The sequence below is a fragment of the Taudactylus pleione genome, unplaced genomic scaffold (genome assembly GCF_031769625.1).
Source record: "Taudactylus pleione unplaced genomic scaffold, aTauple2 ptg000260l, whole genome shotgun sequence".
In the NCBI taxonomy this organism is placed as follows: domain Eukaryota; kingdom Metazoa; phylum Chordata; class Amphibia; order Anura; family Myobatrachidae; genus Taudactylus; species Taudactylus pleione.
Genome location: NW_028284662.1, coordinates 932,465 through 1,076,643, shown reverse-complemented (window position 1 = coordinate 1,076,643; position 144,179 = coordinate 932,465). Strand labels below are relative to the sequence as shown.

Genomic DNA, 144,179 nt, shown 5'->3' with positions numbered 1-144,179 from the left:
GGATGCAAGTGCGGCTACAGCCCACACAATTCACAAAGACAGAAAAAAGAAGAAGAATATTTTTATTGTTTGTGTAGCACACTTTGAGGGTGTCACCACCCTTTAACAGACAGACGCACGCTTGTCGCTGCTGCTTTAAGGATACAGGTGCGGCTACAGCCCACACATTTCACAAAGACCGAAAAAAAAAGAACAATATTTTAATTGTTTGTGTAGCACACTTTGAGGGTGTCACCACCCTTTAACAGACAGACGCACGCTTGTCGCTGCTGCTTTAAGGATGCAGGTGCGGCTACAGCCCACACAATTCACAAAGACAGAAAAAAGAAGAATATTTTTATTGTTTGTGTAGCACACTTTGAGGGTGTCACCACCCTTTAACAGACAGACGCACGCTTGTCGCTGCTGCTTTGAGGATGCAAGTGCGGCTACATCGCACACAAGTCACAAACTCATTAAAAAAATAGTTTTTTATTTTTTGGAGCACTTTGAGAGTTACACCACCCTTTAACAGACAGACGCACGCTTGTCGCTGCTGCTTTAAGGATGCAGGTGCGGCTACAGCCCACACATTTCACAAAGACCGAAAAAAAAAGAACAATATTTTAATTGTTTGTGTAGAACACTTTGAGGGTGTCACCACCCTTTAACAGACAGACGCACGCTTGTCGCTGCTGCTTTGAGGATGCAAGTGCGGCTACATCGCACACAAGTCACAAACACATTAAAAAAATAGTTTTTTTTTTTTTGGAGCACTTTGAGAGTTACACCACCCTTTAACAGACAGACGCACGCTTGTCGCTGCTGCTTTAAGGATGCAGGTGCGGCTACAGCCCACACATTTCACAAAGACCGAAAAAAAAGAACAATATTTTAATTGTTTGTGTAGCACACTGTGAGGGTGTCACCACCCTTTAACAGACAGACGCACGCTTGTCGCTGCTGCTTTAAGGATGCAGGTGCGGCTACAGCCCACACAATTCACAAAGACAGAAAAAAGAAGAAGAATATTTTTATTGTTTGTGTAGCACACTTTGAGGGTGTCACCACCCTTTAACAGACAGACGCACGCTTGTCGCTGCTGCTTTGAGGATGCAAGTGTGGCTACATCGCACACAAGTCACAAACACATTAAAAAAAAATTTTGATTTTTTGGAGCACTTTGAGAGTTACAACACCCTTTAACAGACAGACGCACGCTTGTCGCTGCTGCTTTGAGGATGCAAGTGCGGCTACAGCCCACACAATTCACAAAGACAGAAAAAAAAGAGCAATATTTTAATTGTTTGTGTAGCACACTTTGAGGGTGTCACCACCCTTTAACAGACAGACGCACGCTTGTCGCTGCTGCTTTGAGGATGCAGGTGGAATCTAGACGGGATTTGGAACCGAGGACACACTACCTCCATCAATTGTCTAAATCCCACTGCACTAATGTCGGATACCGGACGCACGTCTAACACCAACATAGCAGTCAAGGCCTCAGTTATACGTTTTGCTTCAGGATGACTGCTGTCGTACTTCATCCTCATCGCTAGGGACTGTTGGAGGGTCAATTGTTTAGTAAAAGTAGTGATGTTCCTACTTCCTCTCTGGGATGATGAACAACTCCCAGCAGCAGCAACAGCACTAGGAGGAAGTGGTTCTTGATCTTTCCCTATTTTATTTTTATCGGAGAAAGTTTGGTCCTCCATTTATGTTATATTGATATATAATATACGTGCGGCTAAAGCGCACACAAACACAGAAAATATTTTTTTATTTTTGCTGGAGAGTAGTGCACTTTGTGGGTTACACCACCCTTTAAGAAATGAGCCAGCCGGCTCTTTACTTATGGGACACAGGCGCACGCTTGGCGCTGCTCCTTTGTTGATGCACGTGCAGCCACAGTGCACACAAGTCACAAACACAGAAAATATATATTTTTTTGGTTTGGAGTGTACTTTGGGGGTTACAGAACCCTTTAACGGTCAAGCCAGCCGGCCCTTTACTTATGACACAGGCGCACGCTTGGCACTACTTTGTTGATGCACGTGCGGCTACTGCGCACACAATTCACAAACACAGAAAATAATTTTTTTTTTGGTTTGGACTGGAGTGTACTTTGGGGGTTACAGCACCCTTTAACGGTCAAGCCAGCCGGCCCTTTACTTATGACACAGGCGCACGCTTGGCACTACTTTGTTGATGCACGTGCGGCTACTGCGCACACAATTCACAAACACAGAAAATAATTTTTTTTTTGGTTTGGACTGGAGTGTACTTTCGGGGGTTACAGCACCCTTTAACGGTCAAGCCAGCCGGCCCTTTACTTATGACACAGGCGCACGCTTGGCACTACTTTGTTGATGCACGTGCGGCTACTGCGCACACAATTCACAAACACAGAAAATATATTATTTTTTTAGCACTTGGGGGGAGCACCCCTGATGGACAGAGCACCCCCTGGACAACACTACAGCACCCCTTTAGGACTGGGACACTGCACAGGACTTTGGAGTGGACACAGCCCCTATGGAGAACTGACTGCACAACACAGTCCAGCCAGCCCCTATGGACTTTGAAGTAGTGGACACAGCCCCTATTAACAACAGCAGCACAGCACAACACAGCCAGCCCCTATGGACTTTGAAGTAGTGGACAACAGCAGCACTACACTACACTACACTACACAGCCCTAACTCCCACCCTCCCTCTTCACTGTCCACAGCCGAGTGAGAAAATGGCGCCGACGCGGGTACCTTATATAGGATCCAAAACCCGCGAGACTCGGAAGGCGGGATGATGACAATTTGCCTCTATTTCAGATCCGAGTCAGGCGGGAAAAGTCGAGCCTGATTCGGATCGGACTCGGATCGGGGGGGCTCGGGGGGGTTCGGATTTCAGAAATCCGAACCCGCTCACCCCTAATTTGCACATATGGTTTCACACCTAATCGTATGTTTATTTATTGCAAATATCACTCTCATTTCGCGTATGTAATAGGTGGCAATATTTCAGTCCCATACGCTGTTCGCATGCGACGTCTCGCGATGAAACTCCTTGGAAAAGGCTCAAAATTTAGACCAACCGGAATGCGATTTTCATTTCAGCATGCATACTGACACAAAGAGAATCAACCATTGGCAGTCCCATGACTTAGGCATCACACACACTATATAAACCCCTGAGCCACCATTTTGTGCTGTGATAGAGAGTGTGGAGCTGAATCAATGATGCAGCATGGCAAGCAGGAGAGCTGGGGGAGCTCAGCAGAGGCTGGAGGAGAAGGAGGAGGAGAAGCAGGATCTGGAGGTGATTGTCAGGCAGAGTCACAGTCATCAGGAGGAGGAAGGTTTGTCTGACCAGGAAGTGCAGGAGGAGGATGATGACACACAGGTGGAGGAGAAAAATGGAAAGGAGGGGGAGGATGAAGAGGAGGAGGCTGAGTCTGCTGGTCCATTGCCTGGGAGGACACGCTGTGGGCGCAATATGAGCTTCACCTATGAAGGAAATTCTGCACTGGTACATGCTATGGTACCAGTGTTCACACGTCTCCTGGGAGAACGCGCACATTCTACCCCCCTGGTCAGAAAGAAACAAATGTGGGTTGACATCACAGAAGCTGTTAATACTGTCAGTAGCTGCAGACGTGACGTTTACAACATTAAAAAATGTTTCAACGACATCAAACGTGTGTTAAAGGGGAAAATGGTGGATAAAGTTAAGCGGTCCCGCAAAAACGGTGGTGGCCGTCACATCCCCATACACTACACATCTTATGAACAAGAGCTCAAACAGATAATTCCACCAGATATCCTACATGGAACTCAGATTGAGGATACAGACAGACCTCCAAACCCGGCCCCTATTGGTGAGTAACATAACAATACTCGGTATGCGTTTATGATGCCGGCGGTCGATATGCCGACCACGGGCATCTCCACTACAGAATCCCAGCGAGGGATAATAAACCTACGCCGGGAGACCGGTGAACGGCATCCCGATCAAAGGGATGCCGGGCACCGAGCGTGGGGGGGAGGGTTAGGTTAGGGTATGCAATCGGGAAGCCGACTGCCTAAATACCGGCAGCCGGCTTCCCGACTGTCATATCCCGGCAAGGGTGAAATGCCGGGCGTCTAGATGTAGACGCCCGGCATTTCCCCGACACCGGGAGACCGGTGCCCGGCATCCCGATCGTAGTGATGACGGGCGCCGCGAGCGGACAGCCGTGTTTTAGGTTTAGGGCTCCCGGGGGGGACTTAGGGTTAGGCACCCCCCCGGGAGGGTTAGGCTAGGGGGAGGGAGGGTTAGGGTTAGGCACCCTGGGGGGGGGACTTAGGGTTAGGCACCCTCCCGGGGGACTTAGGTTTAGGCAGCGGGGAAGGGAGTGGTTAGGCACTTAGAGGGGGGATTAGGGTTAGGCACTTGGGGGGAGGTTAGGGTTAGGCACCCCTAAGGAGGGTTAGGGGCGTAGGTTAGGTTAGACAATACTTACCTATCCACGATCGGGATTTCCAGCGCTATCGGGCTTCCGCTGCCGGGATCTCTGCTGATGTCGGGCTGCCGATGCCGGGAATCGAACCATTTCATACCAATTCCAGGTTTAGGGTTCCGGGGGGGGGGGGGGGAGACTTAGGGTTAGGCACCCCCCCTGGAGGTTAGGTTTAGGCTAGGGGGAGGGTTAGGCACCCCCGGGGGGAACTTAGGGTTAGGCACCCCCCACGGGGGACTTAGGTTTAGATGGCGGGGAAAGGGGGGTTAGGTTTAGGCACTTAGTGGGGGGATTAGGGTTAAACACAGTGGGGGGAGGTTAGGGTTAGGCACCCTAAAGGAGGGATAGGGTTAGTGGGTAGATTAAGTTAGATAATACTAACCTTTCGCATGATCGGGATTTCATTCCACGTCGGGCTGGCGCTGCCGGGATTTGAATTGATGCCAATACTCATATTACATATTTGTATTAGCATCATTTTCAGGGGTGTTATTACTGCTCTATTACTGTACAATACGCTGCTGCTGTACAACTACACATACAAGTATGCTCTCACCTAGATTGCCCAGAGTACAAAGATGTTATTGTTTGGCAATGCTGGGATGTGTAGTGCTACTTTTTTTTAGGGGTTTGTGTAAAGAATAATGTTATCATGTAAAAATAGAATAGAACTCAACACTAATATTTTGTTAAGCTAGCACAGAAAGGGCCATTGCACTGTTAGCTTAAAAACCACAGTCTTTTTGTTGTTTGCACTAAGGACCTCATTCAGAGTCGGTCGTTGCGGCCGCTCGGTCGTACGCCACCGATGTTCGCTAAACTGCGCATGCGTAAAATTCGCAATGCGCGTGCGCAAACTAGCTATTACGATCAGAAATTGCTCTCTCCTTGAACAGAGCCAGGCCGTTAGTTTGAGTGACAGGATGAGGCGTTTGTGGGTGGTAACAGGGGAATGTGCTTGTGAACGGGGGAGTGGAGATCCGAACGCAGGCGTGCCTGACTATGCAAACGGCATTTTATGGGAGTGCATAATTAACTAAGTAGTGTCATGGCACATGTGACATGGGAAGTTTTTACACTGACTTGATCGTAGTGCTTAAGAGAGGGTATGGTCAACCTTAAGATCTACGACCATCTCCAATGGTTCCCGATGGTGTCGATTAATTCTTATATGCCCGGAGATGACGTGTATTGCGAACGAGAAGGGGGCGCGTTTTTAGTCTTACGGCCGCATGCTCCCCTCGCTCGTCCAGCTAACGATCCCATCTTAACGACGCAACTTACGAGCGCTTCATTTGCATATCCGGCCCCTTTTACCTTACGACCGAGCGGCTGCAACGACCGACTCTGAATGAGTAATTTTATTTGTCCACTGCTACAAATAGTTTTAAAACACATGTAATACAGCAAATAATAATAATTGGGATTGTTCCGCAGCTGCTCCAGGGAGGAAGAATTCAATGGCAAAAAGGGCTCGTCCACGTGTGGAAGAACATGCTGCAGGTATGTGCTAACATAGAAATGTAGGGAAAACAGCAAAAAAGTATGCACATGAGCATTTATTGACGAAACAGACCCAAAGCAAACATGCTTTAATGAGGACATTATCCTTAGATTTATATACACATAACTTTAGATTAAATTAATGTGGCCACAATCTGCATACAATGCAGAAGCAGTAAAACTGTCTAGCCTTCCCCCCCTCCACCACCATTATTTAAATATAATTAATAATCCCTACTTTTTTTTAGGTCCACCATGCCACATCGACCAACTCCACAACTCCATCATCAGGAAGAAGATGATGATCACAAGATCGTCTTAGGTCCGTATTCAAATTATGGCGAAATGTCATCATTTTCGCCTATTTGAAATATCCCTGTATTCAATTACATTGACTTTTCGCCGGTGCGAGAAGTCAATGTAAAAAAATGGGGATAATTTTTTGCCAGCCTTTAGCAGGCGAAAAAAAATGCAGAATTGGGGTTTAGGGATGCAAGCGTTATATAAAAAATAGCCTGCACCATTGGGAATGGCCCCTTAAAACGAAATGTGCAAAAAAAAGTAAAAAAAAAAAAAAAAAAAAAAATCGGGACACCCTAAAAGAAGAATTTAACATTTTGGGGAGAAAAAAAAATAGTTGAACAGTGTTTAAAAATAGCAAAATAGGTTCAGGGGTATTCTGTAAGTATGCAGCAGGGGTATTCTAGAATAGGCTATTAGCGGCAGGTGCATTTTTGCAGAATTTTTAAAAACTAGATTAGGGTCGTAAAAATATACTAGTACCCATTTTCATGGACCCCAAATTTGATGGGACCACTCTTAAAAAGGAAAAAGCTAAGTGCTCTTCTGCATCACTTCTTTAATATTGGGAAAAAAAACACCTGCCGCTGCTATTTAAAAACCCAACTTTCTTCTGCAGACATAAACAGGGGTACCCATAGTGATCCCCCAGATCAAAGTTTTGCCAGTTCCCGATTTCGCCTACTTTGGAATTGAATATGGGGAATAGCGGGATTGCGCGCTATACTTTTCCGCGAAGGAGGCAAACAGTCCAGCAGGCGAAAAGTCTGGACTTTTCACCTCATAGTCACAGTAGATCCTGGCATGGCTGTGGATGAAAATACAGAAGTGGTTACTAACAACAACCAGCAACTGAACCACACATCACCTCAGCCTACACCTACACCTCAACAATCCCCTTCTGCAGAGGAAATAGCTTTGTCCCTTGATAGCTTTAGATCTAAACAGGTGTTCTTTATAGAGAGCCAAACACAACAAATGGATTCCATTAATCATATATTAAAATAAATATTGAGTGCTGACAGAGTGGCGGAGAGTAAACGAATTAGAATGGCTTACAATATTGATTTAATGCTGCTTGACCTCACTTAGGCTATTCGGGCACAGACTGAGGCATTTATAAACCTTCACAGAAAGGTAGTAGGGCAGTTGGGCCTAATAAAGGCAACATCATCATCAGGGCCGGACTGGGACTAAAAATAGGCCCTGGCATTTAAAAAACACACAGGCCCACCTTGGCGTCAGCATCTGGCGCCAGGCGCAGACTCCTCCCCTCACTATTTCTGACTCCTCCAACTTCTTAGTCTATACTTTTATAAATAAATATAATTAATTACATCATTAATAATTAACAACATACAAGTATATATCATTCTTTGTATTAAAATACATACAGCAGAGCTCATCCTGCAGGGGATTCATACATGTGCCATAGTCAGACATTTGGTATTTGGTTGGTTCTGTTAGATAAAGCTGGCACTTCATTGGTGTAGATCACACACAAGGATAAGGAAAGGCATTTTCCCAATTGACCAAGCCCTAGCTTAGCACTTGTAGAGGATTAGATAGTGATCACTGTAGGATTTTTTAGGACAGGGGAGCTGAACGCGGAGGGGGACACATCTGTGCCACCAAAGTAGAGCCGAAAGTACATATTTTGCTGCTCTGTGTATATAAAGAGCATTGGTGCCCACCCACACACCAGAAGAAGGAAAAGAGCGCGCCTTAGGCGCGCTTCGAAAAAAAAAGGGGTGTAATCTCACTGGAAAAGGGCATTACCACACGATAATACCCACAATTCAAATTACAGTATGCCACACAGTAATGCCCCTTAAGGCACACATCCACTAGACAATTAAATTGAGCGATTGAATGATAACGATATCATTACCATTCAACCGTTCAATGATTACTATTTAAAAATAGTTTGCACAACGTTTAAAAAATTTCTAAAATGACCAGCGATGCGCGCTCCCGCTGGTCGTTTAGACATCTATCATCATGCATATATGGTGTACAACCTGACGATAACGTCAGTTTCAGCATTTTTGAAGATGATTGATGTGCCTACACTGACTGACTGCTCGTTCAGTGTAGGCACATCACAGACAGACAAACGACTGCACGATTACAATAAATATATATATATATATATATATATATATATTAGAGATGAGCGGTTCGGATTCTGTGGAATCCGAACCGCTCCGAACATAGGGGATCCAAGTCCACCCGAACCCTGTTCGGGTGTTCACCGCCTGACTCGGATCCCCATTCGGGGCCGAACGGCGGCCGCCTGATGTCGGATTCTCACTAGAGACATCAGGGCTCCTCGCGTGTAGGGCAGACTGCTGCGATAGTGGTCTGCCCTACACAGACACAAACACACAGCCGCCAGCGGCAGCTGTGTGTTTGTTACAGCAGCCAATGAGAGTCACACAGACTGTCATTGGCTGCTGCACGGAGGGAGCCGGCTGGAGCTCACACATGAGCTCCGTCTTTCGGATCCCTCTTCAGCGCGTGGCAGCAGAGCGGACGGCGCGGGAGCGGGGATTCAGGTAAGTTTTGTTTTTTTTCGTATGTAAGGACCGGGGGCGCTACTGGGGGGGGGGTCTGCTACTGGGGGGGGTCTGCTACTGGGGGGGGGGGCTGCTACTGGGGGGGCCATACAACTGGGGGGGGCCTGCTACTGGGGGGGTCTGCTACTGAGGGGGCCATACTACTGAGGGGCCATACTACTGGGGGGGGGCTACTACTGGGGGGGGGGCCTGCTACTGCGGGGGCCTACTACTGGGGGGGCCTGCTACTGGGACAGCCTACTACTGGGGGGGCCTGCTACTGGGGGCCATGCTACTGGGTGGGCCTACTACTGGGGGGGCCTACTACTGGGGGGGGCATACTACTGGGGGCCTGCTTATGGGGGCATACTACTGGGGGGGCATACTACTGGGGGCCTGCTAATAGGTGGCATACTACTGGGGGGGCATACTTCTGGGAGGGCATACTACTGGGGGGCCTGCTAATGGGGGGCATACCACTGGGGGGGCCTGCTACTGGGGGGCATACTACTGGGGGGCATACTACTACTGGGGGCACTGCATAGGGGACCCTACTACTAAGAGGACTGCATAGGGGGCACCACTGCTGGGGGCATTGTGTAAGGGACACCACTACTGTGGGCATTGTGTAAAAGGGCACTACTGTGGGCATTGTATAAAAGGGTCACTACTGTGGGCATTGTGTAAAAGGGGCACTACTGTGTGTCGTAACATAAATAAGAGACACTACTTTATGGTGTAATGTGAATCAGAGACACTATGGCCCTGATTCAGACCCGGACGCAAGTGGGCGTACGTACGTTCGGCGTACGTAAAAAAATATTTAAATTCAAGCACTCGCTCGTATTTTCGTACGCAGATAAAAATCCGCCCCAAACTCAACAGACCCCTCCTCTAACGAACGAGCGTGCCAAATAGCGAGCGTACATCCCCGAAATGGCTTGAAGGGAACGCACGCACAAGTACAAACCGGAAGTGGGCCTGTCAGATTCCGATTACCTGCTCGTTTATTCTGCCTACCTCCCTCAATCGTATCCTGACAATCAATGTATCAATTAGCTTAATTTTTTTTTTATTTTCAACACAATGCAATAAACTTTAATCTTGTCCGTGTTTGTGTTTACCAGCAGAATACGTACGGCTTAAACATTCGCTTTTATTGGTCAAAATACATGTTAGCCCCAATTAAACAATTGTTCTATTTGTTTGGATCCCCGCATATTAGCGGGGAGGTAGCCGTTGCTGTCAATAGGGTGGGTGATTATGTCCGTCTAGCCCGGGATGTCAAACGGCGGTAAGTAAACACTTGCCCCCCCTAAAAACAAACCCCATTTTAAACAAAAGGATAATGGTTCCAATTTTATCCCACAGATGGGGCGACTTCAAATATCGCCTAAAGCAAAAACTGGCGGACAGGGCTAGGCATGCAAGGGGGACAGGTGGGGGTCCCACCCCTGTGTCATTGGAGTTGAATGATTTAGAAGAGCTGGCACAGGGGTGTGTGCAGCCTGTGGAGGTGTTTGGCGTGTCCAACATGGATACGGACATGCCAGACTTTGCGGCTCCTCATGTTGTCCCAGGTAAATATTGTGATGTCACCAACTCATGTGAGTCTTTTCTCATTTTTCCAACAGAGACACAGGCGGATGAGTCTGCTCCAGAGGGGAGCCTTGGCCGCAGAATTTCTGCTGGCTCTGCAGGGGAGGAACCAGTACATCCGGCTGAGGACCCTGCAGAAGCCAGTCCAGGGCAATCCCCCTCGCAGGCAGTGGCCCTCCTCACAGAACTCAATTTCAAATCGGACTTCCATACGGAGATTCTGCAGAGGATGGACGCCAGTCTGATATGGGTGGCTGAGGCCCTGGAGCAAAATGCGGCGGCCAACGTGACCATTGGTCAGGCCCTGGCGGAAAATACCAGGGCCAACATCCGCATTGCCAATGCCCTGGAGCAGCTCGTTCGCCAGCACATGGTGGAGTCGACCTCCCTTCCTGCCGGAACATCAGGATCCTCCACCTCTGGCACAACATCAGCCAATCCTCCAAATGTGCCTAGCCCTGTGCCTAGTCCAGAGGCCACAACATCTGCCTCTGGACAGGCCAGCCCGATGACATCCCGGACCCGGTCTGGCGCCCTCCCTCCCCCAGCCAAACGGGTGAAAAAACGGTGACAGCAATGGCTACTTTTGCCACACTCCTTCTGTGCTTGGCTCATATTCCTTTCTGGACAAAACTTCCCTCTCCTTTCTTGTGAATTGTTTTTAATTTTGTGTTTTACGTTTCATCAAACTTTTCTGTTGGCCCAATTATTGTAACTTTGGGAATGAACCCTGCAAAAAATCTTTTTCTACAATCTGTTTTTTATTTTAGTTTTTGTTTGAGCAATAAAATTAAAAAAAAAGTCTGAAATTGCATTCTCACATTATTGTCAAAATGGGTTACATTTAATCCTGGGCAAAAGGCAAAAACGTGCAAAAACCACATTTTACATGAATTAACAAAAAGGGCTCTTTAAGGAACGTTTAAAAATTTACATAACGATGCAAATTCACCAGGCCAAAAGAAAAAGGTAAAAACAAAAAAAACATGATGACATTATTGTTACAATAGGCCCAAACCAACAAATTGAGGCCAAAATAAACCCCCCAAAATGTACGCAAATTGATTGTGTAATCCTGACATTAGCAGCTATGATTTCCACCTGCGTACGCTTTGTGCTAACCCAAAAAACTGCTTTCAAAACACAAACCAAGCCGGTTTTCAATCCAACACTAATTGCTGTTCTGACCACCCGCGATTAATCGCTGCAACATCGTGGAGTGCCGGGACGGAGGAGAAGGCCATCGCCAATGTGGTCGAGTAATCCAGACCCTAAGCTGTGCGAGCATTTTGAAGGGAAAGAGGATCATCCAGTGACGTATGAGTCGGTCCGAACACATTTTACGTTCGCATCTGCTAATGTATGTACGCCCCAAAAACGCCTCGCCACGCCTGCGTTTTTCCATCTCCACCCCCGTCAACACCCAAAAACGCCCTGTTCTGTCAATCACATTGGACATGTCACTTCCTGTACGCTATTGTACGAACGAGTCAAAATAAGCTCGCAATCTGCCGTACGCACATGCGCAGTGTTACACCGACGCATGCGCGGTTAGTCAACATCGGAACGCAACGAGCGTACTGCTGTTAACGAGCGGCTCTGAATGAGGGCCTATGTGCGGTGTAATGTGAATAAGATTGTGCACTGTGACTCCTTGGGCCGTAGCCCACTATGTAAACAAGTACTGTGACTCTGCTGGCCGTACCCCACTGGGTGGGTGCACTACTTTTCATTTCTGCCACTGCTGTATGGCAATGTGTCATAGATGTGCTTTATACTGTGGTGTCTGTGTCGTTGTGCCACTGCTTTGTCGCTTAGTAACCAGTCAGCTCACTGCAACCTTTGGCCAATAATGTTGAAAACAACATTATAAGCTGTGAGGTGGTCTAAATTGACTGGAAATTAATGTTATTGAGGTTAATAATACTCTAGGAAGAAAAAAAAGACCAATTTATGTGATTTTAGCTTTTTTTGTAAATTTTTGTAAAAAAATCCAAATCCAAATCCAAATCCAGTCACCGCAGTTTGGCAAATCCAAAGCCGGACGACGAATTAGAACCAAATCCAAACCCGGCAAAAATGGTCCGGCGCACATCCCTAATATATATATATATATATATATATATATATATATATATATATATATATAGTGCACTGAACGGCACTCTGGGTCTAATAACTTCAAGGAAAAAAAAATCTCCAGGACACTGAGATAGGGTCAAGGTTTCAGGGCACAAACCCTGAAAAAAGGGTTTGTGCCCTGAAACGTCCAATGCACAATATATACATATCCATATAGGAGAGGCACCGGGCGCATTGTATTGGAGGACAGGACATTATTGTGCGTGTGTGTGTATATATATATATATATATATATATGTGTGTGTCCAGAAAGAAGTGCACTCACCAGTCGAAGTAAATAATGTCTTATTTTAATGCAATAAGATCAGACACAGTCGGCCATCGACGTTTAGATTGTCACACGGATCTTTGTCAAGATGGTATCTTGACAACGTCCATGTGAGGTTCGAAACATTGATGGCCGACTGTGTTTGATCTTATTGCATTAAAAGAAGACATTTACTTCAAGACTGGTGAGTGCACTTCTTTCTGGACACTACATTAATCCCTAGGCAATAGGGCATTGATGTGGCACCCCAGCTAACTGTATATGTATGTATATATAATATAATATATATATTTTATATATATATATATATATATATATATAACGGACTGGCACTCTCCACGCAGGGATATCTCCTACTCCGGTGCACTCTGGAAACAGACTTGTATATGGGCTATACGAACAAGCAGCGGCACTCGGAAACTTCAAGATTTCAAAAACGTGTGTTTAATGGTATGGATTAAAACACACATTTTTGAAATCTTAAAGTTTCCGAGTGCCACTGCCTGTTCGTATAGCCCATATATATATATATATATATATATATATATATATATATATATATATTAGGGGTGAGCGGGTTCGGTTTTACTCGGTTTTACTCGGATCTTTTTATTGGCTATCGCCGAACACGTGTTTTGGGTAGCGAATGAAATCGAGCCGAAATTGCGGTAAAGTGGCGATAAGAACCGAGTAAAACCGAACCCGCTCACCCCTAATATATATATATATATCTCACACTGATCAGCCCCGGCACTCCAATCACCTGTCACCATCAGACAAGAAACTTGCTACGGTGCCCTTCCCGGGGTCTGTACCCCCAAAATAGAATCCAAAATCAAGAAGCGGCACTCAGAGGCTAAGAAACAGTGAACCCAAACTTGGGTGTTTAATGCGTGGACAACCACGCAGATCGTTTATCTTTCATTGGCCGTACTTGCAGGTAAATCTGACGATATTGTCAGATCCTGCAAGTTCGAGGATGCAGCTGGTGATGTCACTGAACGATATCGTTCAGTGTGTATGCTCAATATGCTCAATGTCTGTATCATACTTGCCGACAATCAGCTCCAGCCTTCCGGGAGGGAGCTGATTGTCGGCTAATAGCAGGGGGCGGGGCCGGCCATTGGGGTCGGAGCCGGGGACGGGGGGCGGCCATTTGGTGTCACGCTGGGGACGGGGGCGGGCCGCACGATAGCGTCATAGTGACTCCGCCCCCTCTTCACAATGCCGTTTTCGACATTGTGAAGCAGGGGGCGGGACCACAATAATGCAATTCTGCGCGAATCGCGTCACCGGGCCCCCCGCTGCGGATGTTTCTGTTTTTTTCAGGGGGGAGGTCGGGAGGGTCGGAGACTTCCGGGAGGCTTGCCTGCCTTTCCGGGGGGCCGGGAGCGGCACCCGAAAATCGGGAGGCTCCCAGCCAAATCGGGAGGGTAGGCAAGCCTGGTCTGTATGCTCAATGTCGGGAACGACATTGAGCCCGGCAGGTGAGGGGACAACACTGAACGATATAGCTCATGGTGCATATCGTTCCATGTGCACCTGGCTTAACAGTCTGTATATAAAATGCAGAAGCATCAAGCAAAGTGAATACAACTTTTATTTTTACAAGTATGACCCAGGCTATTATTTTATTATAAACCTGTAGACATATTTAGAATGTGTAAGGTAAATACAGCTATATCTTTAGCTGTGTCTTATCGTATCCTAAAATATATATATATATATATATATACATACATACATACACATACACAGATGTGATTGATTGATATATATATATATATATATATATCTCAATCAATCAATCACACATATTTCTTCATACATACACAGTATATTCATACATATACATATACACACACACACAAATATATATATATATATATATATATACACACAGTATATATATATAAGACCAAGTCAAGGCGGCACTCACAGGTCACATAACGAATAAAGGAACAAAATCCTTTTCAACGTAACATAAGCAAACAACATACCTTATATACCACAGTTCACCTCATGCATATCGGCGTCCATCCTGGCGCCGGATGATTACGTCACCTGCGTGCGAAGTGGGCCAGAGCCGCGACAGTGGCAACCAATACACACTCACTCCTTCCGGGCCCAGCATCTAGCGTGGCTCCACCCATCCCCGCCTGGAGGGACAGCCCTCGATGCCATGGAAACTAACATCAATGTCAATTACACCAAAATAGTAAGCTAAAAACAATCAAACTGACATAACCCCCCGAAACCCTCTTGCAGAGTAAAACAATAATAAATTCCACATAATGGTGTGCACACACAGTCAGATATTCTGGTCGATACAAACGATAACGTTTATCGTTCGATTGTTTGTATCGACCAGAATATAGCCCCTTTCAACGACCAAACGATGGTCGATGCGCGGACACAAATGGTCGATATCGCAATTGACTGTCACCCATGCATGCAGGCCACCCTGGTCAATATATACCAGGTTTGCCTGTTTACTATAGCGACCCGCGATCATTAAGTTGTTTGGGGGATGCTGCATGTGCTGGATGTTCGATTACGATCATCCAGCACATGCTGGTCGACCAGACAACGATATCTGATCGTTGTTTGATTGACCCGTATATACGGGCCATAAGAAATGAATAATCGAACAATCGATGGCTCCAGACACAATATAAGAATCCATCTAAATGGCTAACGTCCAATCCGGAGCACGGTGCACAATATAACAATAAGCACAATGTAAGAGTACTGCACTAAAGTTCAAACTCCAATAGACAGTCAGCTCTAATGCTGATTCTCTTCCCTAAGCACAATATATATATATATATATATATATAGATAGATATATATATCACCACCAACGTTTCGGGGACCTTTATTGCCCCATTATCAAGGTCAAACACATATATAAACAAACAACTAATTTATACTCACAACACCTCGTGAGATTCGCGCCGCCAGTGGTTCCCGGTGCGGGTCGCCATATGATGACATCACACCACCCGACCATCACGTGGGCGTCTCAATAGACGCGTCAGTGTAGTAGGGATGGAAGCCGCTCATGCCGGCGTCCCCGTTACCATGGATACCAATGGAGCAACGAACCTGTAGACAAACCAAAATATTAAAAAGACGATCAATGCTCCCATGACTGATGAAACAAGCATAACCATACACAATATAATAAATAACATTAATAGTGAGTAAAAATTAGAAAAAAGAAAAGAAAAATAATACTAAACAATTAATTAAAGGCACTGATGCTGACAGCATATTTCAATATCTGTACTATCAACAACATACACAATAGATACATAAGATTCAAAATATCAACAAAAATCATAATCAAAAACTTTTACCTAAAAGGAGAACATATAATAAGACAATGTATTTAAGACTAGGTGTATAAAACCTACAAGTAGGTAAATAACTGCCCATACAGGTCTGTGAACTAGAGCCATGATAATGAACACAGTGAACAATCCCATAATACAATGCTTAAAGAAGCCCAGAATTGAGCGTATAACAAATAATCACAGATAAATATAAAAAAAATAATTTAAAGAAAACAATGAAGACCTAGGTTCTCATTAAGGCCTCTCGGTGCCAAAGCATCAAGTCTGAAGATCCGAGACCTATCACCACCACGTATGGGTTTGGGAACATGATCAATGATCATATATCGTAACATGGCAAGACTATGGCCACACTTCACAAAATGATGTGCACCGGTTGGTCACTGCCACCCGATACTAAGGCGGCACGAATGGCCGACTGGTGTAACGCCATCCTTTCTCAAAGGGTTCTGTCGGTTTTACCCACATGGAGGCTATATTCCGGTCGATACAAACAATCGAACGATAAACGTTATCGTTTGTAGTGTGTGTGTGTGTATATATATATATATATATATATATATAAATCCAAAAAGGCCCGGCACTCCAGCTTTAATAAGTTACTGCTCCGGTGCCCTCCAGGACAAAACCAGCCCGAAATATACAAATCCACAAACGGAGGCACTCACAAGACTGATAATACCACAGTTAAAAGTCCTTTAATCCTATGTTTCGGGATCTATACCCGTCGTCAGGGTCAAACAGCAACAATAAAACATACAACCCCCACATATATATACCCCCCAATGCTTTCTCTATCAACTATAAAATATAACACACCTGTAAGAATCGGGCCAGAGAGGTCACAGAGCGGCGCCAGTAAACAGCACACCAGCGCTGTGTGACGTCAATAACCCGTGACTCCCCCACATGGGCGTCCATCTAGCGTTGCATAGCAACCAGCTAAACAAATTCCCATACGGGGAAAGGTAATAAAAACAATGTATATTGTAAGTGTGAACAAAAACAAACTTATACAATACAATATGAAAGTTAGTAAAATTAAGAATGGCAGAAAATATATATCCGCACAGTACAAAATATTCACATATTTTTCTACGTATATATACATACATACACACACCTATATACACACATATATACACACACACACCTATATACATATAAACACTACATATACACCTATATATATATATATACACACATACCTATATACATATACACCTATATATACACACACACCATATGCATATATATATATATATATATATACATATATACACACACACACCTATGCACATATATATTATATATATATATATATACACACACACATACCTATATACATACACACCTACTGTATATATAGGCCCGAGGCAAAACCTCACGACCCCTCTGTCGAGTCGCGAGGTTTTGCTCTCAGCGGGCTTAACGCTGATTGGCTGACAGAGCCGTCTGTCACAGCTCTCAGCCAATCAGCGTTAAGCCCATTGAAAACACAAGGGAGAGAAAAAAGTTGGCGCTCACCATCCCCCACCGCCTGACACCGCCGGCACCCCCGCTGCCGACACTGCCGGCACTCCCACTAGCAGCATCCCCCACTGCCGACACCACTGCTGCCGATACTCCTCCACTGCTGCCCAACTGAGGACAACGTCAGCGACCCCCACACTGCCGACACTGCCAACACTCCCACAGTGAGGACACCACCAGCACCCTTGCACTGCCGACACAGTCAGCAAACCTGCACTGAGGACATCGCTGGCACCCCCACTCTGCCGACACCGCCGGCAACCTGCATTGAGAACACCCCTGCACTCCCGACACAGTCAGCAAACCTACACTGAGGACATCGCTGGCACTCCCACTCTGCCGACATCGCCGGCAACCTGCATTGAGAACACCCCTGCACTGCCGCCACAGCCAGCAAACCTGCACTAAAGACACCGCTGGCACCCCTGCACTGCCAACACAGCCAGCAAACCTGCACTAAAGACACCGCTGGCACTGCCGACACAGCCGACACAGCCAGCAAACCTGCACTAAAGACACCGCTGGCACCCCTGCACTGCCGACACAGCCAGCAAACCTGGACTAAAGACACCGCTGGCACTGCCGACACAGCCAGCAAACCTGCACTAAAGACACCGCTGGCACCCCCTCACTGCCGACACAGCCAGAAAACCTGCACTAAAGACACCGCTGGCACCCCCGCACTGCCGACACAGCCAGCAAACCTGCACTAAAGACATTACTGGCACCCCCGCACTGCCGACATCACCGGTACCCTTCACTAAGGACACTGCCAGCACCGTCACTCCATGTACTGAGGACACCATCAGCAACCCCGTTCTGCCGACACTGCTGTCACAGTAAGTGCACTATTGGTGTATCCAACCCACACTGTATAACACACTGTATCCGTGTTGGAAATTAGAAACTGAACTGACACATGTTAGTGCCACCCACTGTGTCACTTACCTTAGTTAGCCAGCTAGCTGGATGCAACCTTTTGGCCTTAACTAGATGAAACAAATAATCTTGTGAGGTGGTCAAAATTGATTGGAAATTACTGGAAATAAATGTTATTGAGGTTCATTATACTGTAGGAACAAAAATAGGCCCATTTTATGTGATTTTAGCTGTTTTTATGATTTTTAAAGAAAAAAATCCAGATCCAAAACCAAAACACGAAAACAAAACACGGAGGGGAGGTTTTGGCAAAACCAATCCAGATCCAAAACCAGGGGAGATCCAGATCCAAAACCAAAACACGAGGGTCAGCGCACATCTCTAATATATATATATTATAGGCATCATGGCAAGACCCTGGGTAACCTGCAACCACACTGAGAATCTTGAGGTTAACATCACAGACCACCTGCACATTGAGGGAGTGGTAGCCATGTCTATTTACATAGACATACCCCCTCAAGTGCGGTGACCTGATCCCAAAGCAGTCAATGGCTCTCAGCACATTAGGCAATGCTGAGTGCCGATAGAAAGCTACCTTAAGGTCCTGCCACTTGGACTCACACTGAAGACATGAGATATATGTTCGCCTCAACTTCTTCAGTGCAGATAACACTTGAGATAAATGCCTAGAGAAAGTGGCTTGTGTAATACCCAGCGCTCTAGCACTCACTGACTGAAATGAGCCAGTGGCAAAAAAAATGCAGGGCACACATTAATTTAGGCAGCCCGGGCCCTGCATAGTTGCTACCAGCCAAAGGCTCCAAATCATCTCTCACCTGCTCATATAGGGTCATGAGCTTTGTGCAGTTCAATCTAAATAACTGAACCACCTCATGATCTAAGAGGGAGTCCAGGTCCATCCTTAGTCGATAACCTCATCTGGTACGAAGCAGAATAGGGACCTGGATCTGGTGATGCACCTGTGCCCTCCTCCTGCGCAGCTCCTCCATAGAAAGCAGGTCACAAGCATACAGCTCCAATGAAGACTGTCCAAACTCCATTACTCCAACCCTCACAGGTGCAATGGCTGTAGGTGTGGTTTATCTAGGGATGTAATTAAGTTTTATGGAATTCACGGGTTAATTTGGCACAGCTTTTTTTTATTTTTTAAATTTACTTGAAACTCACCTATCTGAACCTGGTCTAAAGTTTTTGCGAAATTTAGTAAAGTGTGCCTTGCGAAATCCTAACTCGCACTCTTTTACATTTGGAGAGTTGTATCTTTAACATTGGAAAACATCTGGATGCGAAATTCTAAAGTGCGAATTTGCTAAAGATGCAAAACATGCGAAAAAGCCTGTTCCCACACTCTATTACATTTGAGAGTTCCGGAAATGTGCGAAAAAAATGACAAACTCTGAAAAATAAAATCGCAAGCTATTACATTTACCCCCAAGGCTTAGTACCAGTACATAGACCCCACAGATTGAATGTGAGGAGTGAGGGACAGGGAGAACTCAAAGATGACACCCAGGCAAACAGGAAGTAGCAGGATGGAGATGTCAACAGAAAGAGAGAGGAGGGGCAAAGGATAAATTCTGTTTTGGACATGTTTAATTTGAGAAGACACTAGGACATCCAGGATGAGATGGCAGAGAGGAAGGCAGGGACATGAGCGATAAGAGAGAGAGATCAGGGGAGGATTGGTAAATTTGAGTATCATCAACATACAGCTGGTATTGGAGACTAATACCCCTTTTACACCAGAGCAAAAACCTGGGTTTTTGCCTGGTCTACCCAGGTCGCAGCTCAGTGTAAAAGGGTCCCTGAAAAATGACCCAGGCCAAGTGACCCAGCAATCCAACCCAGGTAGCTACCAGGGTTGGACCCAGGATGGACCCGGGTAATGGTGCAGTGTAAACAGTGCAACCAGGGTTATCTGACCTGGCTCATGTCTAAAATGAGCTGATTGGTGGTTGTGGAGCATTCACCTCCCACTTTTTATGACCTCACAGATTTAGCAGGGCAGACCTGAGTTCAGTGTGAACAGGGCTGACCTGGTAGTAACCCAGATCGAAGGTGCAGTGTAAATGGGTCTGACCTGGGTCTGACCAGGGTTGGAACCATGTCCAAAAACCCAGGTCGGACCTGGGTTTTTGGTGGAAAAGAGGTATAAAGGATCTGATGAATTTTCCAAGGGAGGAGGTGTAGAGAGAGAAGAGGAGATCCTTGGTGGACACCTTCAGGAAAACGAATGGGAGAGTTACAGGTAGAGACAGAAAAGGAACTATTCGTGAGCTAGACGGTAAACCAGGGGCGGATTGGAATGGAAAACCAGCCCGGGAAATTTCTGCAGCAGCCCTAAATGGGAAGAGGTGGAGTCTGTGAAGGGGACAGGATCTGATGACATATCTAAATGGATCGGATGGTATATAGGGGGCAAGTGGAGGAGAGACAGCAAGAAAGAGAGAGAGATGGGGGAAGGTAGAGAAACAAACGAGAAAGATAGAGAGAGACGAAAGCTGTTTTTTTCTTCATCATTTATCAATGTACAATCCCATCTCCTCTAAATAATAATAATAATAATAATAATAATAATAATAATAATAATAATGCCACATATCAATGCTGGGGTCTGTTTTATTCCCCCTCACATCACTGTATAGTGCCTTCACCTCAATATAATATTAATACCACATATCAGTGTGTGCTGGTGGCTGTGTTATTCCCCATTCTATATCACTGTACTGTCCCATGTCACCTATAAAATAATAGTACCACATATCAGTATGCTAGGAGCTGTATTATTCCCCCTCATATATCACTGTACAGTCCCCTCTCCTCTATATAATAATACCACATATCAGTGTGCACTGGGAGCTGTGTCCCCCCCCTCTTGTATATCACTGTACAGTCCCCTCTTCCCTATATATTAATAACAATACCACATATCAGTGTGTGCTGGGAGCGGTGTTATTTCCCCTCATATATCAGTGTACTGCCCCTCTCTCCTATATAATAAAAATACCATATATCAGTGTGTGATGGGAGCTGTGTTATTCCCCCTCATATATCACTGTACAGTCCCCTCTCCTTTATATAATAATACCACATATCAGTGTGCACTGGGAGCTGTGTCCCCCCCTCTCATATATCACTTTACAGTCCCCTCCCCCCTATATAATAATACCACATATCAGTGTGTGCTGGGAGCAGTGTTATTTCCCCTCATATATCAGTGTACTGCCCCTCTCTCCTATATTATAATAATAATAATAATAATAATAATACCACCATATATCAGTGTGTGCTGGGAGCTATGTTATTCCCCCTCATATATCACTGTACAGTCCCCTCTCCCCTATATAATAATACCACATATCAGTGTGTGCTGGGGGCTGTATTATTCCCCCTTTTATGTTACTGTACTGTTCCTTCTCCCTTATATAATAGCAATGTCACATATCAGTGTGTGTGTGTGCTGGCAGCTGGGTTCAGCCCCCCAGAGGGTCACTTACCTTACCAGCCTTTATCCAATCCTGGTCTCACTGCTCCACCAGCCATGTTCAGATCGAAGAGCAGTTCAACCAGTGACGATGCGCAAGCTGTGTTGTCTAATGAGGAGGCCACACCGGAGTGAGACACCTGGTGGTGGGGAGAGGTAACTGCAAGGCAGTGTTACTGGCAGCACTGAGAGACTGTGCTGTCTGCATTGCCCAGCCGTCTGACATTTTCGGCTTCTCCACCGCCACCGCTTCTAACATGCGTGGCCACAGCAGTGAAGGCCCTGACGGGGCTGCTAATGACAGAGATGTCAGGCCCAACGGGAAGTACCCCGGTTTCCCGGCGGCCCAATCCGCCTTTGCAGTGAACCATGTGAGGACTGATTTATGGAGACCAACAGAATGGAGAGTTTGGAGAAGAAGGAATGATTGAAAATAGTCAAAGGTTAAGATGGATAAGAATATAGAATTGATTGTTTGCTTTGGCAGTGAGAAGGTCATTGGTGACTTTAGTAAGGGTGGTTTATGTAGAGTGGAGGGGATGGAAACCATATTTTAGAGGGTCAAGAAGAAAGGATGAGGTGAGTCAGAGATAGACAATCCTCTGAAGATAATTTATAATAATGTCCATTCCCTTTTCCATCTTTATTCCCAACCTAGGGTCTGATTTAGAGATGGACACAATACCGATGTTTTTGCAGTTGAGCGATTATTGGTAATCTGCCCATGCATCTGAGTCGCACTGCGCATGCATCAAAGTTCATCATCATTGTCACTCGCAGTTAAGAATTATTTGCAAAGTGATTGACAGGCAGCGATCGTTTGTAGGCGCCAATGTAAGGACTCAAACGCGGGCATGTCATTACCATTTTTGGGGAGTGTCTCTGCATGCAGCTGCAATCCTGTACACAGTGAAAATGGCTCTGGCATCTCAATTGCTGCGGCAAGTCTGCGCAGCCATAGGGTTACTCAGCAGTCTTCGCCTGATCTGCAACTGATGCTGTGTCTTTGTATACAGTCGCTTGGATCTGTGGAGCTGCTAATGGGCATCTCAATACAAATCAATGTGGCTATGACATTTACAAATTTGCAGCTGCAGCGACATAGACATACAAATCTGTATCAGGCCCCTAAATCCCTATGGATATTCTGTCCTTCTGTTCTTTCAGTATTCCAGGGATCAATAAAATCCACCTATATTACAACAAGAGACTTGTTCACTAGGAGCCGCAAAGCTACTTTCAGGCTGGTAGCTTTCTAATCAGACCAGCCTATCATTCAGAGTGTGGGGTATGAATGAAGTTTACGCTTACACTTTATAAATGAACTTCATGAGTACATATTCATTCATTGATATCCCACATGGGATTTATGATTAGATTGTGAGAAAGTCACTCTGGTTTGAAACTTGTGGATAGGTCCCATACTTGTCACCTTGTCAACTCCCAGATTACTGGAAAATCCATTAGGATTTAGGTGTGTAGTAGTGATGGCAACAAGGGAATGACTGAGTCTTTATAATATATGGACCCCAGCTGCCAGGGCACAGTTGGACAGAAGCATTACAGTAGGTATTTTTATAATTACATTTACTGTAATCCTAATATGCATGACTATTGTTAGGTATTTACCGATATTGGGCACAAGTGATCCTGATCCCCACATAAGTGAGGAATTATTATGTCAATAATAACATTTAACTGAAAGCTCCACTTTCCCGAACAAATAGAAGAATTAGAGTCACATGATACCTGTGATTGGGAAAATACCATCAATTAAACCTACGTAAAGGGATTTCACTAAAATTTGTATAACATTTTTCTAGAATCACCTTTCAGAAAGATATTTCTTTCATTAAATTACATTTGCGCTTTATAATATTCTAGGATAACAAATTTACCAATCGGCCGCTCAATATGTTTGGGCTGACATCAAAACTTGGCAGGTTTTTAAATTTGCCCACCCAGTTCGGATGTCAGTGTCGGCAATCCCTGCAGCAAGTGTATGGGCAGTCAGCAGGTCACCCGTGCACACAGCCAGATGCACCTATATATCTTTCAGATGGGTTGGGTATGAGTTCCCGGCAGTCGGGATGCCACTGGTCAGAATACCGACAGTGAAAATCTCGACAGTGGTAGGTAAGTTACTACCACTAACCCTAACCCCTACCCTAACCGTCTCTCCCCGGGGCCTAAACCTACCCTCCTCCCCAAGTGCCTAACCCTAACCCTCTCACTAGTGCCTAACTCTAACCCCTAACCATAAATCTAACCCTCCCCTATCCCCCGATACTTACCTTCGGGATACCGGTGGTCGGGATACTGGAGCCAGTATCCCAACGGTGTCGGGATCCCTGCGCCGGAATTTAGACCATTGGCATCCCACACGCCGGGATGCTGACTACATCCCATTTCAGATATATCGGCATCAGCTGTGCTGCAGGGCTGACCTGATATGTTAATGAATGACATCTTTCACAAACATATCAGGTGTACACACCCGCCAATACACTTGCAATATAACGACAAGTGTGTATCCAGCATTATTTTAAATGTACAATTTTCCTTACTAACAAACTGTATGACATATATTTATTTATACATATGCAATTTCCCTTCATGAATGTGACTATACTAATTGTAACATTAAAATTATTTGTATTAAAAACTATATAGACAATGTAGCTACTTTTACACATATGCAACTTTTTGTGGGGATTAATGGCGAAAATTAGATGTCCCTTAGACTCCATGCCATGTGGGTGAATCTTATCTTCTAGATCAGGGATGGCCAATCAGTCAGAGGCAAAGAGCCAACAAATATCTGTAGTCAAGTTAAAGAGCCGATAGCAAGGTGCTCACACAAAAATGGCGTGCGGCCTAGGTGTCACAAGGCCATGCCCCATTTTTGTGCGCATGCCATGGTATGACATTTGCAGAAGCATGCCCTTCTGCAGGACCCCCTGTAGTTGTGCCCCATATGCAGTGCCCTCTGTAGTTGTGCCCCATATGCAATGCCCCCTGTAGTTATGCCCCTGCCCAGTACTTACCTCATCGAATCCATGCTGTCACGGCTCCCGTTCTTTTTGTCACTACCGCGCTGACTGGATCTAACTAGATCCAGCAGGCGCGCAGGCTCCTCAAATCGCGGATGACGACATGACGTCACCCGCGCACTGCATCACTGGGATCGCTTCAGAGGCCGGAGTTCACAGTACCAGAGGGGGTCTGCCGAGCCACAAAAACAAAAGAGCTGCATGCTGTATGAAACCCGTTGAGAGCCGAGGGTTGGTCACCCCTGTTCTAGATGGTTAAGTGGAATTGAAGCCCTGTGCACACCATTGTTAACCTTGTGCTCCGAAGCCCATTGTCAAACCCGCTGACAAACATGCTGGGATCACTGCCAAATGAAAAATGGAATGACAGCTATGTGTGAATATCAATATGCTGATCAAATCCCATAAGTGTGTCTCTGAGCACAATGCTAGTGCATTATTGCTTTACACTGTTTACAGTAGAGTATGTCTAAGCTTGATGCTTGTGTAATAATGTCTAACAAAGAGTACACTTGTCCTGGGCCACGAAGTTCAGAGGCGCCCCGAGGTTAACTGGGGACACAAAACTAAAATCTTTAGAGACCGCAGCACTAAGCTCAATATAATGTACAGACCATCCCGACTGGGCCAACTAAGTAACCCCGCCTCAGTTACCCCTCCCCCTCTTGGAAGACACGTCATCTGGTGCTGCGCCTCCATAATAGTAATAAATGGCACGACGATGCTGTCATTATGCACGCTGCTGTACTTGCACCGGCACAGGACCATCTTTTCCATTGGGCTTGTTGGGCAGTTGCCCAATGGCCCGAAGCTACTAGGGGCCCGCCAACCCACCCCCTGCAGCCGCAGCCAGTTGGTAAATGTTTGAAATCTTTAAAATCGGCCGCCAGCGCACTGTATTCCGATCTCCCCCTCCCCTGCAGTTGACGAGTACTCACCTCGTCTCCAGTCCCGACTGCTGACTGGTTGGTGCGCGAGCAGCAGCAGCTCCACCCAGGCCAGGCAGTTTGGACGTGGACTTGCCTTGAGAGCTGCTGCTGGCTCCTGTTGTGTTTGCCGCTCAGCCGCTCCCGCCTGCCGCGTAGACTCGAGTCCCGGACCGGAGGACCTATCGTCACTGTCTCTGTCTCCTCAGGACTCCTCTGCCAGCCCCTGCCTCTGTCTCGGCGACTCCCGACCCAGCCACAGGCGCACCACCCGCACCGCAAGGGTAAGGGCTGAGCTGTGCAGCATGAATCAAATCACTATGCAATCCTATAATTATAACTGGACAAAATCCAACTATGATGGGGCTTATTGCTGCAATAATACCATATCATATAATACCATATGGTATTTATTGCAGCAATAAGCCCCGTCATAGTCAGATTTTGTCCAGTTATAATTATAGGATTGCGCAGTTATGCGATATTATTGCAGCAATAAGCCCCGAGGACAGTGTGAGGGAATCAGTATGGTTTACCGCCGGCCGCATGGCCGGTGGTTCAAATCCCGACACCGAAAGCCAGACAGTGAAGATCCCGACAGGTGAGTATTTTTTCTATTTATTAACCTAACCTCCCCCCCCTAACCCTAACCCTCCCTTAGGGGCAGGCCCACCGAGAGCCGCTCAGCGCCCCGGTAAAAAAGAGGGCATGACCTAATCGTGGGAGGCGTGGCCACACCCCTGTAGGTAAAAAAAGGTTTGCAGCGAGGGGGGGCGCAGTGAGCTTGATCGATCCCCCCACAGGCACAGGAGACTGCTATGGCTAACCCCCCTTTTCCCTAGCCTAACCCTAACCTAAGTCCCCCCCTAACTCTAAGTCCCCCCTGGGAGCCCCTAATCTAACCCTCCCCCAGCGGCTGTCCGTGCCCGGCTCCCGACTTACCTTAAATCGGTAAGCTGGTTGTCGGGTTACTGGCGTAGGTCTAATGACAGGCGTCGGGATTTCGACGCCTGTCATTAGACACTTGCCGGGATTAGACAGTCGGGATGCCGATGGTCGAGACATGACTGCTCATACATGGCACCCTATCTCCAGTGCAGCTACAGTGGGATATTTATTTACTTGTGGGGACAAAAAATTTGCAGGTACATGATTTGACTGCAACTCCACTCCTAGTTACCAGGAGCAACCACCAGCGCTCCAGCGCCTATGCTTTATACCTGTTATCCAGTTATTAAACTGAAACGTTGATAACGGCATGATGTGTGTCTAGTAGGTTTTGGATATATATAATATATATTAAATCATTATTTCATACTGTACGGTTTGCCAATTATTTAATATTTATAATTTTTATATTTAAACTGATTTTGTTGAAAGTTCTAATAAATCTAAAGGTTTAATTTTGTTGACCATTTAAATTTTTTTGCCCGTGAATGGGTGGGTAGGGGCCCCAGTGCATTGCTTTGCCCAGGGCCCACACTGCTAAGAAGACAGCCCTGCACCGGCAGCCGGGCCCTTCTGCACTCTGCTGCCGCTGCTACCTAGGAAGAGCAAGAGGACTGGCTGGGGGGGAGAAAGCTTGCGGCGTGGACTGCAAGTATAGGCAGCAAGCTGCAGCACCACTGTCCGCACCGCATCAGCACCACTGACTGAGGCTACACACCCTCTATCCACCCCTGAGACAGTCTCAGTTATTGGCACACGCTGAGGAGGGATATAATGGTGCGAGGGTGGTGATGGAGGGCCCAGAGACATTAGTGTACCGGGCACCAACATTTCTTTGCCAGCCCTGTACAATTGTGTATGTCTGAGCGTTTTGTTTGGCCCTGTGCACCGCATAGTTAACCTTGTGCTCTGGAGCCCATTGCCAAATCCGCTAACAAACATGCTGGGATCACTGCCAAATAAAAGATGGAATGTTATTTAGATATGTTCTTTTCTAACACAGTAAACCGCAAATTAAAGGAGTAAACCCCTGTTAAAATAAGGTGTATTTCTTTAATATTGACCTGTTTATCTTGAGGGGGAAAAGTAGTAAAGTGCAGTGTTAACAAAACTGACCGGTATGAAACCTGTCAGTTTTACCAAATTGCTCAGAAATTGTTGGTTTTCTAAATGTCACATTTCAAATCACCTTTTTTTCAGTGTTAGGAACATAAATAATTTAGGGGCCTATTTATCAAGTAACATTTGCGCAAAAATTAAGAATCCCACGAATGTATTGAAGACTGTGTAATGGTTAGCGTTACTGCCTCACAGCACTAAGGTCGTGGGTTCAATTCCCACCACGGCCCTATCTGTGCGGAGTTTGTATATTCTCCCTGTGCTTGCGTGGGTTTCCTCCAGGTACTCCGGTTTCCTCCCACACTCCAAAAATATACTGGTAGGTTAATAGGCTCCCAACAAAAATTAACCCTAGTGTGTATGTGTGTGTAAGCTCCACTGGGGTAGGGACTGATGTGAATGGCCAAATATTATCTGTAAAGTGCTGCGGAATATGTGTGCGCTATATAAATAACTGGTAATAAATAAATAAATAAATAAAATATCTTCTGCAGACCATCGGTTTCTGACAGCAGCCGCCGACCCCATAGGTTTCTATGTGGGCTTTGAAGCTGTCAGATTTACCAAGCTCCGAAATGCGAAAGCTTGGCCCTGATATGACTACGCCATCTCCAGATGGAGTTATCCTATAATAGTGTATGGACTACTAACTCGCAAAAATTACCATAAAGGGTTCCTCTAGAACCTTCCCCGGCAATGGTCGCAGAAGTGGTCAGCAGACCGTGTATGTGCAGAATGACCCCGGCTCACAATATAGACATTAAATTATCATTTCACTTCTTTACACATCGCAGGGACGGTCTCCTCTTGGAGCCCCTATTCTTGAATGTGATTTTTAGTAAATTTGGGCAAATGTGAATCTCTTTTTGCCGCGATGATGGTCCATTCATTCATCATCTTTTAATGACCCGTGACATACTGTATGCGGAAATGCTAGTTTCCGCATATTTAAGGTAATGGGCCATTCATCATTAAGGGTGCGATAGGACCACCTGATATTCAGCAAACTATGAAAACTTTTTTACATGCCAGCTTGTGCAGCAGATGGATCTTTTCAGATCCCTCCAGCTGTGTCTCCTTACCTCCAGCGGCTCCAGGTGTCACTGGTTCTCTCCAGGCTCCCCAAGCCAGTTCTTATGTGCTCACCTGCAGCAGCTTCTCATGCAGCGGTGCCAAGGGGAGCTTGTGCTACAGACAGCAATGGGGCGGTGGAGGTGGTGCTGGGGCAGATACTGGTGGAGGCAGCAGGTGGGGTGTCTGTGGTTACAGACAATGGCGGGGGGGTACAGAGGCCAGTGGCGGAATAAATGTTAAAGCCTCATGCGCAGTGTGAGGAAATCCTTATGGACACCTCAGCTGTAGGGAAAAGTATCACAATTCCATAAAGCCGAGCCTGCAAAAAGAGCAGCTTTTCGACAAATGCCTCCAAAAGGTTTTTTAAACTTGCAGCGAGTTTAAAACATCATTATCACTAGGGGGGACTGGACCATACATCTCTTGCTGCAGGAGGCCCAATAATTTTTTTTAGCAAGGTTGTTACAGTAGGGAAGGGAGGGAGTCTCTTTTACACAGAGGTGTCACTAGGGTTGGTCTCACCCGGTGCTGTAAAGCACGGTGACACCCCCCCCTCCTCCACCAAAAAATAATAAATCGGGACCAAGGTGCACAGCTCTGTGAACTCTCCCTCCTTACCAGTCCAGCAGTCACACTGTGCTCCTCCCGGCATTCTGGGTAGACAAGAAAAGACAGTCGTCCCCCCCCCCCCTTCCTTGCAATGCTATGATCGTATTGCAAGATGCGATAATAGCGCTGGGATGCATCTTCTGGCACATGCAGGGACAGGGGGAGCCTGTCCCTTCGATGTACCCGGAGTGCTATCAGGTATATTGCGCATGCACAGCCGCCATTGCCAGGGGAGGGTTCCCCTGGTAAGTTTTGTGATGTGTTACGCCATCTTCATATGGTGTTAGCTGTGTTGGGTGACGCTCAGGGAAGGGTGCTGCTGTCAAAAGTGTTTGTGCAGTGGAGTTATCTAGATCTATTGTATTGACATTTATGCCCTCTACCAACACCCCAATCCCAGCAGCACCCAGAGTTACCCTCCCCCCCTTGACCAACACCCCAATCCTAGCAGCAGTTACACCCCTCCCCATCTAACACCAGCAGCAGTTACACAGTCCCCCACCCTCCCTTACCTAACACCAGCAGCAGTTACACCCTCCCACACCCTCCCTTACCTAACACCAGCAGCAGTTACACCCTCCCACACCCTCCCTTACCTAACACCAGCAGCAGTACACCCTCCCACACCCTCCCTTACCTAACACCAGCAGCAGTACACCCTCCCACACCCTCCCTTACCTAACACCAGCAGCAGTTACACCCTCCCACACCCTCCCTTACCTAACACCAGCAGCAGTACACCCTCCCACACCCTCCCTTACCTAACACCAGCAGCAGTACACCCTCCCACACCCTCCCTTACCTAACACCAGCAGCAGCTGCAGTTAGAGTACACACCCCTCCCCCATACTAACACCCCATCACCAGCAGCACTTCCAAACCTCCCCCCTTACCAACACCAGCAGCACCAAGAATATAACAGCAGTAACACTTGTTTAAAAAATAAAAAACTTCCTTACTTGATGATGGTGATTGCTGATCTTCCATCCGAGCTGGCTTTGTAGTCTGAACTGCTTTCTAATGCAAAAGAGAAAACAGGGAGCACTACTAAAAGATACACTGATGGACCTGATATATATAATGATGTAAATGATGTCTAGAATCATAAAATATACACACAGTTTACTACTACTAAAGGTTCATCAGGAAATAAGTATACATGTTGGTGTACAATGACACAGAATAATAATAGTAGACAGATTATTCACCAATAACAAAAAAACTTCATAGAAAAAAGAGAAAAAAAAAATTAATATATAAATTGTAAAATATGATGGTAATGCAGTGTCTAGGTAATGATTACCGTATTGATGTGAGCGCCAGCTCTAGAGTCACAGTTCGTCCCGGCCGGGAAAAGATGATAATGGTGAAGGTTGTACTCAGAAAGATGTGAATCTTTGGCAGCTTCTGTAAATTACAGCTCGCTCAGGATAAACTTGATTATTCAAAGTACTGTGCTGTCGGCTATTACCAAATACACCCGACACATGTGGGAAACCATTTGTTCATTACATCACAGCTAGTCCTACCTGAGTGAAATATTCTCACAATAGCCGACAGCACAGTACTTTGAATAATCAAGTATATCCTGAGCGAGCTGTAATTTACAGAAGCTGCCAAAGATTCACATCTTTCTGAGTACAACCTTCACCATTATCATCTTTTCCCGGCCGGGACAAACTGTGACTCTAGAGCAGGCGCTCACATCAGGACGGTAATCATTACCTAGACACTGCATTACCATCATATTTTACAATTTATATATTAATTTATTTTTTTTTCTCTTTTTTCTATGAAGTTTTTTTTGTTATTGCTGAATAATCTGTCTACTATTATTATTCTGTGTCATTGTACACCAACATGTATACTTATTTCCTGATGAACCTTTAGTAGTATTAAACTATGTGTATATTTTATGATTCTAGACATCATTTACATTATTATATACAGTATATCAGGTCCATCAGTGTATCTTTTAGTAGCGCTCCCTGTTTTCTCTTTTGCAGTTCATGTTTTTAGGATTAGCCTATCCTTTAGGTGAGCTGCTTCTTGTTCGCACACATCCATATATGGTGCGCCCCTTATTTTGTTTTCCCTTTGTATTTGAACTGCTCTCTGCCTCCCATAGACTTGACACAACAACCAGCCATGCCCGGGGAGCTGACAGAGCAGAGCTCAGGGAGGCAGAGCTTCTTAGGTTCAGCCTCCGAGCACACTGCTGCTGCTGCATATCCAGCTGTCAGTAGCAGCAGCTAAAACAGGAGCTGTAGTAATGACAATTAAAAAAAACAAATGCCCGGCGGCAGCGCATGCGGAAGGGTTAAGGGTGCTTGGCAGGAGTGTGGTGGCGGGGGAGGAGTGCGGACATGAGTGTGCTGCTCTTGTTGTCACCCCCTTGGAGGATGACACCCGGTGCGGGCCGCACCCCCAGCACTCCCCTTGTGACGCCACTGCTTTTACAATATATATTTACCTCATCTAATGTAGGGTAAAAATGTTTAACGTCTTGTTTTACCAAGTTGTTTGCCCTATATGGGCAAAAATCACTTCCAAACAGTGTGCAAACCTGGTAGAAGATTACCCCAACAGACAAAAAGCTGTTATTGAAAGCAGCAATTTTCTGGTTTTAATTTAAAAAAAATAAAAATCTGCAAACAAATACTGATTTTTGAGTGTGAAAATTTACTTTAAGAGCCTACTGCTTTGCAATAAAATAGCTGTAAGGCAAAACAAAATACCCACACAGATATCAAGTTAAATTGGTCCTTCCCTAGTATACTGGTATATTTCAATTATCACAGTAGGGAGGCGCACCCAGGAATAATAGATACAGTCAAATACAAGAAAGAAGAAAAGTATTCCTATAATGGGCACTCCTGACCCTCAGTATAAGTAATCCAACAGTAATGTTCACAGCAAGATTAGTATGTAATAATATTAAAATATAACTTTTAATAATTTATCCAAAATGTATCTAAAAAGTTGAATATATTTGGTTGGCACAAACTGGGAATAAATTAACACAATATAGAGCAGTGGTAATGTTGATTTAGTTTAATTACTTGCCTGACTGAATCAATGTAACAATTCATTACTCCTCTGTTATTCCTCGTAAGGGTATATTGTTGAGATAGTTGCATTACATATATTTAGCAACCTCATCAACTGATACAGAGGTATGTTCATAATTATATATATGTATATATTTACATTACTCCATGGAATATATAGTATCAATTAATCAGGCATATTGTTGTGTCTGTCAAATGTTATTACTATTATCTAAAAATCTCTTGTCGCAGTACAATGTCTGGGTTATTTCTCCTATATATAAAGGTTTACCCCATATAGATATCGGAGGTTCATGGTCTTCATATTTGGATAGCCACACTCTATATAGTATCTATTTCCTTCGTTGTTCACTTGTTATAAAAGCTCCCTGATAGATAGTATTCGTATCTTACAACATTATCACTGTAATCATCAGGATAAGCTTAGTGGTCATGTCAGTATTAAATCACAGTGTTTATAACTACTGGTGATTTATGATGCTGGCATTAATGCTCTTAATTAAACTGCTCACATCAGCGCTTACTGCTAAGTCTCATGTGTATCATTCTGGTGTGAGCAGCTACATATCCTGACATATTGAGGAAAAGTTACACAGTAACTAATTTGTGTCAATCATAATCCGCATTTTACTATGTTGCCAAGTACAGTATTACACAATCTCGTTTCACAACACTATCAGTGTAAGTATCCGGATTAATTTAGTAGTTATCCTTCCCAGTGTTTATTGTATGATGGCTAACGGTACTGACACTGACAATCGTAGCCTGTACATTGTTCAACCCAGCACTCAGCCTAATGTTATTGCTTTTGCACATATAATCAATGCAACATTGGAACATATTAAACATATTTAAAGGGTGTTAGAGGGAGTTAGATCAAATCATGTGCTGCCTGCCACGTGTCTCTCTGACGCGCGTTTCACTTAACCTCTTAATCATAGAGTCAACCCGTTCACCGGGTTGACAGGTCTCATATACCGATACTTAGCCAATTGGATGCCTTGTTAGTTGATTGGCATTTCTTGCAGCCAATCAGCTTTAGCCTTCCTGATTGACTTTCTTAAGAGCCAATTAGGCTTGCCTGTCAGTTCCCTTATTGGATGAATTTCCTGCAGTGATAAGGTCCATAGTAAATAAACAAAGTGGAATGATTCTATGATATCAGACAAATTAAATACAGCAGTAACATCTTTCTAAAGTTTTCATCAAATGGTAATTAATGTTATTATTAATATCCTCAACAATAGTAGGGATCCAATATCCATTTTAATATTAGATTATGTCAATCGTCATAAGACTACGTTTATATAATGGTGTTACTATAATATATCATGTCATAAATACATATTAAATAGGTATATATCAATTGCAATCCCCCATTATTCTAATTGGTATTTCCCTAATTACCATATTCTAAGCCTAAATATTTGTATTGCGATATTAAGCCATACAGTCTATACTAATGTATCTCCTAAATATATCTACCTCTGTTATTAGATAAACTATGTGTTTAATAAATATAATTAATTTGTAATATTAAATATAATCGTGATGATCCTTATATCACTTGTGTAAGGTGAAAATTAAACTCTCTATAACTTCAAAAATCTAGTGCTATATCAATTATGATACTAACCATTTTCAAATAAAATATTTATTGTGCACTATTTCTAGTGATAAGTGTGTTACAAAATCACATGAATAAAAAGCTATATACATCTATATATTTTATACAATATACATATAAATAAAATAAATTAAAATAAGTGCATAAAAAATTTTTGTGCTAGGTTATAGGTGCAATATATATATATATATATATATATATATTATCCAATATTATCTCAGTACATCAAAATACTGTTGTTATAGTTTATAAAAATCCCATAATTGATCCGCTCATTGCAACTAACAAGTTACGGATCTCCTATCAGGCACTCGCATTTCAATAGATTTGTGAGTTTATATTAAATATTGCCATGATTAACCCTATATAGTGTATAAATAATAAATAATGAAACTAAATAATCCATGTGAAGGTTGATGTGATTCAAATAATCCTACCAATTATCTTATTACCCATATTTCAGATTAAATAATTTATATATACTTAGCAAATATACCAGACCAATGAAAAAGAAGAAATAGACAATAAATATATCTGTATATATATTAGATATATGAATGATTACAAGTATAACATGTAGTTACTGTTCTCCATTTTCGTTAATAATATTTACAAAAATGCCCCATAATAGATCTGCTCATTGAGGCCCATAGGTTGAAGACCACCCATCAAGAATGTCCAATGGCTTTCTTTTTCAAAAATTCATGTGTGGTATTGCCACCTCTAATGCCCATCTTGAGTTGTTCTAGTTTGAATACTCTCAGATCTGTTGGGCTTCCATGATGTTCATCATAGAAATGTCTCGCCACTCTAGTAAATTTCTTGAATTTTGCCTGATCCATGTTGGCATGCCTGATTGTTCCCACGTGTTCTAGCACTCTTTGTTTTAGTGGTCTGGTGGTCATCCCTAATACATCAGTCAGGAGTGCCCCATATAGGAATACTTTTCTTCTTTCTTGTAATAAAATAACTGTACCTAATTCAGAGGTGCACGCAGTACCGGTGTTTATGCAGTTGAGCGATTTTTTGCTACTGCGTATGCGCAAATAGTTTATGGAGGAGACCTAAAGTCCACAAAAAGGGGAGGTGACATGGGCGTGTTATGGGAGACGCCCATTGGGAGTGTCATGAGCGAGTTTCAGCATGCGGCCGCATTATCTTTCGCAGCACCACAACCACAGTGGCCATATCTTAAAAAATGTACAAGGAAGACTCTGTGCTAGGCAGAGGCCACTCGAGTCATTGTTGTGACTCATGGTGCGTCGACGGTGGAGATCGAATCCTCCAGCGCACTTGAGCATGGCTCAAATATGCAAAGTGGGCCAAGCAGAGTTTGCTAAGTCCGTCACACGGTAGTGCACAAGGTGAATGCTTACACTTCTAGTTGCATATTTTAGCATTTGCGATATCGCAGCTGCTCATGAACTGCATTCACCTCTGATTCAGGCCCACTGTCTGGAAGTCTGTGTAAGTGTCATTTATAACACAGACAAATCTGTTGACTTTTTAGGTGGTTGAATACTATTACAAGCCACTGAACATAATATAACCAGTACAGAACTGAGCTTTCTTAAGCACACAATCTCCCACTTCATGCCTGCCTCTTCTTGTTGACAGGTGTTCTCTTGTCTCTTGCGCTGATTGAACAGACTTGGTAGGAGAAGCAGCTCCGTTCTGTTACTTATACTGCATGTTGTGCCCACAGCTCTAGTAAAATCGTATTATATACTATTGCTATTGTGGTCAGGATTTGAGCCACTGGCTGGGCCGGGGGGAAGGGGTTCTGGGCAACAATCACATTACCATTGTTTCACACACTTGACACTTAATACGTACAAAGTATTGTGTAGAACAGGGATGGGGAATCTCAGGTCTGGGGGCTGTATAAGGCCCGCGGAACAATTTGATCTGGCCCTCTGAGCTTTTTTCTGCTAGCCTCATCTGACTAGCAGGGTTCCTAGAATGGCACCCTACAGCCAGAATCTATGCAGCAGTGATGCCTGGAGCATCCTTAGGACGCTTCAGATGGTCACACCGCTGCCCTTACAGCTGAGGATGCTCCGGGCACTGCTGTAATCACTGGCTATTGTGGCCCTGCTCTGTGTGATGTCACACAGAGGGGCGTAGCCGGCACCGGGCCCGCAAATAATGTTATATATATCAAAATGGCCCTCGGCAGAAAAAAGGTTCCCCTGGTGTAGAAGAAATGAGGTACATACAAAATATAGACCCCATAATGTCGACAGGTAAAATATTCAGCAAACCAAAATGTTGACATGGACTATATGTCAACAATCAATATGTAGACAGTCAAAATGTTGACAGGGACATAATGTAGACATCAGTGATGTGCAGATATAGGGGCCTATTCATCATACGATAAATGGCCTGGTAACGCTAGTTTCCGCATATTTATGTTATCGGGCTAGGCATTCATCATCAGGGGTCCGATACAGGCCTGCCAAGAGCCGCAGTAGGGCAAGGGTAAAAGGGAGCGTGGCCTAATTGCAGGCGGCGTGACCACGCCCCCTTAGGTAAAAAAAAAAGAAAAGTTATTTGCGGCGCTGCGTGCTGGCGAGGGGGCTGCAGTGAGCCCCCTCAGCCCGGCGCATAACCAATGGGGGGTGCGATCAGCTTGATAGCTCTCCCCACAGGCATAGGAGATTGCTGTGGCTGCTTCTTAGCAGCTGCGAGCAGTCTCCCAGTGCAGCCCAGCGCACAGCAGCATGTGCTGGGCTGCTGTGATGTAAGAGGGGAGTGTTGCGGACCCAAGCCCCCGCCGGGCCCCTCCAGCAAGGGTAATTAGTACCCGCTCCCTCCCTACTCAGTGCCCCTGGTCCGATAGGACCCTCTGATATTCAGCAAACTCCGAAAACTGAAAGATTTCGGAGTTTGCATCTGAGAACAAGCGCCATCTTCAGAAGGTGCTTGTTTTAGTAGCCAAGCTCCTTCCTATGGGCAGGAGTTCCGGGGATGCGAAGAGGGATCCGAGCGGATCCCTCCACCGCCTCCTCACTACCTCCCCGGCGGCTTTGCGCATGTGCAACCCGAGGTCACGCATGCATAGCCGGGACGACGGGGAGCAGGTAAGTAACGCAGCTACTTTTGTAGCTGTGATACTAACCCCGGGGACAACTGCTTTTCGGAGCAGTTGTCCCCTCACCGGAGCAATAATGAATTGCTCCGGTATCACGTTTCCCCCGCTGCGAGTTGGATACTTAAGTATCCCTCACAGCAAGTTCAATACTTCATCATCGGAGGCCTTACAGCCTCCGATGATAAATAGGCTCCAAAGGCTTTTCTAAGTATAAAATGATAAATAAAGTAGTGCTAACAAAATTCCTTCAATGATTTGTGTTGCACATTTAAGAGTGATTATATGATTATAGGGCAAGTCTTATAGCAGATTCCTAAAACACACTAGCAAAAAAAAGAATTACCAAGCAAACATGGGACTTCATTCAGAGCCGCTTGCAAAAAGCTGTCGATTGTAGCGAGCCCCGGAGCGAATGAAATTCTCACTTGCTCTGGGGCTCGTGCACACGTATTGCGCACGCCGCGTGTGCGCAATGCCACTCCATCTACCCGCTTGCGAGTGCATAGCGCTTGCGAGCGGGTCTGAATCAGGCTTATAGCGCGCTCACTAAGGCCCTGATTCAGATCCGCTCACTGCCGGAGGCAGCTCGCAGGTCTGAAGGGTGTTTTTAAAATTTGCTTGGTCTGGCCTTCTGGCCGCTCGTTAAGCTGTGGGTGACTCGTTAAGCTGTGGGTGACAGCTTTTGCGAGCGGCCAGGTGATGATCGCGACCATCGGGTTTGCGACGAGACCCTTGTAGTAGGGTCTCGTCTGCCGCAAACCCCAGTAAACCCCTAATAGAGCCGGAAGCTCACCACTGATATCACTCGTGATGTCAGTGGGGCCGCCACCAAACGGCAGGCGTTCCTTTGGGAACGCCTCCGTTTGGCCAGCCAACCCCTTGACCCACCTACCAAACGGGTGAGCTGTCGATCACCATCGACAGCCGCCCCTTTTGGATGCGAGTGCTGGAGCGAGTGATTTCTCACTCACTCCAGGGCTCGCGCATGCCCGGCCATCGACCCACTTGCGAACACATAGCGCTTGCGAGCGGGTCTGAATCAGGCCCTAACACCCAGGATTGTAAAATCCAAGGTTAAATGTCGCTTCACTGTACCAATGTAAATTGTGAGACGAAAGTCGAAAAAAGTCATATGATAAAATACTACTAAATGTCGTGGATGATATTCTTATGATGATTTTTGATTGATGTGGATGGAGTACTTCTTGATCCACCACAGATTCTTGATGGTGACTTCATGGAACATAAAAAGTGAGGAAGAGAAGAAAAACTCTAATAATGTAGTATGTAGAGATACATGATCCGCTTAAGGGTTTGCAGAAGGTTCACCCAAACTATATGTACAGTATATATATACAGTATATATATATATATATATATAGATATTTGTGGGCGTACCCTACTCACAGCGTGAGTCATCAATCGTTGCACATCAGGGTTTCTTTCAAGCTGTTGATCTTGACAAAGATCTGTGTGAGGATCGAAACGTCGATGGCTGACTGTGTTTGATCTCATTGCATTAAAAGAATACATTATTTACTTCAAGACTGGTGAGTGCACTACTTTCTGGACACTATATATATATATATATATATATATATATATATATATATATATGTGTGTGTACATTTTAGCACCCTGCACCTGTCACAACCCGAGCAGTTACTCTTTCCTGCCTGGGGTGTCGCTATTTGCTCTGGTGCTTCTAGCACACTCTGGTCTGTGTCTCAGCAGCATACAGTACTGTGTGTTATAAGCACCAGAGCAGAGAGCGACTCCACAGGCAGGTAAGAGGAACTGCATAGGTTGTGACAGGTGCAAGGTGTCTAGAATGAACAAGATATACTGGGGGATATTACTGAGGGGACATTACTATGGGGGGCAATATTCGGGTTGCACTACTACTGAGGGCATTACTCAGGGGGTGCTACTGGGGGCATTACTCATGGTGCATTACTATTGGGGGTTTTACTCAGGGGGCACTACTACTGGGGGCATTACTCAGGGGACATTACTACTGTGGGCATTACTCAGGGGACATTACTATTGGGGCATTACTCGGGGGGCACTAATACTGGGGGGCACTGCTATTGTGGGCATTACTCAGGATGCACTATTGGGGGCATTACTATGGGGGAACTACTACTGGGGGCACTACTGCAGGTGGCACTACTATGGGAGCACTATTACAGGATGATTACTAATTGGGCATTGCATAGAGGGCACTGCATAAGCAGCACCACTCCTGGGGGCACTGCATTAGGGGGGCTATGCATAAGGGGCACCACTACTGTGGGCACTGCATAAGAGGCACTACCACTACTGTGGGGTCTGCATAAGATGCACTACCACTGTGGGCACTGCAGGGTCACTACCACTACTGGGGGCACTGCATAAAGGGCACCACTGCTGAGGGCACTGCATAAGGGGCACTACTATTGGGGGAACTATTACAGGGGGATTACTAATGGAGGCACTGCATAGGGGACATTGCATAAAGGGCACCACTCCTGGGGGCACTGCATAAGGAGGGCACTGGATAAGGGGCACTACTGTGGGCTCTGCATAAGGGGCACTACCACTGTGGGCACTGCATAAGGGGCACTACCACTACTGGGGGTACTGCATAAGGGGCACTGCCACTAGTGGGGGCTCTGCATAAAGGGCACTGCCACTAGTGGAGGCCCTGCATAAGGGGCACTACCACTATTGTGGGCTCAGTATAAGGGACACTACCACTGTGGGCACTGCATAAGGGCACTACCACTATTGGGGACACTGCATAAGGGGCACCACTACAGTGGGCATTGCATAAGGGGTACCACTACAGTGGACATTATGTATTATGGGCATTACTGCTGTGGGCATTGTATAAGGCAGGGGCACAACTACTGTGGGCATTGTGTATAAGGGGCACAAATGTGGGCATTGTGTAAAAGGGGCACTGCTGTGTGTAATACATGAATAAGGGATACTACTATGTGGTGTAATGTGAATCAAGATTGTGCTACTGTGTGGCATAATTTGAATTGGAAATACTATTGTGTGACCACGCCCCTTTCTGTTGAGACCAAGCCCCTTTTTCGGTGCACTGTCTCTTTATTGAAAAAGCACAGATGGGGGGCAGTGAGTTCCACCACTTCAATAGGACCACTTTAAGCACTGGATAGATAGATAAATGTTTTTTGCATGCAGAATAAGGCCCATCTTAATAAAAATAAGTGCTTCACAGATATGGAAAGATGGGTAAGACAAATTAATGATATTTAGAAGAAAAGCAGTTGCCAGGAGTATTGCCAGACTGTGAAGCAACCACTGCAACTCAGGTCAATTAGATTGTTATTTTGGTTGCCTTGACACCTTCATTGACTTCCAGGAGGGAACAGGTGCTAGGCTTTCACCCATTAGTGCTATGAGGACTCGACTGATTGACTCATTGGAATTGGTTTTGGTTGGGTTTATAAAGCTATCAGCAGCAATCAATCAAGGCCTATTATAGCATTTACATGTATGACTTGTTGTATTGTTGGTCACCTTCAGTTCTGCTAAAACACTTTTTTCGTCTGCCATCTGATTTGACTTTTGACCATTTATAAATGTAAACTGCCCACACCCCCCTGACCTCATCTTATGAACTTACTGCTCTTTTCGGTACTTGCCTGTAACAGGCATCTGTAGCTTACTATTCTTTAATGTATTGACATCCACTCAACAGACCTTGTATACTCAGCATGTTATTGCTAGGTGTTCAGTCTCCAATATATAATGCTTTGACATCCACTCAACAGACCTTGTATACTCAGCATGTTATTGCTTGGTGTTCAGTCTCCAATATATAATGGTTTGCACCAGCTTCTGTATAAACCCATACAACGCACATGAGACCTGGGGTAACTGAGTACCGGTGAGCAGACTCTGCCCTAAGAAAAAGGGAAATGTTGGATGCGAGTTACAGATTTGTCTGAAAGTTGGGGGCATTAAGTACAGCAGTATCGTAGGGACAGGTGACATGTGTGATGTCCACCATGTCAGGTTTCTTATGATTGATCAGTTGAAACCGGATAATTGGCAAAGACAGAATCTGTTTGCAATTGGAATCTTCGCAATGCTATCTTGTAAAGGGCGACAAGACTCCATCTTAGAAATAAAATCTCACAACACTGTTTTGAAAAAAAAGGTACATAGTCAGCCTTCCTCAAACACAGGCAGACAGTGTTTAGCACATAAACACTAACTTATTAGCATTTGGAATCCTATACAAAGCCCATCCTGGAGAAAATCCCTATACCATAACACGACACAATATACCGTTGTGCTATGAGCATTTTTACATAAGAATATATGAGCTATGGCAATTGTAATGTAGCCTAGCTATGGAGCTACACAATTGAGTCCATCCCCACAACCAAAACAAGCAGAATAAAGAGTGAGGCTCAGACTGCACTACTGGGAGCCTCCACCCTGTATGAGAACTAAATTCACTGTATAATAAACACATTTTGCAATTGCAGTTTAAAAACATCAGAAAAATACATGTGTGCTTGTATGTATATATATATATATGTATGTATATATATATGTATGTATGTGTGTGCATGTGGCCCATCATGCATGGACTTACATGTATAATATCACACACAGACTTATATTTGAAAAGTAGCAAAATTCCCTGCAACTCATACACACAATGTTAAACAGAACACAGTCAGCTTTTTAGTGATCCTTCCCATAATCATACTGGCATGGCCACACACACACATAGATGCCCTTCCAGCTTAGTGCTGCTCGCTGAGTGCCCACCGACCCTCAGACGCACAACGCAATTCAGTGCTGTTTCTCCCCGCATACATACATTTAAAAGCAATGGTCCCGTAATGCAAAAAGGATAATTATTACTTGGTTTAAATGCAATGTCAGTATATAAAGAAATGAATGTTTTCTGTAACTATGGCTTAGTAAATGACAATTGGACTGTGTTTGGTGCCGTACTGATCTACTCTGTTTCAACAGTGTTCCGGTGGCATCGGTGAGAAGATCAGAACATGCGGCTATGGAATATGAATGTTAGAGAGAATAACTTCTTGAAATGTTGTATGCCATAGTTTAGACTAGATTTATTATGCAGCGGGAAAGTGGACACAATCAGGTTGTTGGAGGCTGGGTTGTGTCTTTGCACAGACCTATGAATTGTACCGTAACGGAAGAAGCAAGAAGAGGAACCAATGAGAACCTGCCAACGTATTCTATTGTATTGCTTATCCCAGTACGGGTATATATGTGAGTGCTCTGAAACAAGATGCCAGTCTGCAGTGTTCCTGTTATGCTGTTCGACGGAGGTCTCATTATTGATGCCGGTAACTGGTCCCAGAGCGCACGCGTATGTATTGACTGTACCTTATGACCTAATGTTTGTACAATTTATTTTGCGTTCATTGTTAGATCATAGCGTGGTAACATCTGTACTTTTACCTGAATAATAATCTTTAGCGCGTTGGATCGCTATTCAACTGTCTTAGAGTTTTATTAATGGTATAATTAAACAGAGCGCTAATTAGCGACACCTTGTGGTTTTAGAAGGTATAGGCAGGTTTTGTCTTAGAGGTTCTAGGCAGGTGAATCTTAGAGGTTTATAGGCAGGAATGTACTAAAGGTTTATTTACGATTCAACAGTTGGGGGCTTGTAGGTTTATCACGTTATCTGATACACGGTAACACTTGGTCAGTTCTCTCTCAGCAAAAGGGTGGAGGCGTCTTTTGAGAGATGCATTAGTCTTTCATTACCACAGTGTTGCTGAGAGCGTACTGCCGGTTATTGTGTAGAGGAAGCGCTGATCAGAATCCAGGGACAAGAGAGGAAACATTTTTTTTCCCATAGTTGATAGAACCTTATGTTTAGAGAGGTGCCGCAGTATTGAGTACGCGGCTGAGACGCATTTTTGCGTACGCAGTTAAAAAGTCATTTTACGGTTGTGTGGTAGTCGCATTATTGTGTATGCGACTGGTCGCACAACAGCGTATACGTACTTCCGGTTGTGCTGCCACGTGTTTGAACAAAGCCATTGAGGTTTACATTTTTTTTCTATTACCAATATCTGGGTTAAACGTGTATTTTTCTGCGCAGGAAAAAAAGTGTGTAACAGTGAATACTTGTTGAACAAAGTTAAGGGTATCGTATGATCCTTAAGGGCTAGGTGCAAGGGTTAGCCTAGCCGCTCCGTAAGCAGCTTTACCGTTCTATACACAGTAGCAGGTGTACATGTTGTCTTTGTTGTATAGAGGTGCGTGAGAGTAGCTGACATAAAAACTCTCATAGGTTTGGAAGTTGCCTTACTAAAACTTATCCGGGTGTGGAAGTTGCCTTTTTCAAATCTTATCCAGGTGTGGAAGTTGCCTTACTAAATCTTATCCAGGTGTGTGGGCGCCGCCGACTAAAATCGTCCACAGGTAAGTGAAAGTGTCTTGATTGTCTTTCACCGGCTTAAATCTTTATTGAAAAGCGTAGGAGTTGTCTCAGAATGGGAGCTACGCAAACAGTAGAGATGTTAGGCAATGATGTGCTGCTAATGGAGGCTCTGATTGGATCGGCCCGTCGTATTATGCATACTAAGTATGGTACTTATGCAATAAGGTATTGTGATTTATGGTTTAATATGACGAGGAAGAGTGTTAGACAGTTTCCCAGAATTGGTAGTTTTGATAAAAATGTGTTAGACAATGTCCGGGATCACATCAGTTTGATGCGCTCCCGAGAGAAAAAGGTTCAATATTTTGAATGTTTAAAACTGTGGCAGCATGAGGGGGAAATGTGGCTGAAGAAAGTACCCGCGATGCAAACAGGCGTCGCAGACACAGTCTCGGACAATGCGCCAGTGACGCTAAATAGCGCCGCGGATGCATCGCTTGATAGCGCGCACGCACTGCAAGGTAGCGTCACAGAAGGTAGTACAGATGGTTCATGCGCACCACCGCCGCCCTATGCGGATGGGGGTGTAGGTGCAGTCAATGTAAAAAAAAACCATAAAAATGTAACAAGCAACTTGTACCCTCTCTTAAGCAATTATAAAGAAAATGTTTATGATATGGATGATGAGCCTATTGTAATGTCTGCCATTTCCCATGCTGTGCAAATGATAGATGCTGCATCACCACTATCACGGGTGGTGCCGCCATCTCCATCGGTAACAGCAAGGGAAGTGTTAACACACTCTGCACCCGTAGAGGAAGTTGTTAATACCATACGTAGCAGCAGCAGATTAAGCCCCCAGCAAGGTAACCAGGTCAAAGGTAGCAGCGCTACCGGTCTGCATCCCATTCGGACAATAACTGTTCCGAATGGAAATGCAGACGCAAACGGTATAGTGCCCACGAGGGAAGTAGTAATGCATTGTCCTTGGACAAGAGTAGAACTAAATTCCAACATAAATGATTTCCCCGATCCCAAAAAGGAATTAGCCAAATGTCAAAGATTTTTGAGAAATTTGGGTAGTTCACATGAACCCACTAATAAAGATTGGCGTGTGGTGTTAAGGGCCTGTCTGCCACGCAATACCGACGTGACAAAATTTATCATGGATTGTGTATTGGATGGTGACGTCCCCTTAACAGATCAAGTAAACCAAGGTAACATTTCCCGCATTGTAACTCAATTAGGTATATATTTTCCAGTAGTAGTTAACTGGAACAAAATTTTCACCATTAAACAAAAAGAGAGTGAGACTGCAGAAGATTACTGCGATCGGGCTCTGCAGGCTATCACCCAGTACACTGGAATAGAGGATATTAAAGATAGCACTCACCACAGGGGGATGATAGTTACGGTATTTGTGGACGGTCTGAAAGAGACTTTAAAAACTCGGGTTCAGACCTCACAGCCTGGCTGGCGGGGACTTACAATAGATACCCTCATAGAAACTGCCATTGAACATGATAAGAACATCTCCAAAAAGAGAGAAGCCCAGAGCGAGAAACTAATGGCTGTCAGTATACAAGCTCTGGAGGGAATGACGGTAACATCACAGCCAACAGACACACTTGCACTTGCACACACACTCGCTTCTGAACAAGTATGTGCTCTCACTAACCCCACTCAACAACAAACACAACTCTATCCCACTAACCCGATGCAACCACAGGTCCCAGGCTATCCACCAACTTCTTATCCCCCACAATACCCTTACCCTTCCTATCCTTACCCATATCCACCACCTTTACCCTCTGTGCAAACCTCACAACACCACATGTCTTCACCCGAAACACGAACCTGTTTTAACTGTAAACAAACAGGACACTTAAGTAGAAACTGTACAGTAAAAGGAGTAGGGATCGCACATCAGGGAAGACCCAGATATCCCCATAAGGGATATGCACAGAGGCCAGCAAATGTTCAGCAGGCACCAGCTCCAATTGTAGCCGTAAATGCGTTATTGGAGAATGGTAGCCAACGCTAGGGGTCAGGTCATACCTGTAGTCTACAGATGGTCAGGTTAATGGGAAGTACTAGGGAAGAACCGGTCATGATGGTTGATGTAGCTGGTACTGAATATCCTTTTCTTGTAGACACAGGGGCGACCAGGTCGGTGCTAAAAATTTCCGTTAATTTGCAGGTGACCAAAGAGACAGTACCAACCATGGGTGTAACAGGTAAAGTGGAACATTATCCTTTAACAAAGTCCACAGAGGTTACTATTGGGCCGTTGCAAACCAGGCATTCTTTTCTCCTGGCTGCTGCGGCTCCTACTAACCTACTGGGCAGACACTGGTTATGCAAGATCGGATGTGTTATATATTGCACCCCTGATGGTGTATTTTTAGATATCCCAGAGAGAATGGAATACGAGGTGCGGATATGTTAGACACTCCTCAAAGGATAATGTATCACTCTACAGTTTTAAATGAAACTCCATCACAGGTAGATGAAATGTTGTCCCTAATTCCAGATTCCCTTTGGACTAAAGATGGACAGGACACTGGATTAATGGCAAACGTAAGCCCTGTAATGGTAAATTTAAAAAGCGGAAGGCAAGTCCCAAAAATTCCCCAATACCCACTAAAACAGGAGGTAAAGTTAGGGGTGTATCCCATAATTGAGTGTTTATTGCAGCAGGGAATTTTAGTCCGTACAGCAAGTGTAGCCAACAGTCCCATTTTTCCAGTGAAGAAGGCTGGTGGGAGGGGTTATAGGCTGGTACAAGACCTTAGAGGGGTTAATAAGGTGGTAGAGAGCCAATTTCCCGTAGTGCCGAATCCAGCTGTCATCCTTATGTAAATTCCACCAAATGCAACCCATTTCACTGTCATTGATCTTTGTTCTGCTTTCTTCTCTGTACCTCTTCATCCTGACTGTCAGTACCTATTTGCATTCACATACAGGGGTATACAATACACATGGACACGATTACCCCAGGGTTTCATAGACAGCCCCACTATCTTTTCCCAGGCATTACACAATTGTTTACAGTCTTTTCAACCCGCCAATGGATCTGTTCTAATTCAATATGTAGACGATTTATTGCTATGTTCTGACTCGTTTATGTCATGTTTGAATGATACTAAACTTTTGTTGCTTCATCTCTCGCAAACAGGACACAAGGTTGCTAAGGACAAACTACAGCTGTGCCAATCCAGAGTTAAATACTTGGGACACTGCCTAACCCAGGGGCTGCGACATCTCACTACAGATAGAATCCAGGCTATACAAAACATGACACTGCCACGTATCCAACAGCATATCCGTACCTTCTTGGGAATGTGTGGATATTGTAGAATGTGGATCCCAGGTTTTTCTATTTTGGCCTTACCTTTACAGGAATTAGTCTTTTCCTCAAAGCCCGATCGTGTCATACACACAGAGGAATCAGAACAGGCTTTCCTTAATCTTAAGGATAGTCTGACAAGAGCGCCTGCATTATGAATACCTGATTATGAGAAAAACCTTTTGATTTGTATTGTACGGAAGCTGATGGTTGTGCTGCAGGTGTCCTTACACAAAAACATGGGGATGCCAGTAGGCCCGTAGCATATTACAGTGCACAATTGGACACTGTGGCAAGATCACTCCCAACCTGTTTGAGAAGTGTAGCAGCAACGGCTCTATTGGTCAGCAAAAGTGAGGATGTGGTATTGGGCCATGATATGATTGTCTATACCCCACATGCTGTGTCTGCCCTGTTGAACTCTGCCCAAACCAGACACGTATCCTCAGCTAGATTCACCAAATGGGAACTAGCTCTAATAGCACCCTCAAACATCACTATAAAGCGGTGTAATACATTAAATCCAGCAACGTACTTACCGTATGTGCATAAGAATGCACAAAGGGTGGAGGATGAGTCTCTGGTAGAAAGTGAGTTTTGCAAAGGTATTGATACGCATGATTGTATGGATTATCTTAACCAGACCTTTACCGTTATACCTGACATACGTGACATACCTTTAGAGAATGCAGACGTGACACTTTACACGGATGGGAGTTGCCATAGACAAATGGACACAGGTGAGTTATGTACAGGTTATGATGTTGTAGATGACACAGACATCATAGAAGCTGAACCTCTTGGTCCTCCTCACTCAGCCCAAGTGGCGGAGTTAGTAGCACTGAGAAGAGTGTGTGAATTGGCAGCAGGCAAATCTGCCAACATTTACACTGACTCTAGGTATGCGATCGGGGTGGTTCACGATTTCGGAGCTCTATGGCGTCTGAGAAATTTTATGACAGCAGCAGGCACACCAGTCGCACATTCCAGACACATAAAAGGATTATTAAAAGCAATTCAGTTGCCCAAAATGGTAGCAGTAATAAAGTGTAAAGCCCACACATATGAGGAAGATCCGGTATCATTGGGCAACAACAGGGCGGATGAAGCTGCCAAGTGGGCAGCAGGTTTAAAAACAAATGTACCCATAGAACAAGTAATGGTATTCCAAACAGTTGACATGCAGAAATTAATTGAGATGCAAAATTTGTGTTCAACCCAAGAGAAAGCAACCTGGAAGTCTAAGGGATGTGGGCAAGAGCCTTCTGGACTCTGGAGGGACGGACAAGGTAAGCCGGTGGCACCTAAGGTGTATTACCCAAGCCTGGCAGAGGCAGCGCACAGACTGACTCACTTGGGAAAACAAGGTATGTGTAAGTTAGTGAAGGCATATTGGTGCGCACCGGGTTTTTCACAAGCAGAAAAGAGAGCAATGTCCTGTCTGACCTGTTTGAGAAAGAACATAGGGAAAATGATCTCTACCGAACCATCCCACATTCCCCCGACTGACGGTCCTTTCCAGGTAATACAAATTGATTTCATCCAATTACCACCCTGCAGGAATCTCAAGTATGTGTTAGTTTGTACCGATGTATTTTCTAATTGGGTAGAGGCATACCCAGCAGCCACTAATGCTGCTGTATTCACTGCTAAAAAGATTGTACAGGAATTTGTATGCAGGTATGGTATCCCTAGAATGATTGAAAGTGATAGGGGTACCCATTTCACCGGGGACGTCTTCCAGATAATGTGTAAATTGATGGGTATTGATAGCAAACTCCACACCCCATATCGACCCCAAGCCAGTGCCAAGGTGGAGAGAGTGAACGGCACTATTAAAAACAAATTAAGTAATATCATGGCTGAGACTGGACTAGCATGGCCAGAAGCACTACCTTTGGTCCTACATAGCATAAGGACCACTCCTAGGCCTCCACTTAATCTGTCCCCATTTGAAATACTGTTTGGTAGACAACCTCATTTAATTATAAGCCCACAGGAAGACCTGAAGAGTAACAGCGAGGTCACTGTTAAGTATCTTATAACAATGAGCAAACAGTTGCAGCAACAACAGCAGAAATTGAAATTGTTGTCACCCGATATGCCAGAGATAAACTGTCATGATGTAAAACCTGGAGAATAAGTTATGATCCAAAATTTTTTACGCTCAGGTTGCCTAATAGATCGATGGGAGGGGCTGTACCAGGTGCTGTTGACGAGTGCCACATCCTTGAAGGTGGCCGAGAGAGATACCTGGGTCCATGCCACTCACTGCAGAAAGGTTAATCAACTGGTGGAGAAGCAGGGCAGAGTTGAAGCAGATAATGAGGATCTGGCAATTGCGAACCTGTTCCGGGAAAATTAAAAGGTGACAGTGAGAAACCTGAGCTAAAAGAAAATTGTAGATCAGTGTCACAGCAAAAGAACCGTTCTGCTGTGTTCATGTGTGTACTCTTCTTTCAGAATTTCCATCATGATTGGTTTATCTGGAGATTCCTGGTTCTTGTGACGGAGGATAGATGGAGGAGGCGGGAGCTGATGCTGGTGTAATGGAGTGAAATCGAGAGGAGGAGTGCTATACCAAACCAGGGGAGTGCCAGTCCAATTTCAGTACAGTAAATTGTTGTGAAAATATGAATAACAATACTAAGGAAGAACTGTGTTACAATCCTGAGTTATGATGTAGTGTATAACAATGTAGCCTGAGTTTGAGTGGTCGTGCATGGATATAACGTTTATGTTGTTTTAAGTCATCTTAGGTAATGCAATCTCAATTCCCCTTCAAGACTCTCCTTATAGGATAGGTGCATCCCCACATCTTTCCCATGATCCCTTAAGGATCCGCGGTGTGCGTATAAGGCCAGTTTTATGTCCCTCCCGGAGACGCATTATCTGAATGGTTCAAATGACCACACTGTGTCATACCATAATAACATTGAACGGTATATTTTCATGCATGGCTAAACAGATTCAGAACAGGTTGTGATAGCGCTTGATTGGCTATCAAAGGGTGGACTGTCGAAACCGGATAATTGGCAAAGACAGAATCTGTTTGCAATTGGAATCTGCGCAATGCTATCTTGTAAAGGGCGACAAGACTCCATCTTAGAAATAAAATCTCACAACACTGTTTTGAAAAAAAAGGTACATAGTCAGCCTTCCTCAAACACAGGGAGACAGTGTTTAGCACATAAACACTAACTTATTAGCATTTGCAATCCTATACAAAGCCCATCCTGGAGAAAATCCCTATACCATAACACAACACAATATACCGTGGTGCTATGAGCATTTTTACATAAGAATATATGAGCTGTGGCAATTGTAATGTAGCTTAGCTATGGAGCTACACAATTGAGTCCATCCCCACAACCAAAACAAGCAGAATAAAGAGTGAGGCTCCGACTGCATTACTGGGAGCCTCCACCCTGCATGAGAACTAAATTCACTGTATAAACACATTTTGCAATTGCAGTTTAAAAACATCAGAAAAATACATGTGTGCTTGTATGTATATATATATATATATATATATATATGTATGTATATATATATGTATGTATGTGTGTGCATGTGGCCCATCATGCATGGACTTACATGTATAATATCACACACAGACTTATATTTGAAAAGTAGCAAAATTCCCTGCAACTCATACACACAAAGTTAAATAGAACACAGTCAGCTTTTTAGTGATCTTTCCCAAAATCATACTGGCATGGCCACACACACACATAGATGCCCTTCCAGCTTAGTGCTGCTCGCTGAGTGCCCCACCGACCCTCAGACGCACAACGCAATTCAGTGCTGTTTCTCCCCGCATACATACATTTAAAAGCAATGGTCCCATAACGCAAAAAGGATAATTATTACTTGGTTTAAATGCAATGTCAATATATAAAGAAATGAATGTTTTCTGTAACTATGGCTTAGTAAATGACAATTGGACTGTGTTTGGTGCTGTACTGATCTACTCTGTTTCAACAGCGTTCCGGTGGCATCGGTGAGAAGATCAGAACATGCGGCTATGAAATATGAATGTTAGAGAGAATAATTTCTTGAAATGTTGTATGCCATAGTTTAGACTAGATTTATTATGCAGCAGGAAAGTGGACACAATCAGGTTGTTGGAGGCTGGGTTGTGTCTTTGCACTGACCTATGAATTGTACCGTAACGGAAGAAGCAAGAAGAGGAACCAATGAGAACCTGCCAATGTATTCTACTGTATTGCTTATCCCAGTACGGGTATATATGTGAGTGCTCTGAAACAAGATGCCAGTCTGCAGTGTTCCTGTTATGCTGTTCGACGGAGGTCTCATTATTGATGCCGGTAACTGGTCCCAGAGCGCACGCGTATGTATTGACTGTACCTTATGACCTAATGTTTGTACAATTTATTTTGCGTTCATTGTTAGATCATAGCGTGGTAACATCTGTACTTTTACCTGAATAATAATCTTTAGCACGTTGGACTGCTATTCAACTGTCTTAGAGTTTTATTAATGGTATAATTAAACACAGCGCTAATTAGCGACATCTTGTGGTTTTAGAAGGTATAGGCAGGTTTTGTCTTAGAGGTTCTAGGCAGGTGAATCTTAGAGGTTTATAGGCAGGAATGTACTAAGGTTTATTTACGATTCAACAGATCTTAACACTGATAGTGGGAAAATAGATATTATGAAGCTAGTTAGGTGAAGTTGTATTTATCATTGTGTTTCAAAAAAACAAACTTAAAATGAAAAATGAGCAGTGTAATATTATGGAATTTAGAAGAGAGAAATTGAGTGTACTGTAGAATGTACTATGTAAGACTGACATAGTTTTTAACTGTCCCAGGATTCCGGCAAGATTAAAAAGGGGACTACACCATTAGCACAATATAGGAAAGCGGTTATCACTGCTAAAGACTCAGAATAAATAAATAATAACATATCTGTTTCCCCTCCCAACAGCGAACAAAAGGAATGATCACACATATACTAGTATTACAATAATATATACTAGTATTACAATAATGAGACGTGCAAATGGAAAACATGACCCCTCACCTCCTGAAAGTCCCAGCTTTGTAAAACACAATAGATACATTCCTGGGACACACAGGACTTGTATATATCCAGAGACAGAGACGTTGCCCACCACCATGCTTGTAAACATTTAGACTTCCATCAGTTTACCATCTCTTATCTAGAAAGCTGCTTTAAGTGATTAAATAAATTATGTTGCTTCCATTTTTATACATCATTTGAATTACATTGTACCTCATCACAGTACTTGTTCTGCCCTCACTATAATCTAATCTGAATAAAATTAGAAAGGCAGTATAACCACTCCTACTTTATAAAAATCTAATCTAGATGTGAATATCTGAAGAATGATGTTTATTGTAGTGATAGGAAGAATGATTAATTTAATGGTAAAACTGTAATAGAAACATAACAGAATGTGATTACAATGTGAACTGATACAAACAACATGATATACACCATTCTTACCATTGATGCTGTGCTGAGGGGGGGATATATGTTTGCAGTAGACCATAAGGGACCTAAGATGGAGACGGCACTACAATCTACCTAGGGTGCATGGGGAAGCTTCAGTGGTATCCTATAATGCTCAAAACAAGCAGATAAAAACTGAGCACTAGGTAGAGCCCAAACAGAATCAATGCATATAACAAATAATGATGCTGAAGGCATGACACTCCCCGTATGGTATCAACAGATACCACAATTTTAATCCTCAGAAGGTAACAACAGAATCAGTTCAGAAACTGGTCTAAGAAACAACAGTCTCTCCCTGCTTGCAGATGTTTAGCTCGACCTTACGGATCTTCCATCTTGCTTGGGAACACTTTGGTGACAAGACTTAAGGGTCGCTCATTGCGTTGTGGCTGGCAATCTCGGACAAGCAGTGTGCGGTGAGGATTCGCAGGGACAGTGCTTTCTCGCAAACTCTGTCCCTGCTTGATACATTCTCGTGTTAATTCCTAAATTAGCAATGCGAATTTAGGTGAAATTATCACACTACAATCCGCATTTGAAATGTAGTAAATAGGGGTCAAGGAGAGGTATAGGGTGACAGGGAGCAGGGCCGTAGCTAGGGTACTGCGGCCGGTGCCATCGCACAGGGCACCACAGGTCAGGGGGTGCTGTTTGGGCCTGTCAAATTTCTGTTTATTATCATACTTGCTTGTAGCTTCCTCTTATTTCATCTCCAGCATCTCCTGGTCTCCCCTATCTCTTCCCTGGCCCTTCCCTATTGAAGTCATGGCCCTTTTTTGGGTGCATTATGTCCCTTTGACCCTTTGAAAAATGAGGGGGATGCCAATGCTCTTTCTGGCACAGGGCACCAAAAAGTCTAGTTGCGTTTCTGACAGGGAGAGAGTGGACATTTTGAGGTAAAGTGTGACAGGCTGAGGCAGTGGGTGACAGAGAGAGGCAGTGAGTGACAGGGAGAGGCAGTGGGTGACAAGGAGAGGTAGAGGGTTACAGGTAGAGGCAGTGGGTGAGAGCGGTATAAGCACAAAGTCCTGCCCTGCTTGTTGCAGAGAAGAGGGGGATATACATTGGTGGAAGCAGTAACACAGCGACCTCTGCTCTGCTTTCCTCAGTTCGGCACTCGGTCCGATGGTCAACAGGCTCTGACAGTGCCATTTAAAATGGCCGTGAGCTGCCTCTTATTCACAGACAGCTGTCAATCTTAAAGAATTCACAGCTGTCTGTGAATTAGAGACAGTATGCGGCTGTGATTATCGTTGCTGATAGTCGGCAGGACTCCTCTATCTGTCCGGCTCAGATGTCAGACTGATACGGCTGTACACAAAAGGTCAACCCCACCTCCCCAAGGTAAGGGGCAGGGCCCTCATGCAATGGGGCCCACCCTGCTCCCTGTGCTAGGTCAGATGTTCGACATTGCTCAAAATAGTTGCGCAGCAGGCCAGGGAAACACTCATTGATGATCTAGGCAGCGGTGGGTGCCTTAGTCCTCAGGGCACCTGCTGTACCACCTGTAATTCTGCCCCAGAACATTGTTTTACCAAGGTGCACAGTTACTTGCTCTTGCACTCAGAATCAGCCCCCATATGTATATGCTTCAGTTAAAGAAACTGTTCTTTCAATTGCGTATCCATCTGTGTGTTTATGGATATTGGATTAAACTCCTTTCATATTTCTTTTTTTTCTCTTGGTTTTAGTTCACTGCTTTCAGCATTTTTCCTTGCATATCTCAAATAGCAGCCCGTTACTATGAGAACAGAAAAATAGTGATACAGTAATCTAGCTAAGAATCTTTGATTGTGTTATGCAAACATGATGCAGTTGAACTACTCATTTTAATCACTTTTTCTAATCTTAGATGCACATTTTTGATCTTAATTTTATAATGTTATCTTTATAACTGTTTTAATAAACAAACAAATAAATTATATTTTAATAAATCGTCCAATGCACCTGCCAGCTGCCCCTTTGTTCTTTTGACCTCTGTGTATGTTGATAATTGGTAGAAGGCAGCACCTCCCCAGAATTTATATTTGAATTAAATTGCTATGGGAGCTGGTTGATAAATTATCTATTATCCGATGAGCCATTTGGTGTGGTGGATCTTCCTCTCACACCATTAGAGGGTATATTTACTAAAGTGCGGGTGTTTAGAAATGTAGATGTTGACCATAGCAACCAATCAGATTCTACATAACATTTATCTAGCTCCTTCTAGAAGATAATAGCTAGAATCTGATTGGTTGCAATGGGCATCACCTCTACTACTAAACACTCTCTCTTTAGCAAATGTACCCCTAAGTATTAGTAAGTGTGCCAGTTTCGTTCACATTGCACATTTTTTTTAAGCCTACACCCATCCTATACTACTGAAAGGGAAGCAATCGGGAAGCCGACTGCCTATATACCGGCAGCCGGCTTCCCGACTGTCTTATCCCAGCAAGGGTGAAATGCCGGGCGTCTAGATGTAGACGCCTGCATTTCCCCGATGCGATGCCGGGCGCCGCGAGCGGACAGCCACGGGGCGGGTTAGGTTTAGGGCTCGCGGGGGGGGACTTAGGGTTAGGCACCCCCCCGGGAGGGTTAGGGTTAGGCTAGGGGGAGGGAGGGTTAGGGTTAGGCACCCCCGGGGGGTACTTAGGGTTAGGCACCCCCCGGGGGACTTAGGTTTAGGTAGCGGGGAAGGGGGTGGTTAGGGTTAGGCACTTGGGGGGAAGTTAGGGTTAGGCACCCCTTAGGAGGGTTAGGGGGATTAGGTTAGTGGATACTTACCTATCCACGATCAGGATTTCCAGTGCTGTCGGGCTTCCGCTGCGTCGCACTCTGCTCCTGTCGGGCTGCCGCTGACGGGAATCGAACCGCCGGCCATGGACTGGCGGTATTTCATACCCATTCCCTACTGAAATAGTCATGTACAGCCATGGCCAAAAGTTTTGAGAATGACACAAGTATTGGCTTTCAAAAGGTTTGCTGCTTCAGTGTTAGACCTTTTTGTCAGATATTACAATGGTATACTGAAGTAAAATTATAAGTGTCAAAGGCTTTTATTGACAATAACATTATGTTTATGCAAAGAGTCAATATTTGCAGTGTTTACCCTTCTTTTTCAAGACCTCTGCAATTCACCCTGGCATGCTGTCAATCAACTTCTGGGCCACCTACTGACTGATGGCCGCCCATTCTTACCTAATCAATGCTTGGAGTTTGTCAGAATTTGTGGGTTTGTTTGTCCACCCGCCTCTTGAGGATTACCTAGATGTTCTCAATGGGATTAAGGTCTGGGGAGTTTCCTGGCCATGGACCCAAAATTTCAATGTTTTGTTCCCCAAGCCACTTAGTTATCACTTTTGCCCTATGGCAAGGTGCTCCATCAAGCTGGAAAAGGCATTGTTCATCACCAAACTGTTCTTGGATGGTTGAGAGAAGTTGCTCTTGGTAGATGTTTTGGTACCATTCTTTATTCATGGCTGTGCAAAATTGTAGGGTGAGCCCACTCCCTTGGCTGAGAAGCAACCCCACACATGAATGGTCTCAAGATGCTTTACTGTTGGCATGACACAGGACTGATGGTAGTGCTCACCTTTCCTTCTCCAGACAAGCATTTTTTCAGATGCCCCAAACAATCTGAAAGGGGATTCGTCAGAGAAATTAACTTTACTCCAGTCCTCCGCAGTCCAATCCCTGTACCTTTTGCAGAATATCAGTCTGTCCCTGATGTTTTTCCTGGAGAGAAGTGGCTTCTTTGCTGCCCTTCTTGACACCAGGCCATCCTCCAAAAGTCTTCGCCTCACTGTGCGTGAAGATGCACTCACACCTGGCCGCTGCCATTCCTGAGCAAGCTCTGACCTGGTGGTGCCCCGATCCCGCAGCTGAATCAACTTTAGGAGACGGTCCTGGCGCTTGCTGGACATTCTTGGGCACCCTGAAGCCTTCTTCACAACTATTGAACCTCCCTCCTTGAAGTTCTTGATGATCCGATAAATGGTTGATTTAGGTGCAATCTTACTAGCAGCAATATCCTTGCCTGTGAAGCCCTTTTTGTGCAAAGCAATGATGACTGCACATGTTTCCTTGCAGGTAACCATGGTTAACAGATTTCAAGCTCCACCGTCCTTTTAAAGCTTCCAGTCTGTTATTCTAACTCAATCAACATGACAAAGTGATCTCCAGCCTTGTCCTCATCAACACTCTCACCTGTATTAACGAGAGAATCACTGACATGATGTCAGCTTGTCCTTTTGTGGCAGGGCTGAAACGCAGTTGAAATGTTGTTTTGGGGATTAAGTTAATTGTCATGGCAAAGAAGGACTTTGCAATTAAATTCAATGCATCTGATCACTCTTCATGACATTCTGGAGTATATGCAAACTGCCATCATAAAAACACTGAAGCAGCAAACTTTGTGAAAACCGATACTTGTGTCATTCTCAAAACTTTTGGCCATGGCTGTACATGTATAAAGCAGCTTACTATTAATGAACAGATGGGAGTACCAATAAATGCATTATTGGGGAATTTAAGCAATTCTGGCTAGGAGAAATACTGCATTTTCAATAGGACACCGGGACCTGATTCAGAGGTGGATGCAGATGCACCCGTGTCTCGGTCTATTGGTGGCTGCCCGTCTGCGAATGTATACAAATGCTGCTGTAAAGTCCCTCCTCGGTGTACATCCCTGCATATGAATGTGCAAGGACTGATGCGCCCACACACTGTAATACTGCCTGGTGCGTCTTTAGACATCCCCATCGGTTGCACCATCTAAACTCGCTTGTGGGGGCCCCTACTAATTAAAGTCTCAAAATGACATACTAGTGAGGTTACTAAATATGTAACTTACATTATCTACCCCTTACACACTTTATAAGTTAGATGTACTTGTATCACACATATCTAATATTTTCCAATGGTCCACTTGCATCCAACAGCCACTATAGTTTACAAACTTGTAAATTAAACATTAAAGTAAGGGGACATCAAGGCTATTTTGATCAACACGTGCAATATTTATATGTTTTAAAACTTATTTTACATTGGGCAAAATGTGCCTCCCATTAAAAGTACAGGACAAGACCTAGGGGTATATTTACTAAAGTGCGGGTTTTTAGAAGTGGAGATGTTGTCCATAGGAACCAATCAGATTCTACTTGACATTTATCTAGCACCTTTTAACAGTGATAGAGGGGCCTATTCATCATCACTTATTTTTCACTAAAGCATGGTAAAGTTAACATTTTCACATACTTTTGTATAAAATAAGTGTCAGGGCCATTCATCAAGTTCCGAAAAAGCATTTTTTACGAAACTTGATGGTGTTACTGGATGCCACACTGAGATGGCGTTCAGCCCCCGATAATCTTCACAGGCTGCTGTTTACACGGCAACCTGTGAAGATTTATATGCCAGCCACTGCACAGGGATGTATTCAGATCCCTCCCTGCTGTGTCTGCACTGCAGAGCCCTGGAGACATCAGGGTAGGAGGGGGGCTGGATCAGGCCGCAGTGAGGGGGGGTGGGGAAGAGGGTGAGACACAGCAGGGGAATAGAGAGTGAGGGACAGGGGGGTGGGGGGGAGGGGAGAGACGTGCAGCACTGAGGAAATCCTTATGGACATCTCAGTTGCATGGGGAAAAGTATCACTTTTCCGAAAAGCTGACTCAGCAAAAAGAGCAGCTTTTCGGAAGTGATACTTTTGTTAGAGAGGAATGATGAATGACTCCGAACGAGTCTTTGAACTCGCAGCGAGTTCAAACCATAATTATCACACGTGGTAATTATGTTCTGATGAATAGACCCCACAGTAATCTAGCGAAGAATCTTTGATTATGTTATGCAATCATGAAGTAGTTGAACTACTCGTTTTATTGACTTCTTCCCCGTCTTACATGCACATTTTTGAAACTTCATTGTTATCGATATAATTTTTTTAATAAACAAATAAGTTATATTGTAATATATAATCCAGTGCACCTGCCAGCTGCCCCTTTATTCTCTTGACCTCTGTGTATGTTGATAATTGGTAGAAGGCAGCACCTCCCCAGAATTTATATTTGAATTAAATTTCTATGGGAGCTGGTTGATGATCTAGCTATCATCTGTTGAGCCATTTGGTGTTGTAGATATTCCTCTCACAACATTAGAGGGTATATTTACTAAAGTGCGGGTGTTAAGAATTGGAGATGTTGCCCATAGCAACCAATCAGATTCTACTTAACATTTATCTAGCACCTTCTAGAATAGATAGAATCTGATTGGTTGCTATGCGCAACATCTCCACTACTAAAAACCTGCACTTTAGTAAATATACCCCCTAATCTCTGCCAGTTCACTACACCTTTATCTCAGCTCAGTAGTCTGATGCCACAGCTACTCCATTCATGTTTACCCACACCAGCACATCTTCGCCATACTTAATAGCTTATCCACTTCTTCATGGTGCGCTCTGAGAGTGGGTGGTCCAAGAGCAAGGTGCGTGGGGTATGGTTTTGTAAACTACAACCACGACCCCTGCGGGAAATGCTGCATTTAGAGCCATTACACAGCTGGGGCAGGGTATGGTGATGCAATTCAAATCAAATCATGACCATTCCCAATTCATATGACAATTGGACGGGATAAAAGAGGGTTGTCTGGAAGTAATACCACAAATATGTGAGTCTCTTGGAAAGTAGACAAGTATGGTCCAGAGCTGAGAGACAATTTCCCCCAATTCTTCATGTAGTAGCTTCAGAAGTCTTCACTCAAACTGTGAGTATGGCACCCTTACCTCCAGTGTTGCTGTATTTTACTCAATCATCAGAGAGGTTTGGGGTTTAGTGATGCTTTATGAAGAATCTTGCAGATGTATGGTTACCAGTCTTCTTTACTGGCAAGGCTTTTGGCTATTTTTCTTTTACTGTCATCAGCCTGTTAGCTTCCTTATAGCGACCTTTTAAGGATTTTGTCCTTTAGTTAAGTTTGTGATTAACTGATGCAGGGTTGAACATATACCCTGATGGCAGAGTCTACCTTACGTGAATTTACACTGTGCATTCTCCCATAATGGTCCCTTGCAGTGTGGAGTGGTATGCATAGTGATCGTTATCTACACTTACAATTGAAGGGGTGTACGTAAGAGAAAATACGCCTATTTTTTGGATGCTTACCTTTTGCCCCTGGTATGGGGTAGAGGTACGTGTACGCTGATGACTAGTAACAAAGCAGATGCACATGCTACAGGTGCAGATGTGGTCAGGGGTGTCTTATGCGTGAAGAAGGCCTGTGCGCAGTGTCAGAGCACCCCCACCCCCTTTGTACCAGCTCATGCGCTGTATAACCTCAGGTACTGTGAGTCCACCGTGTATGTGTACATCTCCGGGAACGTTCCTGGTGCCATTTTCCCAGAGGTTTCTTCTCAGACAGCTGCAGTCACTGTAGAAGGTAAGTAAACTGAATGAGTGCAGGGTGTGCGAGGTCCCCGCACACCCCGCACTCATTATAGACATGCCGCTGGATGCAGTCACATCTTGAGATATGTACAGTTCTGCATATGGGTGAACAAACACATTTTTCCTGTGCACAATTCTTTTGAGCAATATACGTAGATTTACTTCCAACCCTGCATCAGGCTTATGCATCTGCCTTGCAGCTTTCTTTCTTGCATAGTGGTGTAAGACAATATCCTTAATAAAGTAAAGTAATAAAATGTGTATGCATAAATTTATTGCACAGTTATGTATTTGTAGACAGATGTACCAACAAACATACAGTATACAAATCTACATCTACCTTTGTTCTTGAGTATATTAGTATGACTTTATGTTTCTTCATTGTTTTTGACACAGCGGCACAAGCATCTGTTAAAAGTTTAGAAGCCAAAATGAAAAATAATTTGTATAATGTTTAATGTATTTTATTTCAATTAGAAAAATATACCAAGTCCACTTGCACTGTTCAGACTATACGCTCACACACAGAGCAGGTGAGGGATTGGGGATGTTCTGCTGGGACAGTGATGGGGACAACTGGGCTCACAAGCCCTAAAGTGCTGACAAAGGGTTCTCGTGCATATCTGAAAAGCTCTGAATGAGACAAAATAGCCTGAGAGAATTCCCCCCATATTAGCAATGGCAAACCAACCACAGGGCAGAATTCTGCTTGTTCACCCTCTTATTTGGCACATTTGCGGCCTGAAATGAATTACAATGAACTCAGGAATCTTGTTACAACTATAACTCTGAACCTGTCTCTCCAAACACCCAGTATTGCAGTACTCCAGCTACAAATACATACCTGCAGTGCACTGGGGGTCACATAGCTCTGTACGAGAAAAGGTTTGTTGCAGTGCACTGTATTGCCTCTGCCACTAACTCACATTGAAAAACACACACATACAAGACAATGCACTGTATATATAACAGACTGGTGAGCAGCATATAGGTATGAGATAAAGATCACATGCAAATATTTCCATATACATAGCTATAAAGCACATGCAATACACTGCATATCCAGAGGCAGCCTTATAAAGAGTTACACCAGTATGGCCACCATTAGGCCAGATTTTCTATGGTGATCATGGACAGAACTTGTTATCAATCTAATGGTGACTTATTTCATTTGAAAAGCAAATAGAAACAGTGATCACCTCTGGCAGTAGAATGACTGTGGCCATCCCCGTGCAGAGCCCTATAGCACATAATGTGACAGACAGTTGGATCAAGCATAACACATACTATTGTACATAAAATCTATGGCAGACCAATGTATATTAAACACTTCCACTGTGAATAACTGTAAAAACATTTTTTTTGTTCCTTAGGCATTGGCAGAGACAGGCAGATACATATATACGTTATACAGTTCATAAAATCTACACTATCAATCCAAAAAATATTATGGGACAGAGCTGAAATCTGGTACTGAATAAAATTGCCCCGCAACGTGGCTTTGTATACAACTCCAGGTGCATGTGTGTTCCACATGCCAGCATTTTACAGTCTCATTATTGAATAATCATATTTTTACCACTTCCCACTTACATGAGATCAGTACTGTGTGAGATGTTCTCTTATTGAATAGGAGGATGGTCCCAGGACACTGTGGGATGGGAAAGGTAGTGAGGTGCATGCAGGGTGCTCAGCTGAGCTGTCAGAATAGATGGGTTGCTATTTCTGCATGTCACACTGCAAGAGGAGCACTATAGAAGGGTCACTCTTTGCTGCCTCTTTAAATTCTTCCAGGGTGATTTGATCATCTCTGTCCTTGTCCATCTTTGTGAAGATTTTGTCAACTCTTTGTTGTGGAGTTAGACCATCTTGATTCATGCGCATCATAATTACAGTGCCTACCATCTTGTATATTGCCTAAGGGGTTAAAAGAGAATGAAGGTTAATAGTGCAGATCATGGCCTTATTACTCTTGTCATATTTATATTTAGACCCGACATTCTGCAGCACTGTATACGTCAGTCTTTTATATAGCTTTGTATATTTGTAGACAATTGTGTACAAATTAAAATAAATTCAAGGATACTGTACAAAATGGCACATTAGTACTGATTATGAGGCACGGCAAGTCTAACACTGAACTACAAATTGCATTTTCCTGTACTGTTCAAGCACAGTAAAATGGAGTATGTTACAGTCTGTATGCATGTTACACCTCTATATCTAGAGAGAAGGAATATGTGAGGAAAAGGGGCAGGCTGGTATGGCTTGTGTACAATAAGGGCATGTCCGCACTCCCTACATAGTAACTATGTAGAGGTGGTAGAAGGCAGCTGCATACACGCCTCTTAGGAGGCAAATATGTTGTGTGTTGTGGCTTCTTCACCACTGGTTCAAGAAAAGTGGCAATGATCATTAGTTTGCACTGACCAGTAAAAGAAACAAATAAAGTTAAGATACTAAATGGAGAAAAATAAGACACTGTATTTAAAAATATTTTAGCAGCAATAGATCCCTATGCAAAACCCAAGTCCGATGGTGAATGGACTGCGCATGCATGGGAATGGGCGGTGACGAGGACTGTTCCCCAAAACAGAGCCGTGTCTCCTCCTTTTTGTGAAGTGCCGAGGCCTGGGTCTGTGTCTTCTAACACAGATTTCCTGGCCCGGCAGAGGTGTTCCGTCATCCATCCTGAGTAAGCTTAGACTTACTCAGATGGGCGATGACTGTGGCCATCGCGTACAACTCTGAATCAGGCCCTATGAGCACTTGTTTGTGTGAATGAAAAACAATTACTGTATCACTTTTATTTATATAGACCATGTTGAATCATCTTTGTAATATATGTGGTTCTTCGAGTGTCAGCATGCCCTGGCAACCATGGGTATGCTGGAGCTTGTAGTACTACAAATGCCTGCATGCCCATGTTGGATGAGGAGTGCTCTGTCTTGCCTCATATCCATATAGCAGCAGAAGGCCTGATTCAGAGAGGGATGTTAATGTGATTGCAGCTGCAATTTCGTACTCAACGCAGGTGTGGAAATATGCTAATTTCTGCAAAGATCACCAGAGCATAGGGACGCCCACTGCTGCCTTCTTACCTGTGTACAACGTTGATTAATCCGTAAATATCTGTAACATTGACGCACATCGAGCAGCCATCTTGTTGCATCCATCTCTGAATCAGGACTAGAGTCTCTAGAACCTGCCATGGCTCAGAGAGAGGCCTGATCGCCACTGCTTGCACGCCATGTTTGCGTGTCTTTTCTCCTCAGTGTTCCAGAAAACTGGATGTGCCCTCTGAGACCCGCAGCTATTAGAGCCATACAGAGTACCGCAAGAACCCTATAATACCACCAATACTACTACTAAGGGGCATAAGTCAGTAACCACCGAGGTATACACCATACTGCCACCCAGTGCACTACATCTGGCAGGCACTGCAACTGGCACATACACACAAACACCAGCTTCTAGCGACTTCATCGGCAGCACAGAGTCGGGACTTAGGACCTGATTTAGACCTGCCCGCTAGGATGCAATCGCTCGTAGCTGGACGATATTTGCATTCTGCGTATGCGTATGCACCGCAATGCGCGTGTGCGAACCACTACGACAGATCAGGAAGCGCTCGCTCGCCCAGCATAGACAGCCCAGTTGAATGAGTGACAGGAGAGGCCGTTTGTGGGTGGTAACAGGGTCAGGCCACTAGAAACGGGGAGTGGAGGTGCGAACGCAGGCGTGCCTGTGTGTTTCAACGCCATTTCATAGGCGTGCATATTAACAGGCAGCGTCATTGTACACGTCACCTGGTTGTATTTCACACTGAAGTGATCACAGTGCTTGCGGCCAGGTATAGTCAGTCTCAAGAGCTGCAAGCACATCCGATGGTGCTCGATGTACCAATGTTTTCATGCTCTTCCAGGAGATGACGTGCGCAAGTGGGCGTCTTTTGAATGGCTGGTGGGCATCTGCATACACAAAGTGATCGCTCGCCAAGGCATAATGGACGTGCTAATGCCTTGCCGTGCGATCGCCTGCCTTGCTCGGCGTGCGCTGGATTTGCATACGCTGGGAGCGAGCGATCGCATCTAGCGAGCGGCTCTGAATCAGGCCCTTAGTGTGAACGGCAAATTGATGACATGACTGCATGTAACTCCTCCCTTGCTCACCATGCTGGAGGTGTGCCTAGCACTTTCTGAGCTGCTGGGCTGCCTCCAGCCCTTCTCTCTATGAGTAGCAAGTGAGAGAGTGACCTTCCAAGCTTTCCCCCCACGGTGAGATGGCAGGACAGTGCCCAAAAAGTCGAACTGTCCTGCCAAACTCGGGCTGGTTGCAAGGTATGTAATTTTGAATTTAAGCATATTATTTTATTCCTGCCTCTGTCACACTTAACTCTTAAGCTACATGATAAAGAATGTGATGGTAATTTTGGAGCTGCACTTGAGCTAATGCTAGACAGCAGTGCACAATATATCTTTAAAAATATCTGGAAACCCCTCCAGCATCCACAACCACCACAGTACAATGGGATGGTGCAGCAGTGGGCACTATTTATTTGTAATGAGGACCTTTGCTGGAGACTTAATATAATGCTGTAGCATATCCAAAACAGGGAGGGATGTATGCAAAAAAGTTCCCAAGGCGCTATCAATAGCAGCTGGTAGAGGGGTGTCAATCCCAAATTAGCAAAAGCACATAAGCAAAAAAACCCAGCATGGACCGATTAAGGTCTAAAGGATTAAACACATTTATTATGAGAAAACAAACAAATAATACATTATTATATAAAACAGCTCACTAGCTTTTTATTTATTTTAAATAAAAAAACATTTTTTTTCTCTCCCTCACAAATTGTATATATTACATATTATCTGATATTGTAGATATGAAATAAATAAAATATGGCTCTATCAGATTATATCGATATTTGTTTACAACAATTGATATATTATTTTGTATATCTAACAGTGGGGCATATGATGACCAGCGATGGCGACTAGAGGTATTTAAATACAGTCCCTGGTTGACAACTGTGGTTTATGTGACCTGGAATGATGTAATACTAGTGCTAATGGTCGCATGCAGACTTTTAGTCAAGTGACCATTATTAACATGTTAGCACAATCACATCTGACATAATGGCGACTGGTGATCTTTAATTGAAAACAACACTAAGTGGCTTCTTACTGCATCATCAATTAAAGATGCTTATGTAGTGCGGACTATCTTTTAAATATGATTTGTGACATTGAGTCTCCTGTATAGCGATCATGTGATCCGGATAGACTATTGAAAATAGAATACTAACCTATTGGCAGATCATGACCCTGTGAGTCGGTCAGGTGACTCAGGAAGCAAAACAACGTTTGTGTATGAGTCACCATAGTAACCTGTAAACTACATGATTATAATATGTCACATGACCGTTAATATCCGATATACATATGGGGGAATCCATTGCTGTGAGAGTTGTTAAGTTGATAGGCAAACGAGCATACAACTGAGAAACAACCTATGAAGTTTGTATAAGCTTACTCTGCTGTTATATTAAGGTAACTGATCATAATTTTAACATTTAAGATATGTAGGATGCATAAGATTGCCTGACAATAGTGTATTTATGGGTTTTTGGATGGATAAATTGTATAATTGAATTTGAAACACAGCTGTCTAATGAAGCTGGGTGTACCTGCTGTTTATGGAAACGCGTTAAGCTTTTAACTTGACTCCAGTCACATTGTTCACCGGATCCACAGTTCTACACGAGGATTGATACTGTATGGACTGGACTTTTCATCTCCGTTGGTTCCAGAAGTCTACAGCTCATGGATGCCTAGTGGATTACACCTCTAACTCTGTATTGTTACAAATCACTATCAAGAGGATTTTCTGGACTACACTCCACACAATTAGTAATATTAGGCTGCTCAAAAAATGGATGCTTTAATAGACCAACAGAACAAGATCCTAATATATATTCCTTGCTATAAGGAACCAGTGTTATGACAATTAGAGTTGAGTCATTGTTGATGTTTTATATAATAATTGAATTATTTGTTTTCTCGGTACTTGTGAGAACCCAAGTGTCCTACACTCATTATTATTATGAATCATGGTAATGTGTAAGTCCCCTTCAAGGAGGGGACCCGGACGTCATCAGCCAGTGTCCAGCGTCATTCCCAGTGTCCAGCGTCATTCCCTACCAACCAAGTGGGCATAGAGGGGGAATATAACCTTGTGGCGAGTGTAGCGAGCCACCGAGCCCGAAGCATGGCGAGTGCAGCGAGCCCGCAAGGGGACAACTTTCTTCTTTAGGTGGGGACAACTTTCTTCATTAGGTGGGGACAACTTTCTTCTTTAGGTGGAGGCAACTTTCTTCTTTAGGTGGGGACAACTTTCTTCGTTAGGTGGGGACAACTTTCTTCTTTAGGTGGGGACAACTTTCTTCTTTAGGTGGGGACAACTTTCTTCTTTAGGTGGAGGCAACTTTCGGTACTTGTGCACGTAAAGTACACAAGTATCATTTAAAACAGTCATTGGGTTCTCTCTGCAATGAGTCCGTAAAGTACACAAGTACCGTTTTCTCATAATAAATGTGTTTAATCTTTTAGACCTTATCTGTCCATTTTAAATGATTTAATACAGTATTGCATATACTAGTGGTGGTTTTTCTTAGTTTAAGGGATATGCATTGCTAAAAGACTTAGGGTTAGATGGCTATCATTTTATTTAAAATACATCAAATTCCTTATCTCCCTCAGCCCTGGTACAAGCATTACAAAGACTCCAGCATAATTCCCAAGAGCAGTAAGCACTGGGGACTGCTGCACTCTACAAATACAGACCTACTGTATCTCTTTGGAGTAATGTGGGGTTGAAAAAATCCTGTCAAGGGCGTAGCTACAGTAGGTGCAGAGAGCGCAGCTGCTATGGGGCTCGGCCCTCTCCGTGCACAGAGTTACACTGCCATCTCCTGAGCCCCGGCTTTTTTGTTTTTACCACAGTGGTGCTGCAGGTCATCTGGGCCCAGAGCTGATCTGAGCTACAGCCATCTCCAGCTTCTGCCTGCATGCATTGTGATGTCACAGTACAGGTCACAACCCTATATAAAGGATGCCCAGCTACTGGCAGCCATTTTGTGGTGACATTTTGTCCTATACTGATACTCTCTGAGTAGTTCCTGCTTTATTTAAGCAACTTTGGATAACGACTACTGATATGGACTTTGGATTACATCTTCCAATAAGGTCCCGAACAGCAACATCTTCAGAAAAAAAATCTGATAACATCTTCAGGTAAGGACTATATAACAAATTGTGTCCTGTCACCCTTACCCCTTCAGACACCTCCCTCCATTTTATTTGCAGTTTTTAATTTAGAAACAATGGATAAAGCATCTGATTATGACACTGAATGACTTTGGATAACGATTACTGATATGGACTTTGGATTACATCTTCCAATAAGGTCCTGAACAGCAACATCTTCAGAAAAGGATTGTGTCACCATACACACTCTTCCAATCTTTGCCAGAAAAGACCTCAGTACCATAAGCTTAAGGAGATATAGCAACAGGGAGTAAACCAATGGAAATTAAGGTTTTTAACAACTGACTTGATTATGTGACCTGATTAGCAGGTATAGGCAGGAGAAGAGAGGTGAAGACTATAGTCCATATGTAATAGCGTGTGACTTGTAGGAACTGGTGCGATTCTGGTGATTTAGTCCATCAATTTAAAGTGCAAAACTAACCTGATTGCCGCTTTAAATATATACGGACTAAGTCGTTCCTGCAACTTGCAGGAACTATTTAGTGGTCTGAACAGTCTTAAGTTTAGTACATAAGATCAAGATAGCAGCAGACAAGGGCTCAGGCAGTCATATGGTTAAAGGGCCTATTTATCAGTAATCACATACTAAGTGCAATCTGGGAGCGACATTAGCGCCCATGATGGCATTGCAGTATGTGATAATAGCGCCCAAATGCATGAAATAGCACATGCAGGGCCAGGGACTTCGTAATGAGCCTGTCTCTGCGATGTGCACGGAGTGAAGTGTCTGCGTCAACGGTCTCTCCACTCCTCTAGCGGGAGTAAACCTTTCCCGTTAATTTATTGTGAAGTGTAGCCCTTACACAGGGGCCAAACTTGGTAAATCTGACAGCTTTGCAAACCCCATAGAAACCTATGGGGGGTGCGGTTGCTGTTGTAAATTGAAGGACTGCAGCAGATGGAGAAATCTGCTGCGATCCCTCCATAGAGCATCTGGGGGATACTTAATATTTGCAGGTATCCATTTTCGGGTAATATAATGCAAATATTTAATGATAAAGTTTCAATCATGATCAAATCAGGCTTCCTGACAGCATTTCTTATGTACTGACATTTCAGCATAGTAATTAATACTATATTTCTACCTTACAGTTCCAGAGATCAATATATTATATATATATTCTCGTTATGTAGTGAACAGTGTTATTTTATTACAATTTCCTGACATATTGGGCTGATTCAGAGCTGCATGCAGTCATTGCATCTTATGCGGAGACAGGGCGGTGATAATATGCTTTCCCTTGTGTACTATCGTTCGCCGGAATGTGCAACCCGAGGCGCCCACTTTCCATGCCCATGCACACTGCAATACCACCGGTGGTTCTGGACAATCCACCATCACGTGCACCATCGCCACTTGTACTAGCCCTACGCATCCACTGACACGCACACACTACTCCCATAACACACCCGTGCAACAGTTTCTTTTTGTGTTCTCTTCAGGCCACCTTCCAGTCACCACGAAGGAACGCTCCACAGTTTTCTCTCGCCAGTTCTGATACCAGCGGTCCCATACAAATTTGTGCTTACACTTAGGGTAATGCATGCGCCGTAGGGGTCTTCAGAATATATTGCACATGTGCAGTAGCTAATAATTGCTTAATTACATGAATTTCGGCATTGTGTGTGGTTTGCGTGCACTTCTGAATTACTTTACAAATCCACCAATTTTGTCTTAGGAAGATGTATATTAGAAAAGTTATACAATTTGTGTGCACTCTTTTCCTCCTTCTCTCCATCTCACCCACTTCATTATACCCTGCAATCTGTTGTTTGTTTTCACAACATACCTCAATAATCTCCAACATCTCCAGCCTTGTTATCTTCCCATCTCCATCTAAATCATACATCTCAAACGCCCAGTTTAGTTTTTGCTCAAAGCTCCCACGTGATGTGACGCTCAAAGCACAAATAAATTCCCTGAAATCAATTGTTCCATCACCGTTCTTGTCAAATGTACGAAAGGCATGCTGAGCAAACTTGGAGGCATCACCATATGGGAAAAACTGCATTAATAACATAAGCAGAGAAAGAAATAGATTTTTAGTGAGCAAAAGTTAAACAGTAATTATTGTTCAGTAATATGCAACGTACTTGTCTACTTTTATCATGTCAGCTCTGGGAGAAGCCCGGAGAGGAGATGCAAGTAGGTGGTGATAGGCTGAGTGGGTAAAATGGTGCAAATCACGTTTTTATGTAGAGGAGGCAGGGAGAAATAATGTAATTATCACAGAACACGTAATATTGTCCCCATCCCCACTCATTTACAGCCATCATTCTCCCCATTCTGCCCACGTCACTAGGATGTGGACGGGATGCGGGAGAAACACCCACTCTTCCGGAAGCCCTATGGAGGCTCCGAAAATGTGTGTGTCTCCTGCAGGTGTGGCGAGAGAAGGTAAGTATATATGCAATGTTTATTTACTCCTATAACATCAATGTAGTTCAAGGGAAGATATTTATTTTACGCTACTTTGGGAAATAGCATTGCGTTTCCACTGGGTGCCATAATGGATAATAATGTTCCTGCTAAATGCAATACACTATATTTACAGTATACACTATATTTTTATCTTTTATTTATAAGGCGCCACAAGAGTACCGTATGTAGGGGTAAGAACAAACATCACATTACAATGTACATACTGTTACAGACGGGTTTACAATTTACATATATACATAATTACAGCCCGCAATTTACATATTTCCGTGGAGCGAAATAAAAGGGAGTGTGCCTTCCATTCACTTCCTCTTAACCCAATTCTATTTGTGGTGGTTACAGGTGCCAAGAGCTGGTTATTTTTGCAAACTGTCATGTGTGAAATATATTTCAAAATATTAATATTTATAACCTGGATTTTAATAATCATAAATTTATATTTTTTATTATTTTTGGAACTTTCAGTAGTGTTACGAGCATGGGCATGATATGAGAAGCGTGTAATAAAATGATAAATACCTTAATATAGAGTTGCTGGAACTCATTCAGATTGAGGATCCCAGATGGACAGTCCTTCAGGAATCCTTTGTACCAATGCTTCAGTTCTTGTTCTGTGAATTCTGTGCTCTGAACTAAGTCCTGTAGCATCTCTGGAGCCAGTTTACTGTTTGGTTTTCCCATTTCTATCAAACGACAAAAACAAACTGAAATCTGAAAATGTATTTCAGTGACTGCTTTGGGAAAGTCCATCCACTAGGTGCACAAATAGTGTGTCCGGTTCAAAATTGCACAAATTAAAATGTTGACAACTGACAGTGCAATATACAAGACATATACAAATAATATGGACGGCAGACAAATACCACCTTTCCAGTTAGCCAGGCCTTTTTTTTATTAATGGTTTATTTCTGGATAGTTTGCTTATAGCATTTAGAGCACATCTTGTGGCTCCTTGTGAGCATTTTGTGACTTGTTGAAAATATCGCATAGTAATGCAATGCAATTATGATAAATAAGGTAGTATTTTCAGCATTCCACTACCACATCTGCTGAACTTTATTCCAACCTAAGTATTCGGTAATATAATATTTACACCCACAGCGGGTAACAATATGTTTAAAAATAGGGCAGACTAGATGGGCCAAGTGATTCTTATCTGCCGTCAAATTCTATATTTCCCCTTTCCTGTTTGTTAGTCACTTTTTCTATAATTTGATTTATATTTATTTTATTTTTTTCCATAATTCTTGTATTTTGAATGGTCAGTCAAGGTTACAGAAAGAAGCAAAATCAAACCCATTGTGGCATAGGGAAAGGAAGCGCACATGGAAGACAGAGAGAATGCCACAGTGTGAACAAATCAATTAAGTCAGAACTAAGTGGTCTATTTATTATTTAGTAGTTTTTCCCCAATAAATAATCAATTTGCATTGTTTAACTACAATTTGTCAGAGCTAGCTAACAATGCCTACTTGCTGGGACAGCGCATCTGAAAAGAGACTGTCCCTGCGAAGCATTTTCTGCATTGTGAAGCGTTTCGGCGATGAATTGCGAGAAGCTACAGCGCTTGCTTGGCTCTCGCACATTGTAGTTTAGCTGCTGAAAAGGGATCCCAGTGAAATTGTAACCTATATACTACAGCGGTTAACACTATCTGAAGATGGCATTAGTTATCAGGGACAAGCTACAAAAAGCTAAACATTTTTGCATCTTGGTAAATTGACTAGTCTGCAATTCCCATTAAGAATAATAGTAAATGTAAAATAAAAATTTTATGTCCTTATATTTAGAGTAGCCCATCCAGAAAATGTATATAAACACTGCATGTTATGTAAGGCATTATTTATGGTTGATTGAATAATTAGCAAGTAAGACCTGCAAGTATGGAACATGTCTGATGACTTCATGCTTCCTTGACTACAAAGCTCTCATGGGAGACTAGCAGAAGTATTCCTAGTAAACTGACATGTATAACTATCTTGATCCTTTTTGTTATCTGAACAAACTCAATCCGGAATCAGTATGAAAAGTTGGCAGTCGGGATGCCTCCTGTCAAAATACCGACAGCGGCATCTTGATGGTTGGTATCCCAACAGGGGTCAGGTAAGTATACTCAGAGCCGTAACTAGACTTTTTGGTGCCCTGTGCCAGAGAGAGCATCGGCGTCCCCCCCCCCCATTTTTTAAATAGGGACATAAGATAGTGCACCTGAAAAAGGGCCATGGCCTCATGGGGAAGGGCCAGGAAAGAGATAAGGGATTCCAGGAGATGCTGGGGATAAAAGAAGAGGAAGCTACAAGTGAGAATGATAATAAACAGGAAAATTGACAGTCCCAAACACCACCCCCTGCCCTACTGCGCCCTGTGCCACGGCACTGGTCGCACTACCCTAGTTACGGCCCTGCAACATACTTGCCTATTTTTATCATGTCATCTCTGGGAGAAGCCCGGAGAGGAGATGCAAGTAGGTGGTTATAGGCAGAGTGGGTAAAATGGTGCAAATCACGCTTTTATGTAGAGGAGGCAGGGAGAAATTATGTAATTATCACAGAAACACGTAATATTGTCCCCACCCCCACTCTTTTACTGCCATTATTCTCCCCATTCTGCCCACTTCACTGGGATGTGGACAGTATGCGGGAGAAACACCCCCTCTTCCGGAAGCCCTAGGGAGGCTCCGATAATTCACCCAAATACAGTATTATTAGACACAATAAGCCAGCAACAAAACATAGGTGTTATTGCTATTCGCTACAAATCCAACCTTTTCCTCTCTATCATTGTCTAGCCGACTCTAACTTACAGCTAGACCAGTGGTTCCCAAACTGTGCTCCGCGGCATCCTGGGGTGCCTCGGGACACTTGCAGGGGTGCCTCAGCTTGGTGGTCCAGCACCAAATCAAATTATTTATGGCCAATGTAATATAAATATGTGGACAAACAGAAGCGCAAACCTATCACGCACAACATAAATGACCCTAAGGGTGACAGATAAGCACAATTTACTTCACTTTACTACTTCACTGCATTTTTTTCTGAATTTCTCAATAACAAACTTTTGGCTTAGGGGTGCCGTGAAAACAAGTCAGATGCACTATGGCGCCACGATTCAAAAAAGTTTGGGAACCACTGTGCTAGACACTAAAAAGCTACATACTGGGCCTGATTCAGCAGGGAACGCACGGATGCAGATGCACGCAATCGGTCGATGGATGCATGCGCGAACCGGCCAGTACAGTGGAGTATGCGTACGCAGGGAATCCACAGTCCCAGGGACAAGTGATTGTCAGGAAGTGCCATTTGTGGGTGGTGACGGAGGAGTGGCCGGGCAAACGCAGGCGTGCCTGTGCGTTTGGACGGCGTTTCAGGGGCGTGCATAATTAAGCCCTTGCAGCGGCGGTCTAGTTGAACACAGGAAGTCTTGCTATGTCTGCAGGAGGGTCAGGTCAACCACTATTGTGCGTATGGGTCCGATGGTTCACGATGTTACCGATGTTTCCGCTGTCTTGCCAGGTATAGAGGTGGGTGGCATTATGTAGTGCTGGGCGTCTGTTTATTCTGCTGCGATTACCGTGCGTATGCATTCATTAGCATATTCTTGCAGCGGCCGGGTGCGTGTGTCTGCATCCGTGCGTTCCTTGCTGAATCAGGCCCACAGTTTGGTACCTAAAGACATGCCTGCGTTTTTCTAACCACCCCCCTTTACCTCCCCCAAACGCTGACTACCTGTCACTCACTTTGCAAGTGATTACTCTGTTGCGTAATCGCCAATCAATCGCTGTGTATGCGCAGTGCAGCTTACACGCATGCTCAATAGCTAAAAATCGATCGATCTGAGTAAATATTGGTATTGCGTGCATCTTTGAATCAGGCCCTAAAGCTGGGTACACACGGTACGATCTGCACAACCAACGATATCGCTGAACGATTTCCCTTGAACTTTTCTGTAGTGCTGCACAAATGATATCGGGTGTACACACTGAACGATATCTATGATGGATATCTTTCAGTGAAGTCATCCTGCCACATCTCAGATCAGGCAAATCGTGATGAAATCGTCCAAGTTGGCCTGCATGTACAGACGATCATAGATATCATTATCTTCCATGCGGGAACGCGCATCGTTGGTCATTCGTTGGTCGTTCCCTGCATAAAAATGAATGATATGGACAATTTATCATTGAACGATAACGTTATCGGTCATAGATACCGTACCGTGTGTACGCACCTTAAGAGTGAGCGTCTCACCTAAGATGCCGGGGCATCTCTAGCTGCATACGAATTTGCAGTGGCTCACTAAGGCATGTCCAGAAAATGGGTACCGGTCAGTCAGTTTGCAAATAAATCCTCTCTGCGACCACCATCACTAAACAATCACTGCACATGCACAGTGCGGCTTTGATCCATGCGCAGTAGCAAAAAATTGCTCCAATGTTTCGGACATCTACATTGCGTACACCTCTGAATCAGGCTTTTAGGGGCCTATTTAGCAATCTTTTTATTACTAAAATAATGTGATACACGTGTTTTCACTACAGTTTCATATTATTTTTGTGTCACAGAAATGTATGAAAGGGCAATTGGAGGAAATTTAAAAAAATTAAGACCTTAAATTCCAATTTTTTTAGTAAGCAATCGCTGGAGGCGCATGTGCAGTCTCACAAGCTCTGTCCATGCATGCGATATGTCCTACAGTCTTGCAGTGTATTCAAATATCGCAATGCGGTTTGGGCAAATTTATCACATTCCATACGCATCTGAGATGCAGATTGTGATAAATATGCCCCTAATATGTGTGGTAGTTTGTCTAGCTTATAAAATGATAGTCCTTGCTGGGCTACTGTACCATATTCTTCCTACACATAGTAAGCGTTTAAATCTGTGTTTTTCTGCGATAATTCAGTGATTTTGCAAATTGTAGATTTACTAAAGCCCAAATCGACAGCAAATCGCAGGTGAAACATGATTTTACAGTCCAATAGACGGCAATACACCATTACATCATTTACATAGACACAAATACAAATCTCAGATTTACTAATAATTGTGTTAGTGAAAATCACAGAACAATGCACAAAATAAATAAACCTGCCTGTGAGCAGCGTGTTTGTCCGAAGCACTGCACAGGGCTGGTTGATCCTTGAGAAGGGGGCCCCCATTTAATTTTTGGAGTCCCCACTTTCCAAGGATTTCCAGCCCTGGGTTGACCATTTTGGGGCTGGTTTTATATTATGTCAGGGGGACTCCATGCTCTACGACTCTCTGCTTAGTGTAAGCCCATCGGCTGGTACAGCCTGGTGCTGGTTCCTGGAAAAAATGGGGGGACGCCACGCCGGTTATGCATTGGGGGGGCATCCCTTTTTTTTCTGTAATTTAACCCTTTTTTATAGTATAGGGCGGCACAGACGGTATAGTGGTTAGCATTACTGCCTCACAGCACTAAGGTCGTGAGTTCCATTCCCGCTATAGCCCTAACTGTGTGGAGTTTGTATATTCTCCCTGTGCTTGCATGGGTTTCCTCCGGGTACTCTGGTTTTCTCCCACACAATATATACTGGTAGGTTAAATGGCTCCCAACAAAATTAACCCACCCTAGTGTGCATGTGATAGAGAATATAGATTCTGGACAAATATTCTCTGTAAAAGTGCTGCTGAATTTGTGTGCACTATATAAATAACTGGTAATAAATAGTATTATACTGATCTGTGCAGTGCTTTGAATCCGCTTCCAACTGTCAGCAGATTCATGCTTCGATTTGTCAGCAGAGCCTGTTGTAAACTGGGCAAACTGACAGATCCCGCACACGACAGAAATTGCTAATTATCACCATCGAATCTAAATAGACAGACAAATACGATGCTTATTAACTTCAGGATTTTGAGTGTAAAACGTTCTGGCGATATCCAGGGATTTAATTTAGAAGTCAAACACGATTCTTAGTAAAGTTGCCCCTTGGTGTACGAGGACACATCTTAACAAAAAAAAAATCACATTTGGATTTGGTTCCCTTTCTTGAAATTTCAATAAATTGGGAGTTAAAACACTGGCAATGCCACCACATCTCGCACCCCTTGTGGCCCGCTCTGAGTGCCTGATTCACTACGGAACGCAACTGCGAATGCAATAGTGATTACGCACGCAGTTCAACTGCGGTAGTATGCTAATCCATTGGAATCGCAATGCCGCCGCTGTACTACATAAGGATGCCCACTTTACCTTACACACTTCCGTAATGTTTAGCAAGACTGCAAAACCATCGGTACAATCGAGTACCATCGCTGCCTCACGCACCCTTGCACAAGCCCTGACCTTATTCAGAAATTGCTAACTTCAGCGCACGCTATCAGGCCTCAGGCTGCGTAGGGCATCGCAGTGGATAATTTATGCATGCCCCTGCAATGGTGTTCAATCACACTGGCACGCCTGCGTTCGGCCAACCACCCCCTGTCCCCACCCACAAATGGCACTTCCTGTCAATCACTCTGCGATGGGTCTGCGTAGTCATTGCGATTGCAGGCCCGATCGCAATGGCTAGTTCATGCACGCGCACTGCGATCCATACACATGCACAGTACGCAACAGTCGGCCGATGGCGTGCGTATTAGCAACTGTGTTCCTTGCTGAATCAGGCCCTGAGTCCGAATTCGCACAATGATCACTTTTGTGCGAGTTCGGGCTGCCATAAGGTACAGCTAATTGGACTGACCCCAAAGTCTACTGAAATAAACAAGGTATCATTTTATAGATGTTGGAATGTGATGAGTACAAATGTGAAAATATGACCTCAGCACTAGGGTAAGAAGACCCTCAGCAGCAAAGGGGTTAAATATTTCTTGAATCTTGATGATACATTAGAGTTTAATTTGCTCATCACAAACATCTGTAAGCTTGTGAAGTTAGGCAGACTGTGGCACAAGGCGTCCTGCTCCCAGCCTTTGTCTATAGTGTAACTCAAAGCCTGATTCAGAGGTGGACGCATTGCTGATGTTTGCACAGTTTAGCGATTATTTCCTACTATGCATGTGTGAAAAGGTTCTGAAAACCCCTATGGTGCATGCGTTCCACTGAGTGTCTGCTGTTGTGTACAGAGGTGCTGGTATCGGTAAGGCAAAACCACAGGCATTTCTGGGAGGTGTCTAGGAGGTGGCCTGAAGCCAACATACAAAAAGGCCGTCTCATGGGCGTGTTATGGGAGTGTGGCAGACGTGTCAGTGATTGCAGCTGTGTTCCCAAACGCAGAACCGCAGCCACAAAGGCCGTGTTTAGCCAGAGTTCAAAAGGAGACACTGCGCTAGCCATGGTGTAAGTGTCGATGGTGAATGTGATGGTACACCGACGATGGAGTGTTTGGAACCACTGGCGGAGTTGCACCATCCACAGGCATTGAAAGTGGGGGTCTCTTGGCTTGCACTGTCTGGCGCACACTAGTACCCAAGGGTAAGGCTGAAAATAGCATTTGCATATTACCGCTGCAGCAACTCCACAAAAAATCACAACCGCGGCTGCAACTTTGTCCACCTCTGAATCAGGCCCTCAGTCTCTTTTATATCAACCTTAAAATCCTCCCTACATAAATGGGACACCTATTACTATGCTGACTGAAAATGGCACAAGCCCTCTGCCTACTGACTTCTATCTGCCTATATCTTGCTCTCTGTGGCACTTACATGCCCTCTCCTATTATAGGCTCCAATCAACAAAACAATAAGTATAAACTCTAACATTAGGCAGCTTTAGGGGGGAATTAAATTAGCAGCAGTAATTTACCGCAGGTGAAAAAGGGTGGTAGCCCCTGGCTTTAATGCCCGGGCTATTCAATTAGAGCCCCTTTTTCTTGCCCGATAAATTACTGTTAACGTGCGTTAACCCATAGAATCCGGGATAAGTTCCCAGACCTTTGAGTAAACACAGTCGCAGCGCTACCGTCTGCTGAGCTGCCTTCGCTCTTACTGAATAGCCCCTCTGCTTCAATTAGCCCGCGGTAAATTAGGCAGTTGCTTAGGATGATGGAACTTGGGGTATGCTGTAGGAACATTCTACTGAAAGAGACATTCTTCTTCCATTTAATGTTGGTGGCTTATAAGCCGCTGATGCCGCACAGCTTCATACCTCACAACTTCAATGGAAATCGGGATCCTGGCTGAAGGTGCGTGCACCCAATAAGGGGGCGCGACCTCGTGACAGGGGGCTTGGCCAAACAGGAAATGCTGTGCCTGTGAGCCACGCCCAATGTTTTTGTTACAATGGGGACATGCCCAGTGCTCCGAAGCTGCTAGGCATGCCCCCAGTCCCTCTCTCCACAGAATAGATGCCACGTGCATGCGCAGGGGGAGGTACCTTCCAACCTCGCCCTCCCTCTGCGGGATACTGGGGCCTGCGGGTGGGACTTATTGTTTACCTGGGTCTGGCCATTCAGTCAGATTTCTCTCTGGTGCAGTCCTAACAGCCAGGTAGGGCAAACCTTCCCTACCCCTCCCCTCCCAGTCAGACAGACAAGCTACTCCCCTGGAGGAGACAAGGAATTAAGCAATGGAGGTGAACTGATCCGGAGGGTAATAAAGAACAAATCAAACTTTACAAAGGGTAAAATGGGAATAACCAGAATAAAATATGAGGTAGTTAAAGCAAACACTCACTTCAAACCAACCTTCCAACATCCCGGTTTTTATAACTGGGACCCCTATGTGTTTCATTGGTGGGTGTGACTACAAAGGTTGCATGACCTTGTCCTCCATAGGCCCTGCCTATAGAGTATGCCTTTTGTGGACGCATGTCTCACCCTCGTTTCACATTTCACGTCAGCTCAGCACTCTGGCAGCTGCCGAGCTGCCCCCAGCCTCCTACTACCACTAAATGGACGCATCCACTCACCTTTAACAACACCACTGCTCTCTGCAGAGCAGAGTAGGGGTGATGACCGTGTCCTCCAATTTTCCAACCACCAGCAGATGTTACAGCGGGACAGTGCCTGATAAGCGGGACTGTCCAGCTGAAATTGGGCCAGTTGGGTGGTATGCCAAACACCTAATGTAAAAATACATATCGTGGAATTATTGATTTAAATATAAACAAAACAGGTTTTGTAAGAAATAGCGGCAGTCGGGATACCAGCTGTCAAAATACCGACAGCGGCATCGCGATGCTCAGCATCCCAAGAGGGGTCCGTAAGTATACTAAGCCTCCCCCTTCACCCTCTAACCCTCTGTTCCTGCATCCTAACTCCCCCCCCGCACCCTAACCCTCCCTGTTAATGCCTAAACCTAACCCTCCCCCTTAGGGGTAAATTTACTAATAACCATGTTGGTCACAAATTGGGAATTTACGATCATTAAACTCGGGTGATTTGTGTTAGTTTTGGGTTTGAAATCGGGTGGTTTAATGCCACTAATTCGGCCGTTTTTTTGCAATAGAAATTATATCACCATCGGCTCTATTCGGAAGTATTTTTCACTCTTTTATGCCTAAATTGGGAATTTACCATTATTCGTTTTGCTCAATTCGTCCGTTTTACACTCAAATCGGGGACTCAATAGAAGTTCTAAATGCACTACCTCCGAGCTGCGAGTTGCATTCTAACATACACAAATCAGTGTGATTTGTGTATGTTTATGAATAACTAGTGTGTTGTAAGGGTTAAGTTTAATGGAAAACTTTACGTGGGATCCCCCCCCAAAAGACTAACCAGCCCCCGACTTGCTAGCCAGTCCTGGTTCTTAAAATTATGGGAAACAAAATGAGTAGGGTTTCACCGTAATTTAAGAACCAGCACCAGGCTGCAGGGCCAGTCTTGGTTTTAAATATAGGGGGAAAAAAATGCGTATGGTTCCCCCTATATTTAAAGGCAGCTCCAGACCCAAACCGACTGAGCTGTAATGCCACAGCCCGGAGACCCACAGTAAAATGCAATAGTCACACTTTATTTGGCCCCGCCATTACCCCCGTACCCACTGCTCCAGGTGTGCGGGGAAGAGCCCAGGCTTCAGACCATGCCTCTGATTAAGCGAGAGGGGGGACCCCTTTTTTGGGGGAGCCCCACCTCCCCTGAGGTCCCCGCCTTGGCCTGAACTGCTTGGGCTGAGAATGCTTTGGCCACGGAGCCCCGGTGAAAGGGTCTCTGGACTGTGGCATTACAGCCCGGTCGGTTTGGGTCTGGAGTTGGTTTTAAATATAGGGGGAACCATACACATATTTTTTTCCCCTATATTTAAAACCAGGACTGGCTCTGCAGCCTGGTGCTGGTAACTAAATTACGGAGGAACCCTACTCAATTAGTTCCCCATAATTTTAGGTACCAGGACAGGCTGCCAAGTCTGGGGCTGGTTAGGCTTTTGGAGGGGACCCCACATAATTTTTTTTAAAGAATTTAACCCTTAAAATATAAAAACAAACAAACAAGCAGTCTGCACGTATTTCACTGATGTGTGCAGCCTGCTTGTTCAGGAGAGAAATTTGGGCGGTTAAATCGGTACTTTAAAACAGACAGGATCAAACAAATACATCATCAATCAAAACGATCCTGTCCAAACCGGGAGCTTGGTAAATTCCAGAGTGAAAAAATCATCAGTTTTTGATCGATCCTATCAGAGTTGAAAAACGGGACAAATCAGGACCAAATCGAATCTTAGTAAATTTACCCCATAGTGCCTAACCCCCCGTGGTGCCTAAACCTAACCGTCCCCCCACCCCGTGGTTAACACCTACTTACATGCGGGATGCCGGCTGATGGGATTCCAGCGTTGGAATCTGAACTGACGTCAGGATTTCGGCATCGGTGTTCTGTCCCAAGTTGGGATTCAGGCCCCGGGATTTCATCAGCCGGCATCAAGTACATAGGTATCATAACTACATCCCAAAGAAAACATATGCAAAGTGGAACTAAACAAATATCATTAACTGATTGATCACCCCTATTACATAATAATCATACAAAAAATATATAAATGCAGTGACATATATTTCCACATATTATACATATTATACAATACAAAAATATCAGCCACAAAGACGTTTCATCTAAAGCTAAATAAAAATTCTAGTACCAAAATAATATTACATGAAATAGAAATAAGTTAGGCCTTCTAGCTGTCTACTAAAGGGATGGAGGTGGACTCTGATGGAGAGACTACGTACTGGGTTTTTCTGGTGAAAGCGTCAAAGATTAGTCTATGTAATAATCATCTTATTGTTACTATTAGTAAATATTACTAATAGTATTGTTTTGCATGTTTGTTTGTATAGTATAATATATCTAGTACCATTGTATGTGTTCTGCAAATTACATATATGGTAAACTTGATATGTATTTATTAGTATGATGGCTACTGTACATTCTATGTTTGAACTGCAAGATGCTTTGTATTTAATCTTATCTTGAATGTTTTGGACTTTAGTTTGTTGTTTTTGTTTATTGACATTTTAATAAAAAATTACTCAATTAAAAAAAAATAAAGAGTCATCTTGCTATTGCTACAGCCCAAGTCCATTTCCCATGCAAGCTCTTCGGCGTCTAAGGAAGGGGACTCCAATGCCAGAATAGAATGGTGTAGATAGGAAATGGTTCATCTATCACTGGACCGTTAGATTCAGAGCCATTCTATCTGTGAAGGGTTGCAGAAGTTGGGAAGTGAGGAGTTCACAAAATGTTGAATTTGAAAAATTGGTAGAAATAATAGTGGGGTATCAACAACATGACTAAAACGGGTAATGCCGGCTGCAGTTCAGACAGATGCCATGGATGGTGAAGGAGGGGTGGTGCCACAGAGGTGCCTGAAGGGAGGGATATTCAGACTTTTTATTGGGGCTATTCCAGGATGAAAGCATGAGTGCTATCTTGGGAGCCTGTAGGGCAGACCCAGAGTCCAACTCTCTAGCTTCTAACAGTTTTCTATATGGTCTTGCCATCTCACTTGCCACTTTTTTGTGGTCCAGGATGGTTTCCCTACTTTTTCATGTACTCCCCCTGGTCACTTTTTGTAGAAGAGTCGTGCAGCCTCGCTGCGAGTACTGTGAAATGGTACTAATTGAATTCACGCAATGTCTGCAAGTTTCATGAAACAAACTCACTATCGCTAACTCACTCCTAATTGAATTTACCCCATAGATTGATAATAATGATATTTATTATGCTTTTCGCCTCAAAGTGCTTTAAATGTAGACATTTTTGTACATTTGTTTTTTTTTAATGTTAGTGTAAGTCGAAGTCCTGGCTTCTAGTTCCCTTTGTATGTGTGAAGTGGTAAAGACACATGGGTATATGTAGCCAGTTTTAATGAGGAGTAAATGTCATTATTATGATTTATTCTATTAGTAAATTACAGTGATAGCTGATGGTCATCATTTGTATATTATAAGAATACTTATACAGAGCCAACAATATATATCAAAAGGTTAGTTAATTAAAATGGCTTCAGTATAAAACATAAAACAAGTATAGTATGATACAATATGATACTTGTACATGGTTAATTATTTTTTGTGCCACTTGATATGGAGGATGTTCTGTGCAGAACAAGCTGTTTGCTGGAGTCTCAGGTCGGTCCCAGGACTGGCTCCTGCCATACAAGAGGAAGTAGCAATTTTGAGTTTTAATATTGGTGCCTGTATAATTAACAAGTTCCTATGCTAACACTGATGTTAATGTAGATCCAGACATCAATCCTTTGTTGATATGAAGACTCAGAAAACCAGCAGCACAGAACAGGAGACTTGTGGATTGGAGCCCTGGCAAGCATCTGGATTGTAGCCTTGCCAACCAGCCGGGAGACGGTAAGTCATTTTTATTTTACAAAAGTCAAGTGTGTGAGTGGCTGAGAAGTGGGAACTGGGAGAAGAAGGGGACGTAGGCAGAAACTTTGCCTATGAAGCCAAGAAACCTTGCAGTGGCTCTGAAAACATTCCTTATATGTTGAAACTCAGTGCCTTTTTCATAAAGCGAACACCCATGCTTTTAAGAGTCATCAAAAATATCTGTACATTGGCAACTGCTATACATGTTTAAACCATAACTTAACCCTCATCTGTCATCATAATAAGTTGTCTGCTCTTTTTACCCTCTTACTGTACATCTGTATGCTTATTTTGTATACAATGACTATTTTATTATGTGTTTATATTTTATGTTTGTTTATATTTATATTTAAATAAAGTTTTTGAAATAGTTTTGCATAGTGATCACACCCTTACTATACTCAGGCTCCCTCACCCATAAGTGTAGAGAGGCGGAACAGGAGGATACATCTCACTCTGCTCCCATACTTCTTTTTACATCTGTTTACTGTGCGTGAATATTACGGTAAAAGACTTACATCCACAATAGCCTCCATATGAGGAAATAATACTTACAGCCACTAGATGGCACTTTGACACATTCACTCATTACATTATTAGATCTTAACCAATGTACCTGTTAAATAAAAATTCACTGCATGTTTGTGTTTTTGTTTTGTTTTTTCATTCTGTTTTAACTGGCACTAAATAATAATTGGATTAACAGACTGTGAGATTGTTGAGATAACTGCTACTGAAGTTTTCCTTTTAGAGGGTGGATGTTAAAATTCAAGTAATAATTTGAATCATACTTGCCTACAATGCCATACATATTGTTTATATAAAGTTAAGATCTGCCCTTAAATTGTAGTGGCAGTACAAGTTGTCTCAAACGTATTCCAGTAGTATTTGTATGAAATATATGTTTAAAGTGGCATTTTTACTGCTAGTACAGTGCTTGCAAAGAGGGTTTACATTGGAGCTCATTGTGTCTAATATCACTGTATCTCAAAGTTGCCCATTTCCTTTAGTTATTTTCTTCCCGGAAGGGGCAACCCACCCCAATGGAGGGGGTGGGGCCACCGCAATCACATTCTCTTCATTGTGACCCTGCCCCCACTTTTTAAAGCCACAGTTTGCGTCATTTTACAGCATGGGGCATGGCTAGATGACATCATTCAATGCTAATCAACATCCAACATACCAGCTGCCCACTTCTCATCTCAGTCGGGACTCTCCCGGACCTCTAGGGAGAGTTGCAGGGTGTGCGGAGGTGCAGGGGGCCCACCCCATAAATAGTTATACTTACCTTTCCACAGTCTCCAGAGTGCTGCTGCTGCAAAGTAGCAAAGATTACAGGGAAAATGGTTGCGGCCATTTTCCCAGTGACTCACACATACGTGGAAAAGATGTCCCGGGGGAATAAGACGTGGGCACCATTTTCCCGGAGATCTGCGCGTGCACAGTAGATTGTGGCATTAAGCCAGAATCTATTGCGCTGCCAGAGTGGAGGGGGCCCAAACAGAGGCTGCACACGGGCCTCCTCTCTTAAAACACCCCTGGAGATTTGCTAAGTATGCTGTATCTACTTATTTGTACTTGCGCCAGACAGCGTTGCGTTGTGTTTCCATTTTTGGTGTTTTTTCACACTGAATGCTCCCTTTTTATGTTAAATGCAAATCAAATGCACTGAAGGCAATGTAGGGTCTTTTTCCTTACATTCAATATTCTATTTCTCCAGTATACACTATATCATATTCCTTAATTAGAACACAATTTTATATTAATTCAGTTTAGATTGTAAGCTTATTTGGTCATGGCCATGTTTAGCTTCATTTTAAATGTAATTCACTGTATGCAATTTGTTTGTGTCATGATTATCTCATACTTGCCAACTCTCCCTCATTGCCAGGGAGACTCCCTGAAATAGTAGCAATCTCCCTGACTCCCTGATAAGTCTAATAACCTCCCTGATTGCACCTTACCCCCGATATGAAGTTGTTATATTAAAAAGCAAAACATATATACATTCAAATGAGATAATTAGTATAATTTCCTTGCATTGGTTATACGGCACAATGATCCCTATGGCTACATGTATTTTCTGAAAACTTTTAGTGTATCTTTATCAACAAATACTGTAGATCTCACTAACTGCTTTGGGGCTCTTTTACTTGTGGATGTAAGGCCATTTTAAGACATGCCTCGCAGTACCGCCACGCTCATAGGTGTTGCTTTCACAATCTCTCTGAAATAGTATTTCAGAAGTAGGCAGGTATGGATTATCTGAGTATACAGCACTGCATACTATGCCAGCACTTTGTAAACTAAACATAATGATAACATTAATAACATGTTTGCTGACATGTGGGGTCCATCCTCCAGATCCCAGTTGGGATGTGACAAGTGCAGAGGGCAGGGCCATGTTGATGCATTAGTAGAAATCGTAGCATCAGAGGGTGCAGTTATGACAGGATTTGTTGCAAAATGCCAGATTAACAACATATTTCCACATAAAAATAGGCCCATCATTATGGCAGACTGATGATGACCGGCTGCCCAGAAGGCCACACAGTTAGCCATATTTATAGTTTTCTCACAAAATAATGCAATTTTTCTATATTTATGTAATGAGGGAGACATAGGGCGGGATTCAATTAGCCCTGTTAACTGAATGGGTGCTAATTGATCGCCAGCCCGTATTCAATTACCCCTGCTTATCTGGGATTTCTTTTCGGGTCTCCTGAGACCCGAAAATAAATCCCTGATAACTCTGCAGTTATCTGGTGATAACTGACAGTTAACGCACAGGTCTGTGAATTTATCACGGATCCTGTGTGATAACGCCCATGTTTGACGTTTGTTATCAAGGCTATTGGCCGAAAGCTGGAGGCTAATTGAATAGCCCTGGGCGTTAAAGTACGAGGCTATTTCCAGTTATTACCTGCTGTAATTTATCACAGGTATTTGAATTACCACCATAAGGGCTGATAGCCTAGGGGGTGAACACCTCCACGGGGTTCTGGTCACACCCATGCTGCACTGGTCACAGCCTTCCCCCTTCTCGGTATACCCACTTCACTAAGTAAGCAGGATGGTTCCCTGCTTTCCTGTGAGTCTCTCCTGAAATTTCGGAAGTCTCCTAGACATTTCTGGAGAAACGGTAAGTATGAATAATAATAATAAGGAGCAATTTTTGTGGATTGTTTGATTAGTGACTTATGTCTTATTAATATCACAACAAAGGGAAAAGCACAAGATGGCCATGATTCGCAGTCACACGCAGAGCCAATATTTGCGCAAATGGTCGACTTTTTCAACTGCACATTTGTCTAAGTCGCTAAAAAAACTAAGCACAGTGGCATTTTCTCAGGAATGTATTGGAAATGTATGTACTATCTTATGGGTGTGTAATGGAAGTGTTACATGTGTCTCATAACTGATAACTCATTGTTTATATTAGAGGCCATACTCTGAATGAGAATCTGCACCCAGCTGTGTTTCAATGGTTCGTCCCATGGTAGCATTTAAAGACGCAAGAGTAGAGATGCACAAAGTGGGCACAATTACACAATCAGATGCATGCTTGTACATAGGGGAAGGGCTTACACTAGCATTAGCATAAAGTTGCAAACGCGACTGCGGCAAAATACGCTAAAGTGTCGCAGCAGCATGCGGCTCAGAAGAATTAGCCCTGATGTGTGCTAAAGCATCTTCTCAGTATAAAAATGATTCAGGAAATTCTGTTGATTTATTGCCAACCAAACTATAGCTGGTACATGTTGGGCATTTGGGGGATAGGGATGGTTCTGTTTCGGTGTTCATATTTTTGATATAAAATGTCCATGAAAATGTTGGTTGTAAGATATAACAGTATTTTGCATACATTTTTGAAGGATACTAGATCTCATATTGATATTTAACTTCAAGTGTTACTTGATGTATGTACGGGATGTAGTCGGCATCCTGGCGTGCGGGAATGCCGATGGTCTTAATACCAGCGCAGAAATTGCGACAGGTCAGGATCCCGGCACCAGTATCCCGACCGTCGGCATCCCGAAGGTAAGTATCGGGGTGCAGGGGGAGGGTAGCGTTTCTTAGCGGGGTTAGGGTTGGTCACTAGGGGGAGGGTTAGGGCTAGGCACTGGGGAGGGGCGGTTAGGATTAGGGTTCGGGGAGTGAGAGGATAGGTTTAGGCACTAAAAAGGTGGAGTTAGGTTTAGGCCCCGAGGAGGGAGGGTTAGGGTTAGGTTGGGGTAGGGGATAGATAAGTACTCACCGTTAGGGTCTATGGGTGTCGGGATCCTGGCTGTCGAGATGCCGCTGTCGCTATTCTGAACAACGGCATCCCGACAGCCGGGATATCATACTCAACCCGTATGTACAAGTTCAGATTTGATAGGGACTGTTAATCATGTGATTTTGGGGTAAATGTACTAAGGCGAGATAAGGTGAAAATACTAAAAAGACAGAGAACATCCCTGTACATAGCGCTTCTAGATATCTACCAAAGGGATTTCTCTATCTTCTGCATGCAAGTGCTAATAGCAGGCTAGGTTATTGGCACCACCATAGGCAGCAATGGCAGCACTACGTGACCCAGGTATTACTAAGAAGAAATGTCAATCAACGTAAGGAGTCTTCTCCAGCGCCAATTTTGTCGCCTGTAGCTGCCTATAACTGCTTCTCCTCACATGAAGAGTGCGAGGGAAGCAGGGTGTGTCTCATGTCTGAATGTGTAATTGTATAGCCCCAGCACCGCCAAGTGGTCTTGTGAAAGCGAAACGCTTGCATGGACTCCTGTAATCTTGCAAATGCGGTCATCTGTAAAGACACACTATGCACCCTAGCACCATTCGTCCAGGGGGTTACTTATTGTTCAAACCCTCCGACCCCCAGGTTTCTACATATACACAGCGGTAAATGATTCTTACTTTGCCATAATAATAGGTGAAGCAGGAGCGGCATTAACAAAATTTCCATATAACAAGGCATAGTTATAAAAAATACTCAGTAGAGAATGTGTGAAAGGACTGGAATTTATCAAAGGCTTTAAGAACAGAGTGAGGAATATTAACAGGTGCCAGACAGACTTAGCTGAAATTCAGGGGTGCATTACGTAGCTAGCAGGGACTAGTACACAGAAGCAAGGAAGCAGACTCAGCCATAGTCAGAAGCAGAGCCAGAGATTAAGTACATAGCAAAGTCTCAGAGTATTAATCAGAGAGCGAGGATGTGACAACCATAACTTAGCAATGTATATTTGTATGAATAATAGCCTTTTATAGAGAGCCTGGGTCTAATGCATGTGACAGATGTCCTGCAAATATAAACGGCACTTCTAGAACGTGTGTGGTGGTGATCAGGACACCAATACTGGAGAGACTGCAGATCAGTGAGTACTGTCCCTATGACAAAGCCAATAAGCTAATTTGGCTAAAATTTAAGAGACATATCTGTTAGCCAGATGTTTATAACGACTGGAATTAAGTGCATTCACATAGAAAGTCTGAGATCCTTGGAGAAAACACTACATCAGATTGTGACTATATGTAGAAACATAATAATTACGGTATGAGAATTAGTGTCAATCTGGGTAATGTAAGAAATTTTTACACCATACTATCGCCAATGAAACCTACTTTAAGTTCCAAATATCATCCGAGTGAATACACACCTGTCCCCTCTCTATCACTGTTTATTCATTTCAAAATCAGCAAGAATGCTAAATCCATCACCCACATCCACCTTATCCTCCACTCCCCTACCCATCCTCAGTTTTTTCTCTCACATTACTGAGGACCAGGTCTTCACACTTCTCTTTTTCCGCCTCTAAACCTGACCCTTCCATATACCTGCTGTTAGTTCACATTTTCAACCTTTTCAATGTCACCCTCTGTTTTGTCTTCAAAGATACACCCATCTCTCTTATCTTTACTCTAATTTGCATCCAAACTAATTCAGTGGCTTTTGTACAGCCAATCCACCTTCTCTCCACTTACTCCCTTCTTGACCCTCTGCAACTGAATTGCCACCATCCTTACACCACTGAAACTGCCTTAGTAGTTGTCACGATCCGGTACAAGGCATTCCTCTGTGGAGGACAGAGAGCTGGGGAGTCAGGATGGCTAGGAGACTGCTAGAGGAGTGACAGTACTAGTGTCCTCAATAAAGGTCAAACCCAGGTGTTGGTTAGACCTAACCAGAGGCGGGGAGTCTAACCCACTCGGTGGTCTTCACCAGTGACCCCTCCTATTGGGATTTGGGTTTTGCCGCACTGAATGAGTAGTTCGCAGCCCTCTGGTTAGGTACCTGGGAGTGTCTAGGAGACTAGGTAATGACACTAAATACAATGAGTGGAATGATTCGCTGGTATGCTCTATGAAACGTTGCAGGATTCAGAGGCAGGATACACCACACCAGGAAGTGACACAGGAGATCCAGGCACACACTAGTTGGGAGTGTCGAGGAATAATGGAAGGTTAGCTAGTGGATGCTTTGGGTAACTCAGATCTGGACGCAGGGTAGTGTAATGAAAACTGAGTAATCCAGACACAGAGAGGCACTGGGTGTACAGTGAACCCAGGCGCAGGGTAGTGTATAGACACTCTGTAGATCCAGTCGCGGAATGAAGAGAACTGCACTGGGAACTTAAGACGCAGGCTAGTGCAGAAGTACTCTGTAGATCCAAACACGGAATACAAATAACTGTGCAGAAAACTCAGACACAGGTTAGTGATTTGATACTGTGCAGGGAACTCAGATGCAGGTTAGTGAACTTGATACACTGTAGATCCAGTCACGGAATACAAATAACTGTGCAGGGAACTCAGACGCAGCTTAGTAAACTTGATACACTGTAGATCCAGATGTGGGTTAACGGAAGGTGCTTCGTGATTCCAGACACAGGGAAAACTACTGAAACTGGTGCTTGGGAATGGTACAGGATGAGACACAGGAAACTGGTAAATGAGCCAGGGCTGGGTAAACACGAGAGGAATAACTGAAGCGAAGTTAAACAAAAGTAAGTCACTAGGAATCCAGACGCGGATATGGTCGGAATTGCACAGGTGATGGAGACGTGAGCTGGCTCCAATAGTACTAAAGAGCCAGACGCAGACTAGCTGTGGGATATGCTATGAAAGTAACCTACAGCCTGAAACAAATACAGGCATCATAGTCACTGGGAAAGCGAAGTTGAACTGCAACTTCCTGTTCCTGGAGTCAGACTAAATACCCTTAGGTAGTTGGTCATTGGATCAGAAGATCATCTGAGTGACCGCAGGACTACCATTAAGAGAGACTAGTCAGGTGATATGGACTGCGCCCATGCCTGTCACCACGGGAACCAGGATGCACACACTGAAGCCCTAGCAGACCCCAGGGAGAATACTCAGCCACCACTCACCTCCACTTCCAGCGACTGAACATCTAAGCCCAAGGACTCCAGCGCAGAGGTAGTAGCGGCCGATCCCAAGCTGCATCCTGACAGTACCCTCCACCCCCCCTTCAGGGTGGACTCTGGGACACCTAGGAAGTGCACAAAAAAACTTAAAAAAACTCAAAGCTAAAGATACAAGAAAAATTTAAAAAAACTTTTAAGACTTGGTATGAGGGACTGTAGATTTACCAATCTTTAGTTGATATCTTGTAGGATAGGATGGATTTTTCTTCCAAACAGTCGTAGTTCTCAAAAGGTAACTCCTGGGGGAACACATGACTCGGAAGGATAGGATCAAACAACAGATGTTCCTCAGGAAACGGAGAATTGCCTTGTATAGTATCAAATTCTGACTCCAAGTCTGTATCCAATGGAAGAATATGGCTAGAAATTCCAGAGGACTTTGGAGATGAACAGAGGGAAATATAACAATTCTGATAGTATCAGGTTGTTGGTTCCTAATAGTTCTTCGAGACTTCTTCTTCCGAACTGATTGATCCTGTACTGCTAATTTTGAGAAGGAAGTAAAGCGGTGTATCTGAGTTTAATGTCTAAGGATGGTAAAGTTAAACTAGAACCTTTGTCAGAGAAGGTATCTGAAGATGGGCACATAGGAGTAAGTTCTTTAATCAGAGCTGTACTGAAGCCATCACATCTTTTAGAATTGGATCCTTGGACTCAATAAGTGGGTTAGCCCACTCTAAAGCTCTTTCTCTGAAGTGCATGATAAGAAACTTAACAAGGTTGGTGGAAGTGATACCACATGATGGATCAGCTCTCATTAGAGCATCATAATGTTTAAGTAATGCAGTGTATTGGGGCACTTCTCCATCGAAGATTATGGGCGCAAAAGCGTCAGACGAGTCCTGAGGTACATAATTCTCTTTAAGGACAGGGATGAAACTACTTAGAGATTCTTTAGACCGATGAATTGGTGACTCAACTGAAATTGACTGATGGTCTTTACACAAATCAACAGAAGAACCTGAATGAGATTCAGGAGAATTGAAGTTGGTATTAGTTGAAGAGGCCACAGAACAACTAAGTGAAGCAGAATTGAGACCGGTGACACCAGGAACTGTTGGAACTAGAGAAGGCGAACCTTGAAGAGCACCAGAATGGGTAGAATCCAGTGACAAGGTAGAATTAGTGTCAGACAAGTTGTTGTTCATTGAGATGAAATGCTCAGAATATGACTTCCTGTAGAGCGAGGTATTTATCAATTCAAACCAGTCATCTTCATCTATAATCTTAATACCAAAGCTCTTTGCTTTCTTATGTAAGGACTCTCCACCATCATGGCCCATGGATGAGGTACTTAGGACCTCATTCAGAGTCGGGCGTTGCGGCCGCACGGTCGTACGCCACCGATGTTTGCTAAACTGCGCATGCGTAACGTTCGCAATGCGCGTGCGCAAGCTAGCTGATACAATCAGAAATTCCTCTCTCCTTGAACACAGCCAGGTCGGTAGTTTGAGTGACAGAATGAGGCGTTTGTGGGTGGTAACAGGGGAAGGTGCTTGAAAACGGAGGAGTGGAGATCCGAACGCAGGCGTGCCTAATTATGCGAACAGCGTTTTATGGGAGTGCATAATTAACAAAGTAGTGTCATGGCACACGTGACATGGGTGGTTTGTACACTGACCTGATCGTAGTGCTTAAGAGAGGGTACGGTCAACCTTAAGCTCTACGACCAGTTCCGATGGTTACCGATGGTCTCGATTAATCCTTATATGGCCGGAGATGACGTGTAATGCGTATGAGAAGGGGGAGTATTTTTTGTCTTACGGCCGCATCCTCCCCTTGGTCGGCCAGCTAACGATCCGATCTTAAGGACGCAACTTGCGAGTGCATCATTTGCATATCCGGCCCCTTTTCCCTTACGACCGTGCGGCCGCAACGACCGACTCTGAATGAGGTCCTTAATCTTACTGCTAATATTCTCAAAGACTTTGCCTCCATAGCTTTCTATTAACAACTTAGCTTTGTCTTTCTTTATGGGACTAGTTGGGAGTGAAGAGGTAAAATGGAAGGTCAGAAACTGGATGCTTTGGGTACCTCAGAAGATCTGGATGCAGGGTAGTGTAATGAAAGCTCAGTAATCCAGACACAGTGAGACACTGGGTGTACAATGAACCCAGGTGCAGGGTAGTGTATAGACACTCTGTAGATCCAGTCGCGGAATGGAGATAACTGCGCTGGGACTTAGACGCAAGCTAGTGCATAAGTACTCTGTAGATCCAGCCACGGAATACAAATAACTGTGCAGGGAACTCAGACACAGGTTAGTGAACTTGGAGGGTCATTCAGACCCGCTCGCGAGCGCAGGACGCTCGCAAGCGGGTCGATGTTCCCCCACTGCGCATGCGCACAAAGGAGGGAGCTCCGTCATGCGCATGCGTGAGACCCGGCGAGCGACGGGCTCTCCATCGCTCCGGGTCTCGCACCAAAGGGGGCGTGCTGTCGATGTTGATTGACAGCATGCCCCCTTTGGTAGGCGTGCCGGGGGCGTGCCTGCCAGACGTGCCGGGGGCGTGCCTGAAGCCGGCCCCACTGACATCACTAGTGATGTCAGTGGGAGTGATTTTGGCTCTGATAGAGCCAAAATCACTCCTGGGCTTGCGGTAGCGAGACCCTACCGCAGGGTCTCCGTTGCAAGCCCGATGGTCGCGATGGTCTTGGACGCTCGCATATGCTGTGGGTCACCCACAGCTATGCGAGCGGCCAGGAGGCCGCTCCATTTTCATGGAGGAGGGCCCTGATTCAGAGCGAGCGCTCTGGTCAGAGCGTTCGGCTCTGAATCAGGCCCTTGATACACTGTAGATCCAGTCGTGGGTTAACAGAAGGTGCTTCATGAATCCAGACACAGGAAAAACTACTGAAACTAGTGCTTGGGAATGGTACAGAATGAGACACAGGAAACTTCTAAATGAGCCAGAGCTGGGTGAACATGAGAGAAATAACTGATGCAAAACTTGAAGTTTAACAAAAGTAAGTCACTAGGAATCCAGACACGTATATGCTCGGAATGGCACAGGTGATGGAGAAGCGAGCTGGCTCCAATAGTACTAATGAGCCAGACGCAGACTAACTGTGGGATATGCTATGAAAGCAACCTAAAGCCTGGAATAAATACTAGCATCATAGTCACTGGGAAAGCGAAGTTGAACAGCAACTTCCTGTTCCTGGAGTCAGACTAAATTGGTCATTGGATCAGAAGATCAGTTGAGTGACCGCAGGACTACCATTGGGAGAGACTAGTCAGGTGATATAGACCAACATGGCTGTGCCTATGCCCGTTTCCCCATGCCCGCCGCCAAGGAACCAGAATGCACACACAGAAGCCCTAGCAGACCCTGGGAAGAATATTCAGCCAACACTTACCTCCACTCCTGGCGACTGAACACCTAAGCCTGCATCCTGACAGTAGTGATCTAATAACAGCTGGGTCAAAGAGCATCTTCTCCCTACTCATCCTTCTTAACTTATCTGCTGCTTTAGATACTGCTGACCACACTCTTCTTGACATCGTTCATTCAGGACGATGTCAGGAATCTCTGGCCCCTGCTGTGTATGGACTTTTGTAGTTACAATATCATACTTCAACCAGAGCTTCTGCTTTATCTTGAATTTCTGCAGTTTCCACAATGCAGCAATTAATTCAAAAGATCAACAGTTAACGATCTACACATAGTGTCTGGCCTTTAAAATTCTGCAGTCATGCTCTCTCTGCAATCATGGCCATATAATTGGCGATCTTATGTTGCAACACAGTTACAGTTCCTGTGATTTAATCCTAAATTTGCTGAGTTCTTGTTACCCTGAGTTCTTGGTGCCTTGAACCTGCAAACCTGAATTTCTGGGATCCTGTTACCAGTGTGCAATCTAAAGTTCCTGTCACTTTGCTAACCATGTCCAGTCAAGAGTTGCTGACACACTGCTACTCATTTTCTATTCTCTTTATCATCATCATTTATAAAGTGCCACAAGTTGTGCAGTGTCGGACATTTAGCATACAAATATATAAAAACCATTAGGTAAATTAATACAATTAAAAATATTAACAAATACATGAATACAAATGAGTATAATAACAAAATCATGAATATAATTAATCATAATAAAAGTGTGATGAGAACAGTAGAAATAGTAATTCCATGCATATGAGTTTATAGTATTACACCGAAATTTGGTTTAAAACATAACAAGAACATATGAGATAATCAGACATGTCAGTGACAATGGTAGATAGACCCTGCTCAAGAGACCTTACAATTGTATAGTAAGTGGGATAATGAGAGGCAGTAGGAGTAAATGTGAGAACAGTTCTTGGTATCCTGAAAGTGGTGACACTCTCCCTATCAGAGTGCAATCCAGACACTCTTCTATCCATGTACAATTCTGATTTCCTAAAAGTACGCTACCCAAATGCAATCCTGAGTTCCTAACACTCTGCAATCTGTGTGCAATCATGAGTTCCTGACACTGCTACCTGGCTGCAATCCTGATTTTTTTATCCTCACCCCTCACCCTGCTACCAGGGTGTCCCAAAGTCCTGACACTCTGCTATCTGTTTGTAATCTAGAGTTCTGTCATTCTGCTATCCCTGTGTAATCCTGAGTCCTGACACATTGTTACATGTCACCAATCTTAATTTCCTGAAACTCACCCTGCTATCAGGGTGTCCTAAAGCTCCTGACACTTTGCTGTCTCTGTGCATGTCCTGAGTTTATGATGCTGCTACCCCTGTGCAATCCTGAGTTCCTGACACTATGCTACCTTTGTGCTATTCAAAGTTCTGATATTATGCTACCAGAATGAAATACTGATATTCTTATTCGACCCACAGCTTTCCAAACCAATGTCAATTCTTTTATGGTTCAAGTGTAATAAAGATGTATGGACTTTTACAAGATCTCTGACTCCATTTGTAACATAATTCCTGAAATCACAGACACATTTATCCCTCTACTTACTTTATCTGTTCACATCCATTAAGGCTCTGTTTCTTAGATCTCTAATTTTCTGTTTTTCTATATCTTCTCTCATTGAACTCACTCATCTGGTCTCCATTACCACATATATATCCAAATCCATCTCTTCTTTTCTGACATCTATCCTCTACTCGGTTATCCTGTGTGCCCAACTGCCATTTACACTTTTGATGTCTAAACATCAATAGTTGAACATGTCCAATTAGTGATCATCTTTCCCCCTTCTATTGTCACTACCTCTAGTCTCTCTCATGGTTGACAACACCACACTTATCACAATTCCCCAAGCCCACTGCCTTGGTGACCAGTCTCTGTCTTATTTACTTCTTCTTTGAAACATTGCCAGAATATGCCACTTTCTCACTCTAGTGGTTAACAAAACCCTTATTGCTTCTTCTCATCATCTGAGGCTTGAATACTGAAACCTACTTTTGTAAAAACTATTGTAAAAATTAAGGATTGGGGCTCTTCATTTTAAAGGTAATTCAGGATATATCACTGATATCTCCTGCTTACCTTTCAGTCCCGATCTGATCTCATACACTAGTATGGGGACCTAAATATATCAAGCTCCGTAAATACAATGTTTTCAAAGCTTGACTGTGGGAGCATTTGTCATCTTCAGGTTACCAACAGGGATCCTTTCATATCCCTTCACCCTTGACGGGCTCCTTCCGCTGGACGACGGGACTTTGTGCACCTGCGTGTAGCCCAGTTCACGCAGACACATTAGCACTGCCGAGTCAGACTTGGTAGTGCTAACATTCACTGCTACAGTGAAGGGAATCGCAGTGACAGCGGGTTTTCGGATCAGCTATCTCCGCACTGGAGCAATTTTGAATTGCTCCTGTTATTTTGTATCCAATGCTGCTGCTCACAGCACGTTTGAAACTTAATTATAGGAGGCATATGTAACATAATGAATGGACACCTAAAGGTGCTGAAAGGACATTCCAATTTTCCCTGGTATCACTAGTAATAGAGCCTTAATCGGAGAGAACCTAAAAAAGGTTCAGATGTCCAAGGTATAGCAATCTTGCAACAGATGGTTTGCTAAATTGAGTAACATTTAAAAAAATAAAAAAGGGGGAAAAAAAATATTAATATCAACCGCACACTATTTATCCTGGCTCTTACTTGACTATATTTGTACAATACCCCTGCACTACAAACTGTCTCATTCACTTGCAAACAGAGAGTCCCTCCACGTAGGCAATCATAAAAACGGGTTACTGACTAAGATATGAAAATATATTTCTGAGCAAACACTTGCACTGACTCATATGTAAGAGTCATGTGATTTGTAGACTTTTAGGAGTATATTTACTAAAGTGCAATGTTTTTAGAAGTGGAGATGTTGCCCATAGCAACCAATCAGATTCTAGCTACAGAATTATCCTCTAGAAGGAGCTAGATAAATGTTAAGTAGAATCTGATTGGTTGCTATGGGCAACATCTCCAATTTTGAAAACCTGCACTATCGTAAATATACCCCTCATAGAGCAGAAGATATGTTGCCTACAATGTATGCTGAATTTATATTTTCTGTAATTTTTTAAACTTTTTACTTGAAAATATCGAACTTGTTAATGCATGTAATGTTTTCTATTTGGGACACTAGAAACTAATGCTTTTTACTCAAAACTATTGAATAGGACTCGCATCCTTAACAAAATCATTAATTTTAGCAGCAATATTTCCAGACGTTGATAAAGGAAATAATTCGGTATTGAGAGTATGGGCACTAGGGGGCCTATAAATAAAATCATATTTGCGGGATATTCCCCAAACACACCTGTTTTTGTGGGATACCCACAAATATTAGGAATCCCCTGAATGTATGTGAGGAACTGCAGTAGATATCTCCGATATCTGTTCAAGTCCCTCCATTTCCGACAGCAGCCGCAGCCAGAGACGTAACTAGATATTTTGGTGCCCTGTGCGAGAAAGAGCATTGGTGCCCCCCCCCCCACCCCCAGGCAGCACTGCAGCAGCAGAGCAGTACCACTGATAATTATTGGGGATCAAATACCCCCCACTGACACTACATTTTGTCTGCCCCCCCCACAACTCTTTATTGTATATGCAGTACTGGAACAGCAGAACAGTGCCAGGGCCACTCACTGATAATGACTGCGCCAGCCCAAAGAGTCTTTATTGTATATATGCAGCACAGACCTGATGGAGGCCGCCGCTGGACTTGTCAGTCAATGGGACCTCCTGGTGCTGGATGTGGATGCCGCTGCCGGACCTGTCACTGTGACTGGCCCCTGCAGTGCTGGATGACGTGCACAACCTACTGCGCACCTGAGGTGACCTAACAACTCCACACCCTGGGAACTGTGTGAGAGGAGAGACATCATGTCGCCAGCGGGAGATGGAGTGAATGGCATTATGCTGGTACATGCTGCTGCTGCAGCTTGAGTGGAAGTCCCGAGGTGCACCGCACCGTATTAATATAGCGGCGGGTGCCCGGCGGGTAAAGCTTGAAGTGGGTGGCCGGTTCTGCCCTTAGGGCTATTAAGCTCTGTGCGGCAGCACCAACCACACCACCTTAGTTAGGCCATGGCCGCAGCCCCCATAGAAGATGTAAGATTTACCAAGCTTCTCATTCCAGTGTTTGGCCTCATGCCCGGTGACAGAGGGGGATAAAGGGGTTCATCCGTACCCGAGGAACAGGGACAAAAAAACGATGCCACAGCACCTATTAAAACTGCTTTGCTGCTGACAAGAATCTTTTTTTCCCTGTTACAGCAGCCATTCAGCAAAAGCTTCGCCCACGGACAGCCAACCCCCCCCCCCCCCCAAGTTAAGCACCGGGCATATACAGGGCCAATAGTACTTGTACATTTGACAGTCTGCCACCCCCCTCTCGCGGCATCCCAGACCCCCCGCTCCCCATGACTGCCCCACCCCCACACTGCTCTTAGTGGTCCAGCTGAAAAGTGTAAGAGGGTGAGAGCCAAGCATCATGACTGACAATTTTCAAAACTGCAGCATGAAGGTAACTATGTTATTGTCAATATTGTCATTTTTTAACTAATATATATATACTCCAAAAATACACTGATAGGTTAATTGGCTACCCACAAAATTGACCATAGTGTGTATGTGTGTGAACATGTGGTAAGAAATAAAGAGTGTAAGCTCCACCGGGGCAGGGGCAGATGTGAATGGTAAGATATTCTCTGTAAAGCGCTGCGGAATATATGTGCGCTATATAAATAACTTAATAATAATAATAATAATTATATATATATATATATATATATATATATATACTGTATATAATAGAAAGAATAACAGCGGCGCTCGAGGAGTAAATAAAAGACGACAACCACAAAGCTTCAACTTTCTATTGCATCCAGTGTGCTGTTATGCACATTATTACAGAAGGCAACGGGGGATTGTTTCATTTAGTTTGAGTGCCGGATTTCCTATATTCTTCTATATATATTGTGATAGAAGCACTGGTAAAGTGGTCAATGGCAGGTATGTTTGTCCTAGGTTTTTGGCCTATGTATTCTAGAAACCCCAGGAGAAGTCTGTTTTGTAAACAGACCAGAGTGTCGGCATTTTGGAAAAGCCGGTTTGGGTCCAGGGGGTGTGGATGTGAGGAGAGGGAGGGCTCCATCCACAGGCCACTCCAGGTTTTGGGCCTTTTGGCCTGGGAGAAGGCCAATTAGTGGTTTCACCTGGAAGTGGCTCATAAGAACTGTGTAATCTCTTGGTGCAATGTCTCACACCTGGGAGAGCAGGCAGACTAGTCTGTTCAGAGACACTTGGAGATAACCCTTGTAAGTACTGTGCACATGTTTTGTTGATGGTGAGGGCAATAGGCCCTACCATTATTATAGAGAGGGAATCTGCTGTGTAGCTAGTGCCCAGCTGGGCTAAGACTTATGTTTATGTTTATATTCATTTGACACAATAAAGACTGGCACTAACCAGTTTGTACGAGAACCCCTGACTTGTATCCTGTTTCTACGGCTGCTGTGTGTGTAAAGAGGGAGTCCCTCTACCCCAGGAGAGGGACCCCTATACCGACTGTGTCATATTTGGTAGAGAATGCGGGCAAGTACACACTGAAATTGCAGCAAGGAAAAATTTTAATTTAAAATTTAAAGGGACAGACATCAATTCGTCAGTGTGGGTATAAAGTTGTGTACTTTGAAGTCCATAGAGGTGGCGTCCGCAGATGCTTAGGGAAGCCAGATTCCGCTTCCACAAAATGGAGGACATTGTTAAAGCCTTGTTCCAAACTATGACAGCTCAGCAAGAAGCTACCAGGGCTCAGCAGGAATCCACCCATCTGCAACTATTGGCCTTGGAGGTAGCCCAGAGGCAACAAGAAGTCACCATCGAGGAAACCCGCCAGGCCATAGCGGAAAACAGCCAGGCCATAAAAGAGGTGGTACAACAGCTTGTAGTCCGGTCTGGAGATGCTTTCCCTGCTCTTCTAACTAACACTCACACCATACAGGCCAGTCACTTTCTGCAAAAGACGACCCAGTGTGATGATGTGGAGGCGTATCTTACGGCCTTTGAAAGAACCGCCGAAAGAGAGAAGTGGCCTAAAGAGCAGTCTGCAAGTCTTGTGGCACCCTTCCTGTTTGGAGAACCACAAAAGGCCTACTATGATTTATGCCTGGATGATGCCAAGGACTAAGCAAAGTTAAAACGGGAGATCCTAACCCGCTTGGGAGTCACCTCATTTGTTCGGGCCCAACGAGTCCACCGTTGGGAGTTCCAAATGGAAAAACCTCCACGCTCACAGATGCATGACCCCGTCCATCTAACCACGAAATGGCTGCAGCCCGAGACGCTGACAGGACCACAGATTGTGGAAAGAGTCGTGATGGACCTGTATCTGCGATCGCTACCTGCATCTCTGCGCAAGTGGGTGAGCCATGCAGACCCTAAGTCCACATACCAGGTAGTCAAACTGGTGGAGAGGTACGTGGCGGCTGAGGAACTGATGAGTGTGCCCCACCAAGCCCCGATGGCGCGTCGGCGAACTCCCATTGACACTGGTAAGACTGTTCCAGGGGAGAAGGGTGCTGGGCGATGGAATGTACCTAAGACTGAGGATGAGGAACCTGGAGACAGGCCAGGAAGGTTCCTTCCCCGAAAAAGACTAGATTATAATATGATTCAGTCTTTCCGATGTGGTGGCTTCGGCCATATTGCAGCTAATTGTCCACTTACCTCTGAACCTATGCAATGTGATACTGCTCATGTATACTGCAGGGGGTCTTTCTTTGCACAGCCAGCCTGTACTGCCAACCGGTGGGCTGAGACTGATAAGCACATGTGTGTACTTAATGTAGAAGGCAACCGTGTAGAGGCTCTGTTAGATTCTGGTAGCCTGGTGACACTTGTGAACCCCTTGAAGCATAAGGGGAAAACTGTTGGTGCGACCTGTATACATGAGGACACTCGCTATTATGTTACTGCAGAAGTGAACATTGAGACATCATGTGGTTTGTCGATAGTCTCTGTGGGTTTGGTACATGGCTTAATGTATGATGCAATATTGGGGAGAGACTTGCTCACTTCTGGAAGTTGTGGGAAAGTCGATTTGCACAGAGGTAAATCACCCTGACTCATTTGAGAGGATTACTGACGTAGTAACAGAGTCAGAGATGTTCCCTTTTTCTAGTATGATTGGCGAACTATAAAATGCAGAGCATGATGGTGGCTCGCCAAGTGATGTGCCTCCCACTGAGGTGGGTAGTGTTGTTGAGCCAGTTGATCGTCTGCCTGATTTAGAGGTTAGAACAGAGGTCTTTGCCATGGAGCAGTTAAATGACCCTACTCTGGTAAAAGCCAGGGAGAATGTCAAGGTGATCAATGGTAAACCCATAGATCCCGATAGTCCTTTGTCATATCCTCACATGGCAGTATGTCAGGATTTGTTGTATCAGGTGACTAAGAAGGGTGAAGATATTGTCGAACAATTAATAGTTCCCAAAGCATACAGAAGAACAGTGTTAGATCTGGCCCATGGTCATATATAACGACAGGCCACCTAGGGGTAGAGAAAATACTGAGCGAATTGTGCAGATTTTTTTTGGCCCGGGGTCCATAAAGATGTATCTATTGTTCCTCCTGCCCTGAATGTCAGTATCATGCTCCAAGGCCACATTTCAAAAGTCCCCTGGTTCCATTACCCATTATTGAGGTTCCGTTTGAAAGAATAGCTATGGATTTGGTTGGGCCAGTAATGAAACCTGAAGATGGGCGGTAGAACTGCGCTCTCGTTGACCAGGGGGTGGTGTGTTGTGGTTTCGGGGTGCTGCACCTTTGTGTGGGAGTACCTTTCCCACACTGAAAACGTATGGGGGTAGGGGGGGTAAGGTGCGCTCTTCCTGTTAGTAATGGTGATGACTTGTGTGTGTTTGTGAGTGGTGCTAATTAGAATGTTTCTTCTGGTGGTGGTGATGTTTTGGGAGTGAGGAGGGTGTGATTGGGTATGGAGTGTAGTTTGGAGTAATGTGAAAAGGGGAATGGAATAGGATCAAAATGAGGCCAGCGAGACACAGTAATTTTGGGCAAAATCTTTTATTGAGTAGTCACAATGCTGCTCTGTTAAGATCCCGGGCAGGTGGGTGGGGTTCAGTGATGAGTGGTGATGAGACTGGGGAGGTAGGTGGACCCTTTTAGGGGGCTCCTTCCCGTGCGGTTCAGTGACCTTGCACGTCACCCCTGCTGGACCTATGGTCGACAGTCTAGGAAGTCTCGGGGGGTGGGGGGATTTGCAGAGTGGGTTGGAACACCTGTGTGGCGTCCCGCGTGTTGGTGTGAGTCTTGGCAGTACTTACCTACCGGTAGGTTTTTTGTTGTGGTGATGTAGGTCGACGTTGCGGCCGTTGCAGATTGGTTGGAAGCTGCAGGTTTGTTGGTGAGCTGGATCAGCGTGTTGCTGGTGTGCTGCAAGTGCACGGCTGTTCTGATTGGTCTGCGGAGGTCAGCGACCGTAGTATGCAGCTGAAATTGGCTCTTGGTCGTGCCACCAGCGGCACGACCAAGAGCCAATTTCAGCTGCATACTACGGTCGCTGACCTCCGCATGGCTCCGCACCACCAGCGGCACGACCAAGAGCCACACTCCCAAAACATCACCACCACCAGAAGAAACATTCTAATTAACACCACTCACAAACACACACAAGTCATCACCATTACTAGCAGGAAGAGAGCACCTTACCCCCCCCTACCCCCAGGAATGAAATCTGCCCGGGGCCATCAATATGTTCTGGTGATAATGGATTACGCTACCAGGTACCCAGAAGCGATACCATTATGCAATACGTCAATCAAGACCATTGCTAGAGAATTAGTCCATGTCTTTAGCAGGTTGGGAATACATAAGGAGATCCTGACTGACCAAGGTACCCCATTTATGTCAAAAATCATGAAGGAGTTATGCTGCCTGTTTAAAACTGACCAATTAAGAACCTCTGTGTACCATCCCCAGACCGATGAGTTAGTGGAGAGGTTTAATAAAACTTTAAAACACATGCTAAGGAAAGTAGTGGACAAAGATGGTAGAGATTGGGATTACTTGTTACCTTATTTGCTGTTGGCCATAAAAGAGGTTCCCCAATCCTCCACAGGGTTTTCCCCTTTTGATTTATTGTACGGGAGACATCCAAGGGGGTTACTTGACATTGCAAAAGAGACATGGCAGGGGCAGTCCAGTCCGTATAAAACAGTTATTGAGCATGTTTCTCAAATGCAAGAAAGAATTGCTGCTGTGGTACTGATGGTAAGAGAGCACTTGGAACAGGCCCAGCAGGCACAGCAGAGGGTATACAACCGCAATGCTTGCTTACGCAACTTTGCTCCTGGGGACAGAGTGTTGGTGTTGGTTCCCACAGTAGAAAGTAAACTTTTTGCTAAATTGCAAGGACCCTTTGAAATCTTAGAAAAAGTGGGGCAGGTCAATTATAAAGTTTACCAGCCGAGGAAAAGAAAGCCAGAACAGATATACCATGTAAATCTTATAAAACCCTGGAAGGATAGAGCAGCACCGTCAGCCATCCGAGCCCCTCCAGTAAACCCAGGGCCCATGGTACCCAAAGTGACAGTGGCAAAAACCCTGTCAGCCAGTCAACAGCAGGAAATTAAGGAATTTCTGATCAGAAATAGGGTGCTGTTTTCTGACCTACCAGGGAAAACCACGGTCATCAAACATGACATTATCACTGACTCAGGGGTTAAGATTAACCTAAAGCCCTATAGGTTACCAGAAGCCCAAAGAGAATCAGTGTCAAAGGAAATTAAAAAAATGTTACAGTTGGGTGTAATTGAAGAATCACATAGTGAGTGGTCAAGTCCCATTGTGCTCATTCCAAAACCGACAGGAGTGTGCGATTCTGCAATGACTTCTGGAAATTGAACAGTGTGTCAAAGTTCGATGCCTACCCTATGCCTAGGATGGACGAACTAATTGAAAGGCTGGGGACAGCCAGGTATTTAACTACTCTTGACTTAACCAAAGGGTATTGGCAAGTGCCATTAACTGAGAACGCCAAAAAAAGAGACAGCTTTTTCTGCACCAGAGGGGTTGTTTCAATACAAAATGTCTGGGCTACATGGGGCACCTGCTACCTTTCAAAGAATGATGGATAGGATTCTAAGGCCCCATAGACATTGGCAGTCTCACTTGCCCAGAGTACAAGCAGTGTTGGACTCCATCTATAAGGCAGGTTTGACAGCCAACCCAAAAAAGTGTTGTCTGGGGATGGAAGAAGTAAAATATCTTTGGTACACCACTGGCAGAGGTTTGATAAAGCCACAGCTCAATAAGATTGAGCCAATCCAAAACTGGCATTGATCACTGAATAAAAAGCAGGTGAGAGCATTCTTAGGGATCACTGGGTATTATAGGAGGTTTATACCCAATTTTGCCACCATTGCAGTTCCACTGACTGACCTTACCAAAGGCAAACAGAAAGTCATGGTGGAATGGGGTCCTCAAGCAGAGAAGGCTTTCCAGGAGTTAAAAATAGCGTTATGTACCCAACCAGTTCTTCTGACCCCTGATTTTGACAGAGTTTGTTGTACAAACCAATGCGTCAGATGTAGGCATCGGAGCGGTACTGTCCCAAAGCAAAGAGGGTGGAGAACACCCGATTTTCTTCCTAAGCCGGGAATTAAATGTACATGAGAGAAACTGTTACAGTTGAGAAGGAAGCATTGGCCATAAAATGGGCCTTAGAAACTCTCAGGTACTATTTGGTGGGAAGGAAGTTCAGATTGATCACTGACCATGCCCCTCTGAAGTGGATGTCAGAAAACAAAGACAGTAATGCGAGAATAACGAGGTGGTTCTTGGCATTACAGACCTTCAAGTTCACGGTAGAACATAGGCCAGGAAGCCAGCTGGCCAATGCAGACGCTTTGTCACGCGATCACTGTTTGGGGGCTGCAGTTGTTCCGGCCCACAGGTCGAAACAAAGGGGGGGATGTGTGATAGAAGCACTGGTAAAGTGGTCAATGGCAGGTATGTTTGTCCTAGGTTTTTGTCCTATGTGTTCTAGAAACCCCCAGGAGAAGTCTGTTTTGTAAACAGACCAGAGTGTTGGCTTTTTGGAAAAGCCGGTTTGGGTCCTGCGGGTGTGGATGTGAGGAGAGGGAGGGCTCCATCCACAGGCCACTCCAGGTTTTGGGCCTTTTGGCCTGGGAGCAGGCCAATTAGTTGTTTCACCTGGAAGAGGATCTAAAGAGCTGTGTAATCTCTTGGTGCAGTGTCTCACACCTAGGAGAGCAGGCAGACTAGCCTGTCCAGGGACACTTGGAGATAACCCTTGTAAGTGGTGTGCACATGTTTTGTTGATGGTAAGGGCAATAGGCCATACCATTATTATAGAGAGCGAATCTGCTGTGTAGCTAGTGCCCAGCCGGGCTAGGACTTATGTTTCTGTTTTGTTTCAGTTTATATTCATTTGGCACAATAAAGACTGGCGCCAACCAGTTTCTACGAGAACCCCTGACTTGTATCCTGTTTCTATGGCTGCTGTGTGTGTAAAGAGGGAGTCCATCTAGCCCAGGAGAGGGACCATTATACCGACTGTGTCACAAAATATATATATATATATATATATATATAGTTGAGTATGAAATTCCAGCGGTCGGGATGCCACAGGCCAGAATACCGACAGCAGCATCCCGACAGCCAGGAATCCCGACACCCTTAAGTAAGAACGGTACATCTCACCAGAACCCTCCCTCCTCGGTGCCTAACCCTAACCAACCCCCCTAGTGCCTAGGCCTAATCTTCCCCTCCCCGCACCCTAAACCTAACACTCCCTACCTGGTGCCTACACCTAACCTTCCCCCTAGTGCTAAAACCTAACCTCCCCCCCCGCACACCCTAATCCTAACCCTCCCTCCCCGGTGCCTAACCCTAACCCCGCACCCTAACCTCCCACTAACATCCCGATACTTACCTTCAGGATGCCGGTGCCAGGATCCCAACCTGTCTCCGACTCACACAGGGCACACTTCTTTATCCGCTTAGAAAAACTTAATTTATTACCACATCAAAGTGATTTACAAAGAACGTCTGTTAAAGAGACTACCATTTGCAGCATATCAGACATTAATTTTTTTTTCACATTTCAAACAAGATCCAAAGCCATTTCTTGTAGCAATTATGGCCTTTTCTAATCACAGCTTCACAATACATCTTCAACAAGTTTTCAATACTTGTGTCCCAAGCAAATTGTTACTATATACAATAAGGCCAGTATACTTGCAGTCCCTTCATAATAACGAAAATCCTGTCGACGTTTCGGGCTTTTAAAAACCCTTTTTCAAGGTCACAAGCATTATGACACGCTGTTGTCATTGCCGAATCAGTGTACCGGGCCCCAGAATTTCTGTTGCTGGCCCAGTTTAGCCCCAATAGGAGAATGTCATCTCCAGATAGTGCAGTCCATGGACTACTATTTTGCTAAATTACTGGGAGAGGGTTCCTCTGGAACCCTCACCAGCTATGTCCACTGCGCATGCGTGTTCTGCTAACCGCACTTACGCGGAGCGGCACCAGTTCCTGATATAGGAGGAAAATTATTTATTTTGCGATCATTTCACTTCTTTACAAGTAGCAGGGACGGTCCCCTTCTGGAGCCCCTATCCTTGCATGTAATTTTTAGTACATTCGGGGAAATGTGAATCTCTTATTGCCGCGATAAGAAATTCTAAATATCGGTCTTAAACCCGATAATTAGTATATGTGACCGTAGGTCATATGAGGGTCTCAGAAAGTGGTGCATGAAACACATTGCTGTGTATGGAATGACCCACGAAGAGCATACCATTGCAGATATACTAGCAGCTGCAGTGATACTTGCCCCAGGAAACAGTTACTGTTTAAAGAATCGTATAATAATCTTATAAGTGTGATTTATGATGTGCTTCACCTCATAATTTAAAACAGTTGGACTAGAAAATGTGTTTTGTTATACAACATTTTAGTTGCATTAGTTTATTAACTAAATGAAGCTAATTTAATTTCTTTATCACAAACCACATTTCCCCTCTATTCACAAAATACCTCTAAATTCTTATCTTCTCCATAAACACTGACTAAAAAACCCTATTTGCTGCAGTAATTCACAATTCAGTAAACTGAAGTTCATTCAGCTCAGGTGCGGATTTAGGGGACAGGCTGCCCCTACATTACATACAATATTATTAGCTGCCCTCCCCATATTATAGTGTACGGGTGTTCTTAATGAGTGTCTTATCAAATTCCATTACACTGTAATGGATGTTATATTATACAGTACGTGACAAACCCATCTTAGACATGTTGGAAAATGGACAAAAAATCTACAGGCAACAAATCTACTAGTCAAAATGGCAGTTAGTTAGAAGTATGAAACACCTTTAGGTTAAAAAAATGGAAGCTTACAGAGGCTCCCATGCAGGGGTCCTGCTGTGCAGCCCCCAGCAAGTGACGTCCCTAGTGGGAAATCCACCTATGGTTCAACCAAAAATCCATTGCATTGTCTGAAATTTTCAATACTTTACTCATATCATCAAACCTAAATCTACTCTTCTTGGCACCGTAGCGTGAGCCACACCATCTTCTTCCAGGCACAGTTCTTCTGTTATAACCTTGGTACCCCTGATCCAGTGTGTGAATTAATTTCAAGATGGGTACCAGCACTAAACCACAATTAATCTCAAGTCTCAAACCTCAATACAATCCTTTCAGCCTTAAGTCATATCTTCAAGTCCTGATAAGCCCTTTGTAGCACTAATTTATAACCTTAAGACACAATACCATCCTTCCAGCTGTAATTTATATCCGTAAGTCTGGATAACCTACTTGCAGCACTAATTTATGGCATCAGCCTTCTAACTTCAGTTCTCTCTCTTGCAGCTCTTCTTCATCTCCTAATGACTCAATACTTAACTCTTAGGAGCCTATTTATCAGTAAATATTTGTGACATGTTTTCGGGGGATGCCCACAAATATTAAGTATTCCCCAGATGTATTATGGAGGGATTGCAGCAGATATCTCCAATATCTGCTACGGTCCCTCCATTTCTGAAAGCAACTACAATCCCCATAAGTTTCTATGGTGGATACAATGCTGCCAGATTTACTAAGTGCCATACAGCGAAGCATTCTGGAGTTTGGTCCCCGCAGCTTACGCTATGTGAAGGTGGCACTGTGTGCTGTAGCCTATGGGCTACACGTCGCAAAATTACCTCATATGCGCAGGAGTCTCGAAAGGGCAGTCAAGAGACCGCTGATGTGGTCACATCACTCAAAACACATTGCAGGGTGCTATTTAATGCATCCCGGCACTATCACTGCATACTGCAATGCGATCATGGGTGTTACTATCGCGACCAGATCACGTTGAGTATGCGATTATTGATAAATAGGCCCCCATGTCACAAATCAGCCCTTAGGTCTATATGCTCAAGTCCAGTTTCATATGCTATAGCACCAATACCCCTTCTAGCACACGTTCATCTCCTTAATACACATAACACTTTCCTCCCAATTCCTTAACAGCAATAAACTCCCAAATTCTTATTCTCTCTCCTAAGACCTTTGTTCCGATACCAAATCACCCTCGATCCCATAGGTGTCTATCCCCTGCCCTTAAAATCTAATATTTTCAGAAGGGATCATAAAAGGTTTTCCTCAACCAATATCTAGTATTTTTCATAGATTACCTGTGTCATTTTTAACACAATAAAATCCTGAGCAGCTTTCATAAATAATAAACATTTCATGCTCTAGATATGTAATAGTATTCAGTAAAAAGATGCTTCAAGCCTGACTTTTATTGTTTGATCTATTTGTTTGTTTGTGTCAAACATGCTCATTTACTGCAGCTATCCTCCGATAGCTAACGTCATCTCAGGATTGTGTTAGCCCTGGGGGCCACTGAAAAAAAATCTTTATTTTTAATATAAAGCATTTTATAAGTTTATTTTTCCTATTGTATCATTTTTTTTACTCTTCTAATTAAGAGCAACATTATTTCAATTTTTATTGATAAATCTGGAACTGGATACAGTCCAAGAGGGGAATTCAATTAGCCGCGGTAAATTACGGCGGGCTAATTGATCCCCCGAGGCTATTTAATTAGCCCTGAAGCTTTCACGGATTCTGTGCATTAACGCCCGTTAACCCATGTTAATGCCCGTTAACATGGTACTTTAACAGGCGTTAACAAGGCTATCGGGCGAATACGAGAGGCTAATTTAACAGCCCTGGGCGTTAAAGCCAGAGGCTACCTCCCGTTATTACCCGTGGTAATTTACCACGAGTAATAGAATCCCCCCCCAAGTGTGTATGATAAATTGCGGGAAAATTTTTTTATTGCTGGAACAAAAAGTACTGCTAGTGTCTCCTCACTGTAGTTATTAATTTCAGGAATATATGAAAATACAGAAACCAGTTGTTTCACAGAAAGATATGATTTTCAAATTAATGGAGAAGCTGGTCACAGTAGTTTGGACTTTTTAATTCTTACCACCATGCAAATTTTCAGTCAAACCAACAATTCCTCAGGAGTAGGCAACTACAATTTAGGTGTGCACCTATATAGCTATGCATAATTGGCTATGGCATGTCCTGAAAACGACATTTGCATTAGGAGCGGGGCTGCAACCTCTCTCCCGCCAACCACCTCCACACCTCGGGGACACAGTAAAGGGACGAGATGCAGTGAGGGGGGTAGCCAGCCCAAAGATGTTGTAGCTGGGGGTAAGGGGGGCAGGAAAAAAAAAACTTAATATGTATGTGTGCAGTTATATATACATTTATGTTTTCAAAGAATGTATAGATATAAGTATTCTAGATTTATTTAGGCCTATCTCAGTTTCTTTATACTTCATCCTGTAGAAGCCTCAGAAAATAAAGGGGCCAATACCGATAGTGTAGTATTTTAGACTTTGAATAAAAGGTTATAAATAATATATGTGTACATCAGAACAACTTTCATGAAGGCTTATCAGAGTTACTTTTAGTTACACTGATCACAGACAAATTCATAAGTACATTTTTAAGACTTGACTAATAGCTTATCTGGCACTGGTTGTAGTCCTGTACATGTATAATCCACCTCTCTGCTGCTTTACCCCTGATTCCAGAGGGTAGTTCCAGCTGAAGTTCTGTGTGCAGGGTATCCAACCAGGGTTCCATACAAAGAGGACCACCCAATGCGTTTCATCATTTCCAACTTCATCAGAGATGTGAAAGTTAGAAACAACGAAATGCATTTAATGATCCTCTTTATCTGGAACTATTCAAGTTTTTCAAATGTATGCATGAACTTGTCTGCAATTACTGAATACATTTATTTAAAAAACAATACTACTCTATTATCACTGCTGGTGTTTCTGATATGTGGATATGTTCCAAATAACATCAGTAAAGAGAAGATGACTGGATTAATTTGCCTTTGACAAAACTAATTAGAAATCAGATAAGCCTTCATATAAGTTGATCTGAAGTATGCATATGTTATGTCTTATAACCTTTCATTGAAATTCTGAAATCCGTATTTGCCCCTTTATTATGCATGTAGGCATATTAAGTATTTTCTGAGGCTACATTGAATAAAGAACAAAGAAACCGATGTTGGGCTATATAAATAATCTATCTAGGTACGCTTATATCTTACATTTTTAAGCTCAAAATACCTTACTATTAGTGCTTTCAGGGAGACCTGCAAGCAAGATATCTACTGAAAAAAAAATGTGATGTATTGTGATAGTGTGAGCATACAATTTATATATATATACATATATATATATATATATACACACACACACATATATACAAAGGTGAACAAATGGGTATTTGCACAAAATCAGGACTATTGTTTGTGCCAATGCTTTTTTTTACTTAAAAATTAAACAGATAATCTTTTGTGCCTGTGTTACTGTCAATGTTATTAATATTTTAGACATTCATTAGGGCTAATTTACTGACATTGCATTTAGGTGCAAAATTTGCACTAAACTGTGCAACCAATCAGACAATTGCTTACTTATGCTAGGCATAACAATCCTAACTGCTGATTGTACCTAAATGCAACCTTACAAAATGAAGTGTATTGTATCTGTATTCCAATATATATTTAAAAGGGTTAGAACACTTCCATCAGTACTGTTTTACTCTTTCTTATTTTTCCCTCCCTCCCCCTCTGAGAAAATGCAGGATCAGTCCCATCTTCCGTCCTGTATAAGTGTGAGCTGGTGCTGAGGTGGTTTCCATGGTAACTATTGCCTGGTACACACAGAGCTCCCAGAGTGCATTCTAAGGGTGTTTATGTGCCTCACTTTCCCCTGCAAAGCGTTGTCACCCCCCTCACTGTGATATCACGCTGAAAGCCCACACGGTTCTCTGAAGGGAGGGATTTGTCTCATGTTTGTGCATCTGAAGCAAAAATATTGGATTTATGCTCTGTCCTGTCAATATCTGTTTTTTTATATACCTTTAGATGTCTTCATTTGTGTGTCTAGACACACAACGCATTTCCCTGTGCGTTTTGATAAATGCGCATAGTATTGTGCTGAAGCACCGCAATAAACACGTACCACATATTACCTCTGCTGGCATTTTTCACACCTGTTGGATACTTGTTTGCTTCGTTATTCGAGATATACAAATAAATGATTGTGTGTACAGATTGCGAGCAGGTAATGTCATTCGTTAATAATGGAAAGTAGCCTATGTGTTAACACGATCTGCATATTGATCTGTATATTGTAAATGATACAGCCAAACACCCACCTTCTTTTATAAAATGAGCTATAATGACATCCTTGTGCTATTGTTTGCATAGCAAACCGTGGGCTATGGACAGTAGTGTAAAATCTCTTGTGAATGTGCAGTGCATCAGAGTGTAAAAAACCATATGGTACAGCGCACACCCTCTGTAGCAGACCACTTTTATGTATAGCTGTAAATACGTACTCACCTGAGTAATGGTAGCTAGCCTCCTCTCTGATTGTCTTACAGAATCTTGATCCTGTCCTCTGTTATAGTGCCTGAGCTGCCTCTGATGGTCACGATGAGCTGTTTTTGGGGGGTAATAAGCAAAACCTGGATCACGATGTTTCTCAGTCAGTCATTTGCATAGGCACGCCCCTTTCTCCGATTAGCTTCTTTCATTGGTGGGGCAATCAATCATTCAGGTGAGATGCCTGCATGATGGCTCAGTGTTATGCTGTTACACAGGCAGGTTTGGCTACTGGTAGCCTAGGGGCTTGCAAATGATTGTGTAGTTCAGTAATGGTAATAAATGGCTCCACACATTGAGTTGTTGCCATGGAAACAGTATTGTAAGATAAATGCGCAGCGCTCTGATGGAATGATGCAATTGATATGCACATGTGTGCATACACAAAGAGACATGCATTTAAAAATACACACTGATATAGCTGCACTGCATCCAGAAATCTAATATGTATACATTTTGTGGTGTACATTCAAAATTAATACAATAATGGAAGTGTATTGTACAGGCAATAATTTATAGCTAACAAGCTTTCCATTTTTACCTCCAACCTGCATTATATCGTGTTATGGCGTCAACCATTAACCCCTCACTGTGAGATCCTTAATCCAAGCACAAAAACAGCATTCTGAAGGTCATTTACAAAAATGACATTAATATGAGCTGCAAAACATTTCTATTTGCACCCAGGTACCTTTTGTGTGTGTTCTGTACATTGTGCATAAAATGCATGTGCACACTCACATACCATGTTGTTGGAACTGACCCTGTATAATCAACTTGCGCTTCTGTGAGCTTGTGGATGTGACTGGAAATATGCATGGTGGAAACAGAAAAATGTCACTTTAAAATCCTGTCTTTACCGTTTAGGACCATCCCCCTCATTCATTCATTTCATCTTCCATTTTTATCCTGAAATATTGCTTGGTTCAACCTTATTTATGTCTCAAAATAATCATGAGTGTGAGAGTGCACATTGCAACAAATTTCATTACATGTGTCACATTTCTGCACACATAAATATTGCTGCTTTTTAAAATGCCACATAAGGTGCATAATATGTCCCTTTAATGTTATAGGCCAAATAGTAGCGGCTGAAGGTCTAGCCTGACCTGGCAATGTTGTGTGGCCCAGCAAGCTGGGGGCACCAGAGGAACTGACCCCATTCCTATGCAAAATCGTTCACACACTGCCATACTGCTTAGTGCAGCCATTTACATCATGGGTGTATCTTCCTGCTGTGCACAATGCACGTTCACACTCCCAGAAATGTTCCTGATTTTTCTGTAAACTGCAAGTATTCCTTTTTTTTGTTCCCATTTTATATGTGATGCTGTAAATAGGTAGTGGTCTGTTCACTGGCACCTGATAAGTAATGCCACAATGCACAATTTGTGAGTTTCAACAACCCCGTTAAGGACTTGCTGAGAGCTGCCATATATTAACTCCCTTATCAGACTTATAGTGCTCAATCTAGCATTTTTTGGGGCAAGGTGCAATTCTCTGAAGAAAGGAACATTTTAATTTTGAAGGGTAACATTTTGAACTGTAATATAATGCCCCCAATTCACATTATGCCACACAGTAGTGCCCACAATTGACATTGTGCCACACAGTAGTGCCCACAATTGACCTTATGGCACACGGTAATACCCACAAGTCAGAATATGCCTTATGTAATGGTTTTAGATATCTCATGTCTTGAGTTTGCTTTAACCACACCTGATTAAAGTTGTTTTTTAAAATTGAAATGTTGAACAAATAAAAAAATAGTCTAATGTACACACTTGAACGACAAAACGACACACTTACCAACCTGCCGACTGATCTAATGATTTGGCAAGATTATTCACCAACGAACTTGTGCATGCACACTTACCAATCAACTGGCAGAAATGTCTGGCCAGAAGAACCAGCTGTTATGTCATCATTGGATAAAATAGTGGATAGGACCCTGGCCCGTGCACTTATACCAACCAACTGTAACACATGCACATGTAAAATGTGAAAGTGTAGAAATATGGCTTGTAATAATACCCTGCTATCCATGTAGTTCGTTTTCTACTTCATGCATCTATGAGGACATAAGTTTTGTAAATATAAAAGATTAAAAGGGAGAGAATATCCCAATAATTATGCAGTACGTTTTACAAAAAATTATTTGTACACAATAATTCACACAATATCCATAAAAACACAAATAATAGTGTTAATTGGAGGCTTTACCAGAAATTGGTGAGTCTGAGGAGTGTACTGTATATATTATTCGGATCTAGGCTACAGAAGCCTAGTGGTCCGGCACCTGCTGTTGCCAACCTCTGGACAAGATTCCGCCAATTGAAGATGACTCTACTCGACAGACAATGCGTTTCGATCATCTCCTGCACTTTCTCAAGGCAATGTGGAGTGGAGTCCTAATGATCCCTTTATAGAGTATGGAGGTACATTGTATCCAGATCAAACCTGGTACGTACTTACTTTAACATTAACACAAAATAAATGTACACATTTCACTCTATAAGTACATTATTATGCTGATCCTATTTACTGTATATCATTAGTACTAAAAGACATGCAAGTAAAGGAGATTGTACATAGAGTGAACCAGCAAGTTAACCCTCATCCCTCTTTATGAATCACATGCTGCTCTCACTTTAGCTGCTTATCTGGGTGCACATAATCCAACAGCCCCCAAAAAAACTATTCTCTATACAGAAGTGACAGTAATTGTTTCTTAATTAGTCAATATTAATAAGATCTGCATTGGTTTACTGCTTTACAATACCTTAACGCCTGATTAGCTTACTTAACTTAAGTTACAAATAAATAAAGATACGGACACCAGAGCTTGGCTAAAAAAGGTCACAGCTTTTTATTTATAAATTAAATTCAATCAACCTAACCAGGGTGGCCAAGAGACGCTGCAACTCAGTTCTAGCTTTCACCTTGATCAATACTCGGAGGACGACTAAACGACCCCCCTTCAAGACGTACTAACGATGCGAGAGTCTCAATTCCCTCCTGGGCCAATCCGAGGTGCTTTCGCACAAAAACAGCACCCGGGTCCCCCCGCAAAGAGAAGGACAAATTCGCCAGGAGCAATGAGGGACAGTGCCCCCACAAAGTTGTCTTACGCCACCTAAAGCCACTGAGTTGCAGCGAACTCCCGCCAAAGCCAGGCCCTAAGGAAAGACTGGCCCGCCACCCAAAAACTAAACCAAAAATGAGAATAAATCCTTCACAAACAAACTGGTCCCCAAAGCATTCAAATGCACACCATCATGACGAAGGAACTTCCCAATATCACTAACCAAAAAGCCATGACTCACCAAAATTCCTTCAATTTTTTCCACATGCTTGGCAATCGCAACATTGGCTTTCTTACGCGCTCTCTCCAAAGCACCATACTTGCGCACTCCCCTCCATGTCAAACGAGGCATCATTTCAGACCATACAATCCGAATAGTGGGCCACCGCAAACGGATCTCGTCCATCACTTCACGAATCCTGACAATCAACTCCACACCTTTCAACTGGCCCACATCATTCCCCCCAACATGTAAAACCAATATTTTTGGAACTCCCCACTTCGCCACCGATGAAACTATCAGTGCCAAAACAGATTCCACACGCAAGCCCCTTACACCAATCCAACGCACTCTAAACCTGCGAGGCCACAAAACCTGTTTTTGGGACAACACATATCTTTCCGCCCAAAAAATATATGAGTGACCAAGAAGCCACACCTGCCCCTCTTCTTCCGCCAATGCTGTGGAAAAAGAGAGAACCTAACCGTGAGAACCGCACCAAACCCAATTCCAACGGACACAACTTTAGTAACACATAGCAACTGACTAGCAGGGATGCAGAACTGGGGAAAACAGGAACCCGAGTGAAGAAGAAAAACCAAAAAACCTGCCTGTGAACCAAATGGGTCAAATCATGGCTAACGGGAGGAAAAATTAAAAATCCCTTTACACCCCCAATTGCTCAACGCTAACCGTTGACCAATTGGCAGGTAAGCAACGTTTTCGGGTTAACGTAGGGTGCGCCCCTATAACTTATCGCAACGCACATACTTTTTATACGCAGCTGACTTCCAGCGCCCCACCTTCTGAATGTCCTGCACAGATGCCCCTGAGAGGGCCGCACAAGTAGCAGCGCCAATACGAAAAGAATGCGTGCCATACTCTGAAGGATTCAAACCCAACTCTAACAAACCTTTCTTAAAAACTGCTGCGAATTGAAACTTGGTTAGAGGAGAGCCATCCGTATGAATTAGCCACTGCGCACCCCCACTAGGACGCAACTCCATAAACCTTGCAGCTAACTGAACTGGACAGATGTCTAAATCCCTATTCTTATGAAGAGTAACCCATTTCCCCCTGCCTGTTTGATCTGTTTTGGAGAAACGCAGCTTGCAAAGTACTGCTGAGTCACGAAAAACAATGTCTTTTAACAAAAGACCAGAAACTGTGGAAGTTTTATTGCTAGACACTACCTCACTAACCCGAAACGCCCCAAAAAATGCTACCGCAAAAGCAAGCCTAAAAAGAAAAGTTTCATACGAATCAACCGCTACCTTTCCCATTGAAGTCAACAAGCCAGACAAAAGCTGCAAATCAACTGGCCGGCGAGAGTCTGAACGTGCTGGCGACCCCTTAGCCCAACCCCTCAAAGCCTTCACTAACACGAAAGCCTTGGTGGGATCATGTAAACCTTTTAATTTGCAGAAAAAGGAGATACCAGCAAGCGCGGAACCTATAAACGCTCTAGATCTGCCCTGCTGATATCTAAACCAAACAAAAGATGAAATCAACTGTCCGGAGACTTACCCTCCACGTCTGGGAGAGCACAATGCGTGCACCAATCCCGCCAAGCGGCTGAGTAAGCCCGGAAAGTCGATGGAGCAAGCGACTTTAACGCCAAACCTTCTAAGCCGGCCTGATAATCTGCCACACAAACGAGGGGCATACCAAACCAACGTTAGAAGCCGACGGCACAAGCGCCCGGAAGCGATCAAATTGAAATCGGGACAGCGCGTCTGCAATGTCATTACACACCCCTAGCACATGCTTCGCCCTGAATCTAATATTAAACTCCAAGCAGCGCAAAACTAAATGTCGGAGCAAACGCAAAACAAAATGTGAAGACGAACGCTGGTTGTTGATGGCATGAACCACACCCAAATTGTCGCACCAAAATACTACATGACAGTTGCTCAGTCGCACGGACCAAAGTTCAACTGATACGACAATTGGAAAAAGTTCCAGCAGCAACAAGTTATCCGTCAAACCCTCCTCGCGCCAAGCTATCGGCCACGGAGCCGCGCACCATTCCCCATTGAAAAAGGCCCCAAAACCGGATGAACCGGCCGCATCCGTAAAAAGTTGCAATGAACTGTTCGCTAATGGAGGCGAAGGCCAAATGCTTTCGCCATTAAAGTGTATCAAAAACCTATTCCACATGCGAAGATCCTCCTTTATCTCCGCGGACAGGCGAATGTAGTGATGCGGCCGAACCCCGCCAGCTGTTGCCCTCTCCAATATTCTACAAAAGACCCTACCCACTGGAATAATACGGCAAGCAAAATTTAAGGAGCCGAGGAGAGACTGAACTCTACGTAACCTAACCGAATCTTCTGCTAAGCAGACCTCAATAAGACCCCGCAGTTTCTCAACCTTATCAATGGGAAGTCTACAACAGCCCTCTATCGTATCTATCTCAATTCCCAAATAAGATAAACAAACAGACGGACCCTCTGTCTTCTCATTAGCAACGGGAACACCTAAAACTCTAAATAAGGACTGCGCAGAAAAAAGGAGGTTAGCACAAACGTCACTTCTTCCTGGACCAATAAAGAGAAAATCATCTAAATAGTGCGCTATGCCCGTTTGTCCGGTCCCGGCATGTAGACACCACTGAAGAAAGGAGCTGAATTTCTCAAAATAGGCACAGGAAACCGCACAGCCCATAGGTAAACACTTATCTACAAAATAACCCGAATCTAACCTAAAACCCAGAAATCTCATGGCCTCAGGATGCATTGGTAATAAACGAAACGCTGATTCTATATCTAATTTAGCCAACAAAGCGCCATGTCCAAAACTACGAACTAAATTCAAGGTATCGTCAAATGATTGGTAAACGACCCTACGACAATTCTCTGGTATGGCATCATTAACAGAACCTCCCTGCGGATATGAAAGATGTTGAATCAAACAAAACTTGCCCGGCACTTTTTTAGGAACTACGCCCACTGGAGAAATACAGAGATTATGCAAGGGAGAACAAGGAAAAGGACCCTCCATCCTCCCCAGCAAAACCTCCGCACGCACTTTAACCCTCAATTCCCCGGGAAAATCCCTGGCAGAGCGCAAATTCTGGGATGCCCTAACTATCAACTGCCTGTCAATGGGTAAACGAAAACCTACTGAAAAACCTTCGTAAAGAAAAAGTGCATCCTCTCTACATGGGTATAAATGTAACCATCTAATAAGAGCATCTAAACGGACTGGAGAACAAGCCTTAACTAGCACTCTTGGGGCCCTCGGCACGGTCCTGGGAAATACCTCCTGCCCCACGTCGACAGTCCCTGGCCGGATGCTCACCTCCGCAGAGACGACAGGAGTGGCGAAAGCGACACCCCGACCCCCTAGTACATTTGGAGTCGTTATAGGCGAAGCATTTCCCTCTCCCCACTCCTGTCGACCCCTGCCTGTTGGCAGCATAGCTTTTCCGAGGAGGCGCACCGTCCAAGGGAGGCCGACGCTGTTGAGAGACCTCTAACCATACTTCAACATCCTTAACCCCGAAAAGGAATAACTGAAGAACCGTCATGTTTTTTCCTAAATTGTGAATCATATTCACGCCATGCCAAGTTACGAGACCTGACGAACATGTCGAGCACTAAAAATAGATACCTGAGAATGTTAACGTACTCCTGCGCCCTGGTCTCCAAATAACATGTCGCAAATATGAGCATGCCTTTCAACCAAGTATTAAAGCTGCAAAAAGCATCTTCTCCTATGCCTCCCGATTTTTTAGCCTGCGCCAAGCCTTTCCTCATGTCATCTGTGAGTGCAAACAGGTCTACAAATTTCCCTTTGCGAATTTTGCCTTTTACACTTTTCCGTAAGCCTCGTAGCACCGCAGTATTCGCGCAATGCACTGTATCTGCCCCTGCCTCCTGCGCTTTTGCCCCTGACTCATCAGACCTCCTAGTCTCGCTACCTGACTTTTTCGCCAGCCGCCGCGCAACCAGTCTAGCAATTTTACGGGGGCGAGCGGGGGAACCAGAAGAGTGAGATGAAGAAGAAGAAGAGTCAGAAGAAGACAAAGGAGTTTCATACTCACCGGAACCAGATGGAAGCGGACCCGCTTCAGCAGACTTCTCCCTTGACGACGCCACAGCTTCGGATACCGGTGCCGAATCTTCCTGTCCCGAAGCAGGCAATGAAAGAACCGCGGACACCTCACCACTTGGACCATCAGATACTTCTAGGCCTGGAACTAAGGAAGACGTGTGAGCCACCGCAGAAACGGACCTGGAAACCTCCGGGGTGGGAAGGGACATGGTGACCGGCTTAGGAGGAGGAATGGCTGGCGCCCGTGGAGGAGGCGACAAACTGGGCGGGGGAAAAGCAGAGGCAGTTTGGCCGGAGTGCGTGCTGAAAGAGGAAACTGAGGGCAAAGGCGGGGGCGCGGCCGAGGCAGGTGGGTAAACTTGCCAAGCTGGCAGGTAAGGGTACTGAAACTGCGCATGCTGAAAAGCAGGAGGATATGCCGAAGGAGGGGCCACGAAATGGGGAGAATAAAAGGGGGCAGGAGGAACAGCAACAGAAGATGTCAAAATCGGAGGAGCTACGCCTGAGCTCCAAGAAGTCTGACCCCAAGAAGGGCCTGCCATAGAAAGGGGGGGGTGGTGCATTAAAGGAGGGTGCCTGGCTGCCGGCTGGGGTGTACCATGGGGGTTGAATCGAAACCGGCACTATGTGCCCAAATGACACTCCAGCGAATGGAGTAGCGGGCAAAGTTGGGGAGCTTAAACGCTGCGCTAACCCCCCCGAAAAATGTGAAAAGGTGCCTGGGAAATAGGGAGACCCCGCACCTAAAATGGCCGCCTGAGGCAAGATGGCCACCGGGCCCGCCGCATGGGCCAGGCCGGCTGGGCCACCGGAAATCAAAGCGGCAGAGGTCACAGCCGCGGTGGCCACGATACCACCGGACCCAACATAAGGCCAGGACGGGGCTGAGGTCAGGTGACCCCCGCTGCTTGAATGGGGCAGACCCGCGGAAAATGCGGCGCGCACGTCACCGACGCCGCCGAGAGCCCCCGCAGGAGCCGCAGGCAAAGCAGGTGTGCAAGGGGACCCCAGCGGCGCCAAAGGAGACGCAACGCTGACCGGAGAGAGGGTGAGCGGATGGGGATGCGCAGACCCGTCTCGCGCTGGAGAAGCAGGGGCCGCGATGCTGGCAGAAGAGCTGGCGCCGGGGCGTGGTGGGGATGTAGGCGCGCCAGATGCAGAAGCACGCGGGGAAAGAGTGCAGGCAGAGGAGGGGGCCGATGTCAAGCGGGGCAGAGCCGCTCGGGGTAGATGTATGAAACTGGGAAGGGGAGGTTGGGGGAGATAAGCGGGCGGGAACAGAGCGCAGAGGGCACGAAAATTCAGCCAGCCGGCGGGGAGGGGGGGCATCGCGACGAGGACGGGACATGGTGAAAAAAGACAGTGGTAATAAAGTAGATAAGATAAATATGCCAGAGATACTCAGCCTTTCCGAAATTCCACTGCAAAAGAGGCTGAGCTGCCCTCTAACCCTGCCTTATATATCCTTCATTTAACTCCTCCTATCCCTCTGCTTATAGGATGAGCTGACCACCTGACACAAACCATTCACTCAGCAAACAGGCTGTCATATACCAAAACACCTTGCAGAAACCACCATTCTTATCTATCCTCAATCCTATACAGATTTCGTCTACCATTAACTGCGCTCCATTCCGCCGCACTTCCGGTGTATGGAACGTTTATGGAATGCACGTCTCCCTTGACCTCCAGTAAATGGAATGCACTTTCCTGTACCACACCGTAGGTGTCGTCTATAGTTTCTACTTCTGGTTTTCGATGAGTTCCATTTGTGTTCCATGTCTGTAAAATATATATATTGAGCCGTACCGTTACTTCTCTTCCATATTTTTCTGTAATTAATATATTATTTTTAGGATAAGGCTATTTACTATGACAGCTCATTGTAGGACAAAAAATATGATGTAATTATTGCTGGTTCCTGAGGCCAGGATATGGGTCGGTCAGTGGTTGTGTGTACACACCAGCAGATGTGGACGACATAGCTTTTAGACATATCACAGCCGATGCAATATATCTGTGAAAGACGTGGTTCACAGATATATTGTGTATACGCATTGCCAGATAGACTGACCAATAAATAATTCTTCGGCTGTGTGAACGAAATATCGCTTAGTGTGTAGCCAGCATTAGACTGTACCAGGGAGACAAGTAAATTATAATGCTAGATAATGGAAGTATTATTTCACCTATTAATGTCTGAGTCCTAAACCACTCCTGCAACACGCCCGTGACACTCCCATAACACGTCCATCATATGGAATATCTTTGGCGCGTCTGTTTAGCCATCTCCCAGTCAATACCCAGGAATGCCCAATGCTTTCCAGTGTCCAAGCAACTCAATCAGTCCTGCGATTCTGTGCGCAGACAGCTGGTGAGGCATGCACAGTGCGCCTTTTTAGGTATGTAGATGCATGCACAGTCGTAAAAAAATAATAATATGATGCATAAACAAACAAAAACTACATGACACCGAAATATTTATAGATCAGAGGTTCTCAAACTCGGTCCTCAGCAGTGGCATAACTAGGGTATATGGAGCCCAGGGAATGTAAAAAAATGGAGCCCCTCCCCCCTCCCCAAGAAGGTGCGCGCGCCTAAGTCAAATGCCATAAGGGGCGTGGTGACTAGGAAATGGGGGCGTGGCAACATGACACACCACCGTTTCTCGTCACTCTGGGAGCATTCCATTCCATATGCACCTTAATGCCCAAAATATTAGTGCCCCTCTTGCAATGTCCCCAGTAGCAGTGCCCCCTGTAGTAGTGCCCATATACAATACCCCCAGTAGTGCCCATTATACAGTGCCCCCAGTAGTGTACTCTTATACAGTGCCCCCAGTAGTGCCACTTATACAGTGCTACCAGCAGTGCCCCTTATACAGTGCCCCCCAGTAGTGGTCCCCCCTATGTAGTGCCCCTTATACAGGGCCCCCAGTAGTGGTCCCCCTTATGAAGTGCTCCCAGTAGTGCCCCTTATACAATGCCCCTCAGGAGTGGTCCCCCCCTATACAGTGCCCCTTATACAGTGCCCCAGTAGTAGTCTCCCCTATGCAGTGCCCCCAGTAGTGGTCCCTCCATGCAGTGCTGCCAGTAGTGCCCATTATGCAGTGCTCCCAGTAGCCCCCCCTATGCAGTGTCCCCAGTAGTGGTCCCCCCTATGCAGTGCCCCTTATATAGTGCCCCCAGTAGTACCCCCTATGCAGTGCCCCCAGTAGTGCCCCTTATATAGTGCCCACAGTCCCTCCAATGCAATGCCCATTATATAGTGCCCCGAGTAGTAGTCCCCCCTATGTAGTGCCCAGGGGCATATCTATAATGGGTGCAGGGTTGTGCGGTGCACGCGGACCTCTCCGCGGTCCTGCACCGGGTCTCGGCACTGTAGAAAAAGCTGGAAAAATGGCAGCCGCGCCCATTTTCCCAGCATTTTGCACATGCGCCGTAGACGCTGGGCACACTCTAGTACCCAGAGTCTACTAATGTTCCGGTGGCTGGCCCACCGCGTCAGTTGTCAGTCGGCAGCCGGCTGCCAGGAAGAGAGGAGGGGGCCCCGGATGGGGAATGGACATGCCCCCCCTCTCTAAAGATGACCCTGGTAGTGCCCCTTCTATTGTGTCCCCAGTAGTAGTCCCCCCTATGCAGTACCCCCAGTAGTGTTCCCCCTATGCAGTGCCCCTTATATAGTGCCCCCAATAGTAGTCCCCCCTATGCAGTGCCCCCAGTAGTGCCCCCCCCCAGCTGTGCCAGACAAAGACACACATAAAGAAAAAAAAACATTTACCTGAATTCCCGCTCCTGCACCTACCACCGTCCGCTCCTCCGTCCTCCCGGGCCGGCCCGCTCTCTGCACTGTGGGAGAGACATCATGACGTCTCTCCCATAAACCACTGTGGGAGCCGGAAGATAAAGCTCATGAGTAAGCTTCAGCCTGGCTCCGGCAGTGGGCGCAGCTCAGCAGTCAGTCTGTCTGACTCTCATTGGCTCCCAAAACAAACACACTGCCGCCGGGTAGTACGAGTGTACTAGCCGGCGGCGGTGTTTGTTAATGTGTGGTGCGGTCCGCACTGCACCGACCAGTGTCCTGGACCGCGGCTGGCGATGCCCCCCCGCGCCGCTGGTCCGGTGGCGCCCAGGGCGCGAGCCCTGCTCGACCCCCGTAGAAACACCACTGGTCCTCAGGAACTCACACATTTTTCCAGCAGGTGCACAGGTATGTTCACTACTCACTGACACATTTTAAAAGATCCACAGGCCGTGGAGCTAATTATTTCACTTGTGATTCTGTGAGGAGACCTGGAAAACATGCACTGTTTGGGGTCCTGAGGACCGAGTTTGAGAACCTGTGCTATATATAAATAATTGTAAATAAATTAATACATAAAATGAATGGAAGTTTGTGTGGCTATGAGCTTAAAAGAGGAAAAATAGGGATAGCCTACGGTAGGGCCCTGGCAGTCCGGAGTTGGTATTAACAGTCTGTGAGGCTCAGAAAGAGGACATAGGGCCTGATTCAGAATTGGGAAAAGAGTAAGATATAGCACGTAACTGTGAACCTGGACAAACCATGTTGCAATGCAAGGGGTGCAAATACTTTTTTTTAGCATGTAGGATAAATACTGGCTGCTTTTGCATGTAGCCCACAAATACTGGGCAGCTTTATATTTACACTGCAATTTAGATTTCAGTTTGGACACACCCCTCCCAAAGCTAAATCTCTCTGCACATTTTAAATCTGCCTCACATGCAGTGCAGCATGGTTTTACAATTTTCAAGATGCACAGTTACTTGCTATATCTTACTCTATTCCCAAAGCTGAATCAGGCCCATAGTGCACATACATATTTTGCTAATTCTCATGCAAACTTAGGAGCTGACTCTGAGTCGCACACTGCTGCATCTGCGTTTTATCAGAAGATACTGTTAGTAAAAGCCCTTCCCCCGGTGTACAAGTATGCGTCTTTATGTACAAGGACTGGAATGCTCACTTTGTGCCAGGGGCGTATTAAGGGAGGAGGGGGCCCATGTTCACTCCCCGTCCAGGGCCCCCTCCTCTCTCCATAGATGAAACTAGACATTTAGTAATGGGTGGTTCCAGCTCCAACCCCTTGCCAGAACTTATGTTACCTTCAGTGGTAAAAATGTAAACTATCTGTGAAAGGGATGGTATGCGCATGCCATAGGAGCGTGGCCAAAAAATTAGGTGTTGCTGCGCGTCATGAGGGGCGTGGTCACTCGAAATGGGGCACTGTCCTCATGATGCTCCACCAACTTTTCATCACTATAGGAGCATTCCTCTACATTCCGTTCCAAATATACCTAACCTATATGGTGGTTTCTCTGCAGCGTGGAACCTCTGAAGAAACTTATCCTTCATGTTCCTCTGCCACCAGATACCTTTCCACCATCTCCACTACCTGGTCAGCTGTCCCAGTGGCTCACCCACTTACATAAAGCCATGGGCAGGGACCTCAAGTAACGATCCATGACAACTCTTTCAACCATCTGGGATCCAGTTAGTGTCTCTGATTGTAACCATTTTTGGGTCAAGTGGATGTATCTTGAGGGTACCAGGAAGTTTTAAATGAACAGCCACTGGATTGATTACCTGAAGAATCTGAAAAGGAATGAAAAATATAGTGGTCGCTCACATCAGCTTAATGGTATTGCACAGGTGCTTGTAAAGGGGCGGGCTTTACTCTGAACCACAGGTGCTTAATCATATATTTGCAAATGTATGCAACTAATACCTCTGAATTTCTGTTATCATGTAGGGTTCAAGTATTTTTGCTGATATTCCTGCAGTGTGCTGGAGGGAACACCCTTTTCTTCTGTGGCTCAGAGTAAACCCTGCCCTTTACAAGCACATGTGCAATACCATTAAGCTGATGTGAGCAACCACTATATTTTTTATTGCAGTTATGAGAGGCATGAAGGGAGCCAGCATTGGGAGGATGTGCTGGTTCATACAGTGCCATTTGGAGGTTTCTGCGGTACCTCCTAGGTGAGTCAGCTCTCTGTTTATATATATTTATATATGTGCTGTTATTATGCAGTACATTAATATGTAATTATATGACCCAGAGTGGGTGCTACTATTAGGTAGCATTCAGTATTTTGGGGTGAGCATTTGAGCGTGGGCCCCGGGGTTGCTCTGGCTGGGCTTTTTCAGGGCATCATCACTTAACGCACATAGATACTTTTTCATCACCTTTTTATTTGTTTGTTTATTATTCATGTAATTTAAATTCTTTCTTACTATATTAACACTTATTGATTGTCTTTACATATCTATACTTTACACTTCACTATCACCTTCTTTCCTTTTTTCATGTGATGCCTTGGGGATGGTCCTTGGTTGGATTCTTTTGGGGTGCCCTGCACCTCAGACGTGAACCCCTGAATGTTAGGGACACCGGTATAGAGGAGCCTTGACGCTGGCCCGGCGCTTAATCATATATTTGCAAATGTATACAACTAATACCTCTGAATTTCTATTATCATGTAGGGTTCAAGTATTTTTGCTAATATTGTTGCAGTGTGCTGGAGGGAACATCCTTTTCTTCTGTGAATCTGAATAGGACCAATGAATCTGGGAGCAAACTTCATGGTGGGAACTTTCAATCACAAATGTTTAGTAAATAACCAGTCGTTATCACAAGGGAACAATACAGGACCCTTCCTTCTCTTCTTGTCTACCACCCGTTTATACCTGGCAGGAGTTTTACACAATTTTCTCTTCAGCTCTTTCCAAATTTTGAAGAACCGACTAACTGTACCACCAACAGCTGGAAGGGATACTGACTGAACTGAATAAAGGATGATAACTGCCGGCAACGCAGGTATCACAGGATGCAACCCATACTGAATGAAGAACGGAGAGTACCACTGGTAGATCCATTATGAAATCCATGGAAATATGAGACCAAGGATGATCAGGTACTGAAAGTAGACATAAAGAACCCGAGGGAAGTTGAGGAGGCACCTTGTGTTGAGCACAGGTGATACAGGCTGCCACAAAGTCTTTGACATCGCGACATACAGTCGGCCGCCACTACTTCCTGAGGATCAACTCCTGGCCGCTCGCTTAGTTGTGGGTGACCACCCAAAGCTATTGTGAGCGGCCAGGTGATGGTCGCGATGGTCTCGACCATCACGACCATCGGGGCTTGCGACGAGACCCTTGTGGTAGGGTCTCGAACCCGCAAGCCCCAGTGAGCTTTCGGCTCTATTAGAGCCGGAAGCTCACCCACTGACATCACTTGTGATGTCAGTGGTGCCGCCCTCAAATGGCAGGCATTCCTTCGGGAACACCTCCGTTTGTCCAGCAACCCCCCCTGGCCGCCTTCAAAACGGGGCAAGCTGTCAATCAAAATTAACAGCTGCCCCGCTTTGGTGCGACACCCGTAGCGATGGAGCGCCCATCACTAGCCGGGTCTCGCGCATGCGCACGTCGGAGCCGGCTCTGGTGTGCGCATGCACAGTGGCCAAACATCGACCCGCTCGCGAACGCATAGTGTTTGCGAGCGGGTCTGAATCATGCCCTTAGTTCGGAGTTCAGGTGCTATAAACGTCTTCCCTGGAGGAATCTTGATTTTGGTAACTGCAACAAAACATGCAGGGTTCAGAATTGGCTTGTTCTCCCGTACTTCAGTCTCCTCAACAGAACTAAATGCTCGAGACAGAGCATCAGCTTTCACGTTCTTACAACCTGGACGATAGGTGATAATCAGATTAAAATGATCAAAAAACAGTGACCATCTGGACTGGCGATAATTGAGGCAATGAGCCATTTTGAGATAAGTGAGATTCTTGTGATCAGTGAAAACCGTGTCCGGGAATTTTGCCCCCTCCAGCAGATATCTCCACTCTTGCAAAGCCAGTTTAATGGCTAACTACTCCTTATCCCCAACTGCATAGTTCTCCGGTGCTGAGAATTTATGGGAGAAGAAACCACAAGAGTAGCATTTACCACCTTCATCTTTTTGGGACAAGACCGCCCCAACACCAACTGTAGAGGCATCCACTTCTAGGAAGAATGGTTGATCACAATTGGGTTGTCTCAGAATGGGGGCCGAAGTGAAACACTGCTTTAATTTGACAAACGCTTCCTCTGCGTCCTGTGGCCAAACCCTGGTATCCTGAGCTTTCTTGGTGAGTGAAGGGATAGGAGCTGCAATAGATAAATAGCTTCTGAAAAACTGTCGGTAGAAATTGCAGAAACCAAAGAAACATATCGCCTTTTCACTGCGCATGCGCCACGTCCAACCTGCGCGAGCATCGCAGAGCAACTGAAGTTCAATCGCAATGGTGCTCGCAACAAGACGGGACGGCTGTTGATGGTGAGTGACAGCTCGCCCCGTTTTGTGGGCGGGTAGGGGGGGATGGCTGAACAAACGCAGGCGTTCCCTTAGGAATGCCTGGCATTTGTTGGGTGGGCAAACTGACATCACTAGTGATGTCAGTAGTGGACTTCCTGCTCTATTAGAGCAGTGTGTCAACTCGGCCTTGCAGCAGCCTAGACCCTACTGCAGAGTCTCGTCGCAAGGCCGATGGTCGCGATTATCGTGAAGGTCTCCTGGCCGCTCGCACAAGCTGTGGGTGGTCTCCCACAGCTTTGCGAGTGGCCGGAGAAAAAAAAGTCCACAGACCCAGTGAGCAGCCAGCGGCAGCGAGCTGGTCTGAATAAGGGCCTTAGTCCTAATGGACGAGGCCAACTGACAATGGCGGAAATTTTCTCTGGATCCATCTGGAGACTCCATCCCAAAATTATATACCACAAAAACTTTAACTCTGTTTGGTCAAAGGAGCATATTTCCAATTTGCAGTAGAGCTGATTAGCATGAAGTTGGGATAAAATATCAAGATATCATTGAGGTACACCACTGCAAATTCGTACAATAGATCTCAAAAGATGTGGTTCATGAATTTCTGGAAAACCGCTGGTGCATTACTTAATCCAAAAGGCATGGCCAAATACTCCTAGTACCCATCTCAAGTATTAAAGGCAGTTTTCCACTCGTCTCCTGCTTGGATTCTAATCAAATTGTATGCCCCATGAAGATCTAGTTTGGTAAAGATCTTTGCACCTTTTATTTGATGAAAGAGTTCAGATATTAGTGGTAAAGGATACCAATATTTGATAGTAATGGTGGTCAACCCCCGGTAGTCAATGCACGTTCTCAAGCCTCCATCCTTCTTCTTGACAAAGGAAAGACCGACACCTGCTGGAGACTTGGAATCTTGGATAAACCCGACTTTAAAGATTCTCCTTGACATAATCAGTCACTGCTTGGGTCTCCGTAAGTGACAGGGGAGACACTCTTCCGCAGGGAGGCATCTTCCCTGGCATTAACTCTATGGCACAGTCCCACTCCCGATGGGCAGGAAGTGTTTCAGCAGCATTTTTACTGAATATGTCCCTGGTATGGTGTGGGTAGAGAATCTTCTGGGACGATGTTCATACTCTGGATGACTCGATGTGGTGGTCGGATTAAGGGTAAACATCTCTGACAACACTGGGATCCCCATGAAAAAAATTTGGGGCTCATTCCATTCTAACGTAGGAGCATGCTTGCATAACCATGGAAGATCCAGAATAATCGAACTATCAGATAAAGGAATTATATAGAAAGAAATCGACTCTTTGTGAAGAGCGCCAACTTGCATGGTAACCTCTGGAGTTCTGGATTTGATGGTGGCCATAGGAAGTTTATTCCGTCTACCCCAATGACACAGAGTGGACTTTGTAAAGGAACACTGCGGATTCCTAACTCCTGGACCTTTTTAGCAGTGATAAAATTGCCATTGGCTCCTGAATCCTGGAAGGCCTCAAGCGTCTCAGTGGGTTTTTCTAGCAGCAGATCACATCGATCACAAACTGCGGTAATATTTTCTCGCTTGGGGTGTGTTGGAGCGCACCTAGGCTGACCACCCCTCGATCAGTTAGGCCTTGTCATTTCCCGGACGTTTAGGACACTAAATGAGACAATGACCTGGATCTCTGCAGTACAAGCACAGTTTATTTTTAAATCTCCTTTCTCTCTCCGCAACTGGCAAATGAGATTTTCCAATCTTCATAGGCTCTTCAGAAGAGTCTACCGGGGCAGTAAAATGAGGTGCATGCTTGAAACTGAACCGCCGAGATTGCTCCCGCTCTCGAGTTCTCTCCCTGTGGCGACAGTCAATGCGGATTATAAAGAGATTAAATCATCCAAGGATGTAGGCAACTCTCTGGATGCTAAGACATCTTTAATTTGCTCGGAAAAGCCTTGAATGAAAGCCGCGACCAGAGCTTCATTGTTCCATTCTAATTCGGAAGCAAGGGTTCTGAATTGTACTGCGTACTGACCTGCAGTCTGGCTTCCTTGTTTTAATTGCAGGATAGCTGATGAAGCAGACGATACCCTGCCAGGCTCATTGAATACTTTTCTGAAGGCGTCTAAAAATTTAGCGCTGTCATTAACCACAGGATCAATCCTCTCCCACAGTGGAGAAGCCCAGACCAGAGCCTGTCCGGACAGCAAGGAAATTACATAGGCCACCTTGGTTCTCTCGGAGGTAATATTTGCCGCTTGAATTTCGAATTGGATCGAACACTGATTCAAGAAACCCCGACAAGTTTTGGGTTCACCGTCATATTTGGAGGGATTTGGAATTTGCAGTGGTGCGGATGCCCCAGCCACTGGAACAGACACCATAGACTGCCCACTTGTTGCATTAACGTTTGCAGGCACTGCATGATTTGGGCCTGATCTCGTTCTTGCTTTTCCACTCGACCAAGTAAATTCTCCAATAAGTCGAGAGGCAAGGGATTACCAGCAGCATCCAGTTTTTGGGCCAGAGTATTCTGTCACAACTTCGGACGGATTGTGGATGCGACCCGTATCAGAGAGTTGACTTGACCTATACCTGAGGCGCAGAATCTAGTGTGCCAGCACTATTCACCAGGGACCCTTGCAAGAAGGTATGGACTTGGCTGTGTCCGACACACAGGTCGTGCCCCTCAGGTTAGGTTCTCCTATACAGGTGCTGGTGAACTTTGGTTGGAGTGCAGAAGACTTAAGAGTAGTCGACAGGCCGGGTCAAAACCAACCAGATGAGACGGTACCAGGGAGCAGACATAAACGGGTCACAGGGAGTAGCCGAGGTCAGAACCAGATATCAAATACAGTGCCAGGGGTCAGATGGAATCGGAGTCACAAACAAGCCAAGGTCAGAATCAATAATCAGGATATGCACAGGAACGCTGGAGTATGGTAATGGAGCCTATACTCTGGCACTGGAGTAATCCCAGGAACTTCCTTATATAGGTCAGAGTTCAAGCAGCCTCAATCAGCACCACCTACTTCCCGCACCTGTCACTTTGAATCCAGAACAGAGCGGCGCATGCGTCCCTATGGAAGCCTCATCCATCTGCACACAGAACCGCCGGAGGAAAGACAACAGCTGACAGTGGGTGCCGGGGATCTCCCGCCCGCTGTCTTTCGCCCACCTGGACCCCAGCATCGCCGAAACCGGAAAGAGACACCCGGGTTCAGCTGTGCTGTGACACTTCTTCATCGAAGTTTATAGACGATGTTACAGAATTTTTTTTAGGAACTGGGATGAAACCACTTAGAGATTCCTTAGACCAATGATTGGGTGATTATAATGAACTTGATAGATGTTCTTCACTCAAAACAACACAAGACCCAAACTGAGATTCAGGAGCATTAGAATTGTAGACACCAGGAACTGTTTGTAACTAAAGAATATGAACTTTGAAGAGCACCAGAATGGGTAGGATCCTGTGACAAGACAGAATTAGCATTAGACAAGTTATCTTCCACTGGGATGAAATGCTCAAAAGATGACTTCCCGCTGGCTGAGGTATTTATTAATTCAAATAAGCCAACTTCATCTATAATCTTAGTCCCAAAGCCCTTTGCTTTGTTTTGTTTGGACTCTCTACCATCATGGCCCATGATAAGGTAATTGATCTTACTGCTAATATTCTCAAAGGCTATGCCTACATGGCTTTCTATTAACATCTTAGCTTCGCTTTTCGTTATAGATTCTAAGAGGTAAATTTATTAAGAAGTAATGTTGCTCATAGCAATCAATCAGATTCTACTTCACATTTATCTAGCACCTTCTAGAAGATAATACCTGGAATCTGATTGGTACCCCCTCCTTGGGTGCGAAACTTGAAACTCCCCCTTGGAATGCAAGACTTGAAAATTCCTCTTGAGGTGAAAAACTTATGACCCCTCTCCTGGGGTGAGAGACATGAGACCGCCTCTTGGGACGCAAGACTTGAAACCCCCTCTTGGGATGAAAGACTTGAGATCCCTTCCTGGGGTGTGAAGCTAGAAACCCACTCCTGGGGTACAAGACTTGAAACTCCCTCTTGGGGTACGAGACTTGAAACTCCCTCTTGGGGAGAACAACTTAAGATCCCTTCTTGGGGCGATAAACTAGAAAACCCCCTCCAGGGGTATGAAACTTAAAATCCCTACTTGGAATGAGAGACTTGAGACCCCCTCCAGGGGTACAAAACTCGAAAGCCCCACCTGGGGTGTAACTTCTGAAGACCCCTCCTGGGGTATAATACTTGGAAGCCGCTCCTGGGGTACAACATCAGAAAACTCCTTTTGTGGTGAAAGACTTGAGACCCCCTCCTAGGGTGAAAGACTTGAAACCCCCTCCTGGGGTACGAGACTTGAAACCCCTTCATGGGTTGAAAAACTTGAGACCCCTCTTGGTGTGAGCAACAAGAAACCCCCTCTGATGGTGAGGAATGCTTCCTGGAGTTAGCTGAATGGATTTTCCCACAGAAGATGTCAGCTCAGACGTCTCCTCCGAAACTTTTAAATCAGATTCTTTTCCCATGGAAGCAAAATCGACACCAGAGTCAGAACTAGAGGAAGCTCTACCCGGACTGAGACCGGAACAGATTGGAGGAGATGTTACCCTGACTTTAGGCAGTTGAAATATTCTCCCTAAATTCCCAAGTCGAGAATGGAAGCATCTTGTAACAGGCCCCCAGTTGTAAACCTGAACCCTGTCCTGTACAGTAGCAGAGACCTCCTTGTCTGGAGCTGAAGGGACTGAAGCTGCAGATGGTTGGAGGCAGGATCCGAGAACAGGAACATCGGAAGATTTACACTTGGTATCCCTTCGGGGGTCGACATAGTTGACCGTCTTTAATGAGGTGTTCCACCTTTCCACAATATAAGCAGAGAAAATGTTCCTGGTGATGCTGTTGTTCTGCCTCAGTAAGCCTAGGATGAGGAAAGCTACGATGTTTCACTTAATCTTGCATGAAAGGAGACTCAGTTGAAACAGAGGAGGCACTTGAAAGCTTTGAAAAAATTTTAAAAATTTATGGAGGTGATATTGAAGTGGTTTTAGCAGCTGGAAAAAACTGGTAAACTGCACTGGGGTACAGATATTGGAGGACTTATAAGCAGAGGACTACTGGTAGGTTGAGTTATACAGTTAGAAAGGGATCTGCAGTCGAACTTGGGAACTTAGCTCAGGAGAAAGGGGCACAGAAGAATTTTTGGACTTGAAATGAGGCTGGAAACTAAGTGGCAACAACAGATTGAACGAACATTAATTGAGAAAAAATTTCTTGTAACTGTAGACCCATGAGTTGCTGGGCTATCTCTTCTGTAGACACACGAAGGAGTAGATCTTGAAAACTCGCTTCACCATGGAACCCGTCAGCTTGCATGTTGGGATGTTCAAACTGTCACACCCAGATGTATATAGGCTACAACTGCTGGTACTTGGGTCGGTGGGCTAAGGGTAGTGGGTAAGTGAAAACGAGAAGGCAATATATACACATCCTCCATACGTCTCTCCCAGGTGTTGGCGAGACCTACCCTAGGGCGCGGAGTCTAGTCCACTCAATGGTATTCACCATTGACCCCTCCAAGCGGGATGTGGGTTTCGCTGCACCTAGTGAACAGGTCATAACCCCCTGAGGCAGGTACCTGGAGAAATCACAGAGATAGATATGGTAGAACTATATACGCACTGATGAGCAAGGATGATGCTCCAAAGACTGATTTGTGAGTTGCACTGGTAATCAGCTCCTGGTATGCTGAATAGCAATGGTAATCAGGACTTGGTATGAGATTGTTAGAGTGAGTTTTTCCGGTGTCCGCGCCACCTCCACTCCTCTCTGAGGGTCTCATAGTTACACAAAATCTCCTCCTCATCCATAGTGATGGTTATAATTAATTATAGGAATATGACACAATATTCTCCTCTTTAATCTATTTTCTCTGTCTGATATTGCTACATTTGTGACCTCCTAGATTACTTTATTAATCTTCCATACAGTCTTTTTACTTTTTCCGTCCTTTACCATAAAACACCCAGACAGAGAGTTGCCATTGTTATGTTATGCATAACAACCAAAGCTCCATGTGAGCTAAACATGCAAGCTATTACCGGGCCAATGCCACCCAAATATCCCTTGACAAATCTATCAAGTCCCCTGCATATCTTACCCATAATGTATCATTGCATATTAATTAAACCTTGAAATCATACTCAGTTATCTATACACCATATACATGATATAAAAAGTATTTTACTCCATAAATGAGAATTGCAAGATAATGGATGATTTACATATGAATAATACAAAGGATAATATAGTATGCAGTACAGTACATAACCTCAGAAGTGATTTTCTAACTTTAATCCCAGTAATGAATTAACCCTATGCAGTTTCTAAATAAACTTCAATGCAGATTCGATTCAATCTTTCACTAGTATATAACTTTGTTCATGCAAATATATGTATATATGTTTATATGTATGTGTGTATGTAAGGAAACTGTATGCATGTGTTATATATATTTTGCTATCCTCTGTGTACGTGTGTATAAGAATGTGTTATAAGAAAGCACATGGCTGGAAGTAGTGTGAGAAGTGTTATAAGAAAGCACATGGCTGGAAGTAGTGTGAGAAGTGTTATAAGAAAGCACATGGCTGGAAGTATGTGAGAAGTGTACATGCGTGTGTGTAGGGGTGTTATAAGAAAGCACATGGCTGGAAGTATGTGAGAAGTGTACATGTGTGTGTGTAGGGGTGTTATAAGAAATACTATAAATAAGGGTAAATTGTTGCCCCTGCACATCCGGCGAGACTACTAGTCTATAGATAAATTGTGGAGGGCAATCTATCAGAGAAAACAATTATGTGTGTATGGATGTGATTATGTGAAAATACATGTGTGTGAGTATATAGAGAGAGTGTGCTATGTGTTAGAGCCTCATGGCATGGTAGCCATGAAGTCATCCTTGTGTCTTTGTGTTGCTATGTATGTGGAGTGAAACCTCATGGAAAGGCCTGATAGCCTGTGAGCTGTAGCTGAGACAAAGAGAGAGAGAGAGGATTTAAGATTCATTGTCTTATCTAGTGTGAGTGTTAGCTCTTATACATAGGCAGGAAAGGAAAGTTTAGGCAATAGAGTTATTATAGAGGACAGGGTACCTTGTACAGTCAGAGGTCCAGTGAGCCAGGTGTGTGTCTGTGTCTTGGATGGGTATGGCAGAGAGAGAGACTGTTGTTTTTGGCTGCTACAATTTATATACCTCCTCCCATCATGCATTGCACCAGCTCAAACCCCCACACATCCACATTGTCTGTAACAAGAGGCTCTGCTAGGTGGTATATCCTGTTTAGCTCCTATTACAACCATGTCTGTTCCTTTGTTTAAGCTTTGAGCTATTTAAAATCTAAGTCTTCTGGCCCTTGCATGATGGCACTGAGATAAGTTAATATTGGAGCTCTTTCACAGTCCCCCTGTTGTCGGAAACCCGACACTACAAATTGGGAATATACTTCTCATTACTTCCCCCTACCTTCCCATTCACTTCTGTAGTTGTACATATTAAACAAAAACAACCATTTAGGAGTCAACATCATTACAATAAACAGATACAATCTTTCAATCAACATATTCTTAAAAATGTGTGTGTGTGTATATATATATCTATATATATATATATATATATCTATATATATATATATATATCTATATATATATATATATATATATATATATATATCTCAAAGTCCTTCTAGTCAAAATTTCAAACAATTCTTTAAAATTTCAAAAGTTGTGGGGAGATAAAAAAAACCTCTGTGTATTCCTTGTTGTTCACAGCAGGAAAAACCCCCCCGAAGAGAAAAAAAAGTAATAAAAAAAAATAGTCCAGGAAATTATGTTGGTATCTTGGTGGTCCACTACCCCCCCTCACCCTTAATAGTTCCTCATTTGTCGACTTTTAGTCTTTAAAAGATCTTCCTTGTATAGTTTTACTGTGTCTTGTAGTTGTGCATTCAGTCTTTTTATCTTCCGGTAGACAATTATTAACCCAATGTACATAATCAATACTAAAAAGATGAGAACTATTATGGGGTGTATAAGAAGGTTGAAGAATGATGTTGCCTTTGGACTGTATCCAAAGATACTTTCCCACCAAGATACTTTAGAGTCTTCTTCTAATGCATGTATAATATTTGTTATTTTGGTGGCATCATGGTCCAGTTTGATAGTCGCTTGGTTCTCATTCTTCTTTAGTTCCTTCAGGATGTCATCCTCTTTCCCGAAGTCGAGAAGCCAGTTCTTGAGTTCTGTACCAAAACCGAGTGGAATCTTTTGAAGCCTCACTGGGGTGTCTGGGCGAATGTCTAGTCGCTTTTCTGGGGTCACTGGCGTTCTTCCTCTCTCATCTGCTACATCGATACCTAGAATGGGATTAAGGGTACAATTCACTCCTCGGAGGAGAGTTCCTCTTTGCGTGCAGTTAGTAGCATATACAGTATATGAGTCATTTTGTAGTTGATACCAGCACCAGTATCCTTGTCCCAGGTATTTTAAGTTAGATGATGGTTTTGGACTAGCATCCATTAAGCACGATCCTTCAGAGTCCCAGCACTGACATCTGAGAACCCTTTCATGATCTCCTTGACACAATATGGCATCCTCTCGTCTCCAACAACCATCTGTATCAAATAGATATGGATTCAATCCTTCATATGTTAAAATGTCAGATTTTAGATGTGGATGGAGAATTGTCTCTCCAGACATGAGAATGCCCAAGTTCACTGCAGTTTTCCTTACCTGAAACAGGAGCTAGGGAAGAGGCAATACATGTCAGGTTCTGACAACCATGCCACTGAGTGAGCCACCAATTTGTGTGATTCAATGCAAATGAAGGGACAAATGGTTTTATCCGCTGTCTAAGGTTGAATGGATAGTGACCATTATGGAGGGAAGATATGTGTTTCAGATTATCTGAGAGTTCACTCTGAACCTGTGTACATGCCAGAGCTAAGTGTGTTCCATCTTGTTCTGCAATTAAACCCACTACCAAACCCCTAAACTTTTCTCGAAGGGCTAAAGATAGAGAAGTTGTGACATCTATGTGAGAATGCTGTAAGTTTTGAAGGATGTGATCTACATCTAATTGGGTCTTTATTCCTTCTCCTGTATGTTGTGCCAGACTCCCAAGTTTACTCCTTAGAACTTCTAAGTCCATGGTATTTAGAGTCCCTAATCCTAATGCCCCTCCTCCCAAGAATGTGGCAATGATATCTCTTTTGTTCCTACTTTTCCTAAGTTTCAAGCCATCTCTTCTTGCTTCTTGTCCAGATTCTACCCAACCCTTTAGCATGTCTATTTGGTTTCTCACAAACCTTTCACATCTATGGTCCCAGTGATCTACTCTGAAATCCTCTACTGAAATCCTCCAGGTATACAATACAAACTTAACATCCGTTATTATTTTCCATGGAGAAGAGAGTTGGGGAGCAATTACATCTGCTAATTTATGGGCAGGGATTCTACAGGCATCTAAGTGTGGTTTCACTGGTTGCAGATTTTCTGTCTCATAAGGGATTCTGACTATAGTCACACATATCTGTCCTCTCCCTTCAAACAGGTACCACTGGTCACTATCCCCTGGTTGTAAGGAAAGGAATTTTATAGGTTTTATTTTGGAGAGGTAAACCCACTGTGAAAACGTCCAACACCCTTCATCTACTGCTTCACAGAATGGCCATTTGAAAGGTCCATCTATTTTGATATCAAAATTGATATCTCTACCACTTGGGTCCTTCCAATCAAAGGACACATATCTATTCCTGTACTCCTCAGTCATAGGGGTACCATCCATCCATACATCAATTATGGGGGTGTCTATACCATTGCAAACTATATCCCATCTCCATGGATTCACGTCAGACATTACCATTTGTTTGTCTAGTTCCCAATGAGCATAGGTGATAAAATAGTACCCAGTAACTTCTGTTGTACACCTATCTCTCATTATGGATATCATAAAAGATCGTATGGATGGTGATCCCTCTATCTGAGTGTATTTAGGGCTTTTGGCATCGGTTCTGATTTTCAAAATGACTGCTCTGTACAAACCCATGTCTACTGATCCAACATGATCGTTCCATATTACTTGGCCTGTGCTGCTGCAGTTTAATTTCAGCATCATGACACTGGTTTGTAAGTAATCTGTGGGGATGTGTCCTTGGGCGTATTTGGATTCCCTTGTAATTAACAGTCTGGAATCTCTTAACATACAATATGCTTTCATAGTACCTATAATGGGTATGGGTCTATCGAAATATGTTCTAACACGTAACTTTTCCTGAACATAAGATCCTATAAAGGTGGCTTTAAGAATATACCAGCCATCATATTCTCCCCCTGTGGTGTCTTCAGGGTACAAGACACCATCTCTAGTACACACAACTTCAGTGACATTACTAATTGTTTTCCTATATGGATGTAAATGTGGGTCCTTTGAAACCCATCGGATGGATTTAACGGGCACTGAATCAGTGTCTCTAAATTGGGTGTATTCTTTCAAGCATAATGTATGTAATTCATATTGAATAGCAGACACATTTTCTACTGGTGTATAGTGTTGAACTTTACCATCAGCAAAACCCTCTCTCCAAAATCCATATAAATACCATTGGCCTGATACAAAGGTGTAATTATGGTAGGGCGTCTGGATTTTACCTTCCTTACATTCTACTGTTAATAGACCTGACTGATTAATAGGTTCAGATGTCATATCATTTACTTGCGATGTTATATTTGACTCCCCCTTTTCGCTCTTGTTATTAGGAGGGGTAACGGATCCTACCAGTACCACACCTACCAGTAGTACCAGTATCCGTAAGTTTAGTTTTTTTAGAGGGCATTTTACCCTGCACCTCTTGGTTCCTAAAGCTGAATGAGATTTGTAATTGTGTCCTTTGGGAACTGGGGAACTAGCTTCTCTTTCTGGTTCCATGATCTGCTAAGAAAGAAGGCATGAGTATAGTTCTTTTTAAGGCAGTTTAGGTATAACCCTATGTGGAATTTCAAAAAGACCAGTCTCCTGTTTTATGTTTCCTCTTACCCTACCTATTGATTAAGTACCCTGGCACCTTATTGGGCTGGAGAGGTCCTGGTGGTCTTTGCCTGGTCTATATGGACCCAGAGAACCTTGCGTCTCCTTTGAGAGTCTCTCTTTGTAGTTACTGGCCTTTGGACCTTCAACATGGTATCACCCATTGTTTCAAGGACTTGATATGGTCCCTCCCAGTTTGCATCCCAAGGACCTGCTTTACGGAAAACTTTAACCATTACTAACTCACCTACAGAGGGCATGGGTGTCTCCCCCTGTAGATAGGGTTTATGCAGCCACATAGCTGCATAAGGCAACAGTCCCTTGATATTATCTTGTACCTGTTGCAGGAACACATCTCTCGCGATAGCATCTTTCATTGGGTTTGACAATTGTGGCTCATTAGGGAAACAAAGTGGCATTTTGCAACCTATCATGAGCTCAAACGGAGTGATCCCTGTGGTGGATGCTTCCGTAGCCCTAATACCCATGAGTATTGCGGGTAAGGCTGTTACCCAAGAGGAGCCCTTCTGCAACAGTGACTTAGCTAACTGGGCCTTGATGGTCCGATTCATACGTTCCACGACCCCGGCTGATTGGGGATGATAAGGAACATGGAAGCGCTGCCTTATGTCCAGAAGTTCACAAAGGGCTTTCATGACCTTGCCAGTGAAATGGGTCCCTCGATCAGATTCTATGATCCTAGGGATACCCCAGCGTGACAAAATCTGTTCCCATAGAACCCGTGCTGTAGTGGACGCTGAGTCATTCGCTGTAGGAATGGCTTCTACCCACTTTGAGAACACGTCAACTACTACCAAGGCATAACGACAATTTCGGCTGCCAGCTGGTAGTGGTCCTATGAAGTCTATTTGTAAGGATGACCAGGGCCCCTCTGCAGGAGGCACACGCTGTAACACTGGCTTAAGTGCTGGTGCCCGAGGGTTGATTTGGGCACACACCAAACACTGTTGGGTGACATTTTCTACTGTTTTGAACATTCCTGACCAGTATAATTTGCTCTTTAAAAGAGAGAAAAGTTTATCCCGGCCAGGGTGTCCAAGGAGCTGATGATTAAGCCTTGTCAGTTCTACTTGAAGATGTGAGGGTACTGCAGGGAGAGGTTCTAATCCTTCTCCTGGTGAGTGGCACAGTATATCCTGTCTTATAGACCAGGGATCTTGTGGTGAAATTCTGTGATTCATAAGAACAGCATCTTTTGCCTGTTCCTCTTCAAATGACACCAGTCCTTCTTCAAGGACTTTCCTACGTGCTGCCACCTGGATTGAGGGCAAAGTTTCAGCATCTGGATCCCGAAAGATCTCAGATACTGCTGCCATTTTTGCCGCTTCATCCGCTGCATTGTTACCCATGATTAGGGGATCGCTCCCTTTTTGGTGTGCAGACACTTTGATGATTGCTGCATCATCGGGATGGGTCTTACCCCATTCCCAAAGTTCCTTTAAAACTGAAACGTGTGCCAGAGGTTTATTCTGGCTGTCCACGAATCCACGTTTTTGCCAAGTCTCAAGATGTAATGTGAGAGACCGCACTACATATGAGCTGTCACTATATATAGTGCGTCTCCCTGGGGGGTGGATGAAGAGTGCTTCCTTCACTGCCTCCAATTCAGCACGTTGGGCTGACAGGTGACCTGGGAGTCTAACCAGACTCTGAGTTCCTGTGGTCACATCTAAGACCGCATATCCTGTCACATATGACCCATCAAGATGAAAACGTGACCCATCAACAAAGATGATTCTGTCATCAGGGTGCACTACCTGTCTAAAGAATGGTGTGGTAAAGGAATGTGTTACCTGACCACAATCATGTTCAGTTCCAGTTGTGTTTAACAACTGGGAAAGGACATACTTAGCCTTATGACAGATTTTGATATTCCTTCCAATGAGGTCCATTATCCACCTCCCAAACCTCTGTTGAGAGACTCCAGGTAGGGTGTCCCAAAGTAGGAGCATTAATGGAGAGTGTGGTGTTTGCACATTGAGCTGCCTGAAACCTACAATATGCTCAGTCACTTTGACAGCATAATGAATGGCTGCAAGTTGCTTTGCACACTCATCAAAACCTTTTTCAACTGGTGAAAGGAGTCTTGAGATATATCCAAGAGGTCTTATCATTGTTCCCACCTCTTGAAGGAGGACCGCTGATATAGACTCTGAACCAGCATGTGCTTGGATGGCCAAATCGCCATCTGGATGTGGGGTAGCTAATACTGGGTGGAGGACAAACTTCTTTTAAGTGTGGTGAAAGCTTGCTCCTGTGTTTCCGCCCATCCCTGCAATGATGGTTTTTCACCTCTGAGTAATTCATAGAGGGGCTTTGCTTTGGTAGCAAAGTCCTCTATGAATTCCCTCATGAAGTTTGCAACACCCAGGAACTTACGTAAGTCCTGCAGAGTGCCTGGCTTGGGTAGTTTTATCATTGCTTCCACGCGGGCAGCCATGATACCCTTTGTTCCGTGGGCAATCTTAACACCTAGGAATGTTACCTCTGACCTAGCCAGGTTTGCCTTGTGAGGACTCAGCTTCAGTCCTGCGCGTGACAGGAGGCCTAACAATTCCTGTAAGAGGGTTATGTGTTCCTCCATGGTCTCTGTATGAAGGAGTAGGTCATCGACATACTGTAACAGGCATTCTGGGCGTGAGAAAACACTCAGCACTGCTGCTAATGCCTGATGAAAATAAGTCGGGCTGCTATGTAACCCTTGGGGTAGGACACAGAACATGTATTGCGTATCACATACAGTGAACGCAAATTTGTACCTGCAACTTTCAGTCAAAGCTATGGAAAAAAATCCATTAGCCACATCAATGGTTGAGAACACTTGGCTTTTGCCATTTATCCTCGCCATTATGTCTGGTGTTTCTGCAACTACCTGTGCTGACATGGGGGTGTATTTGTTAAGAACTCGGAGATCAATTGTGAGTCTCCACGTGTTCGTGTCCTTCTTCTTTACAGGCCATAAAGGATTATTGCACTTTGAATTTCCCTTTATGACCACTCCCCTATCTTCTAAATCTGCTACAGATTCTACAACAGATTCCATAGCTTCAGGGGGGAAGCGATATTGCCGCTGTGGTGGTGGATCTGGCCCTTGAATGTCTACCTGGACATCAACCATTCTTCCACAATCATTTTTATCTTGTGCCCATAATTCTGGATACTTGTACACAATAGGCTCAAGGTCTTTGTTGTGAGAAACCTCTAGCCATTTATGGACAAGCATGTTGTTTTTGACATTTATGTGTATGGGTGAGCTCAGAAAATGTCGTTGTATGACACAAACCTTTGATTTTCTGGGACCTCTCCATACCATACCATTTGCCAGATCCAGAATCCAGCCATTTTGTGTCATTACATTAGTTCCAATGATGTTATCGGATCCTGTGTAATACCACATTGGGATGTTTAATGAGAAATCACTGCTGATTTCTACATGGACCTCATTAATTCTATGAGCTCTCATCCCCCCTTGTTCGTGATCAAAGCCGATCACGATACACTGAGGGCTATCTGGGTCTATATCATGTTCCACATTGGTAATTGAAATTTCAGCTCCAGTGTCGAGCATGATTTTTAACCAAATGTTTTTTATTTTTGCCATGATATGGGGTCTCCCTGAAGGATCCAATATGAGGTTACATATTGGTGACAGATCCTTTGGGATCCCTGACCTTCAATCCATCTGCATCAGAATTCCTGTAGGAACGTCTGTTGTACAGACTGCTACTTCTTTTTGTTGTGCGGTCTTTACCTGTGGAGCAGAATTCTTTTCTGCTTGCACATTTAAAGTTGCCACACTTTTCTGTAAGTGTGGGATGGGCAAATGTTTTGTCCGTACGGAATTACTATATCGCTTTTTGAAGCCATTAGTATTTCCTGATTGGACAGGGAATTGTTTAGGACAATCTCTTCTTATGTGTCCCTTCTGTCTACACCTGTAGCAAATCAGATTCTCAGTCTCCGCTGGTGGAGCCGAAGACTGAAATACTGATTGACCATGTTCACGATATGCATGGTGGCGTTCTTTCCTTATGCCTCCGTGCATATCATGTTCCCTAACTTGGACAGATTTCTTAGAACTCAATAGTTCTTTTCTGAAGTCCTCAATTATTCTGGCTGCACCTGCAATTGTGGTTTCCCTTTCCGCCATTGTGCGCAGATTGACATTTGTGTATGTGAATTTTTCCACAAATGCGCGAATCATGCCTGGTGGAGTATGGGATCTATGGTCATTGGTTATAGTCCTATACATGGCTTCAAACCTACCACATAGAGCTAATGGCTCATGCTGTATGGTGGGTTTAAAGTTAGCAAGGATGTTGGGAGTTACTTCCTTATGACCTGTTGTTAAAATCATAAGTGCAGAAAGTCTTTCCTCTCTATCATGGTAACAGCCATTTTTGGGGGCAGAGTCCCCAGTGATGTTATACCTTTGACTGAGATAAATGGATAACCACAATTTGAACAAATCCATGCGATCTTCTGGGGCTACACTAAGTTGTGTGCAATGTCCCTCAAAAATATTGCATGAATTGAAGGGATCTAAATTACCATCATATTGTGGAAATTCTCTTTTGAGATCTAACAGGATTTTTGTTCTCTTTATATCATTTCCTTCAGGAGGTTGATTAAAAGAAAACAAATCCTTTTTCCTATTGTGGGCTTGTACAGAGCTAGAAGTGGCATCTAATACTTCCCATCCACTTCTATTCTCTTGTACCCCTGAACCAATAGTATTTTCCCCCATTGTTAATGGGAATTCCAGTGTACGTACCACTGGTAATGCAGGATAAATCATAGGGGTACTTAAACCCTGCTGATCATCCCTGATATCAAGTAGTGTTGCATGAGGTGCCATATCCGATGAATTTGATTGGTTCCTTGTTGCACCACTGATCCGGTGAGATCAATCCGTGGATTATTTGTAGACAAATTTTTGATTGCATTAGAAAGATCAGTTATTAAACCCTGCATATTCATCATCATTTGGGCTCTACTATCCAGATCTTGTTGCATCTGTGCCATATGGGCCTCAGTAGTAGCCATTTTCTCATCTGCAGTATTAAGTTCAGTGCATAACTGCGCAATTTCAATTTCTCTTTCTGTGCATTCTTTACAATTATCTTTCTGATCTAGCATTTTTTCTTTCTTAGTCAACATGCTTCTAGCTAACATTTCTGCATGCTCTGGTGTCCAAATTATGTCTTCATAAACTTCTACTAGTTTAGCTAACATTTTTAATCTTTTAGATTTGTTATTAACATTCCATCTATCATTACAAAGTTTATCCTGACTATAAACCTGATCTAACAATTGTGACCACAGATTTTCAGCTGATGTGTAGCTAGTTGGTAAAACTGGATTAAACATGCTGTCTTTTGCTAGCTTCTTAATGGTAAGAAAATCCATATCTACCTGAGTTATGACCGGTGTATTACTATTTCTGTCTGTATAAATGGAAATGAAGTCCTCAATCCTGGTTCAGATTGGAGAATTTATCTTACAGACCTGAGATCATCCAGCGAAAGTTGCAAACTTACGCCTTACTAGAGATTCCCAGTGCGC

General features: G+C 44.2%; 2 protein-coding genes across 2 annotated transcripts; one reads left to right on the top strand and one right to left on the bottom strand.

The window, feature by feature from the left end:
* The first annotated feature begins 3,222 nt into the window (after positions 1 to 3,222).
* LOC148514714 (uncharacterized) lies at positions 3,223 to 6,299 on the top strand. The gene is made up of 3 exons (XM_088481043.1): positions 3,223 to 3,853; positions 5,912 to 5,977; positions 6,226 to 6,299. Exons 1-3 carry the CDS (start codon positions 3,223 to 3,225, stop codon positions 6,297 to 6,299), a joined length of 771 nt encoding a protein of 256 aa, XP_088337169.1.
* Positions 6,300 to 60,581: 54,282 nt separating this feature from the next.
* Positions 60,582 to 112,026, bottom strand: HPCAL4 (hippocalcin like 4). Its single transcript, XM_088481029.1, has 4 exons — positions 111,768 to 112,026; positions 70,619 to 70,782; positions 69,450 to 69,665; positions 60,582 to 62,242 (listed from the first exon to the last, which is right to left on the bottom strand). Exons 2-4 carry the CDS (start codon positions 70,778 to 70,780, stop codon positions 62,045 to 62,047), a joined length of 576 nt encoding a protein of 191 aa, XP_088337155.1. The 5' UTR covers positions 70,781 to 70,782; positions 111,768 to 112,026; the 3' UTR covers positions 60,582 to 62,044.
* Between the last annotated feature and the right edge of the window lie 32,153 nt (positions 112,027 to 144,179).

What these genes read in the sequence shown, in the direction of transcription:
- HPCAL4 (XM_088481029.1), bottom strand. Translation starts at nt 70,780, where the DNA reads ATGGGAAAACCAAACAGTAAACTGGCTCCAGAGATGCTACAGGACTTA. An exon ending in TCCAGCAACTCTATATTAAG is followed by an intron (nt 69,666 to 70,618) that starts GTATTTATCATT and finishes TTATTAATGCAG; the next exon opens with TTTTTCCCATATGGTGATGC. An exon ending in AGATGTTGGAGATTATTGAG is followed by an intron (nt 62,243 to 69,449) that starts GTATGTTGTGAA and finishes TTAACCCCTTAG; the next exon opens with GCAATATACAAGATGGTAGG.
- LOC148514714 (XM_088481043.1), top strand. Translation starts at nt 3,223, where the DNA reads ATGGCAAGCAGGAGAGCTGGGGGAGCTCAGCAGAGGCTGGAGGAGAAG. An exon ending in TCCAAACCCGGCCCCTATTG is followed by an intron (nt 3,854 to 5,911) that starts GTGAGTAACATA and finishes ATTGTTCCGCAG; the next exon opens with CTGCTCCAGGGAGGAAGAAT. An exon ending in TGTGGAAGAACATGCTGCAG is followed by an intron (nt 5,978 to 6,225) that starts GTATGTGCTAAC and finishes ACTTTTTTTTAG; the next exon opens with GTCCACCATGCCACATCGAC.